Genomic DNA, 140,429 nt, shown 5'->3' with positions numbered 1-140,429 from the left:
ATTGTTGCATTTATATCCCGCCTTTTTTCCCTCTTGCAAGGAACCCAAGGCGGCTTACGTTCTCCTCCTCCATTTTATCCTCACAACAACAACCCTGTGAGGTAGGTTGGGCTGAGAGACTGTGACTGGCCCAAAGTCACCCAGTGAGCTTCCATGGCCGAGTGGGGACTCGAACCCGGATCTCCCGGCTCCCAGTCCAACGCTCTTGCCACTACACCTCACTGGTTCTCTCCTTACGCTAACCAACGTAATTTGCGCGAGCCGAACGACGCGGCTGGATGTTGCCCTTTGGTGCCGAAGGTGCAGGACATAAATTTTAGGGAACAAATGAATAAAAATAAAAAGGACACGATGGAGAATATGGAAAAGGTGGAGAAAGGCAAGGAAGGCTGCCTGTTCCTGAAAAGACTATGATAGCCATAAATACCTCCTCCACTCAGTGTCACTAGCCATGGATTTCTAATACAACCATCCAACCTTGTGGAAATTGTGGGAAGCGTTCATAGGAGAGACTCCAAAATTCACCACATATGAACAAGGTGCGACAAAAATGTTTACACCGCGTGTGTAGCAATGCAAGTGACCAAGAACAAGAAGCAGCAAGGTAGAAAACTGCCATGTGGTAGCTGGTCATGTCTATTCACCCACTGAAATTCTACATGCAGGGGCTGTGTCATTTCTGTGTCCTATACAGCACTTCACTTACTGTTGTTTGAATCTCTGCAAGTGTTAAAAGAGCAGCAGTAGTAAGAGAGAGGGGAGAAGATTTCAAGGAATCTTGCTCCCACTTTTACCAAAAAATGTTAAACTCACCTCCCCCATCTACACCAAACAGGTGGCATATCCTATTATGAAACAAGACACATACATGTTGGCATTATTTTATTTTATTTTATTTTATTTTTACAACTGGACACAACAGAGTTCACACCTGCCAGATTGCCAGGGCTGTGGATTGGGAAATCTGCTGATCCGGATAGAGGTTTGCAACCAGTTCTGGGTGGGATTGCGCTCCCCCAAATTCACAGCTCCTGGATCTGGGGCTTATAGTGGCTAGGGCTTTCTTCACAGAGAGCTTTTATCTTGCAATTGAGATTGCTCCATCACTGAAGTTTGTGGGATGATGATGATGATGATTTATATCCTGCTTTCCCCCCCAATACTGGGAACAGTACATGATGCCATTCTCCAGGTCGTCTCCTGCAGTAAATGCCCTTTGTTCTGTTTTTAAATAGATTGCAGATAATGAGCTATCAAATTACCTCGTTGTGTTCCACTTGAGTTCTCTCCTGAAAAGAGGAAAAGTGGCAAGAACAGGAGCGAGATCAATGAAAGATAATGGAAGACTCAGCTACAGGAAGAAGGAGGGGGAGGTCAGAAGTGGATGAAAAGGGGAGTCATTGTGATCCTGCATTTAAAACGGAAGCAGAAAGCCCCATTTTAAATGCAGGATTTTAGGCTGGTGTAGGGATGCCCTAGGAGTGCTTTTTATCAGTTTATAGTGCAATCCTATACATCTACTCAGAGGTAACTCATTGTTTTAAATGGAGTTACTCCAAGGTGTATAGGATGGCAGCCTTAGGTTGATTTACTAGCTGTGACTTTACCTAAAGAAAGCAGACCTTGCCACAGTTATGCATGCCTTCTTTGCATCCAGATTAGATGACTGTACTGTGCTTTCCACGGGGCTGCCTTTAAAGAAGGTTTGGCCACTTTGGCTGGTGCAGGATGCAGCAGCCCAGATCCTTGTAGGGGCCAAATGGTTGTGTACTAGCTACATTGGCTACCTGGTTTTTTTCTGGGCCCAATTTAAAGTGCTGGTGGTGACCTTTAAATATTTAAATAGTTTGGGATAAAGTTATTTGCAGGACTGTGTGTACCTGTACAAATCTGCCCCGGGCCTTAAGATTGGCTTTAGAAGCTCTGCTTGTGGGCCTACCATCAAGATGTATTAGGGTGGCAGGCACTAGGGAAAATACCTTTTGGGTGATGGCTCCATGTTTGCAGACCTCTCTCCCTAGTGATGTACACATGGGCCCTACTTTAACAGTTTTTAAACTGGCCTTGAAGACCTTACTTCAAGCTGCTTTTAACTAATACTTAGCTCTGGATTGTTTCTAATTGTTCCGTTTTAATCCTCTATATTTTAAGGTGCTTTTCATGAGCATACACAGTGCTCAGTATTGTTTTAAACTGCTGTTTTGTCAGTGTTTTAATTTGTGTTTTTGTGATTTTTTTGTGATTTTATGGTGATTTTTTATGTTACGGTATGATGAATTTATATAGGATTGTTTATGTTTTAATTTCTGTGCTATAAGACTGTTTGGATATTTGGTTTGTTCTTATTGAAGTTTAATATAGTTCTGTTTTGTTTTGTTTTGTTTTCCTCTTCCTTCTTTTGCTATCCTCCCTTTTTTCTTTTTCTTAGAATACTGTAATGTTGGAAACTGAAGATTCTGATTATATTGTTGGTAGTGTTTATTTCATTTATAAAAATAAAATAAAAATAGATTCAAAAAAAGGATTGTTTGTTTCAGTATACTTCCAATTTTTTAGTTTATTTTGTTTTTGTTTGTTTTGTTGAAACTCACAATAAAAAATTGATTTAAAAATGTTTTTGTATGATGTGAGCCACCTTGGGGCAATTAGCCCTGAAAGGTGTTTCAACAAATATTGAAATAAATACATGAATAAGGGCGCAAGCCTATGGCCACTAGTCAGCAGCTAGATGGCCGTAGGATTGGTTGGTTCCCGGGAACTGACCTTGGAGCCTGTGCTCTGAGGTCAGTTCCCTGAGAACCAACCTCCATCCCCTCCCACACCGCTTCGTAGGCAGTGCGAATCAGCTCCGCACTCCGCACTCGGAAGAGCAGCGCAGAGCGGGGAAAACAGGGCATTCCCGGGGGTGGGGCAGGAAGGACAAAAGTACCAGTATGACACTTCCTATGTGTTGTCCAGCCGCCCCTCCCCGCGCTCCGAGGTCCTGCAGCTAGAGAGCCAAAATCGGCTGTCTAGCCATGAAAGCAGGGCAGTGGGAGCGTGGAAGAGATCTGCTCCTCGCCACTCCTCCTGCCCTGCAGTGGATAGGTGGTCACCCCCGGGGTTGGAGGCAACCGTCGATCTGCATAGGATTGCTCTCTCCATAAAATTCAATGAACTAGCTATATATGCTGAAAAGAGAAAGAAAAAAATTCCACACAGTTCAAGCACGATCATTCACATATGTACTGAAAAGAAACAATCATGGTAATTTTTTTTTGTAGGTTTCTCATAAATATTATTGATAGACAAAATTGTATCACGTTTTTACATTGTATGTTGTACAATACCAGGATGATAGATGGGATAAAACAGGCAAATAGTACAAAAGCCTGGAACTAATGTTACTAAAAGGAGAAACCAAAACTATACAACATCCCATGAACTCTGGAATGAGGCATATTGTTAACAAAACTCATAGGTATATATTAAATTTTAGCCAGGAGATGGCAGCAAGGTTACACATTTCAGAGCAAAGTCTTTTGTGAGTGTGACCTTGATTCTCTTAGATTCAGATAACCCTTTTTCCATTGTGAGTTTTTAAAAATAATAGTAACAACAATAACAATGATAATAATTTATTCCGCAGTCCCATTGCACTGGAAATTCACATGAAACTAGCTCATGGGAAGGATCCAACATAGGTGCACATTATGGGCCAACCAGGGCCAGAGCTAGGTTTGAGGGGCACTCTGGGCAAAGTGGACTCCGGTGGGCCGCCTCCTCTCTTCGAGGGCCTGGCAGGCTTACCTGGCAGTGGTGGCAGCCTGCAGCACCATTGGGTTACAATGGAAATTACAATGATAGCTAGACTCAGCTGGCTGGCACTGTTCAGAACACAAGACTGGGAAAAGAGGGGGCAGGCTAGGCATTGGGCCATTCCAGGGTCCTGGGACCCCAGCAGCTGACCACAGATGCCAAGGTGCTGATGCCAGCCCTGTTGTTCAGTCGTTCAGTCGTGTCCGACTCTTCGTGACACCATGGACCATAGCATGCCAGGCCTTCCTGTCCTGCGCTCTCTCCCGGAGCGTGCTCAAGTTCATATTCATTGCATCCGTGATGCTATCTAGCCATCTCATCCTCTGCCGTCCCCGTCTCCTTTTGCCTTCAGTCTTTCCCAGCATCAGGGTCTTTTCCAGGGAGTTTTCTCTTTGCATTAGGTGGCCAAAATATTGGAGCTTCAGCTTCATTATCTGTCCTTCCAATGAGCACTCAGGGTTGATTTCCTTTAGGATGGACTGATTTGACCTCTTTGCAGTCCAGGGCACTCGTAAGAGTCTTCTCCAGCACCACAGTTCGAAAGCATCAATTCTTCGGCGCTCAGCCTTCCTTATAGTCCAGCTCTCACAGCCATACATTACTACTGGGAAAACCATAGCTTTGATTAGACGGACCTTTGTCGGCAAGGTGATGTCTCTGCTTCTTACTATGCTGTCTAGGTTGGCCATAGCTTTCCTCCCCAGGAGCAAGCGTCTTTTAATTTCATGGCTACAGTCACCGTCTGCGGTGATCTTGGAACCCAAGAAAGTAAAATCTGTCACTGCTTCCATTTCTTCCCCTTCTATATGCCAGGAAGTGATGGGGCCAGATGCCATGATCTTCGTTTTTTTAATGTTGAGTTTCAAACCAGCTTTTGCACTCTCCTCTTTCACCCTCAACAAGAGGCTCTTGAGATCCTCTTCGCTTTCTGCCATTAGGGTGGTATCGTCTGCATATCGGAGGTTGTTGATAATTCTCCCAGCAATCTTAATTCCGACCTCTGATTCATCCAACCCGGCATTTCTCATGATGTACTCTGCATATAAGTTAAATAAGCAGGGTGACAATATGCAGCCTTGTCGTACTCCTTTCCCAATTTTGAACCAATCGGTTGTTCCATGTCTGGTTCTTACTGTTGCTTCTTGACCCTCGTACAGGTTTCTCAGGAGACAGGTAAGGTGGTCTGGTACTCCCATCACTTTCAGAATTTGCCACAGTTTGTTGTGATCCACACAATCAAAGGCTTTAGCGTAGTCAATGAAGCAGAAATAGATGTTTTTCTGGAATTCTCTTGCTTTCTCCATGATGCAGCGAATGTTGGCGATTTGATCTCTAGTTCCTCTGCCTCTTCTAAACCCAGCTTGTACTTCCGGTAGTTCTCGGTTCGCATACTGCTGAAGCCTAGCTTGTAGGATTTTGAGCATCACCTTGCTGGCATGTGAAATGAGCGCAATTGTGCGGTAGTTTGAACACTCTTTGGCGTTGCCCTTCTTTGGAATTGGAATGTAAACTGACCTTTTCCAGTCTTGTGGCCACTGTTGAGTGTTCCAGATTTGTTGGCATATTGAATGCAGCACTTTAACAGCATCATCTTTTAGGATTTTAAATAGCTCGGCTGGAATACTGTCATCTCCGCTAGCTTTGTTGTTACTAATGCTTCCTAAGGCCCACTTGACTTCACTCTCTAGGATGTCCGGCTCAAGTTCAGTGACCGCACTATCATGGCTATCAGGGACATTCAGATCTTTCCTGTATAGTTCTTCTGTGTATTCTTGCCACCTCTTCTTAATCTCAACTGCTTCTGTTAGGTCCCTGCCTTCTTTGTCCTTGATCATGCCCGTCTTTGCACAAAACGTTCCCTTGAGATCTCCAATTTTCTTGAAGAGATCTCTAGTCTTTCCCATTCTGTTGTTTTCCTCGATTTCTTTGCATTGTTCATTTAAGAAGGCCTTCTTGTCTCTCCTTGCTATTCTCTGGAACTCTGCGTTCAGTTGGGTATATCTTCCCCTTTCTCCCTTGCTTTTCGCTTCCCTTCTTTCCTCAGCTACTTGTAAAGCCTCATCAGACAGCCACTTTGCTTTCTTGCATTTCTTTTTCTTTGGGATGGATTTCGTTGCTGCCACCTGAACAATGTTACGGCTCTCCATCCATAGTTCCTCAGGCACTCTGTCTATCAGGTCTAATCCCTGAAATCTATTCCTCACCTCCACTGTATATTCATCAGGGATATGATTTAGGTCATACCTGAACGGTTTAGTGGTTTTCCCGACGTTCTTCAATTTAAGCCGAAATTTTGCAAGAAGCAGCTCATGATCTGAGCCACAGTCAGCTCCAGGTCTTGTTTTTACTGACTGTATGGAGCTTCTCCATCTTTGGCTGCAAAGGACATAATCAATCTGATTTCGATATTGACCATCTGGTGATGTCCATGTGTAGAGTCGCCTCTTGTGCTGTTGGAAAAGAGTGTTTGCTATGATCAGCATGTTCTCTTGGCAAAACTCTATTAGCTTTTGTCCTGCTTCATTTTGTACACCAAGGCCATGCCTGCCTGTTATCCCGGTGATTTCTTGACTTCCTACTTTAGCATTCCAATCCCCTATGATGAAGAGGACATCTTTTTTTGGTGTTAGTTCTAGAAGGTGTTGTAGGTCTTCATAGAACCGATCAACCTCAGCTTCTCCGGCCTCAGTGGTTGGGGCATAGACTTGAATTACTGTGATGTTGAATGGTTTGCCTTGGATTCTTACTGAGATCATTCTATCATTTTTAAGATTGTACCCCAGTACTGCTTTTCCCACCCTTTTGTTGACTATGAGTGCTACTCCATTTCTTCTAAGGGATTCTTGCCCACAATAGTAGATATGATAGTCACCTGAATTAAATTCGCCCATGCCTGTCCATTTTAGTTCGCTGATTCCCAAGATGTCGATGTTCAATCTTGCCATCTCATGTTTGACCACCTCCAGCTTACCTTGATTCATTGATCTGACATTCCAGGTTCCTAAACAATATTGTTCTTTACAGCATCGGATTTTCTTTTCACCACCAGACACATCCACAGCTGAGTGTCCTTTCGGCTTTGGCCCAGCTGCTTCACTCTTTCTGGCGCTACTTGGAAATACCCTCTGCTCTTCCCCAGTAGCATATTGGACACCTTCCGACCTGAGGGGCTCATCTTCTGGCGTCATCTCTTTTAGCCTTGTGATACATTCCATGGGGTTTTCTTGGCAAGAATACTGGAGTGGGTTGCCATTTCCTTCTCCAGTGGACCACATTTTGTCAGAACTCTCTGCCATGACCTGTCCGTCTTGGGTGGCCCTGCACGGCATAGCTTATGGCTTCATTGAGTTACGCAAGCCCCTTCGCCACAACAAGGCAGTGATCCATGAAGGGGGCCAACACAAATTGGGAAACCTCAACAAATCAGGTTTGCTAAGGGTGCAATGTTATGCATGTTTAGACAGCTGGCTGGGGAATGCTGGGAGTTATAGGACTTTTTTCTGTCTAAACATGCATAGGATTGTGCCCTAAATTTAGTACCAAACTGGAAGTGACATTGTGTGAATGCAATTGATACTATTATAGGATGCTCTCCCCATTGAGATCCACTTGGTGCCAACACTGTTGTCTTTTCAGTGCCAGGTTAAGACTGTCCTCTATTCCCAGGCATTTGATGACATATGATGGAACATTTATGTCATTTGTTTTTATTAGGCATACTATCTTATTGTAACTGTTTTAGCTGTTTAAATTTTTTAAATTTTGTATGTTAGAGATTTTGTATTATGTTTTTATTATCTTGTAGTGTGTGTGTATTTTTGTGAACCGCCCAGAGAGCTTTGGCTATTGGGTGGTATAGAAATAATAATAATAATAATAATAATAATAATAATAATAATAATAATAAGCACTTTTAAACATGTAAATGGCGGCTGTGGGGCAGTCTGGGCAGGATTGGAACCATGGGGTAGGGAGGAGGAGGTAACCCTGATTAAAATCCTCCCCCCTCCCCAAGCTGCTGTTTGCATTGGGAGGGAAGCCTGATATATCCTGATATGTCCTGGACCTGCCCACAACACGCAATCCAATCCTAGGCATGTTTATGCTCAGTCTTACTACGTTCAATGGAAGGTACTCCCAGGAAAATGTAATTAGGATTTACTATTACAGTGATTTCCATTATAATCTGACTGCAAAATATAACTCTCTCTCATACACACACACACACAAATGTGTGTGTGTGTGTGTGTGTATGTGTGTGTGAATGCATGCTGTTTATTAATATGAGACAAAAATGGATTCTGTTTATTAGTTTTCAAAACAGGCATTAATGTCTGTCCGTGCCAATTTCTATGCATGGCACTGGTATTTACATAATCCACCCTGTGTGTGGCACCACTAGGGGAAAAGAATTAACACCATTCATCTAGTACAAACCACAACTACCAAGCAGAGAAAGGGCAACACTTTGTATAGGTGAAACATCTTGGGTCAAATCCTAAGTGGATGAAGAGAGGTGTAAATACTGAGCTGTATCCATTTCCACCACTTGAGGATCTGGTTTGTTTGGTCTCATGTTAAATTTACTTAAAAATTGTGGTTGGAAAGATTGACTGGAATTAGAATGTTATTCAATTCACATTCTTCTTAAAACAGACTATAAAGAAACCAGCCAGGAAAATACAATCCAAGGAAATAACAGTGTGAAAAATGGACACAATTGTGCCAATCAAATGCCAAGAGCTTGAAATGGGGCAGTGAGACCTTGTCAAAATAGGGTAAGAGGTCACTATTAAAATCAACATGACATACATAGTTTTGAAGACCCTCAGGTATGCCGGCTTCTTTTGAAGCTAAGTTTAGCTTAAACAATCTTAGGAAAACCTTACCTTAAGCTAGAACATAAAGTGAATTTTAATGTTTCCAATTAACATTTTCTTTTGTAGAGTGAAGACATAATCAGGAAATTCAGAAATAGAGTTTCTTGATCTCAAACTGGCTTTTTAAAACCAAGAATTAGTTGGGAAGTTTGCAAGACTTCTAACGCTATGAAATTCATTGCCTGTGTCTACCTAGTGTTATAAAAGTTTAATCTGAGACTTATATTTCCTTTGGTTTTTTGAAGTATTAAAAGTAGTCTAGTTAGGTTTCTGGAAAAAGGCTTTGGAAAACACATCAAGGGGTATTTTAAGGGTAAAATTAGGGTGTGCATGAAGTGGATAATGCCCACGAAAGCTTATGCCAAAAATGGTTTGTTAGTCTTTAAGGTGCCACAACACTCTTTCTTGTTTTTGCAGCAACAGACTAACATGGCTACCCCTCTGTAAATGAAAACAGGAGTCACCATGGACTTTTCTCCCTGAGTTGAGCCCACCTTCCACTCACCTTCATAACAATTCCAATGTGAAAGAAAAATTAGAAGTATTCACAGAAACTGGGAGAGAGGAGGCTGCATAAACTGTCTTGTTTAATTGATTAAGGGCGTAATCTAGACAGCATCTAGATGGCTGCAGGATTTTTCGGTTCCAAGAAATCTGGCTCCCCGCCCCTTCCTCTGCCGCCTCATAGGAGCAGTGCAGAGCAGCTGGAAAAGGGGCATTCTTGGGGCTGGGGAGGGGACCACGGAAGCACCGTTACAACGCTTCCTATGTGCTGTCCAGCTCCCCCCCCGCCTCCCGCCGGCTCTGAGGTGCCCTGGTTAGACGAAATCGGCTGTCTAGCCGCAAATGCAGGGAGGTTGGAGTGTGGAGAAGAGGATCCTCTCCACACTCCACCCACCCTTCCTTGGATAGTCAGTCGCCTTTGAGTTTGGAGACGGCCGACTATCCCCACAGGATTGTGCCCTAAGGGGTTCATCCCATGGGGGCAGAAATCTGGATCAATGCCAGGGCTTTCTGAATCCCAGTATTGGGAAAAAGGCAGGATATAAATAAATACAATAAATAAATTAAAATCTCCATCCAGTTTCATTGAAGGATTTGATCGGGTTCCTTTACACAGTTGTTTCTGTCTAGTTATATTCTGTTCCGTACTTTTCACGGGGTGGCTGTGAAAAGCCATTACATGCACTGGGGGCATTGCAAAATGTCCTCCCTGGTTCCTCCCCTCCCCTCGCAGATTACTGGTGGTTTGGTTGTGATTGACACACAATGCAACACAATGCAATGCATGCCAGCCATTCTGTGTTGAGTAAGCAGCCAAAGTTGGGAGCAAAAGTTGGTGCATTGCCATTGTCATGATGACTGTACCCCCAACAACCCCAAACAAAGTGGGGGGGGGGTTGCGCTATGGGAGAAGTACACAGGCAGGCCATGGGGCTCCTGTTGCGCAGGCTAAAAAAATACTGCATTTTTTCCGTTTGCAGATAACACAGGATAGGCAGGGGGAAATGGCTGGAAAATCACTGGAGGATTATGACATCGTGTAATGGACCCACAAATTTCCATGAGCGGTCAATCATGAATGTGTGATAAATTGCAGTTGTAGAGATGCCCTATATGTAAGCCGATCTGGAAACCTTTTTGGCTGAGGAGCAGCATAAAAATACTTCAAATAAATAAATAATGAGCTTCCTGATAAGATCAGATTTAAAAGGGACATGTATAGGAAATGAAAGGCGGGACTAACTACTAAATAGGTTAAATGGTGAAGGGAAGGGTTTGCAGCCCCGAATAGGTAAAGGGGTAGTATGAGAGCACCTAGCCAGTTTGAATGAATACAAGTCTTCAAGGCCAGATGAATTGCATCCTACTGCATTAAAGGAACTTGCAAATGTATTAAAGGAACTTGCAGACGTATTCCCAGAACCTCTGTCTATAATTTTTGAGCATTATTAGAAAGCAGGTGAATTGCTGGGAGACTGGATGCAGACAGATATTTCCCCATTTTCAAAAGTGGGGGTGGGGCGGGGAGGACCCAGGCAACTACCAGCTGGTCAGCTTGATGTGAAGACTTAGAAAAGTTGTAGAACAGATAATTAAGCAGTCATTCTGTACACATTAGAAACAATGCTATGATTACAAAGAGTTGTTCCTGAGAAACATTTTGATAGAATTACTAGCTTGGTAGATCAGGGGAATTATATCTTGATTTCAGGAAGGATTTCACAACAAGATCCTTCATGTTGGCAAGTGTATAATGTGGACTAGATAATGATACTGTTAGGAGGATTTGCAGCTGGTTGATGGATCATTGCCAAAGGGTGTTCATCAATGGTTCCTCATAAATCTGGAGAGAAGAGTCAAGTGAGGTGCTTCAGTGTTCTATCCTGAGCCCAGTGTTGTTCAACATCTTTATAAATGAGCAAGTAGAGGAATGCCCATCAAATTTGCAGATAAGCCAAACTGGGTGGGGAAACAGAAACAGGATTCCAGATGATCTTGACAGAATGGAGACCTGGGCTGAAACTAAGAAAATGAATTTCAACAAAGATAAATGTAAAACTCTGCATTTAGGAAGGAAAAATCAGATGCACAAATATAGGATGGGTGACCATTGGCTTGAGAGTAGTATATGTGAAAAAGATCTAGGGGTCTGAGTAGACCACATACAAGTAAAACATGACTCAGCAATACAGTGCAGCAGCTAAAGAACTAATGCAATTCTGAGCTGCATCAATGGAAGTATAGTGTCCAGATCATGAGAAGTAATCGTACTATTCTATTCTGCTTCGGTCAGAAGTCACCTGGAGTATGTGTACATTTCTGGGCACCAGAATGATACTTACAAACTGGAACATGTTCAGAGAAGGATGACAAAGATGGTGAGGAGCTAGAGACTAAGTCCTGTGAGGAAAGGTTGAAGGAGTTGGGTGTGTTTAGCCTGGAGAAGAGATGCTTATGAGATAATATGGTAGCCATCTTCAAATATTTGAAGAGCTATCCCATAGCAACTTTATTCTCTGTTGTTCCAGAGGGTGGGATTTAGACTAAACATTAGGTATAACTTCCCTGCAATGAAGCAAGTTCTTGGTGAGAGTCAGTTCCATAACACACCATTTGAAACACTGTAGGAGCAATTCCATTCCAGATTTCAACGGTTCACTGACATTGAACCAGTGGTGTCATTTGTTGTGAAACCACTCATGCCCGTTGACATCCCAGAACCTGCATCATCCATTAGGGAACTATGTCAGGCTGGAGGAGATCAAATGGACCTGGGGATAGGTGACTTTCAGAATGACTTTGTTTTAAAAGCAAGTGTTGGGTCTGACAATTTTTGGAGTCTGAGTCAGAAAAAGTTTCTTTGCTGAGGAAGGCTACCTTCTTTTTTTGGATCAACAGACCTATGTGAGCCACTCTTCTCATCAATGAAATTTGTCAAATCAAAATACAGAGCACAGGTGGCTGAACAACTGGATGACCATTTGCAGGCTTCAAGCTCTTAATACACTCCCAGTTATAAGAAACTGATGAGATGCAGTGCCAAATATCGCGTTACCTGGAGATGTGTGCTTTTATGTATTTTATATGTTATCTTTTACCTTAGTTTCTTCGTACATACATACATACATATGTGTGTGTGTGTGTGTGTGTGTGTATATATATATATATATATATATATATATATATTCATATTCCTCCAAACTTTAACCAGTTGGGTGTCTTGTGTTTTTTCAGTACTGTGTTGCCGAGCACCCCCAAGGTGCCACAAAGTTTGCTTACCCCTCTTCTATAATGTAAATGATGATATACATACTAGTGAATAAAACACTGGTTCAGTAATTGTCCCTGCCCCTTCCACCATGCTACATGTGGGCTACTCATTTAAACCGCCCCATGTATGTTTTTGTTGTTGTTCGCGATGACCTTGAGCTTGAACTTCGGATATTTAATACTTGAATATATGATTACAATATACCATTTCAGTTAATATCACCATGGACAAGTTTGAGTGCAAGGCTGGCCTACATTGTCCTAAGTGTTAAAACAGTTAGGACGCAATCCTATGCATGTTTAGACAGAAAAAAAGTCCTACAACTCCCAGCATTCCCCAGCCAGCATGGCTAGCTAGGGAATGCTGGGAGTTGTAGGACTTTGTTCTGTCTAAACACGCATAGGATTGCACCATTAAAGACTCAACATTCTGACTGGGAACGGTGTTCATTTATTCATCCATCATCTCTTTTTAAAATAAATAAAAACAAAACACATATTTAGAACGAGTTGGCACAATTGCTCTTGTGATTGGAAGGGGGTGGGGGTTTCAAGGCATAACGGAAGCCAGCCAATCAGCAGTATACATAATCAATCATGTAACTGGTTTTTCCATACCTTGATGCTAGATGGAAAATGCTTTGCTTGAACAGAACACAGTGAGCATGCTTCCGAAGCCGCCGCACTGCATTACATTAGTATGCAGACTTTGCGGACTGCCGAGGGGGGCAATCCCATGTCCCCTAGACAGACTCTGAGGGGCATAGGATTTTTCAGTTTCTGGGCTCCAAAGTCAGAACCAGGGCTCTGACCTCAGAGTCCAGAAACTGCGCTCCCCGCCCCCTCGTAACCAGTGTGGTTCTCTCCACGCCACGCCAGCTACATCTCCATACTTGGAAACGGAGCATGGAGAGGGGGGAAAGGGGGTGGTCCCAGGGGCAGGGAGGGGAGGAAACCGCGGGAGCTGAGTTATGCAGCTCCCTATGTGCTGCGCAGCCGCCCGCCTTCCTGCTCCGAAGCTCCCAGCTAGACAGGTGAAATCACCTGTCTAGCCAAAAATGCAGGGTGGCCAGAGCACAGAGGCGAGGATCGCCTCCGTGCTCCAGCTGCCCTGCATTGGATAGTTGTCAGCCTCCAAGTTTGGAGGCTGATGGCTGTCTCCATAGGGTTGTGCCCTAAGTTGCTAGACAACCAGTATGGTGTAGTGGTTAGAGTGCTAGATTAGAACTGGGAAGACCCAGGTTCAAATCCCCATTGAAGTACGAATCTCAATGGGTCCAGTCACTCCCTTGCACCCTAACCTACTTTGCAATGTTGTTCTAAGGATAAAATGGGTAAAGAATCATGTATACCCCTTTGAGCTCCTTGAAGGAAAGGTGGCATATAAATGTATTAATTAATTAAAATCTAGGGTCAACTCCAGTCCAAATCTAGGGAAATCCATATGGCTGGACTTCCTCCCTAGAAGGTGTCCCAGTAACCTTACCTTCCCCCTTAAGATTAAGAAAGAAATAAAAAGAAAGATGATAGGAACAGAACTCAATTTCACCCAAATGATCATGGCCAGTTACGTAAATGTGTTCCTCTTCTTTGCATCTGCTCGATGGAGAAATGGTTGACCTATACTCTAAAAAGTAAGTATGTGGGAAAAAATCCTGTGAACTTCTATAGTTAACATTGGCAGAGGGGTATGGTTTTTCTCTGTGGGAAGGACTACTTGATATTGGAGGAATAGGGTAAAAGAGCAGAGAGAAAGACATCAAGTAACCTCCAAATCTGAACAGATTTTTCCACTTCCAGAACCAGGACTTTGGCCCACAAGAAACTGCAAATTGGCAGTAATAATCACACCAGGAATTCTTCCTGTTGCAAACCTCTCCACCCCCATGGCGATCATAAGGCTCCCTGTTGGAAACATTCTTAACGGAGATTTCAGCAAAATTAGCTAATGTAGAACATGCTTGAGTAATTCCCATGACAGGGGCCGCTGACAAGGCCTGTGTTCCAGCTGTGGTCTTAAGAGAGTCTGGTGGTATACAGCTGCATACCAAATGGAGCTGTATAGACTAGAGGAGTTGCCATTCACCCTGTTTTGCTACCCTTGCTTCAAAAACTGCCAACATCTGAAGAAAACTCAAAGCCAAAGGAGGGAAATGAAGAACTTGGTTCTGCTTGGCCTAAACCCACACAGCTAGCTTTCCACAACTATCTATAAAAGTTATCTTTCACAGCTATCTTTCCACAGCTGTATAAAAGCTCCAGCACCTAAATTAAAAATTGGCAAAACATTTTTCAACAATGTATAAACTGTACCATGAGAGTGGCCAAACAACCAGGGTGAGTCAGGGGAGGAAGCTTGGTAGGGATTTTGCCTTTTGGCCAGCTGCCAGAAAACCCAGCGGTAAGACCTTCCTCAAAAACAAGCTCAAAAACATGTTTTAGTTGTACATTTTTTGCAACAGGCTCTAATCCCAAGGCTGCAAAACAACAACAAAACAAACCTCTACCCTCAAACACTGAGCTTCTTCCCGAAATGTCCTGGGCTATGCCCCAGCTCTATCACTGGCCCAGCTTTGGGCTCTGCCACCTGATCCAGAAGGCTTCAATTTGAGGCCCTATCCAGGTACCAGAATGTTTGATTTACAGAGTTGGCAACTGCCCAGGCCACACGTCTTTGCCATGATTGCTCTGTGCAATTACCTCTCATGGCAGATGATGAGTGCTGTGTAGAAGGAGGGGGGAAAGGATAAAAAGGGAGACGAGACAGGAAGAGTCAGTCCATGAGAGGGCCCTGCTTTGTCTGTTGCCCAGGCTTCAGATGAGCCCTGGAAGGGCCTTAAGGGCAGATGATTCATTACACACAATAAATGCATATAATGAAGCCCCAACAGGATTTTGTGGCCTTTTTAAAATGAAAGGCTCGGAAGGTTGCGGTTTTGAACACAAGAGTTCTTTGAGGCATGCTTAACCCTTTCCCCACCGGGTGTTTCTTTGCTTAAAATGGCCCCTCACCTGATTTTCTCCCTACATCAACTAGGTCTCAGAAGAGTGTCCATAAGGATAACTCTGCATCTGGAACCCCAGAGGACAAAAATAGCTGAGAGGTGATTTTGAATTACAAAACAGGTGGTGGGAAAAAAGGTTCCCCACTTCACAATCAGTCTTCCAAAGTGGTTTCCCCCCAGTTTTTTAAGGCTGTTCAGGCTTCATTATACACACATGTTCAATATGCAGTTTGCCCCTTCTGCACAGCCTTTGCTCCTCTTTTCTGGCTGATCCATTACCTGGCCTCCTAAGAATGACAGTGGAATCCTCCTCAGACTACCTACCTCCTATATTGACTGCAGCTCATAGTTTTCTAGAAGTGACCAGTTTCTTATAGGTCACTTCCCAAGCCAGTATCCTTCCCCTCTACAACTTTGTTTAAACTCCAGACCTTCTAAAGCAGGACTAGAATTACTGCACAGCATCCTCAAGCACCCTAATAAGTCCAACCTCTGACACCTGCCTTTGAGCCACTTTTCCTCTCCTGCCCCCCCCCCCCATGAGCTGCCATTAAAATTTATGACCCAATGTAGCATCACTCTGGGGCAGAGTGGGAATTTAAGATGGTGGCTCCCCAATCCAAGTGCCCTGTGCTTAATCAGAATGCTGGGGCCAAATTCCATCTCCACCTCCAGCTAAGCCCATTCAGGGATCAACCATCGTAGAAGGGCACTTTCCAAGGACTCCTTCAAAACTGGAGCTATACCTGCTTCTCACTCAAGGGGTGCCCTGTGTTGATGGCAGCACCGCCCCCCCCCGCCCCCCCCCGAGAGGCCTAGCACTCCTTTCTGGACAATTGCTTGAGTAATACCCACAAATATTTCTTAGATGACGTGCTTGTAATATCCATGTTCCCATACCAAACATCATTGCCTGAGACCCCAGGGTGGCCATATGTCCTCCTTTACAGAGGACAGTCCTCTGTTTGAAGGGCTGCCAGAGGACTATCCTTGTCAAGGGCTCCTTGGAGGTCTCTCTCTGTCTAAACCAGTAGCCAAGTCCAGACACAGACAAAGGAATTCCTTTCAAAGCTTTATTCTTCTTTTACAACTTAACAACTATACCGATTGCAACTTGATCTGAGCAGCAGAGTACCTATGCCCTAAGTTGGAACAGTTGGTCCCCGTTTGAAAGGGAATTACTGGCAGACCCCTGAACTTAAGGACTAGGGAGAGTCCCTCCCCTTTTCCCTTGGAGCCTCTGGGCGCAGCCGTTGTTTGCGCGCCAACCGGGCACTACGCCTCCTTTCCGCGCCCTCCATCTGGCGCCGCTCTCTGCGTCTGCGTCGCGCGTCCACCAAGACTGCTTCCCGCGCTTGATCACTCCCTGGACTGCTTTCTAAGCTAGGAATGCTGGTGGGAGGAATCTCTGTCAGCTGTTGGTCCTGGGAAAGAGGAGCGCGCTCCTCTCCCAGGAGCGACTGCTCTTCCTCAGAATCAGATCTACTCTGGGATTCTATGGGCTCAGTGTCCACCCTGACAGTCCTCTATTTTGAAGGTTTCCTGTATTTGAAGGACTCTCCAGTTGAAGTCCGGTTTAAAGATCAAGAACTGTAAGAAAGGAGAGCAGGGTTGCTGATCAACAGCACCTGGATAGTAGAGTGAGCAAAGCACACAGGTCAACTGGTCACAGTCTTCCACACTATGATGAGATGTACTATATTTCTATCAAAATTATAACAGTTATCTCTAAATTCGCATGTATACATATAAATTAGCATGTACACACAGTATGCAAATTGGTATCCTTTTTTGCCCTCTTTTTGGTGATACCATTTCCTCTTTTCTTTTTTTTGGCCAATTCAGAAGTGGCCACCCTAGGTATTATACATCTCTGAAGGCTTTGCGCAGTCTCTGTCTGCAGCATTCATTTGCTCTGCAGTATTCATCATCCACTGATTTAAAAGCCAAGATGCTTTTTGAACCCAAATCAGGCAATGCAGTGGTGTTGATGCAGCTAAGTCGCTGTGGGTCTAGTCAGTGCCTGGATAGGGGATCACCTGGAGAATGTATGCACACATGGCCGCTTGTGTTTCACAGAAGGTGGGGGAAATGCAGTAATTCAAAATATACTTCAACATCTGTATTTCATGAAATGTCCAGGTGTGAACCACACGGTGCCATTAAGTGTTCATGTACATGCAGATTTTAAATGCATGTGTGAATTAGATACATAATGCTCCTGCTCGCTCACATCTACCCTTGTTTGGAAAATAACTTCTGAAGATTCTAGAGTGGAAAGCTGAAGCCTGAAGGATGAAGACTCTAGCAACTCACTCAAATTTTAGGAGGGCATCCCCAAAAATAGGGACAGTGATTGAAGAGGGACAGAAAACAGAGCCTGTCCATTGTAAATAGAGAGTCAGTTCTTAACCCATCAGTTGCCACCCAACTCACCTCCCCAATCTGGCCACATGTCCTATCCCCACATCTCTTTTACAGCCGACTTCTGATGTTCTTGTGTTGCAACAGCACACCATTTGGGAATCACTGCCAGATGTAAACATCTTCCCTAGCATTTTAGTGTCAGAATTTGCAAGTCAACTATGTTGAACACCCTGCTCAACTGTGATACTCTCTAGGTGACCTTGAGTGAGCCAGTCACTATCTCTTGGCCCAACCAACCTTACAGCATTGTTGTGAAAAACAAAGGGGGGGGGGCCACCATGTGCACCACCATGACCTCCTTGGAGGCAGAACAAGATACAAATGTAATAAGTAGATTGCAACAAGAACCCGAGCAATTAGCAAAGAGTCCTGTGGAACTCACAAGGCACTTGTGAATATGATGCATTTCTGCCAGCACAAGTTGTTCCAGTAAAAAAGACATAAACCTTCCTACTATGTAATAACACTCTAACACACAGTGCTTTCGTGAGACAAACTAGCTATAAATTCTTCCCTTCACTCCCTTCCAATTTACAGTAGTACCTCTTCTCCACATTTTTATTTTAATATATTTGGTTTTCTGACTAGAAGCCCTTAGGAACTCTCCCCTCCCCCCACAAAAAACATTTTAAATAGAGAAAGAAACTATAAAAAAAGAGAATGGGAAGAAAATATTTGTTTATTGGAAAACATCTGTTTGCCTTTAAAGTAATGTAAAAATTTACAGGGGATTGCTAAGCAATGCTTTCTGTATTTATAGTTCTGCTTCATTTTCCATTCACATATATGACATTAGGGATTCCGTGACAAACACCACAACTGTGTTTGTAGATGAAGTTTGTTTTCACTCTGACCTAAATTTCAGGAAGAATTGTTTTTTTAAAAAATAAAGGAACCATCTACAGAATGGCACATCTGTTGAGGCTGCCTGAGGACAAGTTGCTTGATAAACGTCTACATTTTTTCAGATGTGGGAACTCTTGAGCGAAGTGGGATGCCTGGTATGGCCATCTCATGCCAGTAACCAGCATGTCTTTTCAGCTCATAGCAATCTGATTATTATGTCTGAATTCTGAGGATAAAGCAAAAAGTTCAGGCTTGTTTGTGTAGTGTGGGCACAGAACACTTTTCAACAGCACAGCCTTTTTAAAACAATGTCTTGTGTGGTCACCTTATTAGAATACTGTTCTGAAACTACCCACATGATTTCAAAATCTATTTTGCTGGGTGATCTGCCTAAAAAATTCAGATTCTTAGGCACCAGGATAAAATGTCTAAGAGCCTAGGCAACCAGATATCAGAGGTTTATCCCCCACCCTTAAATCAACAGTATTTGGTCCACCTTTGTTCTGTCTTCATTATCATTTGCTTTTATATTTTATCTTGTTGTGTTTTCATTGATATGAACCTCTTTCTTATTCACACTATGTGCATAAGGGCCACAGCACATCACAAGGAAATGTTACTACCAACTATTTTGCCACTAGGGCCACAATCCAAGGCACACTTGCTAGGAAGTAAGTCCCAGTGAAGTCAGTGCTTAGGACCATGCTGTGGTCAAATGTATGTGGACAAGTTCAACTTTCTAAGTAATGCCAGAGTGGCATATATATATATTATTGTTGTTGTTCAGATTATATTTCAGATGAAGTTCATGTGATCACTTTGATATATTCCAGTTGGGGGATCTTGCCATATGTTTTAAGAAGGCATTGTGAGCTGTTCTTTGAGTGTGTGAAAAACTCCCAAACTGAAAAGAACCATTAGAACCACTTTAGCATCTCTTGAAAGAGCTAAATATCTCCCAATCTTAACCTTGGCCTAGGGGGGACTAACTTATCAGAGAGGTCAAAGCTTTTGCTATACCTCTTTCCCATCTCAATACATCTATCTCCTAGCACTGTAATTTCCACCCATCCCCAAGAAACAAACCTTACCTTGGTCTTCTACCAACTTAGAAGAACGTCTACCAACTATACAACTTAGAAGAACTTCTACCAACTCTACAACTTAGGCTTCTAACTCTTGCTCTTCCCTGCCTCTCTCCTGTCTATCTGTCCCATGCCATTTATAGCGTCCCACATTGTCCACTATCCAAAATGCAAAAATGAATCTCAAAATGTGCACTTCAACATTTGATTTGGCTTAACTCTGACATGACATCTGTACAGTCTAGTCTACCGACGTTGGTGCAACAGCCTCGTCCTGTTCAGACTGTACAGGTGGTTGGAGAGAAATCAAAAGTTAGTTTTCTTACATCCTACTTAGTGTGTCTTGCTAAATCAGATGGTTATTCCAAAGGCTCTTGTGAAATGCTTGTACTTCCAAGTATAACACAAACCAGTGTAGATAGCAATGGAAATCACCATCCTTCCAGACCGTGCTTTCTTTTCTCATCTTCTATTTAGGCCAACAATTCTGGCAGTTTACATCAGGAGTTGCTCTGGTTGTGCAAAAGAAAAGACATGCATAGATCCAAACCCATTGTACCAATGTTGCATTGGTATTCATGGACCACCACGGGAAACTCTACAAGGCCTTTTCCTTACCCAGGCTGAACGATCAATCCCAACATCTGTACCCACATTGCCAGTGTTGTAGTAACTTCTTCATGGTCTCTTCTCTGTGCACAAAGAATCTCCTAGAGTGCACAAGGAAGATCCCCCATCTCGCCCAAAGGCGTCCCTGCACTCGGTTATGGATGACTACCAATCCGACTCAGCTTCCTACTCTTTGGTGGCCCCATCAATCTCATCACTGGATGGAGCGGTTGGGTCTCAGGACCCAATTTCACCCTTGGGCCACTTCTCAAATGGCACAATCTCTAGGCATAGAAACCCAGCAAGCCATCGAGAGGCTGAAAGACCCTGTGTTTGATGTAGTCAACATTGAGACATCGACGCCAGTGGCTATTCCCTTCAGCAATGCTTCTACAAACCGCCAAACAGTCGTGGAAGGCACCAGGATCCATGACCCCTACTTCAAAGAGACTGGAGAGCATGTACAGGGTGTTGGAAAAAGATGCTGACTTCTTGTTTACTCACCTGCGCCCGAACTCTATAATTTTCGAGTTGACAAACAGCCGTTCTCACAGGACTCACTCTGCCCCAGTAGATAAGGAAGGACGGAGATTGGATCTCAGGGGATGCAGAATTTATTCATCTGCAGCATTGAGTCTTAGGTTTGCTAACTATCAGGCAACAATGGCATGGTATCAAATGTTCCTCTACGAAAAAGTGGGATCGCTTTGTGACCTGAAGACCAGAGGGAACTGGCCAGGGTGTTCCAGATGGAAGCGACCCGAGTGGCAAGACAACAGAAAAACACCGCCCATCATCAGACAGATTGTGGGGCAAAAGCAATGATTGGAGCAGTCGCGCTCAGGAGGCATGTATGGTTGAGGTTGGCTGGATTGTCTCAGGAAGCTAGGTCCAGAATTGAGGATCTCCCTTTTGATGGTGCGCGTTTGTTCAATGCGACTACAGATTATGCCATGGACTCTGTCCAGAAGGTGAAAACTATGACTAAGAAGATAGGACCTACCCAACCCCCGGCCCAGTTCAAGCCCCACCATTGGTTTAGATACCCAATTTTTCACCAACAAAGACAGCCGGGTGAACACTACCAAAGGTAAAAGCAGCAGCAGCCTTCATCAGTGTCGAAGAGGCAATATCCACCGTCCAAATTCAAATCTGCTCACCGCAAGTCTGACCTTGGCAGCAAGAGTCATCTTTGACTTACAAAAGATGAGCCCTCACCAGTGAGTACCTTTCCAAATTTTTGGAACTCATCTCTCCCATTTCCTTCAAGCATGGATGCATATTACATCAGATTTGTGGGTGCTATCAATAGCCAGCAGGGGATACAAGATCGAGTTCGACACCCTTCCTCCGATATGGTATGGTCAACACCACCACTGGATGTTCTAGAAGTGGAGGTTGCTTCACTGCTGGAGCAGAGCACGATCTAACCTGCACCGACTCATCAACTTCTGCAAAGCTTCTATTCCTGGTACTTTACTGTCCTGAAGAGGGATGGAGGGCTCTGCCCGATCTTGGATCTACGCGATGTAAATTTCTTTATCACACCCAGGAAATTCTGTATGATCACATTGGCTACCATCCTGCCACTGTTGCAGAGGGGGGACTAGTTTGCCTCCATCGAGCTCAAAGACGCATATTTCCATATAGTGATCAAACAGTTAAGTCAATGTTATCTTCATTTCGCCATTGGCATGCAGGCATACCAGTTCTATGTTCTTCCATTTGGCCTCTTGACAGCTTCAAGAGTTTTACAAAGTATATGGCAGTAGTGTGCGCTTACCTCCAATTTTCAGGGAGTCACTCTCTTTCCTTACATTGATGATTGGTTGCTAGTGCCACCACTGCGTCAGAGCCTCCTTTACTCAGTATCACTTACCTGCGATCTTCTACATGCCCTCAGTCTCTATGTAAATATCCAAAAATCTTGCATGGAACTGACCCAAGTCATGCAGTTTATAGGCACACTTCTGGATTCTCATCAAGGTTGTGCTTTCCTCCCACAGGATCGAGCAAATGCATTAGTCACCCTAGTGAACCAAGTTCTTCACTCCAATACTGTCACCACTTTTATGCTACTGAGACTTCTAGGACTGATGGTGGCCATGACTGCAGTGGTTCTGTTTGCCTGCCTTTGAATGAGGACCCTACAATTGTGGTTCATTGGAGTCTTCAACCCTGTGGGGGATACGTGACACACTCGTCTGATGCTCCCTGGAGGGATAAGACAGTCTCTCTATTGGTGGACGTCCCTATCTCACCTTCTTCTAGGAGTGCCATTCCACCATCCATCCCCCTCAAAAGTGATAACAACAGATGCATCTCTATGGGGATGGGGAGCTCATTGTGGCTCTCTCAGAGTCCCATCTCTCTGGATGGGATCGGAAAAGGGCAGACATATAAACTTCCTCAAGTTGCTTGCTGTACAGAAAGCACTGAGGGCTTTCGAACTGGAGGTCCAGGGTCAGATTGTAAAAGTGGGATCTGACAACACAACCGTTGTTTATTATTTGCACAAACAAGGTGGAACAAGGTCGGCCCATTGGTGAAACTGACTCTAGACATTTTCCAATGGTGTATCGCAAGGGAAATTCCCTAATAGCCATTCATGTTACCAGAGACTAAGTTGGTCTTTTTGGGCGTTGCACGAATGGCAGCTCCATCCTGAAGTTGTCTGCTACCTGTTCAGTCAATGGGGGGTGCCTCTACTAGACCTGTTTGCAATGGAGGAGAACATGGTTTGTGGGGATTATTCTAACAGAGCAGATGTAGGTCTAGCCTCCTTGGGGGATACCTTCCTCCTGCGATGGACCAAAGGATTTTACTTCCTTTCCCGCCATTTCCACTGTTGTCTCAGGTCCTATCAAAGATAATGGAAGACAACACAGACTGCATATGCATCACCCCATGGTGGCTGAGGCAGGGGTGGTTTGCTCCACTGCTCAACAGAGCTCAACACCAGTATCTCCAGCTCCCACTGAAACCGGATCTTCTGACCCAGCGAGACTGATGGATCTGACATCCCGACCTCCAGATGCTGCGCTTAACGGCGTGGAGAAGCTGGAGTCGATAGATGCGCTGCAGTTCACAGAACTGCTTTGTGTAATTTTTGAGGCAGCTAGGATGTTCTTATGCCCTTACATGGGCAAAGTTCTCTTTATGAATGTGAATAGGGAAGACCCGGTTAACTGCTCTCTTCAACAGGTTCTGCAATTTTTGTTGTCCCTATTTGAAAAAAGAATTAAATTCTCATCTGTGAAAGTTCATATGGTGGCAGTTTCGGCTTTGCATGCTCCAGTAGAGGGTTTATCTGTTTTTCACACCCTCATACCTGACAGTTTCTTTGAGGAGTCAAGATCAAGAATCTTCGGCCTCTGGTTAAACCACCAATACCGAGTTGGAGCTTGTCGGTCATCCTCCACGCTTTATTAGTGATTTGTTATCATTATTTATCCTTTTTAATTTCTCGATGATGATGATGACTGACTATATGGTCACTGGAAATGAATTGTAGGCCTGTTTCCTTGTTATAAGACTAATGACGTGATAAGAGTAATCATGCTATATTGAATTGCAATTTTATCAATGTTATAGGTATAATTTTTAAGTGAATGGAATTTGAAGCCCGTGTGTACTGGAGTTTAAATTTAATCCTTTTAAATAACTTTTTTTCCTTCTTCTCTCTTCTTTTTTTCTTGCTCCTTTCTGTTATTGTTGTGTCCTCGTAAGAATATTGTATTGTTGAGAAACTGTAGCTACCGATTAGGTTGTTGGTATTGTTTATTTCATTTATAAAGACAAAAAAAAAAAATCTTCGGCCTCTGATTAAACCACCGATACCGAGTTGGAGCTTGTCAGTCATCCTCCAGGCTTTAGCAGTTACGGCTTTTGAACCATTCGCAACAGTTGATTTTCATTTATTGTCTTGGAAGGTGGCCTTTTTAGTGGCAGTTATGTCTGCCTGTCGGGCTAGTGAATTAGCAGACTTCAGAGTAGATGACCCTTTCATGGTTTTCCACAAAGATAAAGTTGTGCTTCGTCCAGATCTACAGTTTTTACCAAAAGTTGTTTCTAGTTTTCATGTTAATCAGGACGTTATCTTACCTGCATTTTTTCAGTCTCCTAAATCGATGTTATAATCTTGGTTGCATGCTTTGGATGTTCGCAGAGCATTAGCTTTCTATAAATCCAGGACTGAGGGTTTCCGAAAGTCCCTGAGACGTTTTGTGTGTTATGGGGGCAACAAGAAAGGTCTACCGATATCATCTCAGAGACTAGCCTCTTGGGTAGTCCAGACAATTACCCTCACCTACTGCCTGTCAAACCTGGATGTGGGAAAGGTGACAGCACATTCTACACGAACCATGGCAATGTCCATAGTGTTCAACAGGGGTGTTTCTATTCTGGAGTTATGCCATGTAGCAACGTGGTCAACGCCATCAACCTTTGTATGGCATTATCACCTAAATGTCAGGTCTCGAGCAGACTGTTCCTTTGGCCGTGCTTTTCTTTCATCTGTACTACATTAGAACACCTGCCCCTCTTCTGGTAAGTGAGCTTGCTACTTGCCCATATGTGTGATGCACAGAGACCACGAAGAAGAAGGACAGGTTGCTTACCTGTAACTGTGGTTCTTCGAGTGGTCATCTGTGCATTCACACAACCCACCCACCATCCCCGCTTCGGTGTTCATAATTTGATCCCTGATACCAAGGTGGTTGTTCATTCTATTCCCTTTGGTTGTGAGGCCACATTAGGGTCTCATTGAACTGAGGGATTAGGCGGGAACCCCTCCGGACATGCCCAGTCGGATGGTGGGGGAGGGTTCCCACCAAAACTTTCTCAGCTGTACAAGTTTCCTGAATCAGGGCTCCATGCAGGTGCAGAGCCCGTATGTGTGAATGCACAGAGGACCACTGAAAGAACCACACTTACAGGTAAGCAATCAGTTACAGCTAAACAACGTTTCAGCCAATTATGCCTGTGGATCATTCATTCATTGCATTTCTATACTGCCCAATAACCGAAGCTCTCTGGGTGGTTTACAAAGATTCAAAGCTATTAAAAAATATATTATACAAAGTGTAAAACCATTCGCAGACATATAAACAGACAGCACACAGACAGACAACATATGTCTAAAACAATTTCAAGCAATCAGCAATAACACAAAACCAGGACCTGATTAAAACTTCATCATATGCTGCCAAATGCCTGAGAGAAGAGAAAGGTCTTAACCTGGTGCCAAAAAGATAACAGTGTTGGCGGCAAGCAAGCCTCATTGGGGAGATCATTCCATAATTGAGGGGCCACCACTGGAAAGACCCTCTTCCTTGTTGCCATCCTCCAAGCTTCTCTTGAAGGAGGCAGCTGGAGGAGGGCCTTAGATGCTGAATGTAGTGTATGGGTAGGTTCATGCTGGGAGAGGCACTCCATCAGGTATTGCAGTCCTGAGCCATGTAAGACTTTATATGTTAAAGCCAGCACCTTGTAACAGGCTCAGAAACATACAGGCAGACAGTGCAAGCAGGCCCAAATTGGTCTTATACCTTGTTCTTGTCGCTGTTCTCAATCTGGCTGCTGCATTTTGCATTAGCTGCAGCTTCTGAACTATCTTCAAAGGCAGCCCCATGTAGAGCACATTGCAGTAATCTAACTTGGAGGTTATCAGATCATAGACAACTGAAGCCAGGTTATCCCTGTCCAGATAGCAGCATAGCTAGGCCACCAAGTGAAGTTGGTAGAAGGAACTCTATGCCACTGAGGCTACTTGAGCCTCAGGTGACAAAGATGGCTCCAGGAGGACCCACGAGCTATGAACCTGCTCCTTGAGGGGAGTGCAACCCCATCCAGAACAGGTTGAGCACCCTCCTTCTGGTCAGGAGAACCAGCCACTAACAGCATCTTAGAGCATCTCTATACCAGCCTAAAATCCTGCATTTAAAATAGGGCTTTCTGCTTCCATTTTAAATGCAGGATCACAATGGACTCCCTTTACATGCACTTCCTATCCCCCCGCCTTTTCCCCACTCCTTTCCCCCTTTATCTGAGTCTTCCATATGTTTCATTGGTCTAGCTCTTCTTATTATGGCTTTTCCTTTTTTCACGGAGGGAACTGAAGTGGAACTTAAGCACAGTAATTTGATGGCTCATTATCTCCAATCTTTTAAAAAATTGAATAAAGATCATTTAGTGCAGGAGATGTCCCGGAGGTTCACAACGTCATCTAAAGAGCCCGCAAACTTCTGTGAGTAACCAATTTCAATAGCAGGATAAAAGCTCCATGTGAAGAAGCCCTTAGTCTTGACTGTTTCAGTTTATTAGCCCTTATCCAGTCCATTGTTGTAGCCAGGCACTGATTTAGCACATCCACAGCCTCATCTGATGAATATGAAAAGGAGAAGTAGAGCTGCATGTCATCAGCATACTGATGACAACACTCTCTGAAACTCTGGATGACCGCACTCTACAGTTTCATGTAGATGTTGAATAGCATGGGGGACAAAACCAACCCCTGCGGAATCCCATACCCCAAGCACCACCTTCTGGAGCTGACCCTCTAAATAGGAGTGAAACCTAGGGGTGTTTGAAACATACTCACTGGTCCGCTGGGGGTGTCTGCGGGGTGGGAGGCGATCTGTCCCTCCCCCTGGAATCCTCCCCGGCCGGCTCCGATTTGCAGCAAGTCCGCGGAACTGCCGGCCAGGCCCGTCCACAGCTGGACTTGCGTCCGCTGCAGAGCTGCGGATGCAAATGGCATCGGGAAATGACGCCGGCTCCCTGCTCTTTTCATGATAGACTACGTAAATATTTATGTAGCCTATCACCAAAAAGCGCAGGGACACAAATGGCATCGGCTACGCCAGACACCATTTACATCCACAGTCCGGGGCAGCGGATGGACGGCAGCGGACGGACCCGGAAGGACCGGCTGGCAGCAGGTAGGGTCCATCCCGGGGGGATTTCAGGGGGGTGGAGGGGTAGCCTGTTCCAAGTCCAGTCCAAGCCCCTTTTAAAGAAGGGAGAGCAGGGGCATGGAAGTTGCCCATCAACACTTAGCATGTGGACAGCAGACTGAGCAGGCACACAGGTCACTGGGTCATATTTGTCCCATCTATGGTGAGATGTATTGCATTTCAATTTAAATCACAGTAGTTATTTCTAAATTAATATGTATAAATTAGCACAGCAAATGTTATGTAAACTGTATCTTCTATTTTCCTCTCTTTTGAAATTAGTAAATTAGTGATGTACAAGATGTTTAGAAACATGCATGGCTCGGTCATGCCATGTAGCAGCATAATTTCTAATGCAATGTTTTATAGGACATACAGAATCCTGTGCCTTTGGGTTTACAAAAGGTCTAGCCATGGTGGTTCTTGTTAAATGAATTAGGTGGACTGTAGGTGTTGAATAGTTTTTATGGGAGGTTACGATTCTAAAAGAATCAACTATTGATTAAAAAGTGAGCAGGTGTGGCATGTACTGGTTTTGTTCATATATTGTTCTGTGTGAATCATTATTACATGTTTATGTTCTCTTTAGCTATTTTCATATAGCAATTCTGGGTAAGATCATATCCTCTTTCCAGAACACAAACTCCTTTAGACATCTTAAAAAGTCTGACTCAGTTTTTCCCCCTTCTCCATTCAATTGTCCAGCCCTCCTCAAACCAGCCCCCTTCAGATATTTTGGACTACAGCTCCCATCAGCCACAGCCAGCAGGATCTGCTGGCTGGGGTGATGGGGACTGTAGTGCAACACATCTGTCATGCTGGCTGAGGTGATGGGAGTTGTAGTCCAACATACCTGGAGGGTATCAAATTGGGGGAGACTGCAGTAGTATGATACTTTTCCCTTTGAACAAACATTGTAGCATTGTACACCATACAGATACTAATATCTACATGTGCACACACAAACACACAGGGAGAAGGAAATGTATGTGATGTTAAAAAAGAAGTAACAATTCAGTTTTGTCTCCATTTTGGCCTACTTTCCAACAGCCTGTAGGTGGAGCTCTGTTTTCAGCAAATCGTTTTCTCGAGAGAGATTTGAACATCACTTGCCAACATTAGTTGGAGAAAGCTGCAAAATTTAGGAATAAAGGGTACAGGCCACATACCCTTGAAGCCAATGCCAGCATTCTCTTTGATTTTAAAACATCTGGATTGCACTCACTGGGCCTTAGAATTAAAAAAAAAAACCCAAACCACCAATATAACATGCTAAAGCCACTCTCTATTCAGTAGTTGCAACTATGTAGAGGAGCTAAAGGGCCAGGTTATATCATATCTGCTTGACTGTGGCTGACATCCATTTACTACATATTCTGGAGCGGTCCACTCAAGTCAACAGGACCCATTCAGAGATAGCAGTCCATGAATTTCTATACAAAAAGAAGAAGCTAGTACCCTGATGAGAAAAATGTTTCTTTTTAAGGAAGTATCATTTATTTCAATGGAACTTGTGCCTAAGGGCACAATCCTGTGGGATGCACCCAGGCTACTCGGAGGCTTATGTGAATCCTTTGCAGAGCGGGAGGCACTTCATGCCTCATGCTCTGCCTTTTAGCTAGATGGGTGATTTCACCCATCTAGCAGAGGCTTCGGGGATGAATAGGGAAGGAGGCTGGGGAGGACTGGGGATACCTCGTATTCTCACATCCCCAGTCTCCTCCTTTCCCAGGAATGCCCCTTTCACCTCCTACAAACTCATGTTTGCACACTTGTAACAGCAGCCAGTGTGTTTCTCTCCATGCTGGCTGCAAGGGGGCAGTGAAGGGGAGCATGGTTCCCTGTCTCTGAGCTCAGAGCCCTGTCTCTGAGTTCGGATCCAGGAAATCAAAATATCCTATGTCCCACAGAGGCTGTCTAGGGGACATAGGATTGCTCCCTAAATATGCTTGGGATCTCTTCCTAAATGACTAGGGAGTGCATGGGTCAGTTTTGATTCAAATAGTGAAAACTATACTGCTATAAAGGAACTGTTATATAGAAAAAAATTGCTTTGTAAAGCTAAACATCTGTTTGCTGCTATAGAGATACTACAAAAAGTTTCAGTAAATTCTTTCTGGATTTGCATACATAATTATTCTTGACAATACTGGTGACATATGTTTTATACCACTAATGCTGTGAAATTTTTTTGATACATGAACAAGGACCACAGTTTTTATCAGTAGCAATTATAACTATGGGAGAGCACATGGATTTATTTCATTTGTATCTTGCTTTTCTTCCTTGGAATTCAAGGTGGTATAGGTAGCATTCTCATGTAGCCTCCCATCCAGACATTGACCAGACTCAGACCTTCTTAACTTTAGTAAGGTTGTTGTATCATGTGCTGTCAGAGCATGCATATGGCAAAACATGCTCATCTATCCCCAGTAGTAAGAGAATATCACTATATATCTGTATAGATATAGATCAGGGGTGGGCAACCTATGGCCGTCAAGACATTGTAGGCCTACAGCTCCCATCGTCAGTCCTAGCCCCGTGGAACTGCAAAAGTCTCACCTGCAGAGGGGCCCTGCTGAGACTAGGGATGTACAAAAGTCACTTACCTTTTCGAAGGGTGACATTCGTGGTGGGGGGGAGGCACTCCGTCCCTTCCCCCTGAAATTCTGGCCGGGGGGGGAGGCGCTCTGTCCCTCCCCCCCGAATCCTGGCCGGCCGGCTCCGCAGGGAATCTCCACAGGGATTCTCCGCAGCGACATCCGGCCGCTGGCTAGCAGGGACGCAAATGGCGGCGGCCATAGCCACCGCCGTTTGCATCCCTGCAGTCAGCCGTGATAGGCTACGTAAATGTTTACGTAGCCTATCACGGCTGATTTAAAAGGGAAAAAAAACACGCGCATATGCAAACGGCGGCACCCATGGGCGCCGCCATTTGCATTCCTTATTTTCGCACATCTTAGTCTACGTAAACATTTACGTAGACTAAGACGGCGAAAATAAGGGGAACGCAAATAGTGTAGCGTCTACGCTATTTGCGTTCCCCTTATTTTCGCTGGATGCAATTTGGCTCCTGTTACTTGGAGTTTGTAGGTTGTTCTGCAAGGCTTGGCTGCCAAACTATTTGAACGGCTTGTGACGATAGATTTCTGTCTCCTGTCTTGGAAAACTGCCTTTCTGGCGGTTATTACATCAGTCCACTAGTCCAGCAAGCTGGATGCATTGCATACAGTTGCATACCTTATATGACTTGCCATTTGCAATATGGTGGTGCTCTGTACTGATGTCGTGTTCCTGCCCAAGGTGTTTACATAGACTAAGACGGCGAAAATAAGGGGAACGCAAATAGTGTAGTGCCTACGCTATTTGCATTCCCCTTATTTTCGCCATCTTAGTCTACGTAAATGTTTATGTAAACTAAGATGTGCCAAAATAAGGAATGCAAATGGCGGCGCCCATGGGCGCCGCCATTTGTGTACGCGCATTTTTTTTCTTTTAAATCAGCCGTGATAGGCCATGTAAACATTTACGTAGCCTATCACGGTGTTTTTTAAAAATCTAGCCGTGATAGGCTACGTAAATCTTTACGTAGCCTATCACTTTTTTTTTTTTTTTTTTACTGGAAATGGCGGCGGCGGCAGCCGGTTGGAAGACCGGCCGCCGCCGCTGCCACCAGGAAGATCCGCCCAAGGTAAGTCCCGTCCCGGGGGGGGGCAGGGGGGTGGCAGACCGTTCCACCACCGATTTTGGGGGGCCAAATGCGCTGGCATTCGGCCTCCCCAAGATTCGTGGCAGAATTCTCTGACATCCCTAGCTGAGATGGGTCATGTCAGGATGGATCTGAGCCCATAAAGTCCCAAAGCAGCTCTGATTCTGAGGAGGAGATAACAATCCGTAGGAGAGGAACTCTCTCAGATTTCAGAGATGCAGCTGGAGGGGGAGCTTCCCCTCACATTCCTGGGAGTGACAGTGACCCTAGCATGGAAAGGGAGGGACAACTTGAGCTTTTAGATGCGAGGCGCAGGCGCAGGCACAAGCGAGAGGTTGTGGGAGCCGAGCTTAGGCACTCAGCCCGATGTCAACAGCTGCACCCTGAGGCCCCACAGGAGAGGGGGAGACCTTCACCTCCTACTCCTTAAGTTCAGAGAGTTGCTGCACTTTCCCCCAAATGGAGACCAACTGACGTCCTAACTCTTAGAAACCCCTAGTAGGCTGTCCCTTTGTATTTCCCCTGAGTCTCAGGCAATTAGCATCTGTAAGTTTCATTAGGTTGAATGGAATTAAAGCCTTTGAAAGCAGCCCTTATTGTCTGAGTGTAGATTCTGGCTATTGGAGGATTCAGAAGGCAACAGGGGCATTCCTGACAGGTCACACCTGAGAGACTGCAGTGTCAGAGCCAATTAGGGGAAGCACTACATGGGACAATGGCATGGCTCTCATATGAGGGGGATTGCCTTTTGCCATGGTATTCCGCCCCTACACACACACACACATTGCTTACCCATGTGGGGTACTTTACCCTTAATCCTCAGCTGAGGTGGTAGCATATAATAAATAACAAATAAATCATCTCATCAACAGAATAAATAAATAGTAATCATTCCTGTCAGGTGTTTGTATGAGGAGTCCTAAGGTAGGGTGCCTGCAAGGGTTCTAAGAAACAAAGTCTTGCCAATCTGCTCTTCTCACTTTGTTCTAAGCCATGACTGTCTGTGCAGAGTGCTCAATTTTTATGCCATGTGGTCTTTCACCATAGCATCTGTTGCCAGTTCATATGCCAACTTAATAGTGTTTGCCACCTAGGACGACAGTCCTTGCTGCTTGTCAGCATAGCACACAATTACAAAGGGGCCTGACAAAAGGACACAGTCCTTGATTTGAGAAAGCCATGCTCTTCAATGTCCAGGGTATAAAGAGTACATTTAAGCAAAGTAGAAGGAGATGGAAAGAAAGCTGGGAGTACAATGTCCTGATTCAAGTGGAACTCAGACACCACCTTGGGCAGGTACACGACATCAGTACAGAGCACCACCATATTGCAAATGGCAAGTCATATAAGGTATGCAACTGTATGCAATGCATCCAGCTTGCTGGACTAGTGGACTGATGTAATAACCACCAGAAAGGCAGTTTTCCAAGACAGGAGACAGAAATCTATCGTCACAAGCAGTTCAAATAGTTTGGCAGCCAAGCCTTGCAGAACAACCTACAAACTCCAAGTAACAGGAGCCAAATTGGAGGAATGAGGTTCCGTATACCCTGAAAAAATGTTTAGTGAGCAGGTGAGAAAGAACAGAGCAACTGTCCACCAGAATGTGAGGGGCAGGGATAGCCGATAGATATACTCTCAGCGAAGAAAGTTTTAAACCATTATCACAGAGACAAGATAAACTGCAAAACGTGATGCAATTGGCATCAAGAACATCTCATAGATGGCTTATAAGCAATGTCCAGAATGCGTTTTAGTACATCAGTACATTTAGTACATTTGAAGGGCCAGTAGGGGTCAACGGACCCTCCACGCCCTCAGTTATAGCTTGTCAACGTCCAGATGCCATATCTAACTTTGATCCCATGTGATCAGGTCTGGTATCGATGGAAGTTGGTGACACTCCCTGCAGGAGAATTGAAACAGAGGAGTAAACCAAGGTTTCCTCAGCCACAATCCATCCCCTCCACCATTATCTTTGCTAGTACTTCTGTTATGAGCAGCAATGTTGCAGAATGTCAGGAAAATGGTGTTGACCACTCAGGCAAATAGGTCCATCTCCTGCGCCCCAAAGGTGAAGCAGATCTGCAAGGTCCACCCTGTCCAGTTCCCACTCATGGGAAACGGAGTAGGTCTGACTCAGCCAGTTGGCTATGTTGTTGTCCACCCCGGCAATGTGCACTGCAACCAGACCAATCCAGTGGGAGATGCACCAGTCGAAGATCCTGTGGGTTAAGTCGATCAGAGGGAGAGATTTCATATTCCCTATTCAAATGGTGGTGGTACTGTCCGAGACAATTTGAACCAAGCAACCTCTAAGATCAGTCCTGAAAGCCCACAAGGCCTTCTCAACTGTCAGCAATTCCAAGAAATTGATGTGATGTGCAGATTCCACCTTGGTCTACACCCCTTGCATCTCTGATGTCCCACAGCCACAGTGAGCTCCCCATCCCAACAGGGATGCATCTGTGGTAAGGACTCAAGATGGGGAAGGCTGGAGAAATGGCAGTCCACACCTACGTTGGAAGCATCCACCCACCACATCAAAGTGTTTGCCACTTCTTGGGGTACATGAAGATGGGTGCAACAGGTATCCCGGGTTGAACACCTGGATGAACCAATTCTGGAGCACCCTCATCCTCAGCTGTGCAAAAGGCACTACTGTGGTAGTAGTTGCCATCAGTTCCAATAATTGCTGGATGCACACTGTGAGGGTAACTTTCTGATTGGATAAAACTCCTGTACAGCATGTCAATGTTGATGTACAGTCTGGAAAAAAGAACACCTGGCCCACCACAGAATCTAATGAAATACCTCAATGAATTGGATTCTCTCTGTTGGCTTCAAGTGGGATTCCTCTATGTTCCAGTAGAGACCAGGTCCCGCAGAAGGAAACATGTCAGGGAAACAGCCTGCATGATCCCCTCTCTTGTGGACACCACCAGGAGCCAGTCGTTGATGCAGGGGTACACTGCCATACCTTGGATGAGAAGATGAGCCCCCACCACAGCCATGCACTTGGTGAAAACCCTTGGTGTGGCAGCAAGCCCCAAAGGCAACATCCCGATCTGGCAGATGTCAAGCCCGATGGTGAATCAGAGGAATCATTGGTATTGCCGATTGATGACAATATGGAAATACATGCCCTTTAGACCCACGGACACAAACCAGTCAGTCCCCTTTCTATAGGAGTGAGAGAATGGTTGCCATCATGACCATCTAGAACTGCTTGGGGATGATAAAGGCATCTGTGTTCCAGAGATCCAGGATCAGTTGAAGCCCTCCATCCTTCTTTGGAACGGTGAAGTAATGGGAATAGAAACTTGTGAAGCTGATGCACCAGGACACACTGTATGGCACCCTTCACTTGGAGGGTCTCTACTTCCATCCACAATACTGGCAAGGGGGCCATGACTTTGATGAAGCCAATAGGAGGAAAGGCATTGAACTCAATTGTGTAACCCTTCCATATTATGGAAAGTACTCAGGATTCTGACATGATACATGCTGAAGCCAGTAGGAAGGGAGCCAGATGAGTTCCAAAGGTGGAGTGACCAACAGAAGGATGAAGAAGTTGGGGTAGTCAAAGATGGCATTTGCCATTGCCATCCTGCTTCCTGCAAAGGCCACAGAACTTGGAAGAGGATGTTACCACTTCAGTACCATGGCTGTTGAAAGGATTGACCAGCTAGGGACCATAATACAACTGTTGGCAAAAACACCTACACTGTACAACGAGGGTTGTTGTCCCAATCCCATACGCCAAGCAGTATTTTTCGCTTCCTGCACAGAGTCCATGGCTTTATCCATTTTGAGTTAAACAGGCCTTCATCATCAAAGGAAAGGTCCTTGATGCAGGACCTGGCTTCCTCACATAGATTGGTGGAACAGAGCCAAGCATGCTGCCTCAAGGCCATGACCTGGCAATCACCTTGGTATCACAGTCAGCCTGATGTCTCACCATGTTTATTTGTTGCAGGAGAGCTGCATGACCTCACTTTGGAAAAGCTTTTCCAAGCCCTTCTTGTCCTCCAGGAGGTGCTCAAAGAAGGCTCCCAGTTTTTCCCACAAGAGGAGTTAATACCACGATAACACCATTTGATAATTACAGACACACAAGCCCAGCACTGCTGAGGAGTAAATCTGGCAGATCCAGGCATCTGCCTTCCTTATCCATGGGAGAAGAGTGAACTCTTTGTGACTTCCCCTGTGAAGCCCCCACTATGATAGAATTAGGAAGCAGGTGCATGATCAGAAAAACAGCATCCTTTTCTTGCACCCAATACATCTTCTCCAGTCTTTCCAACATTGGAGCCATAAAGGAGGGAGCTTCAAGGTTTACTGGATAGTTTGCAGCAAGGTCAATAATAGGAGGTTCGCAACCAGAGTTGATGCTTCCATGTGTACTGCATCAAACACAGGGTCTTTCACCCTTTCAACTGGGTGCTGTATTTCCAGGCCAAGTGTCTGCACCATACAGAGTCTCTGCCCCCAAAACGGGCCCATGTCTTCTGAAGGAGGGGCCGGATCCAGATTGCCTACTGCTGCATCCAGTGATGAGGTGGACAGTGCCAGGAAAGAATAGGACATCGAGTCCAACTAATAATCATCTATCCCTGACTGTGGGGACACCCCTGGCAGTGGCCTGGACTCTGGAGCATAAATTGGTAGTTTGTGCTGACACCTTAGGCACCTATAGCAATGAGGTAGTCAGAGTGGCAGCCGAACATGAGCCTGGAAATAGTGCGGAGAGTGGTTGGATGGATGATACAAATTGTGCTTGCTGTGGTGGTAGTATGGATGACAGCAGAACGCATTATTGCCCACTGGACTGAAGTTGGTATTGACTGTTGCATTGATGGTACTGTGGTTTGTAGTGACCATGGTAGTGAGACTGGGGGAGGAGACAGGAACGACCCCTGGTCTGACGGAGGCTGAGAAACCATAGCTGAAGGTGCATGTCAGTTCCCACCAGGGGAGACAGGTCTTAGTTAGCATGGACAATCTTGGTAACAGTCATCCAATGTCTGCCCTCCATATCTTGAGTGCAGCTCATCCCAATAGTAGTTGCATCAAGACAGTAGATGCCAGCTCAAATGCCTGTCCCAATCTGAAAGTGTCAACTATGATCTGTATCTGGGACACTTGTATAATCTGGAGGTATGATCTCTCCAACTTGAAGAGCAGTAGCCCAAGAACATGGAATCTGCAAATCCTCTCTGATAGAGATCTATGACCCTGGCAATAGGGAGATCTGCCCCAGAGATCAGTCAGTGTCCAAATTGGAAATACCTCTCTAATCTTGCCTCCTGATGTAGATCCAGTTGGTATAGGGTCCTGCACAGGGTTGGCCATGGGAGCTTGTTCTGCAAGTTGGGCTCAATGCATTATCAGTGAATTCAGCATCAGTGGAGGAGCTGGTGTGGTTGACAATACCACTGGTAATGAGACGGGCAATTGCAGCATTGGGTCCATAGCCAGCGTGACTGCTACCTTTTCCAATTTCTTTTTCTTTGGCTCTGAAGTCAGATAGTTGCACTCTGACCTTTTTTGATAACTTCTTCATTAGCCGAAGCTTTAACCAACACCCAAGTGTGGGTAGGTCAGTACCGAACTCAGGGCTTGAGCGGGGAAGGAAGCAAACCCTGAAACTTCCAAAGGCCAAGGCAAATGGGAAAGGATCTCTGACATCCCAAGGGCAGGGGTGACACCTGTGACATAGTGGGCTTATCCACCAATGGCTCCACCGTTTCATGGGCTTTCCTCCACAGAACTGCCCACTACCAGTCAGAGATGATTACATCTTGCCTGTTTTGTAATGGCTTGACAATGAGGGCAGGCCTCCACTTTGTGCCCTCCTCCTGGGCAGAAAAGACACAAGCAGTGCCTGTCAGTAGAAGGCAGTTTACTGCCACAACGGACAAACTTTCAAAAAGGAGCCCTCACAGCCATAGGCCTGTAGGCAATCGTGGAGATTGCAAACAAAAAAGAAAAAAATAGAATCCAAAAAAGTAACAGGAAGAAAAGTGAGAGGACAGAAAAATGAAGTAGAAGAACCCCCCCCCCCCCAGCAATTGCACTATGAACAGCGAGCAACGAGAGACGTTCCCTACAAGGCAATGGTGGTTGAAAGATAACCGCGGGAATAGGCAGGAATCCACTAGGGGAGGATTTCCGCCAAAAATTAGTCAGCTGTAGGAGCTTCCTGAACAGGGTTCTGCACAGGCGCAGAACCCGTAAGTGTGATGCACAGTAACCGCGATTTCTGCTGGAGGAATGATTGACAGCACTGCTATGTTTTGTGTTGTTCCATGCTGCTGTTTCCATTTCCAGCTAGGCAACTTAGTGTGCATAGGATCCCCAGGCCACCAGCATGTTAGGTTAACTGGATTGCTCTGCCCAGCTCATTTGCCCTGTGCTCATATGTACTCTTAAAGTTGACGTTCCAAAGAAAGCTGTTGGGCTTATTGGAAACATGTTTAGCATTGAGGGTTTGTGTCTCTGCGAAATCAGTGGAACTAATACTGCAGTCCTAATCCATGTGATTGAAAGTATTCTGCACTAAAATAATAGAATCATAGAGTTGGAAGGTACCACAAAGGTTGTCTAGTCCAACCCCTTGCCAGTGCAGGAAATCCAGTACTTCAGTATCCCAGATAAGTGACCATCTAACCTCTGTCTAAAAATCTGTAATGAACCTTCCGAGGCACTCTGTTCCGCTGTCAAACAGTTCATATTGTCACAAAGTTCTTCTTCATGTTTAGTTGAAATCATTTTTCTTTTGAACCCACTGGAGTGATAGGAAACAAATTTGCTCCATCTTCTGTGTGACAACGCTTCAAATATTTGAAGATGGCTATCATATCACTGTACAGACGGTGACTGTACAGACGGTGACTGTAGCCATGAAATTAAAAGACGCTTGCTCCTGGGGAGGAAAGCTATGGCAAACCTAGACAGCATAGTAAGAAGCAGAGACATCACCTTGCCGACAAAGGTCCGTCTAATCAAAGCTATGGTTTTCCCAGTAGTAATGTATGGCTGTGAGAGCTGGACTATAAGGAAGGCTGAGCACCGAAGAATTGATGCTTTCGAACTGTGGTGCTGGAGAAGACTCTTACGAGTCCCCTGGACTGCAAGGAGGTCAAATCAGTCAATCCTAAAGGAAATCAACCCTGAGTGCTCATTGGAAGGACAGATACTGAAGCTGAAGCTCAAATATTTTGGCCACCTAATGCGAAGAGAAAACTTTCTGGAAAAGACCGTGATGCTGGGAAAGATTGAAGGCAAAAGGAGAAGGGGACGGCAGAGGATGAGATGGCTAGATAGCATCACTGATGCAATGAATATGGACTTGAGCACACTCTGGGAGAGAGCGCAGGACAGGAAGGCCTGGCGTGCTGTGGTCCATGGGGTCACGAAGAGTCGGACACGACTGAACGACTGAACAACAACAACAATCATATCACTTCTTAAATCATCTCTTCTCCAGGCTAAACATACCCAACTCTTTCAAACTTTCCTCATAGGACTTGGTCTTCAGGCCTCTTGGTGTGTTTAGGACCACCGTGAAATAGCTTCGGTTAAGTATATCAACTTTCAAGCTGAAGTTTGGAAAATCTGGTACATTTTTGTCCTTGATGGCAAAAGGTGCAGCCTCAGCTCCACCCCAGTTCAACTGAAGTACCTGATTCTAAACTGGTTTAGGGTGCTTCCACATGCCACTCTTATCAGAGTGGCACGGAAGCATCTTTCTGTTTGCCTGTTGCAGAGATTCAGAGTTACCACCACTGGTATGGATGGTAGTAGTTCTGATCCTGCTGCACTATCAGCAAATAAGGATCACCCCAAGCTTGTGAATCATTAGAGAATCAATCATCTGCAAACTCACTGATGTGTTCTTAATTGCACTGAAATGAGTGGAATGAAACTGGCTTCAATCGAAGCAATGCATCTTAACTGTGTGATCAGACTACCACATGTTGCATTCATATCTGGCAGCAGTTAGAAAGATCAATTTTAATTTAGACTAAAATGCACACCTGCTTGGGAATAAGCGCCTTTGAACTCAGTGGGGCCCAAGTAATTGTGCATTAGATTAAGCCATACAATAAATGTGTTGCTAGTTGTATGATTTGTTGTTGTTTATTCGGTCAGTCGCTTCCGACTCTTCATGACTTCATGGACCAGCCCACGCCAGAGCTTCCTGTCGGCCGTCACCACCCCCAGCTCCCCCAAGGTCGGTTGTATTTTTCATTATAATGTCTTGCTTTATTTCACCTGCAAAGAATGTATCACAGCAAAGAATGCTTGACTGATAACTTTATATATAAAAGTGTAGAACGTGGATCATATTAGTTTAATGTTTGGGGTTTTTTTGTATATTCTTGGATCAGTTTGAAATAATTCTGAGTAACAAACACAAGACTTCATTCCTCAGCATTCTTTTGACCTTTGCACTTTTACATTTTATTTTCTATCTTATTTCCATTATACAAATATTTATGATCTGCTACTCCACAGGGATTTCATCATGTTCTATATACAAGGAAACCATAACATCTCCATTATTTGATTTAGAGCTACATTAAAATACATTTACCTTTGGCTTCAGTTCTGGTTTACAGCGTAATCTACTGATCTCAGTGGAAATGTGGGCTTAACTACACATTATGCTTGTCATGGCTTGTAAAAAAGAAGAAGCTCAGTCTGCTTCCAAAAGCTGTAGTGAATATATCACCCAAGGAGGGGTTGATGTGTACCAGTCTGAAGGAGGCTGTGATCTGTCCTGTCATTAGAAAGCCTTCCATTAGACCTGCCTGGCTTAAGCAACTATAGGCATGTATCTAACACTTGCCTTGTTGTTGGGGCACTATGACTGAGTGGGCAGTGGAAGAACAGAAGCTCTTGGAGAACAGGCATTTTCTTTACCCATATCAGATAGGATTCAGATCAAGGTTCTGGACTGGAGTTGCCATAGCTGCTCTGATTGAAGATATTTGTATGGAATCTGGTAGAGTGAGTGTGACCCTGCTCATTCTCACAGACCTCTCAGAGGCCTTTGATCTGTATCAGCCTTCCCCAACCTGACGCACAACTGGATGGCAGCAGCTTGTGGAAGACTGGAGTATGATGTCATCCATATTTATTATTTATTTATTACATTTATATCCTGCCTTTTTTCCTCCTTAAGGAACCCAAGACGGTGTACATAATCTTCCTCCTCCTCCATTTTATCCCCACAACAACAACCCTGCGAGGTGGGTTGGGCTGAGAGTCTGTGATTGGCCCAAAGTCACCCAGTGAGCTTCCATGGCCGAGTGGGGACTAGAACCCAGATCTCCCGACTCCCAGTCCAGCACTCTAGCCACTACACCACACTGGCTCTCAGTATGTGGATCTAATAAAGGCCTGAGTTTTCTTTCTCATCAAATTGAGGAGCAACATGAGATTCCCTGAGCATATGCATGAATGTAGGTATGAGGTGGATGAGGACTAATATTAGCCATCATCCACCTCCTAATAATAATGCATTTCCTTTAAAATTCCAACACACCAGCAGACTGGATTACAACACTGCAGGGGTGTCATATACTACTCTTTCTCCCTTCCAGCAATATGGGCATAACAGTAATGGGTTATTTTGCAAGGCTGATGCTCAGCCACAGTGCCACCTCCCTCACGATATGGGTATAATGCTGAACACCAAATTTGGTGTATGCCCAGCTATATGTGTACGGCCAGATATCATTTCAGGCAGGCCTATGGTTGCTATGGAAGCCCTGAGCTGCCCTCAGTAAGTTTTTTTGTGGGGCACAAATATTAAAGTCCTCAAGACTATACGTCAAAAGGTCTTCAGTACCACCTGAGACCACCTACGTAGGCTCAGGAAGGGAGACTGCCAGGCAGCAGGGAGGGCTGTATACTAGCAGAATGTCTATCATATTTTGAGAACGCAATGCTGTCACTCATATCCAAATCATAGTGGACTGGTGGACAGTGAGATGGAATCTCAATGAACCCTGACAACACTCCCTCTCTGTCTCTCAAGTTGATGGTGATGCTGCACCTGGGAACCCAGTATGGAAAGCTGGGAGAGGCTAAACCCACTCTGCCCAGGTTGCTGTCATGCCAGGTTGGCATCCTCATCCAGGATTAAATCATGGATGGCAGTGGTTTTACTATTCACCAACCTGGCATTCAGGAGCAGCACTAGCAAGCATGGACATGTCTACCAGGAACCATAGGGCTGGAGAAAGGATCAAAAGGCGAGATAGCACGCAGATGGACCGTCTGACCCTTGTCTGACCCTTATCTGATCTGACCCATTCAAACCCTCTGCCCAGGACTCAACCAATGGTGGCACTATTGGCTCTGACACCTCTGCCCCTTATTTACCAGCCCCCAAACACATATCTAAGAGGCACACTTAAAATCCAAGAGATAAGATTTTAAAAGAAGTTACAACTGAGGAACAGTTAAAGCAAGAGATAGGGTTTAAGTTCTCATAAGCTCCAGACTTTATAAACTAAGCCTCAGTGGCTATTTCAAGAGCCTCATCCAAGAAAGTGGCACCCATGCCCTCTTGCTGGCCCCAAAAGTAAACCTCGTTGGTGCCGTTCTCTTTTGGGCTGTCCCTGCTGGGGTCATCCTGCTGGCGGTGGTCCACTGTCCACAGTAAGGTCTGGTTAAAAAGAAAAAGTGCCCCCCAGTCACAGGGCTACTGCAACAACAGACACCTAGTGCTGATAAAGATGTTCTCAGCAGGAAACACTAGGTTTTCATAGGCCAAAGATAGCAAGCTGACTGGCTCTACTCCCGGAACGGCAAGGTTTGCATTGCCTTTTACAAACTTCGGGTGCTGAGCTGACTGTGGCCACTCCTCTTAAGTAAGGATTTGGCCTCAGCCATCCATTCTTTGCTATTCACAAAACAGTTGTTGCTAATATCACAGATATCCTGGCACTAGGTAAGGACAATCTATGTCATGTGATTTATTTTTTTAAACACCTGTTAGCCTAATCGACATCTCTGGCAATAGAACTGGAACTCTGTAGGATTGTAACTCTGCACTATTGGTAGCGTGATTGTCAGTGTCCGTACATTTCTGCATTTAATTTCCCCCTGACCTCACTGTTTACAAATTACCCAACCACAGTTATGTGCAATATATCCATCACTGTCGTTGGAGGCCTGAGTAGCCATGGCAGCTCAGAGTGCCTTTTACCAGCTTGAGCTGGTTCGCCAACTATGACCTCTCCTGAACAGGGATAGCTGGGCCACAGTGGTACAGGCTCTAGTAACCTCAAGACTGGATTACTGCAATGTGCTCTATGTGGAGCTGCCCTTAATGCTGGTCCAGAAGCTGGAGCTAGTGCAGAATGCAGAATGCTGAAAAGCATGAGACTCCTTTGCTGAGGGAACTGCACTGGCTGCATATTCACTACCGGGCCAGGTTTAAGATTTTGGTACTCATGTGCAAAGCCCTAAACAACTTGGGACCAGGATACCTGAGAGAGTGCCTTCTCCGTTACCAACCCGCCTCATCACTGAGGTCATCGGAGGGCTTGCTCCTGCTGGTTCTGCATAGAGCTGTGGCCCGATTGGAGTCCACCAAGAGAAGAGCATTCAGCGTGGTGGCCCCCTTTCTATGAAACTCCCAGCCTCTGGAGGTCAAGCAGGCACCAACACTGAGTTGTTTCTGGAGCCTGTTGGAAAAAAAGTTTATTTCAGGAAGGCTTCCTTGACTGACCAGCCACAGTTTTATTGGAATTTTTCTAAAACAACAACACAGTTTTAACATGAAGTTTGATTCTTTTATCTTATCTTCATATCTTTTATTGTTCACTCTGGAATCTGTCTACATGTGGAGCTGTATATAAAGGCTGTAAATAAATTATCTATTTATCCATATGAAACTTCTGATAATATTTCATGCATCTGATGAAGAGGACCAGGGTCCACAAAAGCGCATGCCATAATAAATGTGTTAGTCTTTGAAGTGCCACAAGACCTTTTGCTGCAACAGATTAACACTGCTACTCCTCTGGAATCTCTTTCCATATGTACTTCTCTATTCCCTTGGATCTGAGGGGGAGTCTACACTTTTATGTATTTAATTCTCAGAGATAAGAGCATTGGGGATATGGAGCCAGGCTTCCTCTGTGGTGGCATACATACTATGGAACATATCTCTAGACTCTATATTATCGGCTTTTTGGCATCAAGTGGAAGCCTGGCTATTTCACAAGGCATTCTGTGCTAGAAGACTGGTTGTGAAGTTTTTATCTGCTATTCTTGCATTTTATTACTTGAATGGTGTTATGAGTACTTTAGACTTTTTGTATACTACTTTGGATGCCTTTTTTCTTTTCCTTTTTTTGGCAAAGAATATGGCTTAAATAAATAAATAATATGTACACACAGTGTAATCTAACACTGACAGATCTTTCTTTTCTTCCAGAAAAGCCATTTTGAAAAGGGACAATTTGAAGTGAAGCAGCAGGTGTGTGCGCTTAGCCCCTTCCCTGTGTGCCAATTCTCCACTCAAAAATGACCCCCCAAACTGCTTCCCCCTCACAGGATTCCGAGTGCATGAACAACTATTGAACTATTTTGACCTTCAGGCCACCTGTAACCTCTGCAGGAGTGGGGGACCAAATTTGATGGTCCACCCCCAGAAACTGATGAGTCTGGATGGATTTTTGAGGTCTCTTGGGGATTTTCCTGCAGGCTTAGCCGGCAGTCCTACTGAGGCCCTGGTCACTGCTTGGAATGAGGAGATGACTCAGGCTATCGATATGATCACTCCCAAATGTTCTCAACCTAGTCATAGAACCGTGCCAGCTCCTTGGTATTCCAAGGAGCTGAGGGCGATGAAACGACTGTGGTGACGATTAGAGCGCAAATGGCAGAAGACTCGGAATGAATACAATCAAACACACGTAAGAATCTACTTGTGAGCTTATTCTGTGGCGATGATGGCAGCGAAGAAATCCTACTTGTCTGCCACCATTTTATCTGCTCAGTATCGTCCAGCAGAGCTCTTTCGTGTGGTTAAAGGCCTCTTGGGCATAGGCCTTGGAACACAAGAACTTACCTTGGAAGACAGAAACAAAATTCAAAGTGATCTTGATAGAATGGAGCACTGGCCAGAAAACAGAATGAAATTTAATCGGGATAAATGCCAAGTTCTGCACCTAGGAAAAAGAAACCAAATGTACAGTTACAAGATGGGGGATACTTGGCTCAACAACACTACAAGCAAGAAGGATCTTGGAATTGTTGTCGATCACAAGCTGAATATGAGCCAACAATGTGATGTGGCTGCAAAAAAGGCCAATGCTATTTTGGGCTGCATTAATAGAAGCATAGCTTCCAAATCCCGGGAAGTGCTAGTTCCCCTCTACTCAGCACTGGTTAGGCCTCATCTGGAGTACCGTGTCCAGTTCTGGGCACCACACTTGAAGAAGGATGCAGACAAGCTGGAGAGGGTTCAGAGGAGGGCAACAAAGATGATCAGGGGACTGGAAACAAAGCCCTATGAAGAGAGACTGAAAGAACTGGGCATGTTTAGCCTTGAGAAGAGGAGACTGAGGGGAGATATGATAGCGCTGTTCAAGTACTTGAAAGGGTGTCACAGACAGGAAGGCCAGGATCTCTTCTCGATCATCCCAGAGTGCAGAACACAGAAGAATGGACTCAAGTTACAGGCAGCTAGATTCTGGCTGAACATCAGGAAAAACTTCCTGACTGTTAGAGCAATATAACATTGGAACCAATTACCTAGGGAGGTAGTTGGCTCTCCCACACTGGAGGCATTAAGATGAAGCTGGTCAGCCATCTGTCAGGGATGCTTTGACTTAGATTCCTGCATTGAGCAGGGGGTTGGACTTGATGGTCCCTTCCAACCCTACTTTTCTATGATTCTGTGATTCTATCATCCCTCAAAGGCCCACTGTGAACAATTTGCCAGATACCTTGCAGATTAAATCGCTCGTATTCGTGCTGACTTGGATGCCATTGTTTTGACAGAATCTGATATGGATGGGGCTGGTGCACCATCTAGTCATGTTATGGATACCTTTGGGCTTGTGCAACCTGAGGATGTGGACAAACTGCTTCGAGGACTGAGGCCTACTACTTGCCCTTTAGATCCTTGCCCATCCTGGCTTGTGAAAACTGCCAGAGGTAGGCTGGATATCTGCATCTCTGAGGTGGTAAATGCCCCCTTTGAAAGAAGCTGTGGTGAGGCCCTTGCTGAAGGAACCAAATTTAGATCCTATGGTTCCAGATAATTACCACCCTGTGTCAAATTTGCCATTCTTGGGCAAGGTGCTGGGGCATGTGGTGGCCTCACAACTCCAAGCTGTTTTAGATGAAACTGATTACTTAGATCCATTCCAATCAGGTTTCAGGCCTGGTTATGGGATGGAAATAGCCTTGGTCGCCCTGGTTGATGATTGACACCAGGGAATGGATGGGGGGAGTGCAACCTTGTTGGTTCTTCTGGACCTCTATGCGGCTTTCAATACCATCGACCATGGTATCCTTCTGGATCGTTTATCTGAATTGGGCTTGGGAGGCACAGTTTTAAAGTGGTTCCGGTCCTTTCTGGGGGAGTGGTCTCTGGGGTGCCTGGGGACTTCTGTTCCACCCCATGGCCATTAGCCTGTGGGGTACCACAAGATTCTATCTTGCCCTCCATGGTTTTTAACATCTACTTGAAACCGCTGGGGGCAGTCATCAGGTCTGGGCTGAAACGTCATCAGTATGTGGATGATACTCAGCTCTACCTCTCGTTTCCATCTGCACATCCCAGGGAGGCTGTGGAACTCTTGAACCAGTGTCTGGAGGCTGTTTTGGGATGGATGAGGGCGAACAAGCTGAAACTTAATCCAGACAAGATGGAGGTACTGTGGGTTGGGAAATCATCTACTTCGGATGGAGGTTTACAACTGGTCTTAGATGGGGTTGCACTCCCCCTGAAAGACCAAGTGTGCTGCCTGGAAGTCCTCCTGGACTCTGAACTAACTGGGGAAGCCCAGGTGGCTGTGGTGTCCAGGAGTTGCTTTTTACCAGTTTATGCTGGTAAACCAACTGCGGCCCTGTCTGGAGAGGACGGACCTTGCCTCAGTTATCCATGCACTAGTGACATCCAGGCTGGACTACTGCAATGCACTATATGTGAGGCTGCCTTTGAAGACCATTCAGAAACTCCAGCTTGTGCAGAATGCAGCGAGGCGCTTCAATCACATAATGCCTATACTGTACCAGCTGCACTGGTTACTGGTGTGTTTCCAAGCCCAATTCAAAGTGCTGGTTTTGACCTTTAAAGCCTTAAACAGTTTTGGACCAAGTTACTTGAAGGACCGCCTTCACCCATATCAGCCTGCCTGCACTTTAAGATTAGAAAGAGAGGCCCTTCTCATCTGCCCACCTATGAGAGCAGTCAGGTGGGTGATCACATGGGAGAGGGGCCTCTCTGCAGTGGCCCCACACTTTGGAACAAGCTGTCATCGGAGGTCCGCCATGCTCCATCATTGCAGGCTTTTAAGAAGGACTTGAAAACATATGATTTTACTGTGGCCTATTTATTTATTTCATTTCTATACCGGCCAATAGGCGAAGCTCTCTGGGCAGTTCACAAAAATTAAAATTAAAAAGTGCACAGTAAAACTATATAAAATATAAAAGCATTAAAACCACAATATAACAAACAATACAACCAGAATAAAACCAGAATAAAACCTAGCAGCAGTGCAGGGATTTAAAATACAGATTTAAAACAGCAAAGCTAAAAGTCTAAAGAGCTAAAATGCTAAAATGCCTGGGAAAATAAAAAGGTCTTCACCTGGCACTGGAAAGAATACAATGTAGGTGCCAGGCAAACTTCACTAGGGAGCTCATTCCACAGCCGAGGTGCCACAGCAGAAAAGGCCCTCCTCCTAGGAGCCACCTGCCTCACTTCCTTTGGCAGGGGCTCACAGGGAAGGGCCAGTGAGGATGATCTTAAGGTCCGGGGAGGCACATATGAGAGGAGGCGATCCTTCAGATAACCTGGCTCAGCTTTGAATATTAATACCAGCACTTTGAATCAGGCCTGGAAATGGACTGGCAAACAGTGCCGCTGGAAAAGTACTGGTGTAATATGAGCTCGTTGGCCAGTCCCTGTGAACAATCTTGCTGCCCTATTTTGGACCAGCTGAAGTTTCCAGACCATTTTCAAAGGCAGCCCCACGTATAACGCATTCCAGTAATCCAGATGAGAAGTTATCAGAGCATGGATAACCGTAGCTAGGCTATCTCTGTCCAGATAAGGGCGTAGTTGGTATATCAGCCTAAGCTGATAAAAAGTGCTCCATACCACTGAGTTTGCCTGTGCCTCAAGTGACATTTCTAGGTCCAAGAGCACCCCCAAACTACAAACCTGATCTTTTAGGGGGAGTGCAACCCCCTCCAGAACAGGTTGAATGTCACCTAGCTGGGCAGACGAACCACCCACTAACAGCGCCTCTGTATTGTCTGGACTGAGCTTCAGTTTACTGGCCCTCATACAGTCCATTAACGTGCTCCGGCACTGATTCAGAACAGCCACCACCTCACCTGGGTTTGATGAAAAAGACAGGTAGAGCTGGGTGTCATCCGCATATTGATGGCACCTCAGCCCACACCTCCAGATAACCTCCCTCAGCATGTAGATGTTAAACAGCATGGGGGATAAAATAGAGCCCTGTGGAACCCCGTGGCACAATTGCCATGATGGTACAGAGCAACAATCCCCCAGCACCACCTTCTGGAGTTGGCCATCCAAGTAGGAGAGTAACCACTGCAGCGCAGTGCCTTCAGCTCCCAACCCAGACAACCTATCCAGAGGGATACCATGGGCGTTGGTATCGAAAGCTGCTGAGAGGTCCAGGGTCGTGCTCCCCTTGTCCCTCTCGTCATCCCACAGGGCGACCAAGGCAGTTTCCGTTCTGCTCTTGTTACTGTGATATGACTGTTATTGTTGCTGTTACTGCTCTTAACATTGTTGCTGGTTTTGTTGGCTTTTATTGTTTTTATCACTTTTAATATTTTAACTGTTTTTATGTATTTTATTGCTGTAAGCCGCCTTGGGAGGGCTTCTGCCCTGAAAGGCTACCAAGAAATGTTTTAAATAAATAAAATAAATCTCATCATTTGATTACATGCAGCTGAATGTGTAAACTGGCTCAGTTGAAAAGCATTGGGTGGGAACTAAAAAAAGCTCTATGGTGCTTGATCTATGAAACCTGTTTTATATTTAAGTCATCACTTGATGTTGCAGTCACAATGTGATTTGACATTCCCATGTGAACTCGCACTGACATGTACCTAACACACTACTGATTGCACCAAAACTGCAAAATTCCACTGCATAATAATGAAATAAACTAATTTGCATTAACCTGGAGAGAAAGATTAAAAGATTTTTAAAATCTTCCATGAATAAGTAGCAGCTTTCAAATCAGCCCTTATGTCTGCCTATTAACTAATTTAAACTGTACTCCTATTCTCATGTATTTATTTTTATTTATTTATTGCATTTCTCATGTACCTGGGAATAAGTCCCATTGAACTCAGTTGGGCATACTGAGTAGACGTATATAGGATTGCACTGTTGCACGCATAGGGTCTTCCCTGTCTGAGCTGCACGAACAGAAGATGGAGAATTGGTCTTCCATTATTTAGTGGCCACTTAGCGTACACACATTTTCTCTTCTGTTTTGGTCCTGCTATTACTAATGTATGAGGGGCTTTTCATTAGGGCCAATTCAGATAATATGTTAAGAATGTGGGAGGGGTGGATCAATATAGAATTTGGCACATGGTAAATCTTGGGGCCGTGGTGGCTTAGTGGTTAAGACACTGAACTGCAGACCGGAAGGTCAGCAGGACAGCAGCGAGACCCGAGTGCTGCGTGACGGAGTGAGCTCCCGTCTTCAGTCCCAGCTTCTGCCAACCTAGCAGTTTGAAAGGAAGAAATTGCAAGTAAATAGGTGCCGCTTCGGTGCGTTCTGTGCACCTCAGTGTTCAGTCATGACAGCCACATGACCACGGAAGCGTCTTTGGACAGCGCTGGCTCTTCGGTTTAGAAATGGAGATGAGCACCACACCCTAGAGTCGGACACGACTGGTTGGGGACACCTTTTTAAATCTGGGGAGTATTCACAGTCCTTTGTTTCTGTTGATTTTTCACAGTAACTGGTGGGAGGAAAGGCTTAACTACTACAGTAGAGTGAGCTGTAGTAACTCCCTTTCTTGCAGGTAAATGGTCATGCTGGTTCTGACTGTTACGTCATGCTGAAAATAGCAAACCTTTGTATGATCGATGAAAATAGTATGTCTTCACTTAAAAACATAACCTGTTACAGAACACGGGACATGCACAAACACAAACATCCTAACAGCACAGCCCTGCACTCAGAAGCGAGTTCTGCTGAGTTTAGCAAGCTTGCTCTGTTAAGTGGGCATAGGTTTCTAGCCTTAGTAAAGAATTTATTCTGAAATAGTCCTACTGTTGATTTCCATCTTTTTTATTTTTGTGAGCTGCTTTGGCATTTTGCATAAATTAGGAAGGTGGCATTGTGACCTAATATCTAACTGAAGTCAGCAACACAGCGCCACACCAGCTTTCCCCAACCTGGTGCCCTCCAGATATGTTGGACTACATGGCCATGCTGGCTGGAGATGGTGGGAGTTGTAGTCCAACACATCTGGAGGGTGTCAGGTTGGGGAAGGCTGGAATACACACTTTGAGAATCGTGCTTAGAGAGCATTGTTGCTCAATCTATTTTCCTTTGTGGAAATTATTGATTTAAAAATAAAACACAAGTCCTTTCAAGAAGGAAAAACACACATGTAGATTAGTTTTGGGGCTGTTTTTAATTTGATACTTGCTGAAAATAAATACTGAAAATACCATACATGTACAATAAATACTGAAAATGGCAAAAAATGTTATTCACCTTCCATGTTTTTAAAACAGGAAACATGTTTGCTCTGTAAAGTGTGAAGGTGCTCTGACCCACTCCCACTCTCTGATTCTCTCTGTCTGTCTGTCTGTCTCTCTCTGTCTATCTCTCGCACACTCCTCTCCATGAACTGCATCTACTTATTCAGAGATGCAGCTTGGAAGCAAGTACTATGAATACACTTTCCATAGGGGTTGAATTATCTTGCTGTGTCCTCCCGCTCCCCCCCCCCCCAAAGAAGTGTATCTTATTATCCTCCCTGCACTTGTAAAATCTGGAACCATGCCACAACAAAATGTTATAGGGCGGAGCTGCTGTTCAGGGTTCTAGCCAGTCATTCCTGCCCTCCTCCAGGATACTCCATTCCTCCCCCTCCTCCCCCACTCCATTTTCCCCACCACAGATGGCCACTGCACATGTTCAGATCTCATTGGACTGTTTTGGACCCCCACCCCACCCTTAGGATTTTTTCTATATACTTTTTTGGATATTTCCGACAACCTTCCCTCTTGTGTGTGGATGGTGCTGTTTTGGTTACGTATGGATCGGCACTAGGAGAATGAGTTCCCTATTAGCATGCAGGATTGTTCTAGCCTCGTTTAAACTGAAGTGTAACGTACAATGGAACCCACTTTCAAATTCAATTGCTTTTGTTGCAGTTGGCAATTTAGTATTGATGATTTATTTATTTATTGCATTTATATCCCACCTTTTTTCCTCTTGCAAGGAACCCAAGGTGGCTTACATTATCCTCTGCCTCTCCATTTTATCCTCACAACAACAACCCTGTGAGGTAGGTTGGGCTGAGAGTCTGTGACTGGCCCAAAGTCATCCAGTGAGCTTCCATGGCTGAGTGGGGACTAGAACCCAGATCTCCCGGCTCCCAGTCCAACACTCTCACCACTTGCTGTGCAAGAACGTGCAACGGAAAACTCATATGTACAATCACCACACATGACACACAGGAGGATTAAAATATTTTAAATAAATATATATTCATATTTATTGTTGTGCTTTATTGTATTTGTTTTATATTAAACACTACCCTAAGATTTAACAGACTGAAGGATGGTATATAGCTGTTTTAATAAAAGTAATTACTACATCACGGATGCAATGAATATGAACTTGAGCACGCTCCGGGAGAGAGCGCAGGACAGGAAGGCCTGGCGTGCTCTGGTCCATGGGGTCACGAAGAGTCCGACGCGACTGAACGACTGGACAACAACAATAGAAATGTAAAGCTGGTGAAGCAGTACTTAATTATGAGTCTATTTCACTCGAATTAATCCAGGGCTTCCATGCACATGCAAGACTGAAGTCGGTAGGCCACTCCCCAATCCCATCCCCCAATTCAGTATTCTAGTACATCCTTTAAAGAACAGTCCATGGCTGAAGGGGGGGGGGGGAGCCAGGTTACCACACGTGTACAGCACAGCGAAGCGCTCTACCTTCCGCTCCCTAGCCCCTGGACACCCCCTTGGCGGCCTTGCCTGTTGGCCATTTGTTCCCGCGTAAGAGAGGCACACGCGTTCTTGCCCGCACGCCTGCCGGTCTCGCGCAGCCCGTCAGTCGGGGGCCCCCGATGTGTGACGGCAGGAGCTCCAAGTGGGGGGCCCGCCCCGGGCGAGGGCGAGAGAACCTCGAGGCACGGCATTTCAGACCCACGGCGCCGCGCACAGCGGCATCTCCGCAGACGTCCCGCCGTGCCCCGGGACGGACCTCCCCTAGTCCTCGCAAGCCTGCGAAGCCTCAGCCCGGGTCGGTCACGGAAGCGCGTCCCGCACCGCTGGGCCCCACGCTGGGGCTGACTTGGTTTCGAACAAGTGTGCGTACGCCGCCCGCGCCCTTGGGGCACACAGGCGCGCAGCCCCTCGCCCGCCCCTCCCGCGGAAGGCATCCGCGGCGCACCGTCTCGCCTCGCCTCGCCTCGCCTCGTCACGACCCGCCCGCCGACGGCGACTCCTCCTCGTTCCCGAATCGCGGGACAAGGTGGCGGAAGAGCGCGAGGGGCGGATGCGAGGGCGCGGGGCGGGCGGGCGGGCCGGCCGGCCAGCCAGGGGCGTCCCTGAGTGGCTCCTCCCCGCCCGCCCCCAGCACAAACCCGGCCTCGCAGCGCCATGCGTGCGGCGGCCCAGCGCGCGGGCTCCTGCCGCACTATTTAAACAGCGGCTATGAGACCCGGAGGAGCGAGGGAGGCGCGCCAAGATCGCTCCGGAGGCAGAGGGGCTGGGGACGGCGGGGGGGGAGGAGGAGGGAGATGATGCTGATGCTGGCCCCGCCGCTGCGTCGGGGACAGGAGCCGTAGTCGAGCTGCAAAACTTCTCCCTCTCAAGTAGTAGTAATAATAATAATAGTAACAACAACAACAATAGCGGCGCATTCCGCACTAGGCATCAAAGGGAGGCAGGGCGCGAGGGGACGCCCCTTCCAATCGGATCCACACAGACTTTCCAGACTCCGGTTTCTCCCTCGTTCTTTCCGCGCCTTCCTCGGAAGCGATCTCATTTTCCGCGCAGGGCGCAGTTTCCTCGCTCTCGAGCTGCGTCGCGCCATGCCCGCCTTTTCCTGCCTCGGTTTCTTTTCTTGCAGCCTGACGGCTTGGCTGCTCCTCGCCGGCAGCGGCGGCAGCAGCCCCGAGGAGGCGGCGGCGGCGGCGGACGAGGAGAAAACGCTTCGGGTCCTGGTGCTGCTGCCCAAGGACAACGCGTACCTGTTCTCCCTGGCGCGGGTCAAGCCGGCCATCGAGTACGCGGTGCGGGCGCTGGAGGCGAACGGGACGCTTCTGCCGGCGGGCTACCGCTTCCGGCTCTTCTACAACGACTCGGAGTGCGGCAACGGGGCGCTGTTCAGCCTGGTGGACGCGATCGCCGTGCGGCGGCAGTGGCCCGACCTGCTGCTGGGGCCCGTGTGCGACTACGCGGCCGCGCCGGTGGCCCGCCTGGCTTCCCACTGGGGCCTGCCCATGATCTCGGCGGGCGCGCTGGCCGCCGGCTTCAGCACCACGACGGGCGAGTACTCGCACCTGACCCGGGTCTCGCCGGGCTACGCCAAGATGGGCGAGATGTTCCTGGCGCTCTTCCGGCACCACCAGTGGGCTCGCGCCCTGCTCGTCTACCACGAAGACAAGGAGCAGCGCAGCTGCTTCTTCGCCGCCGAGGGCGTCCATGTGGTCTTCCGCGACGCGGGCTTGCACACGGACGACTTCGCCTTCGACGAGGGCGGGAAGTACGCGGACGACGTGGTGCGCGCCGTCCAGGGCGGCGAGAGAGGTGAGGGCGCTCGGGCTGCCCGGGCGGGCACCCGGGCTGCGGCGCATTCGCCGAAGGGAGAACCGCCCCGGGCCTCCCGGGCCTCCGGCCGGGGCGTCGCGCGGCTAGACGGGGCTTCTCTCCGGCGAAGGAGGCGGCGCGAGGGCTCCCGGGGACGGAGTTGCGCCCCACCGCCCCTTGCGGGGACCCCCAGGGAAGCATCTCTCTGCGGTGGAGCCATTTGGGGTGGGGGGACCTTTTCAACCGAAGAAGTGCCGCGGGGGCTGAATCGGCGCGCCCCGAGCGACACGGGGCTGCGTCCGAATGGATGGGCAGGTCAGGATCCGTTCATAGGTTAGAGAAGCTGCAGCTAAAACCCTTTGTATTATTGGGAATCTCTGCCTTGCGGTACCTGCCCCCCCCCCCCCGCCTTCCAGCTTAGCGCTATATATTCGTCAGTGGAGACTGCCGTCGCAATCCTATGTTTACTCAGAAGTGACTCTGAGCGCAGTAGGGTTTACTCCCAGGCAAATGTGCATTGGGATTGCAGCCGCCTGTATTTACTTGACTTATTCTCACAGTGTCCCTATGATGTAGGTCACTGTTATCCTCATTTTACAGAGGGGAAATCGAGGCTGAGAGCGAGCAACATGCCCAAGTCCAAACAGCCAGTCATCAGCAGAGGTACAGCTTGGACCCCAGCTCCCCACATCCAAGCCAAACCCATCACCGAGTTCTCTCTAGGACTCTGCTGTTCTTCGTTACACTTCTGCTGTAGCTGTTTCGGACTGAGGTTGGGTGCCCAGCAGAGCCTATGATCAGGGACTGTATATTCCATTACTGGACAACTATATTTTAAAACAGCAAGGGATACATGGAAATTATGGAGAAGGGGATAACTATGAAGGTGTTCATCAGGCGTTTCCATACTTAACTTAAAGGGCTACATGAGTGCTACGACTGTAGTAGTACGCTAGGGAGCACTCAGCCTCTAAAAACATATATACAGAATAAAATAAGTAAAGGCTATTTGAAATCACTATTTTTAAAAAGGTTCTGAAGTGATGCAGATATTGCGAGGGGAAGAATGCATTATCGTCGTCGTCAGTGATGTCGCAAACACTAGCCAATAGGTGTTCATGACACTCTTGAAATCACGGTACACATAGCACTCCAACCTGCAGTAGATGTGCTGGGAAAATGTTATTTCTCTGGTAGGCATATTGGCAGGGAGAAAGGTGTTTGGTTTCCTATAGCAACTGTGCGTTTATTACTTTATTACACGGCTCTTTGGAGAGACCCAGAGATGGCCATTGTTCTATTTAAGCAACTGCTGTGCTGATAAGATCTGGAATGCATAGGAATAAGCCATTAACATGAACAATTCATTTCAACATGGCATCTTCTGGGTAGAGCGACACCGAACCCAACTCCCTTCCCTCTGGCTGTTCATCGGTCCTTTTTATATTCTTCAGTAATATGAACATATTTTGCACCATTATCACCAAACTAAACAGTGCCTGTAAGTTTTAAAGTTCTGATCTAGCACATTCCACTTTTGCTTTTCTCCAAACAAATTGCCTTGTCCCCTCCTTTTATTTTATCTGTGACAGATTTTGGTTGAAAGTATTTTTAATTTAACAAACAAACCTAAAGAATTTATCAATTTCTTCTTCACCTCCAAAATCCAAACTTTAGTTGATAACTGTAATGTCTTCTCATATCTAGTTGTCTTTATGTATAAATAGTTACTTAATTAATATATATCCTGTCTTTTAGGAGAACCCCACCCCCCTTCCCAAGTCAGCTTATAAAAGTTTAAAAACAAAGATTTGCTGCTTTTCATATTTCCGTTTGCACTATTACATACTGGAAAGTTGCATGCAGTAAGAATGGCTGTCCACCCACCCTTTTGATGCTGTGAATGAGTGGTTCAGATATAGACTGTAAATATCAAGGGTACAACTAGATTTCAGAGTTTAAACATGCTGTAGACTTTCCTGGACTATTATATATGGATGTATGCATACGTAAAACTGGTGTAGAGTACTAGCTTAGAGTCTGGGCTACAAATCAGGAAATTTGAATCTGACTTCTGCCATGAACTCTGTAGCTTGGCATTAAGTAAGCCAATGCTCTGTTAGACTCAGTCTTCTATAGTGCAGTATGGAGTTAATACTTTTCAGGGTTGTTGTGAGGATTACAGCAAATGCCAGATATTAATTGTACTTTACAGTTTGGTTTTCTGCTGGAGCATTTCCTCCTCCCAGTGTTTGCAAAAGCAATGGAGGAGGAATTGCACAGAATGGTTAGTGTAGAAAAGGAGTTATAAAGGGTTAAATGCATACCAATTTCAAAAGCACAGTTTATGTAGACCTTTCCATGTGATCCTTGCACTTCCAGTGATAATGTGAGTTTGCTTGCATGTGGATGGTGTGCAAATGGGAAAATAGGAGCCCTAGTTTACAGAGTTCTGCTCTGAATGAAACACACCCAGTGTTTGACTGTATTCTTTTTATTGTGACCAGTATTAGCAAAGCTTACTAGTGCTTTGCTAGCGATCCCTCCACTCATCTGCATGAATGCTGTCTTTTCCCATTCATTGCACGTTTGCTTGTAGTTCCAGTTAATAGAACCCGACTGTGACAAGCCAGCATGCACGAAGGGATTGCGAAGAGCAGTTGACTGTCTGTGACATAAGTGGCTGCCTGTAATGCATTTCAGCATGCCTTATCAAGACATTACAAAAATGAATTCCATTAGAAAATGTGCCCCAGGTAAGAAAGCAAGAAGGAGCACTCCGAAGTTCTCTTTTATGCTTCCTATGCAAGCCTTCCCCACCTGGTGTCCTCCTGATGTGCTGGACTACAACTTCAGGCATCCCTCATCTAACCATGCTGGCTGGGGGATGCTGAGTTGTAGTACAATGCATCAGGAGGGTACCAGGTTGGGGAAGGCTGCCCTAAGCTACATTCTCAGATGCAAGCCTCTCTCATTTCCAGTTTCTGTTTCTTCATTCATATTTACCAGTGAAGAACCCATCAGGATTTCCCTCCATTTTCTCCCTTGTACTTCCCTCAAAATTTGGCACATCCAAAAAGTTACTACCGGTCCTTATAGATTAGGGGTAGGCAACTTTTCTGGGCCCTTGGGCATTTTTCAGGGCCACAGGCACATTTTAGATTTTTTTCAGACTCGCAGTCACATCCCCCCCCCCCCACTTTCTTGGATTCCCACTTTTCTTGGCTCCACCTTTTCGGATTCCTGCTTTCCTTGACACCACCCCCTCCAGGATTCTGACTTTTCTTGACCACCCCTCCTCCTCCTCCTCTTCCTCCTCCTCCCGCTGCTTCTGCTACCCACCCACGGCAGCCACTTTACCTGCTGCTGCCACTTCTCCTGCCTGGCTGCTGCCCACCTGCTTTGCCTGCCACCTCACAGCAACGACTTTGGCCATGATCCACTACTGCTTCTGCATCACCTTAGCAGTGAGGAAGCAGGAAATCGGCTGATTGAGAGACTTCCTGCTTCCTGGCTGCAGAGGTGATGGGAAACGTCAGTGGGCAAGTGAGTGGGCAGGTGGATAGGTGAGGAAGGGGTCTGGTAGAGGGAGGGCCTGGCAGTGGAGTCCAGCAGATGCATTCAAGGGCCCTGACTGGTGCCAGTGCACTTGTGGGTATTGGCAACCCCTAATATACATGATGAATGAGAGAACCTTTTCTGAGCCTTTATTTGTTTCTTCCCCCGCCCCCCCTTCGGTTTTAAATATTTCTTGTTTGGGGCTTTCAGTAGAAATTTCAGTAGAATCTATTTTTTGGTGGTGTTTCCTGTTTTTATTCAGAATAGGAAGTTGTTCTCTGGCAGGTCACATACACTGATAGCTTTTAGACTCCTTTAGCTCAGCAGGGGTAGTAGGAAGCAAGGAAACCAGATTTTTATTGAATGGGGGTTGGGATGTTCTCCTCTGAAACTTCAGATTGATACCATTGGATTACTCATTGTACGTGCTCATCATCTGTGATGTGAGATGACCAGCGCATCATAATCTGTATTAAACACACACAGGCTCATGGTTACTTATTTCTGATCATACTCACACATAGTTGAAAGGAATGCCCTAAGGACAAGACTATAGAAAACATAAGGTTTTCTGTCACCACATCTTATTCTTAACAGCATCACTCAGATAATTCCCTGGAATTTCAGAGAAACATATTTGTTGGAGGGAACCATTCCCATGAATAACTTAATGTGTGATGGAATCCACATCCACTAAAATGGATGAAAGCTTTGCTAATAATTACGGGGTGTAGATTACATCTATGAATGGGTGTGTTTTCTTTAATGCCTGGGAGAGGAACCGTGGTCCTCTGGATATTGTTGGACTCCAGCTCCCATCAGTCCCAGCCAGCATGACTGATGGTCAGGGATGATGGGAGTTATAGTACAACACCTGGAGGTCCATTCTTAGGTCCATTGTAGTTACATATGCAATATGTAGGGAAAACCACAACGGACCTAAGAACAAGATTCTGTAACCACAAATCTGCGGTTCTTACCAAAAAAACTGGAGCAGCTTGTTGCAAGACATTTCACCTCTCCTGCACATAGTCTCTCAGATTTACGGTTGGTTCCAATAGAACAAACAAAAGAGGAAAGGGGAAAATTTCTGGATCTATAGACTCAGAACTCTTAGTCCAAATGGCCTTAATCTGAGGACAATTCATAAGCATTCCACCAATCATACCTCTGTTTCTCTCCTAAAGAACGTTCATCTCCAGGCATTCCAAACTGCCACTCCTGATACACAACTGCTGATGAAGGTGGATACCGAAATATTTACCTTAAAATATATTTTTAATACTCTGTTGTTAGTCCTTCTTTCTTATACATGTAATTACATATATATCCTGTCTTTTTTCCTCTTGCAAGGAATCCAAGGCAGCTTACATGGTCTTCCTCCTCTCCACATTATCCTCACAACAACGCTGCGAGTTAGTTAGGCTGAGAGTCATTTACTGGCCCAAACTCACCCAGTGAGCTTCATGTCTCAGTGGAGACTAGAACACAGATCTCCCAAGCCCCAGTCCAACACTCTAACAGCCACTACACCACACTGGAACATATCTAACAATATGCTGTTTTACAGCAGACAGAAAGTGCTTTTCAGTAACCTAATCAGCTTGCAGATGAACTGAAGGCAAATGTTGAGATGAAACAGCTATTTGTCTGCACTCTCATGCCAAAGTATCTGAATGAAAGCTTTCCATTTGCACAAATGTTTACAAGGTTATTAAAGCTCCATCATAGGAGACAAGATGCATATTGGTGCGACATGTATTCTGATCCCTGGAAAGGAGGACGGCAGAAGCACAGGTGGATACGACAGTAGTATTGCCTGAATTAAAAACTTCATGAGGCCTTCAGTATAAGAAGTGGACTAGACTGAAGACAAACTGCCTTTTGTCCACTATATCAGTATTTTAAAAGTGCAATGTGTACTATACATTGCTAACCCCAGATGGGACTAGTTGTTTGGCAGTAAACACAGGATTTCCTACTGTGTGTTTAATATCAAGATATGACATGAGACAGGGGCATTTGCAGCACAGACGTACAGCGGCGAGAAAATGACCCCCTTAGGATTGTCACATATTTCCAACCTAAAATGTTATAAGAACTTAATTTAGCCCCATAATCCTAGATAAAGAACACTAGATAACCCGATTAAACAAATGACACACAAACATGGTTTTCGGTCTTGCCACAACATTTCGATGGGGTTTAGGTCCAGACTTTGAGTAGGTCATTCTAAAACATGGAATTTCTTCTTCAGCAGCCATTCTAGATCTGCTTGTACATTTAGGATCATTGTCTTGTTGCATGACCCACTTTCGGTTCAGCTTCAGCTCATGGGTGGATGGCCTGACATTGTCCCCTAAAATCTTCTGATACCCTGCAGCATCATGGTTGTGTCAATGATGGCAAGCCGTCCAAGTCCTGCGGCAGCAAAGCAGGCCCAAACCATCACATTTTCACTGCTATGCTGGACGGTTGGGATGAGGTTCTTCTGTTCGAAGTCAGTGTTTGTTTTTTGCCAAACATAACATTTCTCATTGAGGCCAAAAAATTCTACCTTTGACTCATCTGTCCAGAGAACATTGTTCCAGAAGTCTTGGGGATCATCTATGTGATCTTTAGCGAACTTCAGACAGACAGCAATCTTTTTGAGAGAGCGGTGGTTTCCTTTTTAGAGTGGTGGTTTCTTTTTTTAGAGAGCAGCGGTTTCCTCTTCGCTGTCCTCCCATGAACACCATTCTTGTTCAATCTTTTTCTGATTGTTGAGTCATGAACACTCACATTAGCCAAGGCGAGAGTGGCCCACAGATCCTTGGATGTTACTGTGGGATTCTTTTTGACTTCCTTGATTTTGGTAGGGTGACCACTCCTGGGTAGAGTGACTGTGTACTTGAACCTTCTCCATTTGTAGACTGTCTGTCTGACCATGAATTGGTGGAGCCCCAAATCCTTAGAAATGGTTCTGTAACCTTTTCTAGACTGATGAGCAGCAATAACTGCTTTTCTGAGGTCTTTTGATCATGGCATCCATGTTTCCACACAACTGCATGGTGAAGACCAAACGTTTCTTATCCTTTTATAGGGTGGGGGCTGCCAAACTCATCCCTGAAGATCTACCCAATTACTTAAACACCTGGTTCTAATTATGCCCTTTAATTGAGCTGATGCAACTAGGGGTTGACTTACATTTGCACATACCTGACTCTTAAGTACTCATTGTTTGCCTATTTTATACATCATTTTATTTCACAAGACATGGAATTGGTTAATATAAACCCTATTAGATATTTAGAAAAGGACTGGGTTTGAGTCACGAAGGCTATCATGGTACTACTATGAAATTTCCGCAATTATCAGTACGGTTCACATTTTTTTTCTCAACACGGTAGCATGTGCTGGGTGAGGTGGGCGGGGGTGGGATTTAACTCATCCCTGCTTTCTCCTTTTCTTTTGCTACCTCTCCACAGTAGGACTTCCAAAAAAGTTTTCCTCCGCCAGTGGAGAAGAATAGGCATGGGCAAGCGGTTAGAGAGGTAAAGCAGCAGGCTGGCAAAGGTTTAAACACCCACCCACCCCTTCTTTCCTGCAATTGTCACCCCTATTTCTGCTGTGCACATTGTCAATAAAAAATAAACACACGATTTTCATCAGATGTCTAGTTCCTGATTGTATTACATGGAGAGGAATACCCTAGGAAGTGAAACCTAAGGTGGTGAAACCTACCTTTTTAAAACCTGTGACACCTCCTGTTTGACTTAAGCTGCCCCTGTTTTGTTAATAAGCTATATAATGACAGTTCCTTAGAAATCAGCCTACGTTGCAATATTTTTAGTTCTGAGAATGTCAAAACCCCATGAGCATATCCCAAAGGAAATGTTGGATAGACAGCATCAAATCTGATGCTTAACCTTTCATTCTTTTATAGTGACTCTGCATGTGTTAAGAGACTGAGATATGTTTTCTTTTGGCCCTGCTGAACGGGGAGTCTCTTCCCCCTCAACCTTGGAGAGACCAGGTTGAGTATTGCATAAATAACAAAGGCATTTTGTGGAAGCTGCTATTGAGGGGTGTGTGTGTGTGTGTGTGTGTGTGATGAATTCCTGACTCTTGCATTTATTCAGTAACATGGTCACCCTTTTAGCAAAACAAACAACTGGGAGACAAACCGCTTGCTGAATGCTCTTGAAAAATCAGATGAAATAGACTGATCTAAGAAACCTGAGCTAGTGTACTGACATCTCTGTGATTAAGATAAGATTAATGACAGAATCTAGGGTTCAGGTTACAAGTGTTGCTGGCACATCCATTGACTTAAACCTGAGATGGGATTTAGTTTTTTGAGCAAAAGGGGAATGTGGGTGAAGGAAGCTGCATTTTCTCTGTCCCTGCCACTGACCTCCTCATAGCCTCTCCCCCCAAGTGCTTTTCTCCCAGCCAGATAACTTCCTGGTTAGTCTACTGAAATGTGTTGTATGTGAGGCTTCCCTTGAAGGCAGTCTGGAAACTTCAGTTAGTACAAAATATGGCAGCTGACTGGAAATGGGCTGTATGATCATGTTACGCCAGTATTGTACCATCTTCACTGGCTCCCAGTTTGTCTCTGGGCCCAATACAAGATGTTGGTGTTAATCTATAAAGCCCTTAAGTTAATGGATACTGGGGCCACAGTATCTGAAGGACAGCCTCTTCCCTTATGTTCCTGCCTGTGCCTTGAGATCATCATTTGAGGCCATGCTCTGAATGCCGTCACATAGTGAGATTTGGCAGGTGGCTACTTGTAAGTAGGCCTTGTGGTGGCCTCCAAATTGAGAAATGTCCTCCCTAGAGCATTGGCACATAATTTGTAGGCTTTTCAGAACCTGGCAAATACCTTTTTATTATCTAAGGCCTTTTAAATCTTTAGCTGCTATTTATTTTTAATGATATGTTTAAAGCTGTGTTTTAAAAATTTCCTTTCTCATGTTTTAGCTGCTTTAATATTTATCTCTCCTTCAAAAACTATTTATAAAGTATTACTCTTTTTGTTCTAGGTTTTATTATTGATTTTACTGTATTTGTTTTTATTATATATCTTACTTGAGAGCTTCAGCTATGGGGTGAATCATACATTGAATACATTGAATAAATCATCCTCATCAGGCCCTTCGCACCTGTAATTAGGAAAAATAAAAAAGTGTAGATGTAGGCGCACACTGCGCATTCAGTATAGTATGTCGTGTAGTTAACAACTAATTAGCTATCTCATTTATATGCAGTAAAAACAGGTAAGGCCTATGTGCTGCCCCCAGTTCTGTACTGTATTAAAGCATAAGAAATGTACATATTCACACTGTGAGTGGAGAGATCAAGGATCTGCTAGCCAAACCTGCTGTAGCTGGATCCTCATCCTAGCAGTCTGAAGTGAACTAGTAGAGACTTTCCTTTGGGCCAGAGTCTTCCCTTACTTTTGGCCTAGCCAGCAAAGAAGCACAAGGCTCAGAAGACCTGGGAGAGAATACTCTGTTTTTACCAGGCTTCACCCCTTTTAATCCAGCATCTGCAGCATCCAGGGTTGCTCCTGTTTGCTTTGTAAGTCTTCAGCTAAATCCGGGTGGAGATAGTCAAGGCAAGTTTTTAGACGCCACCCCATAAGTAACTCTGCAGGACTGACTCCTGTTGTTGCACAAGGAGTAACATGTCGAGTGATGAGATACCTGGCAAGGTGTGTTGGCCAGTCTCCTCCCGCAATGTGCTTCAGGGCATCTTTTGTTGTCTACACCAGGGGTCCCCAACCCCTGGGCCGCAGACCAGTACCGGTCCGTGGCCTGTTGGCAACCGGGCCGCAGTAGGGGTGTGTGAAACCCCCTTACCTTGGGTCTGCGGGGTCCGCGGGGGGAGGCAGGCAATCCCTCCCTCCCCCCCCCCCCGGAATCCTCGCCGGCCCTGGCTGGTTCCACTCCGCAGCAAGTCCGTACAGCTGCCAGCCAGCTCTGGCCGCTGGCGGACTTCTGGCCACTGGGACACAAATGGCATCCGCGTAGTGGACACCATTTGCATCCCTGTTCTTCAAGTAATAGGCTACGTAAATCTTTTACATCCCAGCGGCCAGAAGTCCACCCGTGAAACCATCCCCCCCCCCCCCGGAAAAATTGTCTTCCATGAGACCAGTCCCTGGTGCCAAAAAGGTTGGGGACCGCTGGTCTACACCATCCGTTCAGCTTGGCCATTTGCTCAGGGATGATGAGGTGCAATGGTGACTAGATAGCATCACGGATGCAATGAATATGAACTTGAGCACGCTCCGGGAGAGAGCGCAGGACAGGAAGGCCTGGCGTGCTATGGTCCATGGGGTCACGAAGAGTCGGACACGACTGAACGACTGAACAACAACAACAACCACAAATGTTTTAAATTCAGCCGATGTAAAAGCAATCCCATTGTGTGAGACTATAGTATCAGGCAACCCATGGGTTGCAAATAAGAGGCCTAGTGCTGTAATGTTTGTGAAATTTAAATCTCTACACAATAACTGAAGGATTTGGTGAGAAATAGATCTTCAGTAATCCTAAAAGTTCATCAAATGTCTTAGTTTTGGGTGAGGAAGGAGCAGTGAGGGATCTTATTATGGCAAATGTCTGTGGCCCTCAAACAGTTAAGAGCACAGCTTGCTTTTGTTCAGGATTAGCTATGTTATTTGCTTCAAGATAAAACGAAAGTTATTCTGCATAAGAATCCCAGGAAGCAGGTTGACTCACATCAAACTCTTCAATATGTCCAAGAGCAGCCATTTTAGTTTTAATTTTGTTGTTGTTGTTGCACAGGAGTTGCTCAAGCTCTTAAGTGGGCCTAGTTGACTGCTTACCAGTTAGCTGTATAATTGGATTCACAGTCCTTGCTGCCTGCATAGCTCTCAAATCCCAACTTTGTTGCCAAAAAATGTTGTATAGGTAGTAGGAATGACTGCAAGAATCAGAAGGCCTCAAACACAACCGTTCTTTATTCAGCACCCACAGAAATGAAGAACTTAGCAAAAGCTCTTCCCACTGTTGCTACTCCCAACTCTACAGGAGCTGCCAAGGTTCAAAAGCAATAACTAAGCCACAGTACGCCCCCCCCCCCCAATACATAACAACCTCCTTATTTCCTGTGGACTGTGTGTTATTGTTTCTTTGTTGTTCCACTGAAAGAGAGCGTTCAATAAAGAATTGTTTGTCGGATTTAAAGAGAGGCTTGAGTTAAACTGGCTGAGAAGTGTCTATCCGCAGGGCACATAGGCACTGAGACAGCGCAGCCTGTCTTTAATTAGACCAAGTTGTGCAAATGTAGGACTAAGCAAGCTTCCCAAGTTACATTTCCTTGAGTAAATGGCAAAGTTGCTAAATCCTATTTTCAGGATCAGTAGCTGGCAGCCATTGGGCTCAATAGAGTCCCTGGAAAGGTGCTCTGTGGCCCCTAGTTGCCAACCTGGAGGAGAAAAAAGGGCATGAAGGGACCACTGACTGTGGCAACAGGACTTGCCCGCAAGAAACTTTGGACAGTGACGCTTGGGATCTGGCCCCCTTGCCTTGCAGGTTGGCCCTCTGATCAGTTACATAGTCAGTGAGTTTGGTTGTAACTGACTAGAAGAAACAAGAATTTCAAGTAGTGGCCTATTCCCAAACGATTTCCTTATAGTATTCAATAGTTTCTTTTTTGTAACCCATCGCCATGCAGATGTAGTTCATACTATTATTCCTATTTGAGTTCACACAAAATTTAACTTGGTTACTTGCATGGTCTGAGTCACCATTTTGCCAATTTCTGTAATTGTTCCAGCCCTTTTGTTGCTGGGATTCTTAAGAGGCGATGTAAGAGTTTGCAAGCACATTTGAGTTAGCTCAGGACATCTAGCCAGACAAACTGGAAATATCGCTTATTCTCAGCTGTGTAGAAGGAAATATTAATTGTTTTTTTTTTTTTATACCTGCAACAGCTTCAGCTCCTTGCACTATCCATCAAGTGACTCCCTCTCCTTTTTACACATCTTAACAAAACGCTGTAGTAAAAGCCTTTTACTACAGCTGCAGTTGTTAATGAACTATCAGAACCTCACTGTTTTCAAAATGAAAATTTTGATTTGCACTGTTTTCTGCACTGTTAAATGAATGATTTAATTATACTGTTGTGAGCCCAGACAGGAGAGGGTTAAAACTGGTCAGACTTGCTGGCCAGATCTGGCCCAGCACATCCTTTGATAAGTAAACCACAGGTGATAGGTTGCCATGGGAACTAAATAGCCAATTGCTTCTTGTTATAGAATCATTTCATTTTGGGGTTGCTCTGAATAGGAAGAACTGATCAGAGAAGGGGGCATGCCTTTCTTCACCCACTCCCAGCTAAGGATGTTGTAATCTAGGTCTGTGTGCACAAGGAAACGAAAAGAAAGATTGTAGTTTGAGTTTTGAGCCATAGAGGGAGAGAACTGAGTTTTTGGACTCTATAAGCTAACAGCATTTGGGGTGCTGTCTGGCTCCGCAGAGATCTGATGTGGGAACAGTGGACTTGGAGCGTCTTAGCTATCTAAATCTATGCACAACCTGTATTTTGTAAATTAATGGAAATATTACAGAACACCAATAAGCCTCCGTTGGCCTCCTTCAGAAGAAACTATGCTGGGGAAAACACTGTGGCTCTGGAACATCTCACTGCTGGCAGGAGGGGTCTGCGTAACATTATGTTATTTTCCTCACTTGCCCAATGAGGCAGAGTGTCTCACTCACTTCTAGCTTCTTTGAATAGAATAATCACTCAACAACTGAACACACCAGACTGTCTGACAAAATAACTGAATAAATAAATCGAATAAATAAAGGAGCAATCCTATGGGGATAGGCGGCCGCCTCCAAACTTGGAGGCGACTGCCTATCCTATTCAGGGCAGGCGGAGCGTGGATGGGATCTTCACCTTCACACTCCGGCCACCCTGCATTTGTGGCCAGATGGCCAATTTCAGCTGTCTAGCCGCAGCGCTTCGGAGCGGGGGGCGGGGCGGCGGCCAGATGACACATAGGAAGCGTAGTACCAGCCTTGCCGAGGTCCCCACCTCTCCCCATCCCCGGGAATGCTCCCTTTCCTCCCACTCCACGCTGCTCTTTCAAGTGTGGTGACCATGATGAGGGGTGGGGGAGGGGGCAGGGAGGTTGGTTCCCGAAAACCGAATAATCATATGGCCAGCTAGCCGCTGTCTAGAGGCCATAGGATTGCACCCTAAATAAAATACTTAGATGGTTAGATCACTGTTATGGTTTGCTACAGATAGAAGAGGTCAGATTATAAATATATTTGAATTTATGTATTACATTTATATCCCGCCTTTCAGGGAACTCAGGGCAGGGTTCATGGGTTCCCTCCCATCTTTATCCTCACAACAACCCTGTGAGGTAGTTTAGGCTGAAAGAAAGTGACTAAGGTAATACAGTGAATCTCCCAGCTGAGTGGGGATTCAAACCTAGGTCTCCCTGGTCCTAGTCTAACATCTAACTATTAAACCTAGTCTGAGGCACTAAATATGCACAACCTAATTTTATTCTCACACTGGCTTAAGTTTTGCATAATGTTATATGCATACATTGCCTGTTGGACAGATGTTGTGAACATGAGCTTGTGCACTGAGCTCCTGCCTCTTAATCTTAAGGGACAAGGTATTCCTTCAGGGCCAAGGTTGCCAACTTGAATAAACCGAGAGAGGTGAGGCTGGGGCAGGGGGAGGGGGGAGACCTTCAGGGATTTTGTAGAGAGATTCCACCCATATGCAAAGAGCTTTGGTGATGTTGCCAAGGCAAGAGTTTGGAGGCAGAAGGACATTGTGCTGAAGAAATCAGAACTAGGGGATAAACTGATATCTTCTCACACCTAGAATATACCTAGGGATGTGTTTACTGAGAGAGACTCAATTCTTAGAAACATAGGTAGGTGGATTATGATTGTGGACTTGCCTGCCTGAAAAAGCTGTGGACATCCTATGATGTCTAGATTGGCTTCTAGAAAGAGTTGGGGGGAAATCCGTTGCCATGATATGCATGGATACCAACTATATTGGGAAGTGTAGTCAAGTGTTCCTGGAAGCCTAATTGAGGTTTATTTAGGTACTGGGAACATTTGGGGCAAAGGGATTTGAACAGTAATTGAAAAAGAATGCGGATGCCTAAAATCCAAACAGTTGTACACTAACTTTTAAACTGATTTAGGGGTTGGGGGAGGAAACAACAGGCACCGAGGAACATCTAATTTGGGGAAGAACCGTCTCTTAGAAATGAAGTTATACTGTGTCCTTGAATAGAAATAGGTTAGAAATTAACAAGCACACAGACATTTAGTGGCCATGTTCACACATAAAACTAAATCATGACTTAGTGCTACACGGATGTGCCTCTGAGAGCCTTAGTGAAGCTTTGGAGTCACACATTCTCTCACCCCTTACTGCCTCCTGTGCAGCCATAAGGAGGACTTAACCATTCTGTTTCTATGATGTCTGCCTTGTTATTATGTGTGAACCAGGAATCATGGTTTAAAATAAACTAAGAGAGCAATCCTCCCGGGATAGGTGGCTGCCTCCGAACTCAGAGGCAACGTCCTACCCAATGCAGGGCAGGAGAAGCACAGAGGGGATTGTCCCCTCCACGCTTCAGCTGCCCTGCATTTGAGGCTAGACAGCCAATTTCGGCTGTCTAGCCACAGGAAGTTGGAGCGGGGGAAACGGCAGCCAGACGACACATTGGATGTGTTGTGCCAGATTTCCAACTTCCCTGCCCCGGCACGCCCCATTTTTGCCACTCCGTGTCCTCTTCGAAGCGCGGAGTGTGAGGCAGCATGGGAGGGAGTGAAGGTCGGTTCTCAGGGAACCAACCTCAGAGCACAGGCTCCAAAGTCGGTTCCCGGGAACCGACCTATCCTGTGGCTGTCTAGCTGCTGACTAGTGGCCATAGGATTGTGCCCTTAGTTTGTTAAACGAGCCAGCTAAGCAACCCATGGTTTAAAGTTAGATTGTTTAGCAATTGCGTAGAATTTGTTTTAAGCCACAGTTCTTGGTTCAAGCCAGGAATCATAGAAATGAAACTGCATCCTGGTTAAGTCTTCTTCCTGGCCATGTGGGAGCCAGAGAGGGAAGGGATTAGCATGAGAGCCCCAGGCTTTGCTCAGGCTCACAGAAGCTCATCCAGAACTAATTCATGGTTTAATGTTACATATGAACTGGGTCAATTAGAACCAATCCAAAAAAACCTGAACTACCATAGGAAAGAATGATACATACACAAAAAAGGAAGACTACTAAAGAAAGACAAAACATAAAGATATTTATGAAAGAAGTATAAAACCCAAGATGGATTGGACATAGTAGAATAGAAAAAATTAGTGGGTGTGAAAGGACAAAATAGATTGTAGTGGAAGTGACATTGCTCTGTATGTCAGAGAAGACATTTGTTGTTCAGTCGTTCAGTCGTGTCCGACTCTTCGTGACCCCATGGACCATAGCACGCCAGGCCTTCCTGTCCTGCGCTCTCTCCCGGAGTGTGCTCAAGTTCATATTCATTGCATCCGTGATGCTATCTAGCCATCTCATCCTCTGCCGTCCCCTTCTCCTTTTGCCTTCAGTCTTTCCCAGCATCAGGGTCTTTTCCAGGGAGTTTTCTCTTCGCATTAGGTGGCCAAAATATTGGAGCTTCAGCTTCATTATCTGTCCTTCCAATGAGCACTCAGGGTTGATTTCCTTTAGGATGGACTGATTTGACCTCCTTGCAGTCCAGGGGACTCGTAAGAGTCTTCTCCAGCACCACAGTTCGAAAGCATCAATTCTTCGGCGCTCAGCCTTCCTTATAGTCCAGCTCTCACAGCCATACATTACTACTGGGAAAACCATAGCTTTGATTAGATGGACCTTTGTCGGCAAGGTGATGTCTCTGCTTCTTACTATGCTGTCTAGGTTGGCCATAGCTTTCCTCCCAAGGAGCAAGCGTCTTTTAATTTCATGGCTACAGTCACCGTCTGCGGTGATCTTGGAGCCCAAGAAAGTAAAATCTGTCACTGCTTCCATTTCTTCCCCTTCTATATGCCAGGAAGTGATGGGGCCAGATGCCATGATCTTAGTTTTTTTAATGTTGAGTTTCAAACCAGCTTTTGCACTCTCCTCTTTCACCCTCAACAAGAGGCTCTTGAGATCCTCTTCGCTTTCTGCCATTAGGGTGGTATCGTCTGCATATCGGAGGTTGTTGATAATTCTCCCGGCAATCTTAATTCCGACCTCTGATTCATCCAACCCAGCATTTCTCATGATGTACTCTGCATATAAGTTAAATAAGCAGGGTGACAATATGCAGCCTTGTCGTACTCCTTTCCCAATTTTGAACCAATCGGTTGTTCCATGTCTGGTTCTTACTGTTGCTTCTTGACCCTCGTACAGGTTTCTCAGGAGACAGGTAAGGTGGTCTGGTACTCCCATCACTTTCAGAATTTGCCACAGTTTGTTGTGATCCACACAATCAAAGGCTTTAGCGTAGTCAATGAAGCAGAAATAGACGTTTTTCTGGAATTCTCTTGCTTTCTCCATGATGCAGCGAATGTTGGCGATTTGATCTCTAGTTCCTCTGCCTCTTCGAAACCCAGCTTGTACTTCCGGTAGTTCTCGGTTCGCATACTGCTGAAGCCTAGCTTGTAGGATTTTGAGCATCACCTTGCTGGCATGTGAAATGAGCGCAATGGTGCGGTAGTTTGAACACTCTTTGGCGTTGCCCTTCTTTGGAATTGGAATGTAAACTGACCTTTTCCAGTCTTGTGGCCATTGTTGAGTGTTCCAGATTTGTTGGCATATTGAATGCAGCACTTTAACAGCATCATCTTTTAGGATTTTAAATAGCTCGGCTGGAATACTGTCATCTCCGCTAGCTTTGTTGTTAGTAATGCTTCCTAAGGCCCACTTGACTTCACTCTCGAGGATGTCCGGCTCAAGTTCAGTGACCGCACTATCATGGCTATCAGGGACATTCAGATCTTTCCTGTATAGTTCTTCTGTGTATTCTTGCCACCTCTTCTTAATCTCATCTGCTTCTGTTAGGTCCCTGCCTTCTTTGTCCTTTATCATGCCCGTCTTTGCACAAAACGTTCCCTTGAGATCTCCAATTTTCTTGAAGAGATCTCTAGTCTTTCCCATTCTGTTGTTTTCCTCGATTTCTTTGCATTGTTCATTTAAGAAGGCCTTCTTGTCTCTCCTTGCTATTCTCTGGAACTCTGCATTCAGTTGGGTATATCTTCCCCTTTCTCCCTTGCTTTTCGCTTCCCTTCTTTCCTCAGCTACTTGTAAAGCCTCATTAGACAGCCACTTTGCTTTCTTGCATTTCTTTTTCTTTGGGATGGATTTCGTTGCTGCCTCCTGAACAATGTTACGGACCTCCGTCCATAGTTCCTCAGGCACTCTGTCTATCAGGTCTAATCCCTGAAATCTATTCCTCACCTCCACTGTATATTCATCAGGGATATGATTTAGGTCATACCTGAAAGGTTTAGTGGTTTTCCCGACGTTCTTCAATTTAAGCCGAAATTTTGCAAGAAGCAGCTCATGATCTGAGCCACAGTCAGCTCCAGGTCTTGTTTTTACTGACTGTATGGAGCTTCTCCATCTTTGGCTGCAAAGGACATAATCAATCTGATTTCGATATTGACCATCTGGTGACGTCCATGTGTAGAGTCGCCTCTTGTGCTGTTGGAAAAGAGTGTTTGCTATGATCAGCATGTTCTCTTGGCAAAACTCTATTAGCTTTTGTCCTGCTTCATTTTGTACACCAAGGCCATGCCTGCCTGTTATCCCGGTGATTTCTTGACTTCCTACTTTAGCATTCCAATCCCCTATGATGAAGAGGACATCTTTTTTTGGTGTTAATTCTAGAAGGTGTTGTAGGTCTTCATAGAACCGATCAACCTCAGCTTCTTCGGCCTCAGTGGTTGGGGCATAGACTTGAATTACTGTGATGTTGAATGGTTTGCCTTGGATTCGTACTGAGATCATTCTATCATTTTTAAGATTGTACCCCAGTACTGCTTTTCCCACCCTTTTGTTGACTATGAGTGCTACTCCATTTCTTCTAAGGGATTCTTGCCCACAATAGTAGATATGATGGTCACCTGAATTAAATTCGCCCATGCCTGTCCATTTTAGTTCGCTGATTCCCAAGATGTCGATGTTCAATCTTGCCATCTCATGTTTGACCACCTCCAGCTTACCTTGATTAATTGATCTGACATTCCAGGTTCCTAAACAATATTGTTCTTTACAGCATCGGATTTTCTTTTCACCGCCAGACACATCCACAGCTGAGTGTCCTTTCGGGTTTGGCCCAGCCGCTTCACTCTTTCTGGCGCTACTTGGAAATACCCTCTGCTCTTCCCCAGTAGCATATTGGACACCTTCCGACCTGAGGGGCTCATCTTCCGGCGTCATCTCTTTTAGCCTTGAGATACGTTCCATGGGGTTTTCTTGGCAAGAATACTGGAGTGGGTTGCCATTTCCTTCTCCAGTGGACCACATTTTGTCAGAACTCTCTGCCATGACCTGTCCGTCTTGGGTGGCCCTGCACGGCATAGCTTATGGCTTCACTGAGTTACGCAAGCCCCTTCGCCACAACAAGGCAGTGATCCATGAAGGGGCAGAGAAGACATAGACTCCAGTAAATTATATTAAATATATCCAAATAATCATCATGGGCTGAAATCCCAGTCCAAAAAAAGCATTTGGAGCTAGGAATATATTATTGTGCCTAAGACCCAAAACCTTCATAGAACTCTTGAGACTGAAAAAGAAATCAGGCAGGGCAACAGTGGTATGCAATAATGGTGACTTCACCTGCCATCAGATTGACTGGGTAAATGTAAACTTGAGTCTCACAGCAGAGACTTTGGCCATGATCCACAAAGTAATCAACTGTACTTGATGCTTCCTCCACCTCTCACATGCAAGGGTAGACAGTTGGACCCCCATCCCCAAACCCAGGCACACCTGGGAGGTATGTATCCAAAACCCTTGGACTGTGCAGCTGCTGATGTTCTGAACCACTACCTGGGATCAGAGAAGGACTGGATGTGGGCAAATCAGCTGAAACATCTGAACAAATGAAAGTACTATTTGTAGGTGGAACTGCTAATCTGGGAGCAAGCATTGAGCCAGTTCTGGGTGGGATTGTTCTCTCCCTTAAGGAGAGTGGGTAGGTACGTATGTGGGAGAAGGCTTTCTCAGTTGTATCACCAGGAAATACACTTTCCTCCCTCTCTTTCCTTTCCTTCCATAAGAAAATGAGAATGCTGTTTTTCAACAGGCTTTTGTTTGAGCTCTTGCTTCTTGTTTTGTTCTCTCTTAGTGTTTAGTTTGGTGTCCATTAGATGATTTTGTCACTGCTGGATTTGTTTAATGTTTTTTTCTGGTTTGGTGGTTTTATTGGTTTTATGCAATTGAGCTTATTATATGGCTAGCTGTTCTAGATCAGCGGTGGGAAGAAGGCAGATCTGGATCTAAGGGTACATCTAGCTGACTGCAGTAGATTGGCAAGGATTTATGGTTCCCGATTATTTAACAATAGCAATGACAAAATGACTCCCCCCCAGCCCTAAATTTTACTGCCAACATGAAGAAAACTTGGGGCAACCACTAACTAGGTCTAGATTTTGGTGCAGAAATACTGTGACCTCTGGTCAGTTCTGGTATGCAAAACAAATTCCTGTGCTCAGAATTCTTTACTTCTAAGGCTGAAATCCTATGAACATTTACTTGGGAGTAAGTCCCATTGAATTCAGTGGGACTTAACTTCCAAATAGATGTGCATACGATTGCACTGTAAGTGTATGTATTTTGCATCAGGCTCTTGCTGGTGGATCTAAGGGGTTCTAGTAAAGAGCGAAGTCGATCCTGCAACCCACTCTGCCCCCTCCTGCAGGCACCCATGCCATGGAACTTTGTGAAAGTTCAGTTGTGGAACACTACTAGTGATAATTGGTTATATACACTCAGTGCCTATTACTAATAAGTGCTATATGTATATGTCATAGAATTAAAATGTATAAATTCCCTGCTTACAACTGACCAATACGTGTTTGAAACAAAAATGGTTCCACAATTCTTCATTCCTTTCTGTCAGGCTTGCTAATTGGCACCGGAGGAACGGCTTTGAGTCCGCTTAGAGAAGACTAACTTTGTGGTAGATTAAAGACAAAGAGGCGAGGACTGAGGAGGTAGCTAGGATATTTTTGAAGAAAATCCAGCTTTTCCATGTATAAATTATGAAGCTAATTCTTATCAATTCATTTGACAGTTCTGTTCCATGTGTGGCTATTTTAGGGTTTCTTCTGAGATGAATTCCAATTGTGATCTCTGTTTTTAGTTTAAAGCATCTGGTGAACGCAAACAAATTTTCTCACATAATTTAACATACTTTTCTTTGTCATGTTGGACGTTTTAGACTAGAGAATGCTCCAGTCCACTGACTTGGATCCAGTGAAGATTTAGATTAATTTCCTTGCCTTAGTCATTCTATGAAATGACTGGATTTGTTATCACTGATCTTCGTTGTTACTGTCATTCCTTAATATTTTTATGTCACGGGGTTGTATCCCGTGGTGTCCTTACACCAGCAGAATGGACACTGCTGACGAATCCAATTTTCCCTCCTCCCTGCAGGCCCCACACACATCCCAAATCTTTTCCAGAAAGTTGGGGGACCCTTTGGAGCAGATTGGGGGGGGGCATGGGGGAGGAAGGTAAGGTAAACCCCTGTTGTGCGAGTGGAAGTCTGCTCACGTAATGTTGGATTTAGCCCATGGAAGAGAATTAAAGCTAAATGAGTGGGGAGCCAAATACCACTCAGAGCTTTGATTTTGCTTCTTGTTAATGAGAAAACTGAGGCTGCAATCCTATACCCACTTGCCTGCGAGTAAGCCCAACTGAAATCAATGTGACTTATTTCTGAGTAGACATATATAGGGTTGCACTGAGTCTTTAATAATCACAGCACTTGTCATTTCCTACATGTTGTGAAACATTATGGGCATGATTCAGCCAAAGTTAAGCACTTTTAAATATTTTAAATAGGAAAAAGTTTAGCACATACTTAATGCTTAAACTGGAATCAATGGTACTTAAATGTGCTTAACTTTGATTGGATTGTCCTCATATGTAGCCTGTCCTGTTAAATTTTGAACTATTTATGTCTTTCTTCAAGAGCAAATGATGGTACTTCATTGTAGGAAATATTACAAAATACAAATGATTAATGAACTCCCACCCCCATGTTATGTGAATGAAATGTTTGGCAATAATGCTCAAGTCCTCTGTCTTAGAGCCAATGAAAATTTAGTGATTAACTTCTGTGACAATAATTAGTCATCGAGGATGGTATTTTCAAAGGAACCTCTGGGGTTCTGCAGAATGTCAGTGAAATTTGCCCCTTAAATTACTGTATATTCCTTTGAAAATCCTAACCTTGTTGATCTTATCTATAATTGAAAAAACAACAGGAGAACGACAGTTTATGTCATTGTCTCCAGCTGTCCAAAAGCTTGACAATACATACCCAGTGGTTTGAGAAATAGCTTCTTATTGGTGTTTTTCCATTTATTTCCGCTAGTTGTGATCATGTGTGCCAGCAGTGACGCAATAAGGAACATCATGTTGGCTGCACATCGGCAAGGAATGACCAATGGAGACTATGCTTTCTTCAATATTGAACTCTTCAACAGTTCATCATATGGTAATGTGGTTTCTTTCCTCTGGTGGGTTACAAGACTTTTATAAATGCAATAGTATTTTAAAAATCGTTTTAGTCTCTAAGCAGGCCATGGCAAGTCTTAAAATGAGCCATTGCTTCTCCTCGCTCTTGAGATTAACATCCATTTGGATTATGAAACTAGAAGAAAAACAACCAAAATTAATGCTTAGAAATTAATTTTATTTATGTATTTGTTACATTTCTTTCCCATTCTTCCCCCAGAGTTTGATCCTCACAACAACCCTGCTAGAGACGTTACTCTGGAGAGACTGTAACTTGTCTGAGACCGCCCAGTGAGCTTCATAGCCAGGCCAGCATGGAGCTGAACATGGGTTTCCCATGTTTAAGGGCCCAATCCTATGCATGTTTAGACAGAGAAAAGGCCTGCAACTCCCGGCATTGCTGGGGAATGCTGGGAGTTGCAGGCCTTTTCTCTGTCTAAACATGCATAGGATTGGGCCCTAAAGCAATCACTTTAGCCACTATAACATACTATAATGAAAGAAGTGGGATAACTGAGCTACTATATGGGAAACCTGATCCACACACTAGTATATGTTGGAACAGCCTTTGAACATAACATTGGCTACTCATGAACAGCAAGTAAAAACTAAACTGACCAGTAAATGTTAACTTCCAATGTAATCCTATACGTGTCTATTCAGAAATAAATCCCATTGAATTCAGTGGGCTTACAGGTAAGTGGGTATATAATTGCAGCATTCCTATATACTGCTTTCATACATACTGGCCTTAAGCCAGTTTAACAATTCTGTCTGTTGTTTGACCCACTTGTCTAGTTTTGGGCCTTGTTGTGGTGACCTGGCATCATGAGTCATGAGCAGAGTGTGCCATGAGAATGTGGTTAGAAGATTTTTAAATTTTTACTAGCCCCATCTTTTGGCAGCAAATTTCAGTTGGTGCGATGAGGCCATGATACAGTTTGAGTTGGGATTTAGGTAACAGATTTAGTTGCAGCTGAAATAGTGAAGCTGCTTGCTAAAAGACTCCTTGGGCTAGCATGTTTAGATGTGGGAGAGACTGCCAACTGAGCAAGTGTGTGTGGTTTGTGGCTCTTGCATGTTAATTTAATGTACAAGTTCCAAGGCTTGACTTCAGTGCTTGGATTCATTCAAAGTTATTCCAAGGAAGCAAGTTGAACTAAATCAGCTGGTTTTTTCAGCTAACTGGGTAATGAATTACAGCCCAAAATGACCAAAAAAGTTATCTTTCTTTGTACAAGAATAAGATATTGGCTACAGCAGCCTTCTCTTACATTGTGTGTGCTCTCAGATGTAACACGCTTCACATACTGTGTGTGTGCGTGCGTGCGTGTATGCGATTATACAATCTTGCAGTCTTTAGAGCAGCACACTATTTACTGGGTGACTGAATGCACAGACCTAAATAGGATTAGTAGCACAGGTTGGGAGCCTGAAACAGAGATGATTATTGTTCAGCAGTTGCAACATTAGTCATAAAAAGCTGAAGTGCCTGTATTGGTACATATGCCTGTAGCTAGAAAACACCAATCTAATGTGATTGGATGGACCATAATTTCAACAAAGTTGCACTAGTGCGCTTTACTATTTATTCATTCATTTATTTAGAACATCTGCATACTACCCTTTATAATATACGTATCAGGCAACTTCACGATAAAAAATATAAATTCTAACAATCAGAGACCAAGCTTTCCTCTCCAGCTTGGAGCTGGGTCAGGGACAGGGATCGTCCCCATGTTTTCACTGTGCTAGGAAGCACAGTGCAACTATGAAGAAGATATCCGCCCACTATCTGAGTTCCAAATTTGGAGCTGGGAAGGGGGCAGGGGATTGTTTTTCACCTTACGAGGTCAAAGACAAGTACATTGGCAGGGTCCTGGAAGCCACACTTTGACTGGGCTATCAAAGGCCGCCAAAAAATGTGGCCCCCAGCCCAGTACCTTATTTATTTATGGATGGATGAATAGATTGACAGATAGACAGACAGATACTTTTATATGCTGCCTTTTGACCCTTGAAAGGATCCCTAAGATGGTTCATAATAAAAACAGAATCCCGATATAATAAGAAACAAGAATAGTAAAACCACTATAACAAAATAAAACAACAGCCAGCAAAGTGGCAAAACAAACAGCTGGTTAAAACTCATTAAAAGTCTGGTGAAATAAAATATCTTGACTGCCTGCCTAAAAACCATCAGTGAACAGGCCAGTCAAATCTCTCTTGGGAGAGAGTTCCACAGTTGGGGTGCTACCACCGAGAAGGCACTATCTCATGTTACTGCTTGCAGGATTTCCCTTGCTGGTGGAACACTGAGCAGGTCTCCAGTGATGACTGTAATTGATGGGCAGGTTTATGAGGGAGGAGCCAGTCCTCCAATTACCCTGGTGCCAAGCCATTTAGGTTATTGGCTTTACAGGCAATGACCAGCACCCTGAATTGGGTCCAGAAACTTACAGGAAACCAGTGCAGATGAAACAGAATCAGTGTAATACGATCCTAAAAGCAGACACCCGAAAGCATTCTGGCTGCCACATTTTGCGCTAACTAGAGTTGTCGAACACTCTTTTAAAGCAACTCCGTGGAAGTGTACTGCCGTAATCTAATATGTTCTCAGAGTGGAGTAACTGGGAAAAAAAATACTTTGTACTGAGAAAAAAAGCAGTGGTATGAATCTACTATGTAAATGCTAACAAGTTGCTTAAAACCACTTGAGGGATCATTATTGGACTTCTCGAATGCAGTTTCAAAGTTCTGTGCCATCAGACCCTCTTCACAGCAACATAGTAACACAGCTTTATTCTGAGTCAGATGTACATTGACTGGCAGCAGCTCTCCAGAGGTTTAGGTCTTCCCCGGCCCTACCTGGAGATGTTGGGGACTGACCTCGGGACCTTTTGCATGCAAAGCAGGTGCCCTACCACTGACCCTTCCTTACTTGCTGTCTGGCTGCGCTGACCTAACCTTGCATGGGAGCTTGGCTGGGGTGACACTAAGGCAGCAGGTGTAGATGACTGGTCTTCTCCCCTATCGCCACCATGTTTCGGTGCTACCCTGTTTAACAGTTGTACTCCTGGTCTGTGAGTTCTGTTCCTCCATTTGAACCTTTGTATTTTTAACCATGGTTTCTTTTTTATGTCTAAAGGAATGAAATGACCTTTAATATATATTTTTAATAGCATCCCCCCTCCCCAAACCAACTCCAGTAGTTTATGATTATTATCTTCCACTTGTTATTTCACTATTTGATTTTCTATAAATAATCATACACTAATGTCTTTGGATCAAGCCAGTCCTTTATGAGCCTGTCTCGATATAGGAGTTGTACATAGTATCCCACTACAATGGAAGCAGAGAAATGGACTGGTTTCCTCTTCCTTTCTTGTTTTCTCCTCTAAATCTTCTCATGAATGTAAAAGACAGGCTGCTAGGGAGAGGATTACAACAGTTATGCCCTAGCACTCTAACACCTATAATGCCAGGACATAATGTTATTGCTTATTGCCCTTGGTAGAAACTATTTCTTGGTCCCAAGAGAGATGCGTGTTTTCATTTCATTTTTTGTCCTGAACTTCCTGCAAAGAATTCCAGGCTTTTGTCAAAAACCTCACCCTCCAAAACAATGTGCTTCCTTTTTGTAATACAATGTATAACCTTTTTTTAAAAAAGTCCTCATTAATTAATCACATAGGGTACTATTCAGCTACAGTTAAGCAATTTTCTAAGACCAATTAATTTCAGTGGGAGAGACTTGAGGATGTGCTTTAAGGTTGTCATTGAAATCTGTGGAATTTAAAAGTGGTTAAATCTGGGTGGATTGTGCTCCTACAGTACTCACACTGAATTAGGAGGACAACGTGTTTCATATTTCTGGCTACCCCAAGCAACACGTGGGGAATACAGCAGCAGGAAAGGGGAAAACGAGTTCTTTATGGTAACTGGCTTGGAATTGTAAATATTTTTATTTCTCCCTTAGGAAATGGCTCATGGAAGAGAGGAGACAAACACGACCTTGAAGCAAAGCAAGCATACTCATCTCTCCAGACAGTCACACTACTGAGGACAGTGAAACCTGAGTTTGAAAAGTTTGCTGTGGAGGTGAAAAGTTCTGTTCAGAAACAAGGAATAAATCATGATGATTATGTAAGTACCTGATTATGAGGCTAGAGCTTTTAGCATCTTTAAAACACACTTCTAATGAAATCAAAAGTGACTGTGTGGCTTTTTTTAAATTGGACCAAAATGTCTGAATGTTCACAGTAGCTTCTAGAACCCCCCCCGCCACCCCCTTTTTTGCCAAAGAAAATGGTTATTTCTGTTTGTTCACAGTTACCTGGAATAGAGTTCTTTTTGCCTTCATCCTCTTGCTCATCGTTCTAAGGTATAACGTCATGATGGTGTAGATCCCAGAACCCTTAATGCTTTTCTGTACCAGTTTCTCATTAGTTTTCCTTTTTTCCACTTTTACCATGCTTGCTCAGGAAACACATCCCTAAACCCATTGCAAATTACTTCTCTGTGTTCAGGGAATAAGCCTTTCTAGAACACAAATTATTGGGGTGGCGGGGAGTTTAGTTCAAATGTATGTACTAGGACAGAGGTGAGCAGAAGGTAAATCTGGATTTCTTCACTGTGGTCTCTGTGAATTGCACATTTGGGCTCTACCCCTGTGCAGAGCCTCAAATCAAGAAACTTCAGTAGCTGAGGAGTTTTGGTGAAAACTCTTCCTCCATTGTCCCAGTGTGCATGTCCCTAGCGGGTTCCAGCTTATTCCCCCAGTTCTCTTTTGACCACCATTGCATGTGCCTCGTTAGGGACCTTCTTTCGTGTTCAGTGTATGCATTTTTTTTCTCAAAAGCAGAGTTTTATTCAATCTTTCTATCAAGTTTTTCTAGCTATCTATTGTTATTTCTTTTATTTACTTTTATTTTTTGCAATTTTCGCGATTGTCCTCATGGGCATATGGCCGTCAGGGCACCATTTTGAAAGTGCACCTGCTGCGGGGCAAAACTGCCACCTTCTGACAGCCCTTGCCTCTGCCTTTTCTGCCTCGGAGAGGGGCACACTGTTGAGGCTTGCCCTCATTGTAAAGCCTTCTTGAAGCAAATAAGAAAAAATCAATTCAATTAGCTGAAGGTCTGATCCACACTTTGGAACGGGCACTGGAGTTGGTCAAGGAGCCAAAAGGTATGGCAGGCACGCCAACCTTGCCCTCACACAAACCACTTGCCACACAAGAGCCTGCTCTAGTATTGGGGTCATCATCCCCTCTCTCTTCGGGCCAATCTTTGACACTTACACTAGTGAAAAGATTAACAAAAAAGGCTAAAGTTTTGAAGCAGGCCAGTCTGTCTTCAGAGTTGAGAAAGAAGAAGAAAAATACTTTTAAAAAGTCGCATGATTTTATTCAGGATCGAGCATCGGGCTCTTCTGCCCCCTCTGACTCTGCATGAGCACCACGCAACCAAGAACAGCCTTTATAGGCCATCTCTCCCAGCACTTCAACTTGGGATAAAGCATGCCCTCCCGTTCTGACTGCTCCACCCATATTGGTACAGACTTCTCGGGATAGACAGCAATCATTGGTACCGGCCACGTCTCCCACTGTTCCGCCGATGCCTACCGATCAAATGCAGTCGCCCATACCGACGGTTATACTGCTTGCTCCAACAATGTTATTTTCACCCATTCCAACGGTGAATACTGTGACAGAGAGGGAACCCATTCAGAGGGAACCCATCCATCTACATCAGAGAGTGAGATTTGGGACCCGTCTCTGCCGGAACTGCCCCCTTCACCACCTCGTCAGTACGGGCTTGAGAGTTACAGCACAGGTCATGACTGGCATCCACAATCGCCAGATTCCATGTGCTTATTCACCTTCTTTACAAGTGGTCATGCCCCTAGTTTTTATGAGCAGAGCCGATACTGAGAACTGTCTAGATCGCCATTCTCTGAGCGGGACAAACGTTCAACCTGGGATGTGCAATACAGGAGACCCCAGGATTGGGTTGACTACCATGATGAGTCTTACGGCCCATACTAACCTCACCATCCTGATCCTCCCTATTGGGGAGAAAGTCGGTAGCAAAGACTGCTGTCGGTGATGGTATCGAAACCTCTGGACCAACAGGTCACCCCTCGCACCAGGGCTTCGTTTGTGTCTCCTGTTCAACGGTCACCTCCAGCTCAGCCGCTGGATGTCCAGCCTGGTTTACCGTCTGTCCAGCAGCCACATACAACTCAGAGATAGAATGCTCTGCCAATTTTACTGCAGCCACACACTGCACAGTTACAAGCTGTCTTGTCAACTACTCAGCCGCCGGCCTCACTACAGTTTGGGGTGCAGGTTAATACTGGTGATGTTCAGCTGCTCCCCATCAAAGAAAGGGAGAAGTGCCCACCATGTCAGGTCCCTCCAGGGCAGTCCCCAATGTCTGGGACTGAGGGTTACCAGTCAGATACCACCTCTCAGTTTTTATGCCCTCTCTCCATCTCATTGCCAGATGAGTCCAGTGAAGCTATATCCCTGTCAGAGGATTTGGGACAATTCTCCACCAGATTCTCAGAATGGCTTAGGCATTGCACTTAGGGGCTCAGTAGCCGCCACAGTTCAAGATCCCGTTTTTGATGTGGTAAATGTAGAAACTTTCAGACCTGTGGCCATTCCTCTACTCCCTGTGTTAGAGGAAACCATTAAATAGTCATGGAAAGCCTAAGCTTAAGTGCTTGGAGGGAATGTATCATCTACAAGAGGCAAATACTGAATACCTATTCAAACATCCAGCCCCAAACTCTATGGTTGTTGAAGCGGCACAGGTCAAGGCCCACAGGGCACATTCGTCTCCAACTTACAAGGAGGGAAGATGCCTTGATTTACTTGGGAAGAGATTATATTCCTCCACAACGATGGGCCTGAAAATATCAAATTGCCAGGTGGAAATGTCTGGGTACCAGTTACTACTATGAGACAAGGTTGGTCATCTCCTTGAGCATCTTCTGGATGACAAAAAGAAGTTGGGTCACCCAGTCTGAGGCTCTGAAGCTGTCAAGGCAGCAAATAAAAACGTTGCATCACCAAGTCGACAGCAACTCAAAAGCGCTGGTGGGTTCCATCGCCTTACATCGTCATGCCTGGTTGAGGTCAGCTGGCCTTCCACAGGAGACTAGAAATCACATAGAGGACTTACCCTTGGATGGACAAGGGTTGATCATTGCAAAAAATGACAATGCATTGGATTTAGTACAGAAACCCGTACCACAGCATGTCATATGGGTTTTATGTCACAGCAGCCCTCCAGGCAATGGCGTTGGTTGCAGTCCTCCACCACGTGGTACTAACCCCAACAGTGAGCTACAGCACGACAACAGCAACGTTCACAGTTTTCCAACTTTGAAATTCCACACTTATCGTAGGAAACCTGACAGCAGGAGTAAGCAGTGCCTTTGACTCACCTCCCGCCATTCCTCTTCATCCTCTGGGCCAAACTCCTATTTTCAGAATGCGCCTTTCTGCTTACCACCTGGCTTGGCGCAACATTACATCAGACTCCTCGGTCCTTGCCATAGTCCGAAGGAGCTACCAGATCAAGTTTGATGCCCTCCGTCTCCTTGGTACCGTGCTTGTGACTGCTCCATTCCTGGTTCTCCACTTCAAGGTTCAGACAGTCCTTGAAAAGGGGGCAATCAAGCCTGTCCCCACACTCAACTTTGGGTCAGTTTTTATTTGAGGTAGTTCATGTTACAGAAGAAGGATGGAGGGCTTCAGCTGATCATGGACCTTTGACAGCTGAATCTATTCTTCTCACCCAGGAAGTCCCGCATGGTCTCCCTGGCATCTATCCTCCCTCCCCTCTCCCGAGGTGATTGGTTTGCCTCTATCGACCTCAAGGATGCTTATTTTCATATCACCATAGAGGAATCACACCAACGTTACCTCCACTTTGCTATTGGTACCAACACCTACCAGTGTCAGGTGCTACCCTTCGGTCTCGCCATGCACCCCAAATGCATGGCTGTGGTCTGCTCCTACCTGCAACTGCAAGGCCTAGAGATATATAGATGATAGGCTGTTGGTGGAGCCAACGAAACATCAGCTTCTCTGATCGATATTGGTGACCTGCAATCTCCTTCAAGGCTTAGGACTTTATATCAACGTCAACAAATCTCATTTTCTACCAACACAGACAGTAACGTTCATAGGGGCATTGTTGGACTCCCAGCTGGGCCATGGCTTTCTACCCATAACCAGGATAAAGGTGCTAGTCTGACTTCCATCTCTCCCAGTTCGTTTCCCCAAGTTTTATTACTTGCTTGCCTGACTAGCTATCTCTGCGACTCATCTATGGCGAGGGCTGCCTTACTCCTTGCCACTAAGCCATAACTCTGCTGCAGGCTTTAGTTATGAACAGAACTTCAGAAAAACAGTAGTTCTCAAGTGATGAATGAGATCTACTGTACTAAATTCACAGGAGATGAACAATGAGTAGGTCATTAGAGTGTGAGCAACATTCACTGTGGATAATACAGCCCAAATGATTAAAAGGAAAATAATTCCAGAAGAAAGTAAATAATTTGTGATGCAGTTCCATTGTTGCAGGTTTCTGCTCTTAAGTTTTTCTAACGTTGTTGCAGTGATAGTGCTATATCTGTGGAGGCTGGTGGCTCTGATTTCGATGGGGCTGTGAATCCGTTCTGGGTTTTAGTCAGAACCGGCCAGAACTCTAAAGGAGCTATCCATGGTGCTGAACCCTACACCCCAAAAATAGATTCAGCAACTTTGATAGCTCCTTTAGAGTTCTGACTGATTCTGACTGAAACTTAGAATGGATTACAGCTCCACTGAAAACAGAGCCACCAGCCTCCCCTGGGCTATATAAAAATTCTTATTAGCCCTAATAACAAAATGAAATGCATCCTTTTTATGCAGAACAGAAAATAATTAGTAAACCTGATAACAGTGTTTTCCTAGATATATTCATACTGTTTTATGTTGTAAAGATGTTGTACATCAAATGTAAAGAAAATGTTAAGACACATGTAAAGTTCTTTTGGTGCTGGAGAAGACTCTTACGAGTCCCCTGGACTGCAAGGAGGTCAAATCAGTCAATCCTAAAGGAAATCAACCCTGAGTGCTCATTGGAAGGACAGATACTGAAGCTGAAGCTCAAATATTTTGGCCACCTAATGCGAAGAGAAAACTCTCTGGAAAAGACCCTGATGCTGGGAAAGACTGAAGGCAAAAGGAGAAGGGGACGGCAGAGGATGAGATGGCTAGATAGCATCACCGATGCAATGAATATGAACTTGAGCACACTCCGGGAGAGAGCGCAGGACAGGAAGGCCTGGCGTGTTATGGTCCATGGGGTCACGAAGAGTCGGACACGACTGAACGACTGAACAACAAAAAGTTATTTTGTAAATCCGTAGCAATGTAAAGTTCCTTCATTGCCATTGCTAAAGGAAAACATTGCACATTAAGTTAATAGCTATAGGGATTTTGGGACTTGTAGTCCAATACATTTGGAGGGCACCAGGTTGGGGAAGGCTGCTTTCCGTGTATATATTTATTGATTTTTTTATTTTTATAATGTTTATACTCCCCCCCCCCGAGAACCTTAGTTATCGAGCAGCATAGAAATACCATAAATAAATACATTAATCTTTCAGTAAATAAGGCATTTCAGTTATTTAGTGTTAAATTCAGTCAGTTGTCCACTATTACTAGTGCAAGGCATTACCACTATTGCTGACTTAGTATTTAAGCTGCTGAATCCACCATTTGACAGACAAGGTGTCAAAGATATATTGGGTCGTTTAAAAGAAAAAACAAAAAACCTAACCCTACCAGACTTTTTGCTTTTTTGAAGGCACTGAGCTGTAATCTTGACTGGTTCACCTTCTTTTGCCCTATGAAAACACCCTCTTATGGAGCTGTTCTGGGAATAAAATTTCTGTGTCAGCCATGCCACAGCCCTCACTGAAAGCCTACCAAGTTCTTGCAGTTTTGGATAGTGGAAGCAGTCATTGGGAACTAAACACTATTTTATACAGACCTCCACAAAACGTTAACAGGACTCAGTATGTCTAGCACTTTCTGATGCCCCCAAATGCAAATAATCTTTAGCAGCAACCCTTGAAATTCGTTGTATACAAATTTGGGTTTGACAAGAGTTGGATTCAAAGTAGCATTTATAATCAGAAAATAATCTAGGGGTGGCCAGCTTCAGTGTTCTGGGGCCATTTACAGAAACCACTGTTCTTTTCACCGCTGCTGAAAATTTCAGCAGCACAGTGACATGGGGCGGTGGTGGCACAGGCAGCTCATGGACTGTGTGTTCACCACCTGTGTTCTAAAGGCTACCTCAGGAGTTGTGATTTTTATTGGGGGGGGCAAAAAGAAAGACAATAACTCCCCCCCCCCCCGCCTGGGAGCCATAGAGAGCAGTGTCAGTGTGGGGACACCATAGGCCATTCAGGATGGGCATATAATGAAATCTTTTGCTAAAAAAGTCTAAAAATGTGGCTTTGACCAGTAGCTGTCCTCCTAGCATTTATCGCCAAACTGGCACAAAAACCAGTTACCTCTTCTTAGAAACTAGAAGGGCCATAGTTCAGCTATAGTGTCCACAAAGGAGAGAGAACAGAAAGATGGCATTTTGGAATTCTGCAAACAATAAACCCAGTTTGAGAATTGAAGGCCATCTTCATATCTATACTGGAATTTTATATTAGGCAGCTGCCAATGAAATATGAATTCCACTATAGCGTCTAGCAGCGTTAGGATCCCAGGGAATGATCTAAAGACTCATGATGCAAGCACCACCCCTAGCCCCAGAACTAATCAGGTCTCTGTCTGATCAGTGCCTCAGCGGGAGATCACCTGGGAGGCTGGGACTGAGTTCCTCCGAAAGAAAGGCAGGAAATAAACAACTTCATACAGTATGTGCAAATAACCAACAAGCTCCTTTTTCTTGACACCATTCTAAAGATAGTTCCTTGTAAGTAACTGATTTCAACAAAATGTATGTTTGGGGTTACTGGTTTAGGGTTCAAATAAGTATGTTTGGGGTTCCTGGTTTAGGTTGAATCTCTTTGAATTATTTGATTTGAAATAATCAAATTGATTTCATGGAGAGTGCCCAAGAGTAGTAGTGCTTTCTAATTAGAATCAGTTTTCTTCAAATATAGTCTTTTGGCCATCATATTATTATTAGCTTTTCATCAGACCATAGTTTCTTGTGCAGTCAGATCTTGACAGTGGAAAGGTAGCAGTGTTTCTCTAAACTGTAAAGCCTTTAGAATGGTCTTTTCTTTTACACAAAATTGGAATGCTGTGTTCCAATATAAAGCAAATGTAAAGTTGACCTCAGCTAAAAATGTAGTTGATATCTGTTTTAGCTAACATGCAGTGAGCTGTGCAGATACCCTGTTATATTCATTTTCTTTTCTTATCCCTGTACCATCCCTATCTTGTTAGTCTTTTTTTAAGCAAATTGACCTACTTTACATACCTCAAACTAATATGCAGATCCAAATATAGTTATCCTGCAGTTTGTGCACTTCTCCAAATTTTGAGATGCAGTTATCTGTGTATAAAAATGCATATATCAGGGAAAATTGCATACAAAATGTGTGTGTTAGGGGAAATTGCATGTGAAAATAAATTCGAATTTTATGTGATTAAAAAACATTGCACACTGATGTGGAAATTGGATGGAATGGATATGATTGAATATACATGAAACTGACATGGACTAGGAAAACACTGGACAGCCATTTGTCAGGGATGCTTTGAACTAGATTCCTGTACTTAGCAGAGGGTTGGACTCGATGGCCTAAATGGCCTCTTGATTGCCCAATTGGATCCCCAAGAATATGAAATCTAGACAGTGTTCTTATCCATAATTGTCAGCTTTGTTATGGCCCTTGAATTTTAGATGACTGTGATTGCAAGTACATCACAATAAATAAGTACGCTTCTGTTTATGATTTCCAATCCTGATAACATCATAACAGGAAAGATGTTGAGACTGAGCCATTGCTGCTGCTTTTGGCAATCTTTGTAGCTGTTGTTACCTCTCGTGTCCTGATAGAAGCAGCATTTGTTGTTCAGTCATTCAGTCGTGTCCGACTCTTCGTGACCCCATGGACCATAGCATGCCAGGCCTTCCTGTCCTGCGCTCTTTCCCGGAGTGTGCTCAAGTTCATATTCATTGCATCGGTGATGCTATCTAGCCATCTCATCCTCTGCCATCCCCTTCTCCTTTTGCCTTCAGTCTTTCCCAGCATCAGGGTCTTTTCCAGAGAGTTTTCTCTTCGCATTAGGTGGCCAAAATATTTGAGCTTCAGCTTCAGTATCTGTCCTTCCAATGAGCACTCAGGGTTGATTTCCTTTAGTATGGACTGATTTGACCTCCTTGCAGTCCAGGGGACTTGTAAGAGTCTTCTCCAGCACCACAGTTCGAAAGCATCAGTTCTTCGGCGCTCAGCCTTCCTTATAGTCCAGCTCTCACAGCCATACATTACTACTGGGAAGACCATAGCTTTGATTAGACGGACCTTTGTCGGCAAAGTGATGTCTCTGCTTCTGACTATGCTGTCTAGGTTGGCCATAGCTTTCCTCCCAAGGAGCAAGCGTCTTTTAATTTCATGGCTACAGTCACCGTCTGCGGTGATCTTGGAGCCCAAGAAAGTAAAATCTGTCACTGCTTCCATTTCTTCCCGTTCTATATGCCAGGAAGTGATGGGGCCAGATGCCATGATCTTAGTTTTTTTAATGTTGAGTTTCAAACCAGCTTTTGCACTCTCCTCTTTCACCCTCAACAAGAGGCTATTTAGATCCTCTTCGCTTTCTGCCACTAGGGTGGTATCGTCTGCATATTTGAGGTTGTTGATAATTCCCCCAGCAATCTTAATTCCGACCTGTGATTCATCCAGCCCAGCGTTTCTCATGATGTACTCTGCATCTAAGTTAAATAAGCAGGGTGACAATATGCAGCCTTGTCGTACTCCTTTCCCAATTTTGAACCAATCGGTTGTTCCATGTCTGGTTCTTACTGTTGCTTCTTGACCCTCGTACAGGTTTCTCAGGAGACAGGTAAGGTGGTCTGGTACTCCCATCTCTTTCAGAATTTGCCAGAGTTTGTTGTGATCCACACAATCAAAGGCTTTAGCGTAGTCAATGAAGCAGAAATAGACATTTTTCTGGAATTCTCTTGCTTTCGCCATGATCCAGCAAATGTTGGCGATTTGATCTCTAGTTCCTCTGCCTCTTCGAAACCCAGCTTGTACTTCCGTTCACATACTGCTGAAGCCTAGCTTGTAGGATTTTGAGCATAACCTTGCTGGCATGTGAAATGAGTGCAATTGTACAGTAGTTTGAACACTCTTTGGCATTGCCGTTCTTTGGGATTGGAATGTAAACTGACCTTTTCCAGTCTTGTGGCCACTGTGGAGTGTTCCAAATTGGTTGGCATATTGAGTGCAGCACATTAGACAGCATCATCTTTTTGGATTTTAAATAGCTCAGCTGGAATATTATAATCTCTGCTAGCTTTGTTGTTACTAATGCTTCCTAAGGCCCACTTGACTTCACTTTCTAGGATGTCTGGCTCAAGTTCAGTGACCGCACTCTCATGGCTATCAGGGACATTAAGATCTTTCCCGTAGAGTTCTGTGTATTCTTTCCACCTCTTCTTAATCTCATCTGCTTCTGTTAGGTCCCTGCCTTCTTTGTCCTTTATCATGCCCGTCTTTGCACAAAATGTTCCCTTGATATCTCTGATTTTCTTGAAGAGATCTCTAGTCTTTCCCATTCTGTTGTTTTCCTTGATTTCTTTGCATTGTTCATTTAAGAAGGCCTTCTTGTTTCTCCTTGCTGTTCTCTGGAACTCTGCATTCCGTTGTATATATCTTCCCCTTTCTCCCTTGCTTTTCACTTCCCTTCTTTCCTCAGCTACTTGTAAAGCCTCATCAGACAGCCACTTGGCTTTCTTGCATTTCTTTTTCTTTGGGATGGATTTCGTTGCTGCCTCCTGAACAGTGTTACGGACCTCCGTCCATAGTTCCTCAGGCACTCTATCTATCAGGACTAATCCCTTAAATCTATTCGTCACCTCCATTCATAAGGGATATGATTTAGGTCATACCTGAATGGTTTAGTGGCTTTCCTACGTTCTTCAATTTCAGCCAAAATTTTGCAAGAAGCAGCTCATGATCTGAACCACAGTCAGCTCCAGGTCTTGTTTTTACTGACTGTATAGAGCTTCTCCATCTTTGGCTGCAAAGGACATAATCAATCTGATTTCGATATTGACCATCTGGTGATGTCCATGTGTAGAGTCGCCTCTTGCGCTGTTGGAAAAGAGTGTTTGCTATGATCAGTGTGTTCTCTTGGCAAAACTCTATTAGCCTTTGTCCTGCTTCATTTTGCACACCAAGGCCATGCTTGCCTGTTATCCCGGTGATTTCTTGACTTCCTACTTTAGCATTCCAATCCCCTATGATGAAGAGGACATCCTTTTTGGGTGTTAGTTCTAGAAGGTGTTGTAGGTCTTCATAGAACCGATCAACCTCAGCTTCTTCGGCCTCAGTGGCTGGGGCATAGACATGAATTACTGTGATGCTGAATGGTTTGCCTTGGATTCGTACTGAGATCATTCTATTGTTTTTGAGGTTGTACCTCAGTACTGCTTTTCCCACCCTTTTATTGACTATGAGTGCTACTCCATTTCTTCTAAGGGATTCTTGCCCACAGTAGTAGATATGATGGTCACCTGAATTAAATTCACCCATGCCTGTCCATTTTAGTTCGCTGATTCCCAAGATGTCGATGTTCAATCTTGCCATCTCATGTTTGACCACTTCCAGCTTACCTTGAGTCATTGATCTGACATTCCAGGTTCCTAAACAATATTGTTCTTTACAGCATCGGATTTTCTTTTCACCACCAGACACATCCACAGCTGAGTGTCCTTTTGGCTTTGGCCCGCTTCACTCTTTCTGGCGCTACTTGGAAATACCCTCTGCTCTTCCCCAGTAGCATATTGGACACCTTCCGACCTGAGGGGCTCATCTTCCGGCGTCATCTCTTTTAGCCTTGTGATACGTTCCATGGGGTTTTCTTGGCAAGAATACTGGAGTGGGTTGCCATTTCCTTCTCCAGTGGACCACATTTTGTCAGAACTCTCTGCCATGACCTGTCCGTCTTGGGTGGCCCTGCATGGCATAGCTTATGGCTTCACTGAGTTACGCAAGCCCCTTCGCCACAACAAGGCAGTGATCCATGAAGGGGAAGATTACCAAGGCCAGGAGCTTATTCTGTTTGTCTTAATTAACAGAAACTATGTACAGAAACTATGACATGCATGGTTTCTTATCTCTTTGGGATATTAGGAAAGGTGGACATGTTTATTCTTAGAAAGGTGCCATTTCTCTGCAAAGAAGACAGTGGTTCTGGGAAGACAGTTGGATTCCCCCACAACGCATCCCATACACACACACTAGGAAACATTGGCAGAACAGTTGTCTTGAAGTATGTTCAGTCGTCATACTATAAAACCACTATTGGGATAAAAGAAACACTATTGTAATGTTTGAGGGCTGCAGAGGGGTATGTTTTGAATATGCAAAACAAAATGGATGTACAACTAAGCTTGCACACATTTTAGTGTACAATGCCTGTAAAAAGTAAGAAAACCCCCAGAATAAAAATAGATTCTGACATATCTGGTTTACCAAAAATTGTTTTTCAGTTAAAGTTCAGGCGCAGTCCACTTTTTATTAAATAATTCTCAACTCTTACAGGAAATTGGCTTAGGCTTTGCTTTACAAAATTCTTAATGCTGCCTCTGTTACTGGTTTGGGGGGTAGAATTTAATAAATGCTGCTTTTATTTCTGACCCAGTATTCTGAGCTGGAATGATTTTATAACCTTGGCTATTTGGTCTTTTGAGGTTAGCAGGCCACCCATGGCTTGTTTTTTCTTCTCATTTAAAACCTGAGGAAAAATTAACTAATTTAAAAAACATTCCAGCAGGATTGGTTAGATGGAGAGATGCATTGTTTGGTGGAATTAGAGATTGTCACTTGAAAAGGCCTTTCCTCAACACTACGGCCAGGGAGATCGAACAGCAAGTCTTCTTGCTATATAACTTTCTTGCCCAAAGAATGTGAAGCAATGTATTAAATTAATATTTTACTACAGGTAGTATTTCCCCCCCCTAATGAGTGGATCAGTTAGACAGTATTCCTCAGTGAGAGATAGCAGAAATGGTAGTCCTCTGAATCAACCCTTTAGAATTGTGTTGATTGTCTACAAAACCTGAACAAGAGGCAATAGAAATTGGAATGCTCATGAGCTGATCCATGATTTCCATACCAAATTCTCCCATTTTTCTCTGTCTTCCAATTCCCTCAACTTCTCTCTCTCTCTCTCTCTCTCATACTCACTCACACACACCATCTTAACATTATCTTTTAATTGTAACTCTATAGTAACAGACATTGGAGGCCTGAGAGGAGGGCTAAGTGCTTCCAGTAAAAGCACTGAAAGAGAATGCAAAAATGCAACATGTTCAATGGTGTGTGCTCCACTTGTCTTTCCCCAGACCAGCCAAGTAGGATTAATGACAGGCAGGCTTTTGTGTCCTATTTTAAATGCATCAGAAGAGAAAGGAAAGAAAATAAAAAGGCTGCTGCCAGGGAATAATTTGTACAAATGAATAGATCTATTCAGTGTCTGAAGTGCTTTGCTAATTGTCTCTGGGGGAAAAAGAAAAGCAAACCACAAATTGGCTTTTGGTGACAAGAAAAAATGAATTCACATGTCAGCTTAAGTTTTGCTGATAGAATGATCTACAATTAATTAGAAGTTTAGGGCATGACTCTACAGCCACCAAAGTAAGCAGGAGCTTTCCCACTGGCATCATTAGAAGAATTAAGCCCAAGATACCTGACGTTTTCCAGTACTGAAGAAAATCATTTTCTTCTCCCTTGTTTTCTTCAAGCCCCAGTGTTATGAATCCTTAATGCATCTTCCTCCTTTGATTTTATAGATATGTTCAAGCAGACAATATCTGCTCAGTCCAGGACTGTTCTTTGGTCAATTCAGTGTCATGTGTATTCACTAGCAACCCAGCCTCACTTTCCTTAGATCCATGGGTATTATTCATAGTGTTAAAGTGGTTTTTTTTTAATCCCAGTAGCAATTCTTAGAATGGTACAACATTGACATCTTTTTCTTTTAATGCAGTTATTAGTGGCATTTAGTGCAAGTCTTAGGAAGGGAGTTTCAAATCTGTGTGGTCCACCTCCTTCCCCCGTTGTAGGTTCAGCCTTCAGTGCCGAACAAGTTGTACCCCAAATGAAGGAACCTATATTGATATTTGAGTCCATTCTGTGGTGTGTTTGTCTAACGAAAAGGTGGGTGTTTTGAGCTCCCTGCTTCCACAAGTTGCTAAAAATGTCTGTTCCAATCAGAAATATCCCGAGGGCAATGAACCTTTTCAGTATTGTGATCTTTTACAGCTGTGATTAGACTTTATATATTTAGGAAGGTTAGGTCTGGAGGAACGTTGCACTGTTTTGTCGATTGCCTGCATGTTCCCAATAGAAATTATTTACCTATCAAAATTGCTGTTAATTTTCAGACTGCTGCCATTTCTGAAATCTGACATTTAGCAATAAAACTAGACACGATTTAAATGCATCTTTGCATTTAAGGTTCAAGCTTTGAAAAAAAGGGGATACCTACTGCATGGGGAGGAGGCTGATAATTATCAGGATCACAACAAGCGGGGAGTCCTCCCAATGCAAATAGCAACTTCACAGGAGGGATATTCAGTTCCACAATAGGAGAGGAAACAGTTAGAAAAACTTGCCTGCCTGCTGCAGTCCCAGTATTTATCAGCCGCCCCTCCCTGCCCCAACACTCAGAGCTGCTATTTGCATTTTTTAAAACTTGCACATTAAATGCGAAGATGCATTTAACATAATTACTAGTTCGGCTCTTAGTGCTTCCTCATTTAAATATATAATAATTGCCACTTTAAGAATTCTGGAGGGGATGTTTTTAACAAGCGTGTCAAACTGAAATAGCTCTCTAGCAAACATCACAATATTGTTTGTACTGTGATAACTGCACGTAACATCATAAGAAATGCCCTGCTGGATATCAGACCAAAGGTCCATCTTTTCCAGCATACTGTTTCCAACTGTGGCCAGTCAGGCTTCCAGGAAGCACAAAAGCAGAGCATGGAGGCTGTCTGCTCTTGTTTTCCTCCAGCAACTGGTATTCAGAGATATATTGCCTCTGAACACAGAGCTTCCATTTAGCTACCATGACTAATAGCTGTTGATAGGCCTATCCTCCATGACTGTGTCTAATCCTTTTTTTAAGGCAATCTAAATCTCTTTTAAAGCACATGTATTTGCAGTGCTAGATCCAGGTTTTTTGCTTTTGTGGGTTTGAATTTTGGGGGGTTGCAAAGTTTCCTCTGCTCGTAACAAACTTGAAGGGTGTGTGTGTGTGTGTGTGTGTGTATGCATAGGAATTAATCCATATTAACTCTTTGTTTCCTGCATATATTTACATATACACACAGTTCCTCCTCCAAAGGCTCAGTGCTGGTTAAGCCTCCTAACAAATCTAAGCATACGGAACTAGAGTTTAAAATATATAAAACTTATAAAATCCGAGGAACTCCCCAGATGGCAACAATACAATACCACCACCCCTACTTGAATACTACTTCAGTGCTCATCTACTAAAAAACAATATAACTAAATCATATACTAGTTTGATTGCGTTTGCATCCCCGTCTTTCTCCAGGGAGCTAATAAGTGCAGTTCCCACATCCTAGGCCCCTTCAGGCCATTATTGTGGTCGTGTATCACTGTAAAACTTCATAAATAGAACTTCTACATGCCCAAACCTTTGATTACCTGCCTGGCGCCAACACGGTCATCTTTTTGGCGCCAGGTAAAGCCTACCCTCTTTGCCAGGTATTTGGCAGCATATGAGTTTTAATTATGTCTTGGATTGTCTTTGGCTGATGGTTTAAAAAAAATAATTTTTAGATACATGTTGTCCATGCATGTATTATTTGTCTATATGTTTTTACACCAATGCTTTTTTGTACTTTGTGTAATGTATTTTAATGGTTTTAAATTTTTGTGAACCACCCAGAGGGTTTCGACTATGGGGTGGTATAGAAATAAATGAAATGAAATTTCAAATGCAATATAATACAGCTTCAGGTTGAGAGCACAGTACTTAAGCAAGCCAGTTCCGTATGTTTTGCAGGCTTTGAAGCACCTGCATTATTTAATCCGTTCAATAATGGCACACATTGTGTGCTCTGGCTTTTAGAACTTTTAAGCCCCATTCACAGTAAGACAGCTCCCCTATGATCACTTCGGGAATGTGTGATGTCACCACTGGGGTTGCATGGAGAAGCCATTCGTGTGAACCAGTGACTCCATGTATGGGGTGAATATATGTGTTGCCCCAGCTATGGGCGTTGAACTCTTAGGTTAGAAGTGCCAAGTCAGTGATAAATCAGACTCAAAGGTTTACTTACAAGGAGTACTTTATTGGGTAACTTACAGCACACAGGTGTACCCAATGGTTGGATCAGACAGCTTCTCTGAACCTCGAGCCATTAGGTACTATGGGTCTTATACTCTACAGGTTAGCAATAAGCAGCATAACAGCAGCATAGCCCCTAGCGTTCATTCTCAGCATAGGCTGGAAGTGTTTGGTTCTCAGGCACAGCCACCTGTAAACAGACTTTGCTTCCCAGGCACATCGGAGATAAAGACTCTCCTCATTAGCAAGGAATGCACCAAGAAGGCTGTTATCAGTCTTTTGACTCATCTGCACATGCTCAGAGGCTTACTAGCTCGGGAATTGCACCAATAATGAACTTAAGCAAGCTATTATGGCTTTATGGATCTCCCAGCCCCTCTAACACTATAAATGACTTGGCAACGCTCCTGGGGCCAATACAATATGCAACTCCTGCAATGGCAGCAGCTCATAATATGGTGCTGTCTATTGGCCATGGTAGTATGCTTTTAGCTAAGATTCATGTTTTCTTTGTTCGTCATTGAACCAACTAAAGGAGAATAACTAGCTCCATGAAGTTGGATAGGATACTGATGAATCATTCCCACCTCACCACTTCTTTGCCCACATTTTACCTTTCATGGTATAACTGTGTTGCCCTGGCCTATCACAGGTTCCTGTTTATGGCACTAGTACAAAGGTGCACCAATGTAAAAGGCCTTAGTCGTCATTCTGCTCAGCTAACAGCCTCCTTGACAGAAGATGGAATTGTGCCCTTAAATTAATATATGGAAGGCATCAGTGGCTAAAAGTGCAACCTCCTTTTCGTTATATTTTCTGATGTACAAGTGTTTGGAATTAGCAAATATTGACATTGTGCCCTGCTTATGAACCTTGCTGAGTATGTCTGGCCACTGTTGATAGGAACAGAATAAATGGAAGGAACTTGGTTTTCCTTTGCAACAAAAAAGTGACATCAGCTTAATTCTAGCAGCTTTGGGAAGAAATGGGATGTCTGATGTGGAGCCAAGGAGTTTGTCTATCCTAGAGACATCAAGATTGAGAACCTATTAAATCCATGGAAGAAAACCCATCCCATTGACTATGTATCTGATCCTAAATCTGATAAAGTGGCAGTTCAACTTTCAATAGTATGAAGACATTATGAAGAACCTGGGGAGTGGGTATATTTATGGGATTTATTCTTCAGTAAGTTGGCAAGCAAACAGTGTCAGGAGCTTACAGCCATTATTTTCTGGCTAATCACTTCAAAAAGAGTGTGGTAATAAAAAGGATACAATGAGGAACCCTCATAAGAATTACTGCTTGTGAAGAAGGGAATGTGCTTCCTTGTTTGTTAGCCATTTGTCATTGTAATATATCCCCTGTTTTTACTGTAGTGCTTTTATACAGATCAGAGGAAGGAGAGATTTATACTTATTTTCAGCCGCATCAAAAGGACAACCTGTGGCTGTACCAAAATGAGTAAATTTTGGACTTTGAAATGTAAGAAAAAAATACAAATGAATCAAAGCACAGGGATTTTCCTCCTAGGGATACAAAAACAAAGTGAATAATCAGAAGAAGCAGGGTTGTGGCAGGGTTGGGAACCCTTCTTTCGGTCAAGGGTCACACTCGCTTAGAGTAATCTGTAGGGGGCCACATGCAGCAGTGAGCAAGGTCAGGACCAGTGGTTGGCAGGGGCACCCTCCTTTCTCTCTTTCTGCTACCCCTTTCTCTCTGTCTGTCTGCCACCCCCTTCTTTGTCTCTCTCTCTCTCTCCCTCCCTCCCTCTTCCTCCACACCCAACAGCTGATGGGGGAGAGACAAATCACCCTTGACAGAGGTCTGAACATATCCCTTCAAGGGGCTTTTGATATTAGGTCAAGGCTGGATGAATGTCTTAGGGCATGTTTGCACTACAAATCTAAATCTGAAATATTTATTTATAAACATTAAAACATTTATATTCCACCTTTCTGTTTTAGATAAAATGCCCAAATCTCTAAGTGGAAGCTTGGCACCATATAAGACAACAATTTCCATTGAAAGGCAATTCACTGTTATGTCCTTAATAAAGCACTTTCCCAAAGCATTCAACATACAAGCATTTTAATACTAGTATGTATAAAACCTAATGATGAGTGAACTTATCCCAACTGAATTCATTATTTACTCGGAAAGTAATGAATTTGTCCATGTGAGCTCAGAAGAGAGTTCTTCTTTAATATGAAATCTTGTTCCATGCGGGTTTTTGCACATGTGGAATATCAAGGTTAGAGTTGTATAATTTCTGGAAATTTTGAAGCATAACTTGGAGCATCCCTAAATGTCTATCAGTAAAAGATGCATTAGAGCAGTTGTTGTTGTTGTTCTTGTTCAGTCGTTCAGTCGTGTCCGACTCTTCGTGACCCCATGGACCATAGCACCCCAGGCCTTCCTGTCCTCCGCTGTCTCCCGGAGCGTGCTCAAGTTCATATTCATTGCATCAGTGATGCTGTCTAGCCATATCATCCTCTGCTGTCCCCTTCTCCTTTTGCCTTCAGTCTTTCCCAGCATCAGGGTCTTTTCCAGGGAGTTTTCTCTTCTCATTAGGTGGCCAAAATATTTGAGCTTCAGCTTCAGTATCTGTCCTTCCAATGAGCACTCAGGGTTGATTTCCTTTAGTATGGACTGATTTGACCTCCTTGCAGTCCAGGGGACTTGTAAGAGTCTTCTCCAGCACCACAGTTTGAAGGCATCAATTCTTCAGCGCTCAGCCTTCCTTATAGTCCAGCTCTCACAGCCATATGTTGCTATTATATGAATCTTTGTCGGCAAGGTGATGTCTCTGCTTCTGACTGTGCTGTCTAGGTTTGCCATAGCTTTCCTCCCAAGGAGCAAGCATCTTTTAATTTCATGGCTACAGTCACCATCTGCGGTGATCTTGGAGCCCAAGGAAATAAAATCTGTCACTGCTTCCATTTCTTCCCGTTCTATATGCCAGGAAGTGATGGGGACAGATGCCATTGTCTTCGTTTTTTTAATGTTGAGTTTCAAACCAGCTTTTGCACTCTCCTCTTTCACCCTCAACAAGAGGTTCTTTAGATCCTCTTCGCTTTCTGCCATTAGGGTGGTATCGTCTGCGTATCTGAAGTTGTTGATAATTCTCCCAGCAAACTTAATTCCGACCTGTGATTCATCCAACCCGGCGTTTCTCATGATGTACTCTGCATATAAATTAAATAAGCAGGGCGACAATATACAGCCTTGTTGTACTCGTTTCCCGATTTTGAACCAATCGGTTGTTCCATGTCCGGTTCATACTGTTGCTTCTTGTCCCTTGTACAGGTTTTTCAGGAGACAGGTAAGGTGGTCTGGTACTCGTATCTCTTTAAGAATTTGCCACAGTTTGTTGTGATCCACACAATCAAAGGCTTTAGCATAGTCAATGAAGCAGAAATAGACGTTTTTCTGGAATTCTCTTGTTTTCTCCATGATCCAGTGAATGTTGGTGATTTGATCTCTGGTTCCTCTGCCTCCTCGAAACCCTGCTTGTACTTCCGGTAGTTCTCGGTTCACATACTGCTGAAGCCTAGCTTGTAGGATTTTGAGCATAACCTTGCTGGCATGTGAAATGAGCGCAATTGTACAGTGGTTTGAACACTCTTTGGCATTGCCCTTCTTTGGAATTGGAATGTAAACTGACCTTTTCCAGTCTTGTGGCCACTGTTGAGTGTTCCAAATTTGTTGGCATATTGAGTGCAGCACTTTAACAGCATCATCTTTTAGGATTTTAAATAGCTCAGCTGGAATACTGTCTTCTCCACTAGCTTTGTTGTTAGTGCTTCCTAAGGCCCACTTGACTTCACTCTCTAGGATGTCCGGCTCAAGTTCAGTGACCACACTATCATGGCTATCAGGGACATTAAGATCTTTCCTGTGTAGTTCTTCTGTGTATATTTCCACCTCTTCTTAATCTCATCTGCTTCTGTTAGGTCCCTGCCTTCTTTGTCCTTTATCATGCCCGTCTTTGCACAAAACGTTCCCTTGATATCTCCAGTTTTCTTGAAAAGATCTCTAGTCTTTCCCATTCTGTTGTTTTCCTCGATTTCTTTGCATTGTTCATTTAAAAAGGCCTTCTCGTCTCTCCTTGCTATTCTCTGGAACTCTGCATTCAGTTGGATATATCTTCCCCTTTCTCCATTGCTTTTCGCTTCCCTTCTTTCCTCAGCTACTCGTAAAGCCTCATCAGAAAGCCACTTGGCTTTCTTGCATTTCTTTTTCTTTGGGATAGATTTAGTTGCTGTATTTACAGTATATTTCAGTGAAGAATGTATAATGGGTGTAGAAGAAATACAGTAAAATATTCAGGCAAGCTTCCATATTATGGCTGCCCAGCTGGTTGGTTAGGGAAGGCATAAAGTCCTGCACAACCCAGTTCCACTCCAAATCCAAACTTTCCACTCCAGAGGTGGAAAGAATACACAGAAGAACTACACAGGAAAGATCTTAATGTCCCTGATAGCCATGATAGTGCAGTCACTGAACTTGAGCCAGACATCCTAGAGAGTGAAGTCAAGTGGGCCTTAGGAAGCATTACTAACAACAAAGCTAGTGGAGATGACAGTATTCCAGCTATTTAAAATCCTAAAAGCTGATGCTGTTAAAGTGCTGCATTCAGTATGCCAACAAATTTGGAACACTCAACAGTGGCCACAAGACTGGAAAAGGTCAGTTTACATTCCAATTCCAAAGAAGGGCAATGCCAAAGAGTGTTCAAACTACCATACAATTGCGCTCATTTCACATGCCAGCAAGGTTATGCTCAAAATCCTACAAGCTAGGCTTCAGCAGCATGTGAACCGAGAACTACTGGAAGTACAAGCAGGGTTTCGAGGAGGCAGAGGAACTAGAGATCAAATCGCCAACATTCGCTAAATCATGGAGAAAGCAAGAGAATTCCAGAAAAATGTCTATTTCTGCTTCATTGACTACACTAAAGCCTTTGATTGTGTGGATCACAACAAACTGGCAAATTCTGAAAGAGATGGGAGTACCAGACCACCTTACCTATCTCCTGAGAAACCTGTACGAGGGTCAAGAAGCAACAGTAAGAACCGGACATGGAACAACCAATTGGTTCAAAATTGGGAAAGGAGTCGACAAGGCTGTATATTGTTGCCCTGCTTATTTAACTTATATGCAGAGTACATCATGAGAAACACCGGGTTGGATGAATCACAGGTCAGAATTAAGATTGCTGGGAGAATTATCAACAACCTCAGATATGCAGACGATACCACCCTAATGGCAGAAAGCGAAGAGGATCTAAAGAGCCTCTTGTTGAGGATGAAAGTGGAGAGTGCAAAAGCTGGTTTGAAACTCAACATTAAAGAAACCAAGATCATGGCATCTGGCCCCATCACTTCCTGGCATATAGTAGTAGGGATGTCAGAGAATTCCGCGACGGATCTTGGTGAGGCCAAATGCCAGTGCATTCGGCCCCCCGAAATCTGTTGCGGAACGAAGCCCCCCACCCACCCACGAAAGGCGCGCAGGACGAAGTCCCCACCGCCACCAACCCACAAAAGGCGTGCGAAACGGAGCACTTATCTGCTCCCGTCCGCACTGCTTTGCTAGTGGCAGCTGTCCTGCGGCCGCCATTCGCTTCCTCTTCTCTTCATTGCTGTGATAGGCTACGTAAATACTTACGTAGCCTATCACGGCTAATGCAGGGACGCCTTTTGTGTTCCTGCGAAGGCCGTGATAGGCTACATAAGTATTTATGTAGCCTATCATGGCAGGGGGAAAAACCCAGCGTACACAAATGGTGGCTACCGCCATTTGCGTACGATGGACTTTTTTCCTCCTGCCGTGATAGGCTACGTAAATACTTACGTAGCCTATCACGGCAGGGGGAAAAAAACCCAGTGTACGCAAATGGCGGCGGCTACCTCCATTTGTGTACGCTGGGTTTTTTCCCCCCTGCCGTGATAGGCTACGTAAATATTTACATACCCTATTACGGCTAAATACAGGGACGCAAATGGCGGCTACAACAGCCGCCATTTGCATCCCTGCAGGGCTGCCCAGCAGCCGGATATCCAGCTGCGGGCGACCGGAGCCGGCCAGCGGCTCTGCGGCTTGGCTGCGGAGCCGGCCGGGCAGGATTCTGGGAGGGAGGACCGGAACGCCTCCCCCACCGTCGAGGATTCCGGGGGGAGGGACGGAGCGCCTCCCCCCCCCACCGCGGAAACAGAACGGAATGGAAGGTAAGTGTTCTGTCCATCCCTATACAGAAGGGGAAGAAATGGAAGCAGTGACAGATTTTATTTTCCTGGGCTCCAAGATCACCGCAGACGGTGACTGTAGCCATGAAATTAAAAGACTCTTGCTCCTTGGGAGGAAAGCTATGGCAAACCTAGACAGCATAGTCAGAAGCAGAGACATCACCTTGCCAACAAAGGTTTGTATTATCAAAGCTATCGTTTTCCCAGTAGTAACGTATGGCTATGAGAGCTGGACTGTAAGGAAGGCTGAGTGCCGAAGAATTGATGCTTTTGAACTGTGGTGCTGGAGAAGACTCTTACGAGTGCCCTGGACTGCAAGGAGGAAATCAGTCAATCCTAAAGGAAATCAACCCTGACTGCTCATTGGAAGGACAGATACTGAAGCTGAAGCTCAAATATTTTGGCTACCGAAGAGAAAACTCCCTGGAAAAGACCCTGATGCTGGGAAAGATTGAAGGCAAAAGGAGAAGGGGACGGCAGAGGATGAGATGGCTAGATAGCATCACCGATGCAATGAATATGAACTTGAGTACATTCTCGGAGAGAGCGGAGGACAGGAAGGCCTGGCGTGCTATGGTCCATGGGGTCACGAAGAGTCAGACATGACTTAACAACTGAACAACAACAACAAGAACAGTTAAGATATATAAAGTTAAGATACATAAAGTTCTGGGTAGTTTGCAGCTGCAATTTGGCTGTTTCCCCTTATATATTGTATTTTACATGCCTTTAAACATAATGTGGTAGTATTTGTGTTTTCTGTGGCCAAATTCTAGTCCTTTGGGGGAACCATAGTATCCATATGCTTGACTTAAGGGATTGTAAATTTAACTACTATAATGTTTCACTTATGTTGTTTACTTAAATCCAATGGAAGATTTTTAAAGATTCGTACAAAGCATCGGGGATGCTAAAGACAATAAGCAGTAATATGACTATACTCTTTTCATTGTTCAATTAAGATAAGATACTACTATCGGCCTTTTTGTTATGCCCTGCAGTGCAGAAGTGGAGGGAGGGAGCGGAACTCATTGGTAAAAAAATTGGTTTTACCAAAATGAGCATCACTTCTTTGCTGCAATTTTTGCTAAATATCACCTACATTGCATGTTGCACACACTGTCATATATAGACATGTACAAAACTGCCTCATATGGAGTCAGTCCATTGCTTCATCTTGCCCTATCCTGTCTACTCAGATTGGCTGTCCAGGTCTTGGGCAAGAGGTTTTTCTCCCCACCCCTATGTGTAATAAGGCTGGGTAAGGGCTGCAGGCTTGCATGCTTCCTCCCTGCTTCTGTTGCTAATATTTCCCATGGTGACCTCATCTGACTCTGGAAATCTTTAAAATAGACTGCTGAAGGAAATGCCATTGAGCTTAGGAGGAGATAAGGGCTCATCAACGTGCACAAATATTGCAGAAAGATCTGTGTACAGAAGTTGTGTGATTTCATTGTGAATGGTACTCTCTGCAAAATCTGTGAGTACCGTTTATTATATCTGTGCCCAACTCCTGTATTGTAAAATGAAAGCTACATTTCAAGTGTTCAGTGCCCATAGTCCATTTCAATCTGACTTCAGCCTGGTTATGGGACAGAGACTGTTATGGTTGCCTTGGTAGACAATCTACATCAGGAACTGGACAGGGGGAGCATGACCCTGTTGGTTCTGCTGGACCTCTCAGCAGCCATTGACTATGGTATCCTTCTAGGGCATCTCTGAGATGGAACTGGGAGGCTCTGGTCATTCTTACAGGGGTGAGAAGGTGGTGCCAGGGGATTCCTGTTCAGTGCCAGGGTCATTGGCCTGTGGTGTCCCTCAGGGTTCCAACTTACTGAGCATGCATTGAGCAGGGGGTTGGACTCGATGACCTTGTAGCCCCCTTCCAACCCTACTATTCTATGATTCTATGAACATATACATGATACCAGAGTTTTCTGGAGCTTTGGGATTCGGGGTCACCAGTATGCTGGTGACACCCAACCCTATGTCTCCTTTCCATCTAAATTCAAAGAAGCTGCTCTAGTTCTAAATCAGTGTCTAATATCAGTAATGGACTGGATGAGGGCAAACAAATTGAAGCCTAACCCAGACAAGACAGAGGCAGATCAGGGAATAGGGACTCAACTGTGCTGGATGGGGTTACACTCCCCCTGAAGACTCAGGCTCACAGTTTGGCTGTACTTCCCGACTCGGCCCTGAACCTGGATGCCCAGGTTTCAGTGGAGGCCAGGAGTGCATTTGCACAGCTGAGGCTTGTGTGCCAACTGCACCTGTTCCTAGAGATGTCTGATCTGGCAACGGTCATCTATGCCTTCGTTACATTCCGTTTGGACTATTATAATGCACTTTATGCGGGGCTGCCTTTGAAAACTGTTCAGAAAGTTCAGCTGGTCCAAAATGCTGCAGCCGGACTGTTGACCAAGGCGGGTTACAGGTGTCAGGGTGGAAACTGAGCTGATGGAACCCCAGAGCAGTTCTGATTCTGAGGAGGATCAGCAATCCGTGGGAGAGGAGCCAGCTCATCCCTCACAGGCACAGCAGCTGGCAGAGATTCCCCCTGCCAGCATTCCTGAGATAGATAGTGACCCTGGCAGTGAGAAAGTGCGGGAGGGGGGCTTGCTGGATGCTCGACGCAGACACAAAGAGCGATGGAGGGCGCGGAAAGGAGGCGTAGCGCCCGTTTGGCATGCAAGCAAAGACTGCCTCCTGTGGACCCAAGGGAAAGAGGGAGGATCTCTCCCTAGCCCATAAGTTCAGGGTCTTCAAGTGACTCTCCTTCAGACAGGGACCAACTGCCTACTTGGCGCATAGGCCACTCTGCTGTTCCTTGCTTAAAGGTAAAGGTGTCCCCAACCAGTCGTGTCCGACTCTAGGGTGCGGTGCTCATCCCCGTTTCCAAGCCGAAGAGCCAGCGCTGTCCGAAGACGCTTCCGTGGTCATGTGGCCGGCATGACTGAACACCGAGGTTCCTTGCTTAGTCGCTGGTTATTAGCATCTGAAAAAGTCATTAAGTTGTAAAAGGATTAAAGCCTTGAAAAGAAACCTTCCGTCTGTGTCTTGAGTTGGCTATTGGAGTGTACTGAAAGAGGCCGCCAGGGCGCTCCTGACATGCTTTGAAAATGAGGGCTGGAAATGCCCCAGGTAATCACATTAGCCAGGATAGCACTATGTACTTTTAACACGCATGTGTACAGCATGTCAAAGAAAAGGGTTCTAGCCTAGCCTTCCCCTCAACATGCTGGTTTTGCGACGTGCAGGATTTACTCGATCATGTGAACCTGCAGTCTATACTGTAGACCTGCAGACTAAATTGTAGACGTGTCAGGGTTCAGCCCCGACCTTGAACTTGGAGGAGCAGGACCCCCTCATGCCACCCAGCAGTCCTACACCCCCAACAACCCTGAGAAGCATTTGGATGCAGACATTGACAGCCACAGCGTCACAGATGGCTTGTGTTCATTGCAAGTTGGGGGAAAAGGGTGTTTTGTTTAGGAGGGGGCGCCTTTATCCCCCAACTTCTCCAAAGAGCTTGTTTTGCCCTTTCTGCCTGATTAAATCCCATGATCTAGTTTCACCTACTGACCATTTGCTGTAATCGCAGGCATCTGAGGACAAGAACAGAAGGGCCTCCATTTGCTCCAAGATGTCTTTTGTAATTAGCAAAACCCCCTGTTCTTTTTTTACTGTTCCAATAAATGAATGCCTTAAATACTTGACAATTATTTGAGAATATTTGCTCAATATCACTCCTAGCTGAGGTTGCTAGAGGAATGCTGGATGGATAGCAATGCTGTCTTGGCAGACTTTTTCTTTCCGTAACTGTTGTTTTTCCACAATCTTCTTGCAGGTTTAGAATGACTAGAAGGATGATTCATTTATTTCTTTTATCTCAGAACCAAACACATCCTTACTCATTAAAACATAGAGACCAATGGGGAAAATTTGGACAGTATCCAGTGCTGTCACCATGCCATGGTAATGATGGCGCACAAGCATAAACCAGCGCTAGCACAACATCATTAGCGTTTGATTGGCAAAGAGGAAATGTGCCAGCATTGGTTTCTGCTAGGACAACATCATGAGCACTAGCATGGTGACAGCATTGGATACTGCCTGATGCTTTCCCATTAGTATAAAATGAAGGGGATTTTAGGGAAGACTAAAAGGTATATCCTAGAATCACAGCATTTTCTAGGGTGGCCAATTGCAAAAGGGGACAAGGCTTCTGCACCTTTAATAGTTCTATAGAAAAAGGAATTTCAGAAAGCACAGCATGTCATGCAAGCCACACCTGTTGAAATTATCTCTTCTGCACAGCTATTAAAGGTGCAGGAGCCATTTCTTCATTTGCATCTGTCCACCATGGCATTTTTTGATACTAGAACAGGAAGTGCCAAACTAATTATAGCATTAAATGTATCTAACATGCAAGTTTTAAAAAATGCAGATTGCATCAGCTGGGGAGGCTGATAATTAATGGGTTTAGAGCAGGCATGGAGAGTAAACTTAGCCCTTTCCTGCCCAGATGCATACTGAAGAAAATCCTTCTGAAGTTAATATTTCTTTCTTGTGGTCTCTGTGCAGAGGCACCTGCATGGAGCCTTGATTCAGGAAACTTCTATAGCTGAGGAGTTTGGGTGGGAACCCTTCCCCCATTGTCCTAGTGCACATGTCTCTAGCGGGTTCCCGCTTATTCCCTCAGTTCTCTTTTGGCTGCCATTGTGGTAGCCTCGTCTGGAAACTCCTGTTGCATTCAGTTCAATCTGAACGTGTTTTTCACACGTTGTCAAGGCTTGTCCTCTTTGCCTAGCCTTTTTAAAACAGGCAAGGTGAAATCATTCTGACGAACTGAAAGTCCTGTCTGGAAACGAGCACTGGAAGCTGTTGAGGAGCCAAAAGGTATGGTGGAGAAGCCGACTTCGCTCTCAAAGACTTTGTCTGCCATGCAGGAGCCTGCTGCAGTACTGGGGACGTCTTCTCCTCAACATCATACTCCTCCGAGTACACAGGACTATCCTCCTCCAGGTCGGTCTCTGACGTTCTCGCTGGCTAAGAAGCTAACCAGAAGGGCTAAAGCTTCAAAACAGGCTGGTCTGGCTTCTTCAGAGCCTAAGAAGAAGAAAAAAGACTTCTAAAAAGTCGGATGACTTTAATCAGGATCAAGCATGCCCTTTGGGAGCACACGCTCTCCCTGACTCTGCGCCAGCACCTCAGGATCGACAGTGACCTCCATATTTGGTTGCATCTCCCATCACTCCAACTCTGGGAGAAGTGCATCCCTTGACTCCATCCGCTCCGTCCATCTCTGTTCTGGCATCTCGGGATTGACAGCAACCCTTGGTGCCAGCTGCTTCTCCAGCTGCCCCACCACTGCCTCAGGGTCTCCTGTACCAACAACCATACCTGCTGTTCCACCAGTGTTATTTTCACTGATTCGTATGGTGAATCCGATCTCGGCAGGGGAGCCTATTCTGGTAATGTTGATGTTGAAGGGTGAGACACAGGATCTGTTCCCAGCAGACCCACCCATTTTGCCACCTCGTCATTACAGACTGGAAGGCTATGGCACAGGTCATGAGCAGCATCTGCTATCGCTGGATTCAATCTATTTGGTTGCCTCTTCTAACAGAAGTCATATCCCCAGTTTTTACGAGTGAATCAGTTATAGAGACAGGTCTAGATCACCATTCTATGAGGTGGATAGATGTTCAACCTGGGACTCATGATACACCCCCAGCATTGTGTTGAGGACTGTGATGATCCTTATGGTCCATGCTACCCTGTTTGCCATCCTGGTCCTCCTTACTGGGGAGAAAGTCAGTACCGATGACAGCCACCGCTACGGTGTCGAGACCTCCAGAGCAAGACGACGCTCTTTGCACCCCAACTCCGGTCACACCGTCGGTTCGACCGCACTACAGTGCAGTTGCAGACTGTCCAGCCACAAGCTGCGCAGTTGCGGACCACCCTGCCTACTACCCTAGCCGCCAGCCGCGCTTCAATTGCCTTCACAAGCTAATACTGGGGACATCTCCTCGTTCTCACACAAGGAGAGAGAGAAGTGGGCTCCATGTCAAGTTACCGCAGAGGAATCTCCGCTTTCTGGTATGGAAGGTTATCAATCTGACACCATGTCTCAGTCTTCTTGCCCTCTGTCCATCTCATTGCCTGATGCTGTTATCAGGGCAAATAACACCATCTCTCCATCAGAGGACCTAGGACAATTTTCTAATCAGATTCTGAGAATGGCACAGGCCTTGGGTGTACAGACCCAGCAAGTAGCCTCCACAGTGCAGGATCCAGTTTTCAACGTGGTAAATGCAGAATCTTTCAGACCAATGGCCATTCCTCTCCTCCCTACCTTAAAGGAGACCATTAAACAGTCCTGGAAAGCCCCATCCACTATGCCACCAACATCCAAGCACTTGGAGCACTCATCCTCCCTTCTTATCAGGGACAACAGCTGGATTCAGCACCCAGACCTAGCAACCCTCTGCCTGATGGCGTGGAGCATCAGGTGACACACTGAACTGTTCCCAGCATCAATACAAACAATCCTTGATGCTGCTCAAAACCCTCTACACAGTGTTCCTACATGGAGAAATGGATGGCTTTTCCTGCTTTTGCTCACATTCAGGGCTTCGATCTACTCCAGTGCTCTCTGCACCAGATCTTTCAATTCCTCCTCTCTCTCTTCGAGAAAGGGCAAATCTCTTAAGAGTTTATTTATCTGCTGTCTCTGCTTTTCACCATCCTGTTGAGGGTTTCTCTGTCTTCTTGCATCCAACAGTGAAGAGATTTTTTAAAGGGATTAGAAACCTGGCACCACTAATTCACTCTGTGGTACAGAGTCGGAGCCCTTCTGTGGTGCTTAAGGCACTTTCATCCAAGCTGTCTGAGGCGCCAGCAACTATAGACCTACGCTTTCTTTTCTGGAAGGTGGTGTTCTTGGTGGCCACCACATGTGCATGACAGACTAGTGAACTCTGTGCGCTCAGAGTAGACTAGCACTGCTCACCTTTCACTAAGAGAAAGTGGTGCTCAGACCCGATCCTGCTTTTCTGCCAAAAGTTGTGTCAGACTTTCTTTTAAATCAGGACGCTGTTTTGCCAGTTTTCTTTACTTCCCCATCCACACCTTGGGAGTTGCCCCTGCACAGGCTCGACGTTTGTCGTGCTTTGGCCTTTTACAAGTTGAGGACTGAGCATTTTTGCCTCTATTGTTTGTCTGGTATGGTAGCAAGCACAAAGGCCAGCTTCCCTCAACTCAACATTTCGTTTCCTGGGTCGTCAACCCTGTTGTGTTATCGTATGAGCTGGCTGGGCTCGAGCTGTCTGCCCCAGTCTTAGCTCACTCTACTCGTGTGGTAGCGACATCGGTCGCATTCGACAGGGGGGTTGCCATCCCTGAACTGTGTCGCACTGCAACCTGGTTGACACCATCTTCCTTCGTTAGACATTACAGTCTGGATGTTCAAGTTACAGATGACTGTGTTTTTGGTTGTGCCGTCCTTTCTTCTGTGTTGTAATAGGACACTGACCCAGAACCTTGTAAGTTAGCTTGCTCCTCACCCATATGTGTGATACACAGGGGACATGAAGAAGAAAGTACTTGCAACTGCAGTTCGAGTGGTTATCTGTGCATTAACAGAACCTACCTGCCATCCCCTCTTCAGTGTCATACTCGAGTTCGATGTTGGGTACCGAAGATCTTTCCTATCAGTTCCAAGGCTGCAATGTCAGTCTCAAGGAATGGAGGGAATAAGCAGGAACCTGCACAGGGACGGTCGGGGAAGGCTTCCTGCTAAAAATTCTCAGCTATAGAAGTTTCCCAGATGGAGGCTCCACACAGGTGCAGAGCCCACATATGTGAATGCACAGATGACCGCTTGAAGAACTACAGTTACAGGTAGTAACCTGTCTTTCCACCTGCCTTTATTGCTTGAAAGGATCATAGTTGGAGCTGTTGCTTAGCAACAGTCATCAAAGAAAGATTTACCTCCATCACGAAATGAGTAAATTCTAGGTGCTTAATCCCTCTCATGCACACTGAAGGGCTTTGGTGGCTTCTGCTCGTAGTAGGTGGTGGCCAAAGGATGTCACCAGGAGAAAGGAAGGAGGAGGGCACGAAATGCTGCTGGAATAATTCTAGCATCATATGGACAACATTTTCCCCTGTTCCTGAATATGATTTTATTGCAAGATTATGTGCAAGCCACTTTGAGAATTTCCTCAGGCTATAAAATGGAATATTTCAATTCTGTGTTTAATTATTTATCTGCAACTACAACAATAACAAATGAAAACAAAAAGGGGCGGGGAACCACAAAAGAGAGAAGAAGAAAAAAGAAAAGAAAAAAACATATCATACAACATATCCATGCACAATAATCATTTACATCACCCTTAATACAAAAAGCAAAAGAGGGGGAAAGGAGTATTTAACATTTCCATTTCAAATATATACGTTAATATAAGCAGTCCATATATCAAAATAAGCATCCATGTGAGATTGACAACTGTAGGAGATAAGTTGAACTGTAGCAAGAGCAGTAAGACATTCAGTCCATTGAATGATGGGTGGTGGCTGTTTATCCTTCCAGGTAAGTCTCTTTGCAACTGTAAGGGCTCTCAGCATCCACTTTTGCTGTCCACCTGTTTATCCCCACATCACAGGGATGTAATTTAAAGGTGCATGATGTTATCACAGATTTTTCAAGAACATAATGTATATGAGCAATGACTTCCAACCAAAGGGAAGCCACTGCAGGACATGCCCACATCATGCATCTCAATGAGGCACTGTCCTGATTACATTACTAGCATCTGGCAGAACTAGCCAGGTTCTTCTTTAAAAACCTCTGTGATGTCCAATATATGCAAAACACCAATTTTGGTTGAATCAGCTTCCATTTTAAATCTACAGAAATAGTACATATGACTAGGGTATCTACTGTACTACATTCCAAACGCCTTTTATAAACACCTATTGCAGGCTTAGCCTTCTGTGAAGAACCAATTAATTCCTCCAACAATGTAAGAATTCTAAGTAAATAAATAAATGTATTTTAATTGGGAAATAATCCAAGGGGGGATCTCCTGTCCACCCCAAAGCAAATATCAACTTCAGAAGAGGGATTTCCTAAAAACCATGGGAGGGGAAGAAAGGGTTAAATGACATCTATGCCTGTTCTGATCCTGTTAATGGTCAGCCCCACTCTCAGCTGATACAATTTGCATTTTAAAAACCCATGCAGTCTACTTGAGCCTTAAGGGTGACAATGTGCAGTGTGAACTAGCCATTTGGTACTGAAGGCTGTATATTGCACTTTTACTCTTATACACATACAAGAATACACATTCTCTTTTCTACACACACACACACACACACACACACACACACACCCCTATTATCAGTACTAGCTTGTTTGGACCCTTTGCTTACTAACTCCAGGAAACATGTGAAATGGAAAGGAGGGTAAATCTTCCATCTGCCTTCTAAGAGGCAAGATGGGGGCAGCTGGAAGATAACTGATCTGGCTGCATAGGTCTGAGATTCCACAGTTCTCAAACCTATATGTCTGATTTAGTGTTTTAAAGTCAGGCATCAGAGCTGCATCAGCTTAATCAGCTTTAGACCTGTTGTTGTTGCTTAAATTTAGTTGCTGCCTTAACAGTTTTATAAATCACCTTTTCAATTATTAATTCTTCTCAAGATATAGCTTCTGTATTTCTGAGCTGTAATATATGTGAAATTAACAAACTGCCTTTAAAGTGCTCTTCTGTAAACACTCACTACAAATGCAATTCAAGCCTCTTGGCTTGCTCTCGCTCAGAATAGCACAGCAGTTTAAATTGTTGTTGTTCAGTCGTTCAGTCGTGTCCGACTCTTCGTGAACCCATGGACCATAGCACGCCAGGCCTTCCTGTCCTGCGCTCTCTCCCAGCGTGTGCTCAAGTTCATATTCATTGCATCGGTGATACTATCTAGCCATCTCATCCTCTGCCGTCCCCTTCTCCTTTTGCCTTCAGTCTTTCCCAGCATCAGGGTCTTTTCCAGAGAGTTTTCTCTTTGCATTAGGTGGCCAAAATATTTGAGCTTCAGCTTCAGTATCTGTCCTTCCAATGAGCACTCAGGGTTGATGTCCTTTAGGATTGACTGATTTGACCTCCTTGCAGTCCAGGGGACTTGTAAGAGTCTTCTCCAGCACCACAGTTCAAAAGCATCAATTCTTCGGCACTCAGCCTTCCTTATAGTCCAGCTCTCACAGCCATACATTACTACTGGGAAAACCATAGCTTTGATTAGACGGACCTTTGTCAGCAAGGTGATGTCTCTGCTTCTTACTATGCTGTCTAGGTTTGCCATAGCTTTCCTCCCAAGGAGCAAGTGCCTTTTAATTTCATGGCTACAGTCACCATCTGCGGTGATCTTGGAGCCCAAGAAAGTAAAATCTGTCACTGCTTCCATTTCTTCCCCTTCTATATGCCAGGAAGTGATGGGGCCAGATGCCATGATCTTCGTTTTTTTAATGTGGAGTTTCAAACCAGCTTTTGCACTCTCCTCTTTCACCCTCAACAAGAGGCTCTTTAGATCCTCTTTGCTTTCTGCCATTAGGGTGGTATCGTCTGCACATCTGAGGTTGTTGATAATTGTCCCAGCAATCTTAATTCCGATCTGTGATTCATCCAACCCGGCTTTTCTCATGATGTACTCTGCATATAAGTTAAATAAGCAGGGTGACAATATGCAGCCTTGTTGTACTCCTTTCCCAATTTTGAACCACTCGGTTGTTCCATGTCTGGTTCTTACTGTTGCTTCTTGACCCTCGTACAGGTTTCTCAGGAGACAGGTAAGGTGGTCTGGTATTCCCATCACTTTAAGAATTTGCCACAGTTTGTTGTGATCCACACAATCAAAGGCTTTAGCATAGTCACTGAAGCAGAAATAGACGTTTTTCTGGAATTCTCTTGCTTTCTCCATGATCCAGCGAAAGTTGGCGATTTGATCTCTAGTTCCTCTGCGTCTTCAAAACCCTGCTTGTACTTTCGGTAGTTCTCGGTTCGCATACTGCTGAAGCCTAGCTTGTAGGATTTTGAGCATCACCTTGCTGGCATGTGAAATGAGCGCAATTGTGCGGTAGTTTGAACACTCTTTGGTGTTGCCCTTCTTTGGAATTGGAATGTAAACTGACCTTTTCCAGACTTGCGGCCATTGTTGAGTGTTCCAAATTTGTTGGCATATTGAGTGCAGCACTTTAACAGCATCATCTTTTAGGATTTTAAATAGCTCAGCTGTAATACTGTCTTCTCCACTAGCTTTGTTGTTAGTGCTTCCTAAGGCCCACTTGACTTCACTCTCTAGGATGTCTGGCTCAAGTTCAGTGACCGCATTCTCATGGCTATCAGGGACATTAAGATCTTTCCTGTAGAGTTCTTCTGTGTATTCTTTCCACCTCTTCTTAATCTCATCTGCTTCTGTTAGGTCCCTGCCTTCTTTGTCCTTTATCATGCCCGTCTTTGCACAAAACATACCCTTGAGATCTCCAATTTTCTTGAAGAGATCTCTAGTCTTTCCCATTCTGTTGTTTTTCTCGATTTCTTTGCATTGTTCATTTAGGAAGGCCTTCTTGTCTCTCCTTGCTATTCTCTGGAACTCTGCATTCAGTTGGATATATCTTCCCCTTTCTCCCTTGCTTTTTGCTTCCCTTCTTTCCTGAGCTACTTGTAAAGCCTCATCAGAAAGCCATTTGGCTTTCTTGCACTTCTTTTTCTTTGGGATGGATTGAGTTGCTGCCTCCTGAACAATGTTACGGACCTCCATCCATAGTTCCTCAGGCACTCTGTCTATCAGGTCTAATCCCTTAAATCTATTCCTCACCTCCACTGTATATTCATAAGGGATATGATATAGGTCATACCTGAATGGTTTAGTGGTTTTCCCTACGTTCTTCAATTTCAGCCGAAATTTTGCAAGAAGCAGCTCATGATCTGAACCACAGTCAGCTCCAGGTCTTGTTTTTACTGACTGTATAGAGCTTCTCCATCTTTGGCTGCAAAGGACATAATCAATCTGATTTCGATATTGACCATCTGGTGATGTCCATGTGTAGAGTCGCCTCTTGCGCTGTTGGAAAAGAGTGTTTGCTATGATCAGCGTGTTCTCTTGGCAAAACTCTATTAGCCTTTGTCCTGCTTCATTTTGCACACCAAGGCCATGTTTGCCTGTTATCCTGGTGATTTCTTGACTTCCTACTTTAGCATTCCAATCCCTTATGATGAAGAGGACATCTTTTTTTGGTGTTAGTTCTAGAAGGTGTTGTAGGTCTTCATAGAACCGATCAACCTCAGCTTCTTCGGCCTCAGTGGTTGGGGCATAGACTTGAATTACTGTGATGTTGAATGGTTTGCCTTGGATTCATACTGAGGTCATTCTATCATTTTTAAGATTGTACCCCAGTACTGCTTTCCCCACCCTTTTGTTGACTATGAGTGCTACTCCATTTCTTCTAAGGGATTCTTGCCCACAGTAGTAGATACGATGGTCACCTGAATTAAATTCGCCCATGCCTGTCCATTTTAGTTTGCTGATTCCCAAGATGTCGATGTTCAATCTTGCCATCTCATGTTTGACCACCTCCAGCTTACCTTGATTCATTGATCTGACATTCCAGGTTCCTAAACAATATTGTTCTTTACAGCATCGGATTTTCTTTTCACCACCAGACACATCCACAGCTGAATGTCCTTTCGGCTTTGGCCCAGCCGCTTCACTCTTTCTGGCGCTACTTGGAAATACCCTCTGCTCTTCCCCAGTAGTATATTGGACACCTTCCGACCTGAGGGGCTCATCTTCCGGCGTCATCTCTTTTAGCCTTGTGATACGTTCCATGGGGTTTTCTTGGCAAGAATACTGGAGTGGGTTGCCATTTCCTTCTCCAGTGGACCACATTTTGTCAGAACTCTCTGCCATGACCTGTCCGTCTTGGGTGGCCCTGCACGGCATAGCTTATGGCTTCACTGAGTTATGCAAGCCCCTTCGCCACAAGGCAGTGATCCATGAAGGGGGCAGTTTAAATTACAGGATACAAAAAAGTACAGTCAGTCTGCATTTGCTTTTTGTTCTGTTTCCACACACCTGAAGAACATCACAATTAATTTTTTTTAAACCCATCTTGTTTCATCTTCAGTTTTGTTTAAATTTTCAGTGTGTGCTTGAAATTTATAACGGGGTGAGGGAGACTAAGACAAGAATAACTATAAAGTGAAAAATGATACCACAAGTTTGGTGTTGGAGACAAAGATGGCAGTCTAATGGCAGCTCCCATCTTCTCTGGATCTGCGGGTGGCTGCCTACAGGCCAAGTGTGGTAAATGCAACCCTGGGAGAATGAGAGCACAGCTGGATTCCTTGTAGCACAGCGCTGACGGTACTGCTAGAAAACACAAAACTATTTGTTTGCTTTGGGGATTTGTAGTGAAAAGCTCATTTAGCTCATGCCATTTACTGAACGAGCCACCAAAGTTGGGGAACTTTTTTCTGTCCAGTTCAGGAAACATGCTACAGAACAGGATTGCTCTGTTATTCATGATCCAGCAGAGGGGGAGTCTGTTGCGCAAGGTCCAGAATCAGCATACACAAGGAGGTAGAAAGTTGTGGGAGTGTAATCATTAAACAAACAAATCAACCAGCAGTCAGAAAAAAACTTCTTCTCTCCCAAAAAGCATAATGGGGAGAGAGTATTTTCATAACCAATGAGGTGTACTGTGTAAAAAGGCCATTAAACATTTGTGCTGTCTGTATCATGAGCAATGTCAGATTATTATAGCACTATCCTATCAGAGCCTAAAAAGAGAAAGTAGAAATAGTAGATTATGAATGTGTAACTCAAGCTGAGTAATTGTAGGCCCGAAGTCAGTCCAGGAGAGACCTCAGCTTTGTGAAAAGCCTGTTGCCAGAAGGAGGCATCAGGCATGTCTATTTACTCTCTGCTGACAGTTGATTCCTGGGGCAGTCTGAGATTTTCCCTGCTGCCCCCAATTAAATTTCTATAATCATGTGGACTGAACTAAAAGCTGTCTTATCCTTGCCATCTGCTGTGTGAGTTTTATAGTTATGTTGTCTGATGGTGTTGGACCAGTAGAGTAGTCTTTTTCATGGGCTGTGAACTTCTCCAAGCTCCCGCTCCTTATGCAGTACATCTTTTTTTATGTCTGCCACAGGCCCCAAACTGAAATCAAAGCAGCCTGTCACTGTCAGATGAGAAGCATTATAGGGTGGGTAGAAGGTAGATTGAGATCTACTGGTCTACTGATCTCTCAGTGATTTGAAGTAGGTTGCCAAAGATTTCTGACTCCCAATAGTTTAAACAATGGAAACAACTAAGAGAGCAATCCTGCAGTCCCTAGACAATATCTGGGGGCGGGGGGGGGGGGTGAGAGATAGGATTTTTCGCTGTCCTGGATCCGAGGCTGGAGATAGCACTCTGATCTCAGACCCAGGAGTCCAAGCTCCCTGCCCCCTCCCCCTTGCAACCAGCACGGAGAAAACTGTGCCAGCTGCCTCTACAAGCTCACAAACACAAGCTCAGGGAGGAGGAAAAGGGGGCATGCTGGTGAGCAGGGAGGGGAAGGAACTGGGGAAATGGGGATATGAGCTATCCCTAGCCTCCACCTTTCCCCCTTCCCGGTGGCTCAGCTAGATGGGCAAAAACGCCTGCCTAGCTAAAATACAGAGTGGGAGGCACCTTCCGCCTCCAATTGGATTGCACCCTAAATGATTCCTATGCCCAAATTATACTGCTGAAATGAAGAAAGCTGAGGGCGAGGAAGTAGTGGATTTTTACACAGAAGGACTGTGAGTTCAGTTCAGTTTTAATATTCAAAATAAATTCTTGGGCTCAAAGTTCCTTTGCACCTGACTCCAGTTAGTGGCTCTTGGGATTCTTGTAAAAACAAAGCTGATCCCAGAAGCCTGAGGTCTGCCCACCCCCCAGCACTGTGACACTTGAGGATAGCTCAAGGTATGCTTTCTTATACCAAGGGAATCACAGAGAGCAGTTGTAATAACCCTTCTCCATCCTATTAAAATAAAAGTCATAGAGTTCAAGATTTAATTCTTTGCTACACACTTCAGCTATCTTTGGGAAATTAATATATAGCCCAACGTTTATGGAGTAATGAATGGAACCTGTATTGGAATAAACATTTGAGATTTCATGCAAAGTCTGCCTCTGCATGTAAACTTAATGCCATAATACACCAATAATAAGTCATTGGAAGTTGATACCTCACAGGAATTTTGTAAAGAGAAATTATATGATTTAAATACTGTAATGAGGTCTGCATGGCAAACGTGCACATCAAGTGGTATTTGACATTCCCCCGAATTTATATACCTGATCCCGTGTGGAATTTGGATTCTCCATCAGTGAGAAGAAAACTATCCCATTTTCGTTTTACTGCTGTCTGTCTAAGAGCCAGTGTGGTGTAGTGGCAAGAGTGTTGGACTAGGAGCTGGGAGATCCGGGTTCTAGTCCCCACTTGGCCATGGAAGCTCACTGGGTGACTTTGGGCCAGTCACACACTCTCAGCCCAACCCACCTCACAGGGTTGTTGTTGTGAGGATAAAATGGAGAGGAGGAGGATAATGTAAGCTGCCTTGGGTTCCTTGCAAGAGGAAAAAAGGCAGAGTATAAATGCAATAAATAAATAAATAAATAAATAAGTATTATTTGCTTTTATTTTATTCAGCAGTGGCTACCTGATGTTAATCGGTTTGTATCAAATTGCAATTTTGCTGAACTTTGCAAACAGGCCCTTCGCTATGGCTCAATATAGAAATTAAGTTTTGCTTTGCTTTGCTTTGCTTTTAGGTCAACATGTTTGTAGAAGGGTTCCATGATGCTATTGTCCTATATGTCCTGGCGTTACGGGAAGTTCTGAAGAATGGCTTCACGAAGAAAGATGGAGAAAAGATTGTCCATCAGACATGGAATAGGACATATGAAGGTAGGAGCAGCCAAGCACTCCCTGTGACTTCATTATAGTCCCAATTTGGCAAAGGCTGTAACCTTTTTTCCTTTGGGGATATAATAAAGGGAATAGTACGCAGATTTTGTTAGTCAAACTTTCTGGCTAATTAAAATGAAAATCTGATACCTCCTGCTGATATCATGCCATGAAGTGAAAAATAATTTATTCATTTGTTTGTTTGTAATACTTATATACTGCTTATTACAGTAACATCTCTAAACGTTTTACATACAAAAATATTTGTTAGACGCCCATCAAACAAATTCCCTAGGCATTGTACAAGATCATTTAATAACATAACGACAACACAATAAAAATACAAGAAATCCTAAAAATCCAACCTAATAAAAAATTCTAATACGCATATACCAACACTGCAAAATGCAATACAAATTGCAGGAGCTAAAGCTGCCAGTAAATACAGGAGCTAAAACCACCAACGGTGCCATAGGGACTAAAATGTATTGCCATTTTTCTTGGTGGAAAAGTGGGATACAAATCAAATAAATACATAAATAAAGGGCAGTATCCAAGTGGGCCACTTCGCAAGTGGGGCTCATCACTGATTCCAGTTCCACAGGCTGGGGCCACCACTAATTTTGTTCTGCAAGCAGCACCCACTGCTTGCTCAACAGGGATTTAGCACTTCCTTTAGCTGGAATGGAATCGGCTTGCACAGTGGCCTGCTTGGATACTGCCCCAAATAACAAGACTTTAAAAGACTTCAGAGAACAAAAGAAGTGTTTGCTGTTCTTTTGACACCAGATGAGCCACCCCCATAAAGGCGCTTTCTCTCATGGCTGCCCTCCAAACTTCAGATTGATGTGGCACTCAGAGAAGAACCACTGTGGATGGCCCTAGAGGAAGTGTAGGCATACATGGAGGAAGCGTCCCATCAGGTACAAAGCTACCAAACCATGTAGAGCTTTATAGGTCAAAACCAACACTTTGGATTTGGGCCTGGAAACAAATTGGAAGCCAATGTAGGTGAGAAAGGAGTATCAAGGGAGTATTTATATCCTCCCTTGATTAAAGTCTCTCCCTGTATTATTCTGTGTACTACACAAAGGAAGGTTAAAGAAAAATATGAATAATGTAGCCCCTTGAAAGGATGAGGTAGAAATGTACGACCTTTAACTCCCGGTATGCCATTCTTAATTTTTTTTAAGGTGGTAACTTGCAAGAAAGAAGTAAGAAAATCTCGTTTTTCCCAGATGCACTGAGAGTTTTTTTATCACCTGCATCACCCTGTATAAGGGGTGGTAGACCTTATACATCTTGTGTTGTGTTTGGAAAGTGCCCTCCTGCCTTTGGCTATCTACACAGATAACAGGGACAGCATACACAAAACAGGAAGACTGCGCCATGTTTAGTTTAAACAGGGTATGTAGATAACATGCGCACACACTGCATCTTAAGAAACTACATTAAATAGTCTCCTATTGCGTACGTGTTTATAGCATCACTGTCACTAATTTTCTGCACAAAGAAAGCCCTTATAATAAGAGTTTAGCAGTTGTCATGAAGGCTCTTGGTTCTTTCCTTGTTTCTGAAGAGTGCAGCCCTTTAACTTTTTATGTGCATATATTAGCTTGCTTCCTTGCATTGCTTCATCTTTTCCATTTAGTATTTTTATCTTAAAAGCTAAGTTTGATAAAAGTGCACAAATGCCAATTCCAACCACCCTTCCTTGTCAGTGTTGTGTTAGGTTTAGAACTGCTTTGTGTGTGTGTGCATGTGCGTGTGCGCACGCATGTCTGAATTTGGAGATATATTAAGACTTCCATTTGCTATTTAAGATTATATGTGCCAAATGTAGCCTTGGGTTTCTGTGCCCACCCCCCAAATATGGCAAAACTTAGAATCTATGTATATATTCAAACTCTGGAGCTAACACACACATGCATTACATTTTATAAGGTCAGAAGGACTTTACTGGTAAGATGAAGCTGCTCTTGCTAGATCCATCTGTCATTTCTTACAGGGTAAGATTACCAAGATTTTCAGTGGAAGTAGTTAAACTAAAGGAAATGTTTCCTTTAGATAAGAACCCAACAATGAGTTCAGAAACTGGAACAGCTATGAAAAACATAATGAGCCATTTTCTCAGCTGCAATGAGTTTTTCTTCCTGACAGTGGAGGGGAGGCATTGGGTCGAAAGTTACAATGCTTGAAGGATTTCATTCATTCTGAAAAACAACCTAATTCACACTTCCAAGACTAATATGTGGATCAGAATGCACTTGTCCTACAGACTGTGTACTTCTAAGTTTGCAGTGCAGCTCTCATTTAAAAAGTGTGTAAAAAATGCACATTTTAAAATCGAAATGCATGTTTTAGAAGGGAAATCCATATGAAAATGCATATCTTTGGGGGAAGATGCATACCAAAATGCAAATTTCATGTCTTTGGGTGTCGATGGAATTCACAGAAAATAGGATGGAATAGGATTAACATTAGGGCTGCGCAGAGACCCTCTGACCTGCCTCAGAGGCTGCTTAGGGGCTTCTGAGGTGGACCTGGGCCTCTTTGGGTCCAACCTGACCCACTTTGGGCTCCGGGGCTGAAGCGGGATTCAGATGGCCGAAGCAGGCTCTCCCACCCCCAACACCCCTGCTGCACCGCACAACCCCCCTGTTCTGTACCTGGATCCTTGAGTTGCGCACCGTTGGCCTCTTCAAGGGAATTGCCATTTTGGCAACTACTTCTATTTCTGGAAATTGAATCCTGCGCAAATGGCAGCCATAAGGCCATCATATATGCAGTATTACAGGCATTTACACCTGTAATGTCATGTACATGATGGCCTTACGGCCGCCATTTGCACAGGATTCAATTTCTGGAAATAGAGGAAGTCTCAGTGGAGACTCCCTTGAAGAGGCCAACAGTTGCCTGAGGGTCCAGGGAGGGAGCAGGGGGCTCACATGGCGGAGGGGGCAAGGCTGGGTGGCGGAGGGGGGGCATGCAGCTGGGCAGAGGGGCGGATGGGCAGCTGGGCTTTTGAATCGCGCTGAAGTTTGCCGAAGTGCTTTGGAGCGACCTGACCCATTTTGGGTTGCTTCAGGCTGAATGCGACCCACTTCGGGTGCAGCCCAAATCTCCCTACTTCGGCTGGGAATTTGGCTCTGGAGCCAAAGTGGTGCACAGCCCTACTTAACATATGTGAGCTTGACATGGATCACAAATACACTGATATGTCCATCCCTACTTGCGAGGGACAAGCAGGTCATTCTCTCAAAGTTCTTATACTGAGCCAGGCACCTCCACATATTCACCCCACAAATTAATCCACCTAATCTAGATCTCAGCATGCCACAGCTCCAAAAACAACAACCCATAGTACTGAGTATTGTTTTCACATTTAAAAAAATCCAGAGGGATAATCTTGTACTGTTTTTATTTTATTTTATTCTGACATTGATATCCCACCTTTTTTCCTCTGGCAAGGAATCCAGGGTGGTTTGCGTGGTCCTCCTCTTCTCTATTTTATCCTCACAACAGCCCTGTGAGGTAGGTTAGGCTGAGAGTCAGTGGCTGGCCCAGAGTCACCCATTGAGCTTCATGGCTGAGTGGGAACTAGAACCCGGATCTCACAAGTCTCACTCTAACCACTACACCATAATGCATTATACATGGGATAGCCTATGAAGACAGCCAGTGGTGTAGTGAGTGACTAGAGTACTGGATTTAGACTATGGAGGAGACAGGTCCCTGTTCAGTCACAAAGCCTTGGGCCAGTTGCTATGTCTCAGACTGAACTATTTTACAGAGTTGCTGTGAATATAGAAAAGAACTATGTATGTTGCAAGGGTCTTGCAGTTTCCCAGTTGACAGGCTTAGTCACAATTACACCATGCCAGCAATGAGGCGATAGATGCATTTGGACTGTTCTTGCTTACTGACTTCAAACAAGCAATCTCCAATAATAGGTGCTTCTTCAGTTCTTCCAGGATCCAGACTTCTCTGTGTAAATTAATTTTCCCCTTAAAAGACTTGTTAGATTTTATTTTATTTCAGCACAGTGGGGTTTTTTGGAGTAGGACTTCATTTTCCTTTTTTCATTTATTCCCTCAAACAGGCTGAGATTATTTAATTTTTTTTTAAAGAAGAAATGTTAGGAATTTTAGGAATGCAGACACAGAGGTGAAATTGCAATTTCGTTTGGAATGCCAACAAAAGTGCTGGAAGACTGATGAGGTTTCCTGCCATATCAGTCTATAAAAATTCTCCCCACTCTATTTTTTTTGGTTTTTCTTAGAAGCATTCTACATTTTCAACTCATTATTTTTTTTTTAATTTCTCACGTGCAATTCTCTAGGCATTGCAGGGCAGGTATCCATAGATGCCAATGGAGAAAGAATTGGGGATTTCTCTGTAATTGCAATGACTGATCCAGAAACTGGAACACAGCAGGTAAGCATGGGAATAAACTTAATTCTAAATGGTAGGCTGGAACAAAGAGTACAAGGCAGGTAAGGTCAGGAAAACAAAGGTTTATATCAATGAATGCCAGGTCAGCCTGATTGAATTTAAATGAATGGAGCTTCATTGCATTCACTGAAGTGTCCTGAAAGCTAGCTGGGCCAATTTCATCATCATCATTAGTAATAGTAGTAGTTGATACATGGATGTGGGTTTCCCCACTTTATCCTCACAAATGAGGTGACTGTCCTAAAATCACCCAATGAGTTTCATGACTTTTCTCCTAATCTGTAGAACACCCTCACAATGGTTGTTCATTTGGTCTTGTCAGTTCTGTCCTTCAAAAAAGCTTTGAAAACTTATCTGCTTCAAAAGACCTTTAACTCAGATGATTTTATTAAGTTTGCTGTTGGCTTTTAGGCTACTGATTATTATTATTATTATTATTATTATTATTATTATTATTGCTGCATTGTTTGAAATTGGTTTTAAAGGGTTTGTTGTCTGTAGGTGTGTTTAATGGTTTTGCCTTGACAGATGGCTATTTGTCAACTGTTGTTTTATATTATATATTACTGGAATCATGATTTTATGGTGTTCTATAAGCTGTATTGAGAGGACCCTGTCCGTAGAGGTGCCTAATGACATCTAAAATCAATTGTAAGCCTGCAAGCAGAGAATGTGCTGTTTTTTAATCTCTGTACAGCATCTAGGAAACTTTAGGCGCAATGATAATTACAGCAACAATTGAATGGGGATTTGAACTCTGATCTCCCTGGCCGAAGTCCAACACCCTAATTGCCATACCACACAGGCTGTCTGCTTTCTATTTGACAATTCATAGAAAATTGGCATGGGTTTAGAAAAGCATTAAGAACAGAAAATATGAAGCCTGAGGAAGACTCAGGGATTTAGTTAGCTTAGCTATTAAATTTGGATATTAAATTTGGAGGTATTTGAATTGAAAATGGTGGCAGCATCTGGGTCACCAGCAGTGGATGCAGGACTTGGGAAGCAAGTGGAGGAGGAGCAAGGAACATGCCCTCATCATCCAGTGGCCTCAACATTGTAGCCAAAGGCTGTTGTTGGTATCAATGAGTTTCATTGACTGTAGGAGTCTGCACAGCAGACTCCAATTGTAGGGGTCTGCACAGTGGTAAGAGTATTGATGACCGTATGGTGTCCTCTTCCCAATCTCGAGCTCTCCTGTAAGGCATGCCCTAGTCCAAGTGCCCCGGAGAATGGGGATTTAGACTGGCACTGAGGCCGCTCGTATTGTTGAGGCCACTCATATTGTCTAGGTGCATGATCCTTCCAAACTGAAGCCATTGAAAAGACGGAGGGCTTCTTCACACGGAGCTTTTATCATGTAGTGAGATTGGTTACTCATGGAAGTTTGTGGGTCCTTTAGATGATGTTGTCAACCTCCAGGTTGTCTCCCACACTAAATGACCTTTATTCCATTTTTTAAAAGATTGGCGATAATGAGCTATCAAATTACAGTGCTTGAGTTCTGCTTGAGTTCCCTTGTGAAAAGCAGAAAACGGGCAAGAGGAGCTAGACCACAGTGCCATCTAGTGGCTGTATAATGAAACATATGGAAGACTCAATAAATAAGTCTTTAAATAAGGGGGGAAAGGAAGCATGTGTAAAGAGAGTCCGGCATGATCCTGCATTTAAAATGGGAAGCAGAAAGCCCCGTTTTAAATGTGGGATTTTAGGCTGATGTAAAGATGCTTGGAGTCTGCTGAATCATTATGTCTGTCTCAGGATCTCCTATACCATGGCAACCAGTACAGATGAGGTGGCAAAGCGAGTGGTTCTATCAGGGAGACATCCCAGGTCTCACCATCTGCCATCAACGCGATCAGAGCCAGGCCTTGCGCCAGAGCCGAGGTGGCCATCAGTATCAGAGAACGTAACATTGGTGGAGGAGCAGGAGTTGGGATCGGGGGTGCTGATTGCAGACGATCCTGTACCGTTGATGGAAGAGTGGATTGAATGATTGAAACTGGTGATCGCGATCGGACCCGTACTAGCTCAGCTGACTTTTTTGAAATCTTCTTCTTTTTAGATTCAGAAGGAGGGACAGTGGCAGGTTTTGAGGCCTTGGCCTTTTCTGTGAGCCTTTTACGCAACAAAAGCAGAAATAACCTCAGTAGGACTATGAAAAGGCTGAGCCATCATTTTCTTCAGCTCCTCTACAGTCACCAGTGCCTTTCTCCACAAGATGGTTCATAGGCAATCAGACCTATTCTGCCGAGCCTGTTTGGTAAATGCCTGGCAATGTGGGCAAGACTCTATGATGTGCCCCTCTCCCAGGCAAAAATGGCAGAGTGAATGTCTGTCCGTTGCTCCCACAACAGACACACTTACTAAATGGCACCCTGAGGGCCATATGCCTGTCAGGCAATCCTTGAATCATGAAAGAAAAAGAAAGCCAGAAGAGACAGATAAAAATGACAATTAACAGGATAAAGAAAGAATAAAAATCTCAGCACAATAAAAGATATTGTCACCCAAGCTGAACATGGAGAAGGTCACTCACGAGGCTACCACAATGGTGGTTGAAAGAGAACTGAGGGAATAAGTGTCAGGGTTGGATTGGAGCCCAGAGAGCCCCAAAGCAGTTCTGATTCTGAGGAAGAGATAGAAACCACGTGAGAGGAACCTGCATGCTGTTCAGAGGAGTAGCCAGGGGGAGAGCCCCTCCCGGTACACATTCCTGAAAGTGATAGTGACCCTGGCAGGGAGAGGGAGATGCAACAGCAGCTTCTGGATGCTAGGCACCAGCGCAGCGTCAAGCAGGAGATGGCGGGCGCTGAGAGGAGGCACTCAGCCTGCTTGGCGCGACGGCAGCAGAAGCACCCCGATGCCCTATGGGAAAGGGGTGGACTCACTCCTCCTAGCTCATAAGTACAGAGGTTTCCCGCCTTCCCCTCCAAACGGAGATCAACTGATTCCTAAGGTTAGAACCCCCGAGTAGGCAGCTCTCTTAAGTCTCAAGCAACTAGCATCTGTAAACGTCATTAGGTTGAATGGGAATAAAGCCTTGGAAAAGAGCCCTATTGTCTGCGTGTTGATTCTGGCTACCTGAGGATTTCAGAAGGCAGAAGGGGCGACCTCCTGACAATAAGCAGGAACCCGCTAGGGGCATGCGTACTGGGACGGTGGGGGAAGGGTTCCCACCAAAACTCAGCTGTAGATGTTTCCTGAATCAAGGCTCTGTGCAGGTGCAGAGATCATGTGTGATGCACAGAGACCATGAAGACGAACTTTCTAAGCTCTGGTTTTGTTCAGAAGGATTTAGGTGTTAACAGTAAATAATATGAAGCAGAAAGTTATGAGGGTGAATAGGTAATGAACACCCTAGCCTTTGGTCTGTTGTGTCCCACAGCATTCTATTCTGTCCTCATTTAACGTTTATGTGAAACTGCTACAGGAGATGGTCTAGGGACTTAGACTTCGTTTTCATCAATATACTGATGACTCTCTTTCTCCCTATGTGGGCCACGCAAGCTGTGGATGTCTTGAATTGGTGACTCAAATCAGTAATGGATTGGATGTAGGCTAACAAGCTGAAACTTAAAGCCATACAAGATAGAGCAGTTTTGTTGCTTGTTTTTTGTTGCTCCACAAGGCAACACCAGTGGCTGGAAATTGCAGACACACACATTTCAGCTAAGCTTTAAGAGAAACTTCCTCATGGTAAGAGCTGTTAAATAGTGGAACAGGCTGCCTCAGGGGATGGTGGGCTCTCTGTTGCTGGAGGTACTTTATTAGACACTGGGCAGCTGCCTGTCAGAGATGCTGCAGGTGCATCCTGCATTGGAGATTCTGCACTCAGCATGGGGTTGGACTGACCTTTAAGGGTGGGCAACCTGTGGCCCTCCAAAGGTTTGGCCTATGCCTCACATAACCCCTCACGATTAACTATGCTGGTTAGAGCTGATGGAAGCCATAGGCCAAAACATCTGGAGGACCCACCCTGCGCTAGACAGATCTAATTTAGCATGTTTATTTTACTTGTATTTAGTAAACCTATAAAAAAGTATCTTGTCTTAATTTTTTGCCCCAATACACCACAAATATTTGACCTGAAATATTTGAGGGGAGAAATGAAAGCACACTTAATGTAATTTAAGTGTTATATTACGTAGAATATCGTTGTCACTGTTTATTAGTTCCATTTCACTCAGAGGCAGATATATATTTATTTTTATTATTTATTTTTTATTTATTGCATTTATACCCCGCCTTTTTTCCCTTGCAAGGAACCCAAGGCGGCTTACATTATCCTCCTCCTCTCCATTTTATCCTCACAACAACAAACCTGTGAGGTGGGTTGGGCTGAGAGTCTGTGACTGGCCCAAAGTCACCCAGTGAGCTTCCATGGCCGAGTGGGGACTAGAACCCAGATCTCCCAGCTACTAGTCCAACACTCTTGCCACTACACCACACTGGCTCTATATGTACTGTGTCACATCCTTGCTAAGCATAATCATCCCAAAAAACAATTACAACTTTGAAATTGCTAAGCTTTCCTAATACTGTATTTGCAATTGACATCATTCATTTCTACTAATGAACGTATTAAGTGGAAAATGTCTGTAGAAAAATTAAGTATGGGGGGGGGAATTCCACCCCACACCACTGGTCATGTCCCTGCCCCTCACCCATTTTATGAGCTAAAAAGCCCCAAGTGTTGTAACCTTTCCTTATAGAGGAGTTGTTCCAGCCCCGTGATAATTTTGGGTGCCCTTTTCTGCACCTTTTCCAGTTTTACAATATTGTTTATTCCTTTCATAATGATCCTTAACATGCACTTGCCTTTTAACAGCAGCACTTGGTCAACATTTTCAAAGAGCTATCCACCACAACCCCAAGATCCCTTTCTTGCTCAGTCACTACCAGCTCAGACCCCATCGGGTTACATGTGAATTTAGGATTTTTTTGCCCCGATTTGGCTACATTGAACTGCATTTTCAATTTTAATGCCCATTGCCTCAGCTTGGAGAGACCCTTTTGGAACACTTCACAATCCCTCTTTGTTTTAACCACTTTAAATAATTTGGTGACATCTGCAAACTTGCCCACCTCACTGCATACTCTTAAGAGCAGATCATTTATGAACAAAAAAGAATACAGATGCTTGGAGGCTCCACTGTTTAAATCCCTCCATTGCCGAAGTGCCCAAATATCCCTACATTTTCCTTCCTGTTCATCAACCAGTTACCATTCCATAAGAGGACCTCTCATGCCTCCCAAGTTCACTCAGGCATCTTTGGTGAGGTCAGTGCCTACCAGATCACTCCTATCCAAGTGCTTGTTGACACTATCAAAGAACACTTAAAAGGTTGGTAAGATAAGACCTACCTTTGCAGGTGTCACATTGATTCACCTTCAGAAGAACTTGTTCTTCTATATGCTTGATAAATTTATCTTTAATAATGCTTTCCACCATTTAACCTAAAACAGATGTTAAGCTAACCACCTGTAAATGTCTGGGTTTTCCTTGGGTAACTTTTTATAAATTGGTGTTACATTGGCCACTCTCTAGTCCTCTTGCACAGAGGCCAATCTTAGGGACATATTACATATTTTTGTTAAAAGATAAACAATTTTACATTTGAGTTCTTTATGAATTCTCAGATAGATACCATGGCGACTCAGCGATTAGTTTATTTTCAGTTTATCACCTCTATTTGCCTCAGCTTCCCTGACTCCCTTCCTGAAAATGTCAGTTCAAGCACAGGCATCAGATCTACATCCTCTGCAGGAAGACAGGTGAAAATAATTATTTCAGCTTCTCTGCAATCTCCTTATCTTTCTTTAGTACTCATTTAAGTCCCTTGTCATCCAGTGATGGCAAATGTTCTGACCATTGCCGGATTTTTGGTGCATAGTTATCTACTTTTATATCAACTTCATGGCTGACAGTACATTTCTGGCTACAATACTCAGTATCCATTATTATATTTAAAGCCCTAAATGGCTTAGGACCAGGATATATAAAAGACTGTCTCCTTACATAGGAGCCTGCCAATTCACTGAGATCAGTTGGGGAGCCTTCTGTGCACTCTGCTTTTGAGGTACAGCTGGTGAGAATGTGTGAAAGGTCCTTCTCTGGTGTAGTGGCCAGAACATGGAACTCCCTTCCCCAGGAGATGCATCTGGCTCTTTCTTTAGCAGTGTTCTGCCACCAGCTGAGGACATTTTTCTCTTAGCAAACCTTTGGTCTGTCTGTTGCCTGAATTCATTTGATTGCCTTCACCTGCTGTGCTGATGCTTTGTGTCTTGTTAAATTATTTTATGCTTTGCTTTTTAAAATTGTGTTTATTATTTTCATTGTTGTTGTTCGCCATCTTGAACACTTCATATGAATTGGAAAGATGGGGTACAAATCTCCTTCTAAACAAATATTATCATATGGCACAGAGATCTATGGGCCGCTTCAAACATTTATGAAGCTTGGACAATTACTATAATTTTGAAACCAGGAACAAGTGTTGGGACCACTTGCTCCTCTCTTGCATCTTGTTTTCCCTAATGTGCTGACTGTGCCACTTCAGTCCTGGCTAAAGCAAACCACCATTTTCAGATCTTGGCTAATAAACTAACATTAAGCCATAGTTTCCTGGTTTTGATATAATGGGAAAATATGGTTTACTTTAATCAAAACTGAAGTGCCAAAAGAGGGTGAGGAAGGGGTGTGCAGGTCCGATGCTCATTCCTAGCTTCATAAACCATGGTTTATGAAGCTGGGTTTAAGTCCTAACTGATCCTATGACTGTCTAGGATTCCATAAGAAAACACCATTACATTCAGCTACAGTGTGGATCATACATCTCAAAAAGGATGTTGATAAAAAAAAGCAGTTAATGTTAACGTAATACAGTTTGCTGTGCAAACTGTTAAGATTAGGAAAATAATCATAGATCACATCCTTTTAAATTGTAAAGCCAGTGAAGTGGTTAGATTTGGTATGGACCAGACTGTATTACTGTCTTGATGATATATGTTTTTGGATGTATTTGTAATATTGTAATGCCTTTGGCCATTAAAAATTGACTGAGTGATAAAATGGAAGATGTCCGAAGAGAAGTATGAAGACAATAAAAGATCAAGAAGTCATCTGAGGAAAGCCAAAGGAGACAGCAAGATAATCCAAAGCCTAGAAGAAATGAAATTGTACAGGAAGAATCATATTGACCCCAATCTCTGCAGATGTTTATGTGCAGTTCTCATCTATGACAGGAAATACAGTGGTTGCACGATTAGTCTTTTTGTATATTTAGTATAGCCTTTCCGTTTCCCTTTAAAAGCCCCTCTCATTTCAGATTCTGGTTTCTTTTCCCTTTTGCATTTGTTGACATCATTCATTCTGCTGGGATTGCCCCCGTCCTGATTTATAATGCTGACCTGTCTTTGATGATGTTGGTGGCAGAGTTTGTTTATTTCGCAGGTTCCTTCCCACTGGTCTTGAAAACTTTAGTTCCTAACTGGGAAGCCGCCAAAGCAACTTTGGTCTGACCAGCAAATCCTTATCTGACGACTTGGTGTTTAGAATAGAGCTTCGGCAATTGGGCGGTATAGGAATGAAATGAAATAAATAAATAAATATGAATTTTATTTTTAAAAAAATACAACTAAAGTGAAATTAAATAAACATATATTTTAGAAGAATTTCAAATACAGCTGCAGGAAAAACAAAGTAGTTTGGGACCACAAAGAAGGAGGAGGAGCCGGAAGAGCAGGGATGCTGTTGCACTTGTTTCCTGCTTGTGGGTTTCCCCTGAGCAGCTGGTTGGCCACTGTGTGAACAGAATGCTGGGCTAGATGGACCCTTGGTCTGATCCAGCAGGGCTCTTCTTATGTCCTTAAGAAGAAGAAGAGAGCCAAGGCACATAACAGAGATCTCTGACAGCCACACATAAATAACAGTGATGCCTCACACACTAGTGAGGTGACACGCTGAAAGCCTTGTGTCATGGCTTTGAGAAGCTACTTTGTCTTTGGCTTCACAAATACTAAGAGTCGACGAGCTGGGAATGTGGTTCACTTTCAAGGTTTTTTCCTATGTTCACATTTCAGGGATGTTGCTTTTCTGCAAAGCAAAACCTAAAAGCTGATAGGAGGTTGTTGTTGTTTTTATATCCTATCCTTCCATCTAGGAGCTCAGAGGAACTCCCCATTTTATCTGTGACTTTGGTCTGTTTTGTGATGTTTTTGACATGCTTGCTTCCCCAGCATTTCAGAATGGAGCAAGGAGAGATTTATGATCTAGCTATTCTGACCTTAGCAATAACACAGCTGTATGTGTTATGTGCAGCAGATACACCTCAGTTTTCTGTCATCTTTCAGGTGTGATTGGAAATGCGTTGTCACTTTGCTGTATGTTTTTCTGCACAGGTTATTGGGAACTATTATGGAAAACAGGGGCGGCTTGAAATGTTTCCAAATGTAAATTACCCCTGGGAACACAAACTGGGAATAGATGACAGCCGAGGTTTGGAACATCCAAGCAATACACCCTGCAAATCATGTAAGTTTAGTGAGGTTAACTTCTGCTTTCCAAAACTAACATAGCAGTCCAGGGATGAGGGGTGGGGATTGTACTTGGTCTTACATATGCTTTTGCATCTTGACAGCAATATTACATTATAGAATCATAGAATCATAGGGTTGGAAGGGGCCTACAAGACCATCGAGTCCAACCCCCTGCTCAGTGCAGGAAGCCTGATTCCTAGGTGGTCTCCCATCCAAGTACTAAGCAGGGCTGACCCTGCTTAGTTGACGAGATCAGGCGCATCCAGCCCACCCATCTTATTACATGCAATCCATTGATATTAGGCTAGATTTATGGATAGTTAAATGTTCACAGCAATATTTGTGATAGTGTTTCCCAAACTGAGAGTGTGGATAGGGACATATGAGAAATTTGTTTTATTCATTCTTTATCAAGATTTACCCAGTTTGCACCTTCTGTACCAAACACAGACTCAAACATAATCTGCGGTTGAAGTCCATACATTTCTGAGCTTGCAGTGTGATTTGTGGAGCAAAAAAATATGTTCAAAAGCATGTGTACGTTTGAAAAATGTGCATGAAAAATCAGTACTTTTGAAAAATGTACACAAAGATGTTTTAACCAATAGGAGAATAATGTGTACATTCAAAGATGTACACGATGCATACATTTGGAAAAATATGCACAAAAACAAGCATGAGTTTTCATGCGAAAAGAAAAAATAAAGTCTGCAGTCTGATACAGAACGAGCTTTGAAATGGAATTTGGAGAACTTCAACAAACTTGAGTTTTGCTTGTACGCACATCCCTAATTATGGAGCACCAGTGGATATGTGCAGTTTTGAATGTTTTATTGGTAATAGCCTCAAGATTTCCTAAATAGTGGGTTGCAGACTTGCTGATATCGCTGAGAAAAGGGAATGGTTTCTGGCTGCTGAGGGTCTACCAGCCTTGGGCTGCAAAGGGAGCTGAATGGGGAAAAGGAGTGTGTGGGAGCGGTGCAAGGGAAAAGTGACAGGAGCTACAACTGGAATCAAGCAGTTGTGAGGTGGGAGTAAGTGCTGAACACACACAAGGCCACAGGTTTAGTAAATTACAGCTTCCGAACGTATTTGTCATGGCATGGGCAAGGGACTCCAAACATCCTGGCAGCCTTCCTGCTGTCAGTGGTTCCTTTAGCCTGGCTGATGAAGAGGTATATGGGGAGGAAGGCCAACATAAGGCTGCAGATGGCATAGGTTAATTCTTCCTACCTACCGTGACCAACCAGGGATGTGGCAGCTACTGAGGCCCTCCAGATGAGCCATTACATCCAAGGGCCCATAAGTGCCCCCCTAAGGGGCATGTGGAAAACCCAGCCCCAGCACCCTAGTGCCAGAGCTAGTTGTAATAAAGTTACTGAAGCAAGAACACAAAAGCACTGGCAAACAAATAAGTTGGCTATGAAGAAGACAAAGAGCCTGAAACCAAATGGCCATGCGGGAATGCAGGTAGAATTCCTTCCCAGTGCTGTCACCCAGCCACTGGCAATCAGACCACAGCAAAGGAAGCAAGCAGTCAAAAGAAACAACTAAAAATTAGGGAAAGCAGCAGAGTAGGCAAGGAACACACTGACCTGAGTCCAGGTATGGGGCCTGAATTTATAGCCTGGAAGTGCCCCGGATGGATGAAGTTCCCTTTCCAGTCTGCCCTGAGGCTCTACCTGCACAAGGCCAGCTGGCATATGCACAGGCCCCACAACACAGCCAAGGTGGCAGGCACGCCGTTGGCTGTACCAGACAGCCTGTCCTTCCACTCATCTTCACCACCACCTCCCAGCAACAGGCACAACAAAGTGGGGACCATAAGTTTGAAGCCCTATCTGCATAGGGGTGGACAACTTGTGGCCCTCCAGACATTTTGGCCTAAAGCTCCCATCCTCCGTCACCATTGTCTGTGCTGGCTAGGGCTGATGGGAGTTGTAGGTCAAAACATCTGGAGGGCCACAAATGGTTCACCCTTGATCTACAAGCTGATTGCACGGAAGACCCATTTTGACTAGTATTCATATGTGTGCACCCATGGAAATCAGTGTAAAAAGCATCATATGGACACCAAAAGATAGCTGCAATTCATCCTAAAGTAATCCGTTATTGACCAAGAATTATAGATATGCAGTCATCTCAAGGCATATTGTATTACTTGAAGAAAAAAGCTGTCACTGTGGTCCTTCGAGTGGTCATCTGTGAACTCACACATATGGGTTGTGCACCTGCGCAGAACAGTCATTCGGAACGTTCTAGAACTAAACAGAGTTTTAGGCGGGAGACCCACCCACCTCCCCTGTGCACACTCTGGGCTTGGCTCCTGCCTGCCTGCCTCTCAGTTCTGAGTCCACCGCAGTGGAGGAATTAAGGCAAGGCATCGAAGCAGAGAGGAGGGTGGGTTGTGTGAGTTCACATATAACGACTTGAAGAACTGCAGTTACAGAAAAGCAGCCTGCCTTTTGTGGTCTCCATGACTTGGAAATATGGGTGACTGAAAAGCAAGACACTTGCCAGAGGCGGGAGATGTCACACCAGAACTGAAGAGAGAACTGCTCTCCCAAAAGCCACATCCGCACAAGCACTCATATCCAGGCAGTAATGTTTGGTGAGGCCTGAGCCTAGGTCACTGCACTATACAGTCACTGAAGTGAAACACCTCTGAGGAAAGAGGGAGAAGATGCCATGGCTGTAGTTGAGTGACCCTGTACTTGTAGGGGGGCCAGTAAAAGTGCCAGTTGGTAGGCAAGAAGCATGTTTTTTGGTCCTGGTGCCAGTGGGTTAGGTAGGCATTTATTACTGCTGCCTTGACAGGGCCCAAAGGTGTGCTGTTCTGTTTCTCCTGGCCTGCTTCGTAAAGGTCTGGCAGCGGGTTCAGAAGTCCACCTTGTGTGCCTTTCCAAAGCAGAGAAGGTAGTTGGTGTGTCCGTTGGTTAATGGTATCTTCCCACCACAGCAGATGCAATTTTTGAAGAAGGCCTTGGAGGCCATGCACCCCAAAGGGGCAATAAAATAAAGAAGAAAAACTCAGAGAAAATAGGAAAAGAGAAAGAGGAAAAGAGAACTCTGTTCAGAGTCCCAGGAGGGGACAGTAGAATGTTTGCGGATTGTGCCGTCAGCTGAGAGAATGTTCCAAATGCCGCAGCGGACAAAAAGGGACTGAGAGGCAGGTGGGAGCCATGCCTGGAGCATGCGCAGCGGAGGTGGGTGGGGCTCCTGCCTGAAATTCTGTTTAGCTCCAGAATGTTTTGAATGACTGTTCTGTGCAGGCGCATAACCCACCTGTGTGAATCGCAGAGGCTATGAAGAAGAAGCCTGCCTTTCCCTTAAAAGAACTTCAGGGTGGGGACATCTCTATTACACTCATCAGTGAGTTTCACTGAATTTGTTTGTAAATAACAAACCACAAACTAAACACAAAAGATATAAAAAGATCATAGAAGCAGCTACAGCTAAAGAAAAGGCTCTTTTGACACCTAGTCAGACATAGATTTTAATAGATTGGTTTGTATATATTGGTTATTTATTCAGTGGTTCTTGGAGTCTGAACATTTTTCTTTGTAAATTGTGATTGTTCACGTCTTGTTTTTAATGTTTCAAGCAGGTGGCCTAGGAGAGTCAGCAGTTACAGGAATTGTTGTGGGTGCCTTGCTAGGGGCAGGGTTGTTGATGGCCTTCTACTTTTTCAGGTTGGTTCACCTTACATTACATTACCCACATGTATCTCTACCATACTTACCCCCTTGAAATCATGTCACTTTTGCCCCAAAGAAAAGATACAAAGACAGGTATCAAAAATAAGAACCCATGCTCTGTCTTCATGTGTAACAAAACTTCTGCTGGAGTCTGTCCACACTTTGTCTTCGATAGGAAATTAGAGAACAAGCACACAACTGTAAGTGGGTCAGGTTAGACTAGTATAATATTGTAACAATATGGAAACACACAAACGTGGTGAGTGTTAATAATCTATTTAGAATAGGATTGTTGTTAGAACAATATAATTGTACATATGAAACCAATGTAAATACAATTGGACATATACTGGTAAATAACAGAAGCATTTGTGTCACAGATATATACAAAATATTATTATAGTTTATTCTGAGGACCTTAAAGTCCATTCAAAAAGTCTTCACAGGCATCCGGTGTAATCCTGTTTCGCATATGAGTTGCTTCTTCAGATAAATAATAACATCCTTCGACTCAACAGAAGACGCCGTGGAAGTACTGTAATCTGAATAGTTTTTTGAATGAGGCCACTTTATCCGCTGGCATAGCTTGCATTTTATCTCAAAGAGCTTGACAGAGGTCAAGCCACAGGCTGATGATTTCTCCTGCTCTAAGGTCGGTGAGTTGAGTCGGCAACTCGTATGTGAAAAAAGATTACACCGAATGCCTGTAAAGGCTTTCTGAATGGACTTTAAGGTCCTCTGAATAAACTATAATAATATTCTGTATATACCTGTGACACAGATGCTTCTGTTATTTACCAGTACATGTACAATTGTATTTACATTGGTTTCATATGTACAATTATATTGTTCTAACAACAATCCTATTCTAAATAGATTATTAACCCTCACCACGTTTTTGTGTGTTTCCATATTGTTACAATATTGTACTAGTCTAACCTGACCCACTTACAGTTGTGTGCTTGTTTGCCAATTTCCTATCGGTTTCTACAACCGTAGCCCTTTTTTGTACTTAGCACACTTCGTCTTCTTCATGCAGTCACTCCCAGCTACCCCTGAAGCTACAAAATTGCACAGATAATAATGGAAGTCTGAATCAAGTTTTTTACAGAAATTGCCCCAGTGATTTTCATGGTTATGGCAGATCCAGCCACAGATGGGTACCAGATATATCAGTGCATAGCCCAGGTCACATTTCTTCAAGTGATCATAGGCACACAGTGGTGAAGGAACCATCACACTGTCGATATAGTAATGTTTTGCATGAATATGCCGTTAGCGTGTGTTTTCCTTCTCTGGATGCAATTTAAAATCAACAAGTAAATAAAAACATTTTGGATTCTATCGTCGTTTATTTCTGTTGGCTTACTGCTGTGGCAACTGCTTCTTTCCAGGACTAATTTTTCATTATAAGTAATCATTTTAGAAATTAGGGGCACAGTCCTATCCAGATGCCCATCAGCCTCCAACCTCTGAGGCTGAGGGGCATCCTATGCAGAATGGGAGGAGCACAGAGGTGATTGTCACCTCTAAGGTCCTCTCGCTCTGCATTTTTCCTAGAAAGTGGATTTTGCCCATCTAGCTGGGGCTCTGTGAAGCAGGAGGGAAGGAGGCTGGAGTGGCCAGATGACTTTTTGTAGGCTGGCCACACCAGTCTCATCCCCTTCCCACCCACAGAACCTCCCCCTTTCCCTCCTGTCTGACTTCTCATTTGCGAGCTCAGAAGGGACGGGAAGCTCGGACTCCTGTGTCCGAGGTTGGAGCACTGTCTCTGGTCTTGGATCCAGGAATCTGAAAAATCCTATGACTCCCCCAGATGCTGTCTCGGGACCATAGGATTGCTCTTTAAGTTATGTTTACAGGTTTGTTTTACAGGAACGAACAACTGATTTTTGTAATGTGAGCAATCACAGAGTTCAGAATATAGAATAATTTTTCATTAGTCACTACTATTAAAACTGGACCATGATGAAAACTTATTGCTGCATGTAAATAACAAGCATATAGGCTTAAAACAAAACATTATTTTATACCGTGAGGGGAAATCCTTAAGGTTCCTATATGTGGTGGGTTTGTGACTATGTTATGAAGATAAAAATGGTATAAGTGTCCCTTTATAATGTACTTTATATATTGGCATATCCAAATACTTTACATTTTTCATTTCCACAAAATTAGTTTAGCTTAGTTTCTTTTTCTAAATGCAGAAACTGCAATATTTAAATTACATCAACATTTTTTTTCCGTCTTTGACATCTGGGACCTGTTTTTGCTCCTTTAGTAATCAGAGCAGGTTCTTAATCTTTATTAAAGTGAGCCAAAAGAGTCAAGTGCTAGTGATTAATACTCCTTTACCATGCTTATAGGATCATACTGTAAAAAAGAAAGTCAAATGGGAGCATGCTAAAATAAAAGTATGGGGGGGTAGTAATAATGATAGTCCCAATGAAAACATACATGTTGCTGAAGATCAACAAAATAATTCTTTCCCCTACTTTATAATTAATAACACAGACAAATTATCTTTATGGATGTGCAGCTTCTACATAAAACCTATGAAGAAAAACAGCCAAACAATCATTAAGAATTGAGTGGAACTTGCAACAAGATATTACCGTGTGGAGTCCTCCTGTACAGTGTTCCAGCCAGTGATGTCTTCTTTCAGGATACTCCATTCCAGCTCCCCTCCCCAGTTTTCTATTTCCCACACCCTGCCCGCCCCCATCATTCTGTGGCCACTGAACATGCTCAGACCTCATTCGATTGTTCTGTCAGTAAGGGGAAGTTGTCCCCTTTGGGATTCCCTCCCCCGAAAGGTTTTTTCCCTCCACCAGTTTAAAACTAATGGTTCCGCTGAACCAGGAGGCCCTTCTCAGGAGGCCCATTTTGCCTGTTGCCATCATCACTTAGCATTTGAGTTCCCTATTAATATATATGGTACTAACAATAAGCAAGAATTTGCACAGTAACATTAATTAGCCAAGCCGTTATTCTTGAGTATTTAGTGTAACTAGATTGTAGATTGAACTTCACTGCAGCATTCACTGGAGATAAAGAATTCAGCAGTGGGACTGCAGCCTATCTCACCTGTTTATCAGTGGGACGGCATGTGCAGCATGAACTAAGAATTAGTTTGCTATTTGCAGACATAACTTCAAAGCGTCAGCTGTACTTTATACTGGCTTCCTGATCACTTAGTTTTGAATCTGTGAAAGAAGGGGCAGTTTATCTGAAATGGTTTGAATATGATTTAACTTTTAGACTAGGCAGAAATGCTCCAAGGCACACTCCTTTAATCTTTTGGCAGTGTTATTCATTCATTTCATTTATTATGAGAAACATATATGTCCTTCACAAACATTCTTTTGTGGAGGGAGTTCTGTTACTTATCCTAATGTGGAGGAGGAGGTTTTCTTATTCTGAATTACCCATTCCTTTCATGCAGAAAAAAATACAAAATAACTATTGAAAGGAGAAGTCAACTGGAAGAATACAACATCGGCAAGCATCGGCAGTTACGAGAAGACTCCATAAGGTCTCACTTTTCTGCTGCATGAAGTAGAGAGAAACAAATCGCTTTTGTGGGGGAAATCTATGGACAAATGGATGCTACCAAAGACAGCTACAGAAAAGAAGCTCATTAATGACTCGGCATTTTAAAAGTAGAGTAACGTCTTACTTTCTTTCAGAAACTCAGGAAAGATTTACTAGCCACATTATGCCGCATGGCCTTTTTATCTTGTGGAAAGGAAAATGACAAAAGTGCAGTTTTTCTTTTGGCAAGATGCATTTAACACTTTGTTTTGTATTATAGGGGTGCTTCCAGATGAGGCTTTTATGGTGCCATTGGCCTGCCTTATTCGCGGAAGTTTATGGGGGGGGGTCGAGATATAATTGTCTTCTCCTCGTGACCCTCCTGTGTTTTCTTACCACTTATTACATCTTTTTCCTTAATACAGAAAATCCATTAAGTGGAAAAAGACAGAACAGCTGCAGAATGCCTTCTGATTGCTAGCTCTATGAGCTCTCCATCTGGAAGCACCCTAAGACAATCGCTCTGGTCAGCTATTTTGTGTCTTGGAATGTGAATGGTTCTTCCTGATGCCTTCTTTTGAACTTCAGATAGTCCTCTGTTAGCTGTATCTCACACCAGATTATAAAGTAATTTCAGAGACACAGGTGCTGCTTCATAGCAGGAATATAAACAGTGGGGGCAAAATGGGAAGGAAGGAAATGTGTGGGTAGTACAACACAATCTAATTTATGGGGAAAGAGTGGGCATGCATTTGTTTCTGGAATATAAGGACCCTCAAGGCTGAGGAAAGGGAGGATTTGATTCTAAGTGGACCTATTTATGCAACACTTTGCATTTGGAGAGCTTTCCCGTAATGATCCCTGTGAAAAGATTCCCCCACAGATGTGTTTGGGATTGGTTAAAAGAAGGCAACTGTTTGCCAGTGTTCTTGGGAAAGGAAATCTGGGCTTATAAGAAATTACATGTGCCTGGAATTTTTATTTTCTGGAAGTCCCTCCATCTGCATCATTTCCACAACCTATGTATAAGCATCCTTTCACAAACACCACTGTGAGATTACACATTCACTGCCACATGTCTTCTACTTTAGATCCTTTGGATGTTTCTTGTATAAGAAAAATACAACAGATTTGCAGAAAAGAGGGAGAGACTTAAGCCATGGTCTGTGCATAAAGTAGCATGAAGTGGTAGAATCCTGAGGTAAAGTGCACTTGCCACTTCAGAGTGCAGGTGTGTGGGGTAGGGTTCCATTTCTGAGTGCTCCCCTATAAACTCCTAAAAGTTAAAACAAAAACAAAAGAACTAGTTCTTTGGAGAAGAAGGTTCTAGCTAGCCCTCCCACTGCTATGCTAGGTTTCTACTTGAAGATAATTTTTTATATAGGAGCATTCAAACATGTGATTTCCCCCACCTGCAGTCTGAAGTGGTACAGTCTGTTCTATGACTTCTATCCATCTCATTCTGCTTTAAATGCAGACCAGATCTTACTCCTGCCAATGGTTGGAAATGAAATCCCAAAGCACATTATGTTGATCTCTGTACATACATACATACATACAAACAGTTGGAAGTTCAGGTGATGTTCTGGCTTCGTCTCTGCTCTCCTCCCTCCCCACCAGGTTGCCCTGCTGGTCCTTCAACCTTTGGTTGCTACCACTGAAATGTTACGTGGTGAACAAGGTGAGAATGTTGACCTGCACACTTGTGTGGGTGTGGCAGCCATGCAGATGACACTATCCTAGTGACTGCATAAAGGCAGCTGTTTTTGAAAACCAGGCCATTACTCAGCAGTATGTTCCATTGAAGCCTGTGGTACTCTGCTCTGAATTCTTAACTACCCCACTGCCACCTTTGAGACCTGGGTGTGGCCCAAACTATGTAAATATTAAGTATCAGAGTTGTTTTGTACAGTAAAAGGCAACTTAAAAGATTTTTGTTGTTGTATAAAAGATGAAATTCTGGGTTAACATTTTATTTTAGGTATTCTTATCTTGTATTTTTCTATCAGGAAAGAAAGTCTATTTTGGGTTGTTTTATTTCATTTTGTAAAGTCAAGGTAAAAGCACATTTGAAGAGCTATTTTTTATTTTTAGTGTGAATAATAACGAGCAAAGAACTTCTTAGGTGTATATAAAATTAGTATCTTTTACTTTTGCATATTGGACAGTGTTCCTTCTCCTCCTTTTCTTAGGCATGGCTCTCTGATTCAATGCCAAGATTCCACTGATTATGAGAGTTAATGCTAATATTCCTAGAAGTTCTCTAGTAGGCATTTTCCATAGTGCACCATCTCTTTTATTGGAAGAGTACATGAATCTTGAGGCTTTAACATCAACAATAACAAACAGCTCTTACCCATGTTGTTTCTTAAAAATCCTTTTAGACCACCCCCAACTTTCAACCAGCAGGGAGCCCTTTCCAGATCTTCTGCTGAGGAACTTCTATATGCTTGCTAATAAAACCAGCTAGTGACAGCCAGAGATGCCATGCATGCATTGGGCACTCCTAGCTATTCACAGCACCTGCAAGGTGCTACCTCCAGCTGCCCCCTGCCTTTACTGCCATCTCATGTTTTCTGTGCGGAGGGGTGTTAGCTCTATCTCTATGCATCCCCATTCACCGTTTAGCAGAGGTGGCCTCCTTTGGTCTCTTCTCAGTGCACCCACTCACTAGCTACTGAACCCAGAACATTGCAGAAGGTTCCAGGATGTATTCTAGGCCAGGCTATGCATTCAGCACATGCAGAACGCTGGTCAGTCCTGTTGGGCCTCGTCAATACCTTTCACGAAATGGAGTGTGAAACCTAGAGCTACAACACAACCAACCTTCTCCTGTGGCTGCACATTACAGGGGAATGGAGAACCAGCTGTGTTTCAGGGAAGCTCATCTGTTCTTGCTGACCTTCTTACTGACGACACCCTGATAACTTCCAGGGAACCCCAGAGTTCCTTGGAAAACAGCATGGAAATCAGTTGTTTACATTGTAAGTAATCAAGGATTTTTTCAGTAATCTGCTGCTGTTTCCCTAAGTTGGTGCGTATTGTATTGTATTGTATTTTGCAATTCCTTCAACTTTCAAAACTGGTTCTCCAGCACTAATACTATTCTTAGATTTCAAACTTTGCAAGGGAATAATAAAAACTCTGCACCAAAACTTGCTTTGCTAAAATGGATCATGCATCCACACTTAGATACAAAATAAAAGATACAAAATAAAAAGGCCAATCTAGCACAAGGTTCAGTGTGCTTAAATTGAAATTAAATTGAAGCAAATTAAATGGAAATTAAAGCAAATTGCTTTGTGCAGTTGAAATCAGTGAGTGCATAATTATACACTGGATTGTGTCCAAAATTTACAAATAGTACACAGAAGGAAGTGCTGAAATTTAACTTAAGAACTGCACAAGAATTTAAATGCTCACACTGAGCCAACTGAAAGATAGTATATTAGGTTGGATGCACATTTGATTGAACCAGCAGCTGTTGGTGGGAGTGTCACGTTTTCCAACACTATAGAGCCCCTCAGGATATTCAATTGTTCGCACTTGCCAACAGAAGTTGGACCAATAAAAAGAATAACCTTATCAATTTCCTCTCTTTTATTCTTTAGTTCTTTTGAAGTCAGAAAATTGGTACAAGAATAATATATCCAAATAACTACAATGCAGC

At 44.2% G+C, this 140,429-nt stretch overlaps 1 protein-coding gene across 3 annotated transcripts; it reads left to right on the top strand.

The window, feature by feature from the left end:
- The first annotated feature begins 51,087 nt into the window (after positions 1 to 51,087).
- NPR3 (natriuretic peptide receptor 3) lies at positions 51,088 to 139,955 on the top strand. 3 transcript variants are annotated; one of them, XR_014787568.1, is made up of 9 exons: positions 51,088 to 53,356; positions 74,532 to 74,654; positions 78,654 to 78,820; positions 116,396 to 116,531; positions 120,874 to 120,968; positions 129,390 to 129,522; positions 133,132 to 133,219; positions 136,671 to 136,887; positions 137,185 to 139,955. XR_014787568.1 is itself a non-coding variant. In XM_084833022.1 (8 exons), the coding sequence occupies exons 1-8, from the start codon at positions 52,639 to 52,641 to the stop codon at positions 136,780 to 136,782; spliced, it is 1,569 nt and encodes a 522-aa protein (XP_084689148.1). In that variant the 5' UTR covers positions 51,088 to 52,638; the 3' UTR covers positions 136,783 to 139,955. The 3 variants fall into 3 exon arrangements, 2 of the variants coding, with proteins under 2 accessions (XP_084689148.1, XP_084689147.1); XM_084833022.1 differs by having other exon boundaries at positions 133,135 to 133,219; positions 136,671 to 139,955; XM_084833021.1 differs by having other exon boundaries at positions 136,671 to 139,955.
- Positions 139,956 to 140,429: the final 474 nt, after the last annotated feature.

Source organism: Heloderma suspectum, chromosome 2 (genome assembly GCF_057233095.1).
Source record: "Heloderma suspectum isolate Gila_16-S chromosome 2, 16-S_ref, whole genome shotgun sequence".
NCBI lineage: Eukaryota > Metazoa > Chordata > Lepidosauria > Squamata > Helodermatidae > Heloderma > Heloderma suspectum.
This window is presented reverse-complemented; position numbering and strand designations above follow the sequence as displayed.

Bases quoted from the DNA above. Each gene is read 5' to 3' on its own strand.
- NPR3 (XM_084833021.1), top strand. From the start codon at position 52,639: ATGCCCGCCTTTTCCTGCCTCGGTTTCTTTTCTTGCAGCCTGACGGCT. The intron at 74,655-78,653 runs GTAATGTGGTTT...TTTCTCCCTTAG, and splicing joins CTTCAACAGTTCATCATATG to GAAATGGCTCATGGAAGAGA. The intron at 133,220-136,670 runs GTTGGTTCACCT...CCTTTCATGCAG, and splicing joins ATGGCCTTCTACTTTTTCAG to AAAAAAATACAAAATAACTA.